Source organism: Passer domesticus, chromosome 27 (assembly GCF_036417665.1).
Source record: "Passer domesticus isolate bPasDom1 chromosome 27, bPasDom1.hap1, whole genome shotgun sequence".
Lineage (NCBI taxonomy): Eukaryota > Metazoa > Chordata > Aves > Passeriformes > Passeridae > Passer > Passer domesticus.
In genome coordinates, this window is record NC_087500.1 from 3,028,259 (window position 1) to 3,148,045 (window position 119,787).

The 119,787-nt window shown below is 45.8% G+C and overlaps 5 protein-coding genes across 14 annotated transcripts; 2 read left to right on the forward strand and 3 right to left on the reverse strand.

Annotated features, from left to right (window-relative positions):
• The first annotated feature begins 4,248 nt into the window (after positions 1-4,248).
• Positions 4,249-20,255, forward strand: ETV4 (ETS variant transcription factor 4). Of its 5 annotated transcripts, none has more exons than XM_064400153.1 (12): positions 4,249-4,678; positions 4,757-4,853; positions 4,986-5,033; positions 9,472-9,525; positions 10,013-10,124; positions 10,966-11,112; positions 12,117-12,349; positions 14,235-14,309; positions 14,406-14,474; positions 14,856-15,025; positions 16,720-16,821; positions 18,420-20,255. In XM_064400153.1, the coding sequence occupies exons 1-12, from the start codon at positions 4,634-4,636 to the stop codon at positions 18,633-18,635; spliced, it is 1,368 nt and encodes a 455-aa protein (XP_064256223.1). In that variant the 5' UTR covers positions 4,249-4,633; the 3' UTR covers positions 18,636-20,255. The 5 variants fall into 5 exon arrangements, with proteins under 5 accessions (XP_064256223.1, XP_064256225.1, XP_064256224.1 ...); XM_064400152.1 differs by having other exon boundaries at positions 4,253-4,678; positions 4,760-4,853; positions 14,853-15,025; XM_064400151.1 differs by having other exon boundaries at positions 4,254-4,678; positions 14,853-15,025.
• Positions 20,256-21,875: 1,620 nt separating this feature from the next.
• On the reverse strand, positions 21,876-36,526 carry DHX8 (DEAH-box helicase 8). The gene is made up of 23 exons (XM_064400146.1): positions 36,367-36,526; positions 35,927-36,012; positions 35,267-35,339; positions 34,845-34,930; positions 34,151-34,260; positions 33,740-34,057; positions 33,319-33,463; positions 32,659-32,862; positions 32,270-32,357; positions 31,785-31,882; positions 31,146-31,293; positions 30,658-30,839; positions 30,058-30,252; positions 29,677-29,862; positions 29,000-29,210; positions 28,507-28,688; positions 27,684-27,824; positions 27,265-27,420; positions 26,318-26,455; positions 25,719-25,847; positions 24,713-24,909; positions 24,397-24,576; positions 21,876-23,818 (listed from the first exon to the last, which is right to left on the reverse strand). The coding sequence occupies exons 1-23, from the start codon at positions 36,476-36,478 to the stop codon at positions 23,599-23,601; spliced, it is 3,585 nt and encodes a 1,194-aa protein (XP_064256216.1). The 5' UTR covers positions 36,479-36,526; the 3' UTR covers positions 21,876-23,598.
• An 802-nt stretch (positions 36,527-37,328) lies between these two features.
• On the reverse strand, positions 37,329-57,179 carry NBR1 (NBR1 autophagy cargo receptor). 4 transcript variants are annotated; one of them, XM_064400148.1, is made up of 21 exons: positions 56,999-57,179; positions 54,132-54,194; positions 52,853-52,871; positions 52,451-52,473; positions 51,443-51,640; positions 50,891-50,965; positions 49,457-49,674; positions 47,706-47,870; positions 47,040-47,246; positions 46,235-46,394; positions 45,443-45,730; positions 44,877-45,029; positions 44,346-44,421; positions 43,926-44,036; positions 42,938-43,129; positions 42,682-42,816; positions 41,710-42,064; positions 41,328-41,425; positions 40,754-40,823; positions 39,941-40,046; positions 37,329-39,556 (listed from the first exon to the last, which is right to left on the reverse strand). In XM_064400148.1, the coding sequence occupies exons 1-21, from the start codon at positions 57,155-57,157 to the stop codon at positions 39,386-39,388; spliced, it is 3,042 nt and encodes a 1,013-aa protein (XP_064256218.1). In that variant the 5' UTR covers positions 57,158-57,179; the 3' UTR covers positions 37,329-39,385. The 4 variants fall into 4 exon arrangements, with proteins under 4 accessions (XP_064256218.1, XP_064256217.1, XP_064256220.1 ...); XM_064400147.1 differs by having other exon boundaries at positions 37,329-39,559; XM_064400150.1 differs by lacking the exon at positions 56,999-57,179 and adding an exon at positions 54,328-54,380 and having other exon boundaries at positions 37,329-39,559.
• Positions 57,180-57,744: 565 nt separating this feature from the next.
• On the forward strand, positions 57,745-77,747 carry BRCA1 (BRCA1 DNA repair associated). Of its 3 annotated transcripts, none has more exons than XM_064399749.1 (22): positions 57,745-57,977; positions 58,359-58,458; positions 58,890-58,943; positions 59,973-60,053; positions 60,530-60,618; positions 60,984-61,129; positions 61,828-61,930; positions 62,829-62,874; positions 63,336-63,478; positions 63,937-67,254; positions 67,909-67,994; positions 69,733-69,911; positions 70,081-70,247; positions 70,696-71,000; positions 71,615-71,702; positions 72,261-72,338; positions 72,813-72,853; positions 73,513-73,596; positions 74,008-74,062; positions 75,194-75,267; positions 75,633-75,693; positions 76,686-77,747. In XM_064399749.1, exons 2-22 carry the CDS (start codon positions 58,379-58,381, stop codon positions 76,787-76,789), a joined length of 5,382 nt encoding a protein of 1,793 aa, XP_064255819.1. In that variant the 5' UTR covers positions 57,745-57,977; positions 58,359-58,378; the 3' UTR covers positions 76,790-77,747. The 3 variants fall into 3 exon arrangements, with proteins under 3 accessions (XP_064255819.1, XP_064255818.1, XP_064255820.1); XM_064399748.1 differs by lacking the exon at positions 57,745-57,977 and adding an exon at positions 58,069-58,208; XM_064399750.1 differs by lacking the exon at positions 57,745-57,977 and adding an exon at positions 58,069-58,208 and having other exon boundaries at positions 61,831-61,930.
• Positions 77,748-96,867: 19,120 nt separating this feature from the next.
• On the reverse strand, positions 96,868-114,565 carry RND2 (Rho family GTPase 2). The gene is made up of 5 exons (XM_064399684.1): positions 114,348-114,565; positions 114,166-114,253; positions 103,372-103,481; positions 100,264-100,398; positions 96,868-98,307 (listed from the first exon to the last, which is right to left on the reverse strand). The coding sequence occupies exons 1-5, from the start codon at positions 114,447-114,449 to the stop codon at positions 98,059-98,061; spliced, it is 684 nt and encodes a 227-aa protein (XP_064255754.1). The 5' UTR covers positions 114,450-114,565; the 3' UTR covers positions 96,868-98,058.
• Between the last annotated feature and the right edge of the window lie 5,222 nt (positions 114,566-119,787).

The window sequence follows — 119,787 nt, forward strand, 5'->3', positions numbered from 1 at the left end:
ACTCAATGAATTAAATTCAAATGAATTAGGATGGGGAAACCTCCAACCTGTGGAAAGGTTCCTGGGGGATGAGCAGCAAAATGAGTGCCCAGAGTGCTGCTGCAGCAGAGCAATCCCAGGGCTGGGCTGCACCAGCACTGCCAGAGCAGTCATTGCCCCTCTCAGCACCTGTCAGGCCATGCCTGGAATTCAGTTTTGATCCCTGCTATACAAAAATAAAGATGCAGACAGGTTGGAAAGGGTCCAGAGAAGGGCCACAAAGATGATGCAAAGCCTGGAAAGCTGCCACGTGAGGAAAGGCTGAGAATGTTTTAAGTCTTGAGGGGAAAAAAAGGCTTAGGGGAGAGTTTCTGGCAGTGGAGAGCAGCTCCAGCTCCAGAGTGCTCAGGGATGGGGAGGAGGAAGAAATTGCAGAGCAGCCTGCACAGTCCCCAGTTAAAATTCCCATTTTCTGCTCCTGCCCAGCACCCTCTGCAGGCTGGTGGTTAATACCAAGCTTCACACTCTTTTAGCAGCCTTGTTGATTTGGAAAACCCTCATCAGGATTCTGGCCTAAGTCAGACTGGATGGAAAGTCACACAGACTTCAAAGGCAGAGCTTTACTGACACATGCACAGGCTCCCAATTCCATGGCCTGAGCAAGATGAACAGGAGGCTGCTGCAGGGACACACAATGTCACAATGTCACCAAAAGCTAGCCAAGAAAAACCCAAATACTGAGAATTGCCTGACTTAGGACCAATGAACTTTGAACCAATCAATTTCTCTGGGTTTCCACTGTATAAGTATCTGAAAAATCCAATAAAATTCACGTGTCATGGAAGGATTTTCTCTGCACAACCCAGGCAATGTGTGGATGAAATTATTTCTGTGGCACATCCTGGCCAGAATAAAGTCATGCCTTGATTCTCTAACACTAAAAACGTTATTGAAGAGTTTTTTTGGCTTTCCCAGAGTTTGGGTGACAGCAAGGGCTTGACCTTCCCCCAGACTTTTCACATCCAAGTGCAGTTTCTGTGGTGTGTGCTGCTGGGAAGCAGCAGGAACACAGACAAGGCTTTTTCCCCAGTGAAACCAGTGAGGGGTCTGCAGGTTTTGGCTTCTTCTTCTCCTGTGGAGGTCAGGATTGAAGGCACTGGAGATGATGGTTCATGTTCAGGCTCAAATGTTCATTGTTTCCTGTCTATGTTACAGTCTCACAGCAGTGAGTTCTGTATTTCACTAACCAGGCACAAAATGCCCAACTCTCTCTTGTTACAAGGTCTTTTAAGGCTAAAATATCCAATCAAGAACTGACACCTAGATTATTTTCACTTTTAACCCAATAACTGATCCCTCAAAGCCTGCAATGTGGACTGTTCTGTCCAATTACAAAATACCACCCAAACCGATGGAGGACAAGAAGGAAAAGGAGAAGAAGGAGAAGAAGAAAGAAGAAGGAGAAGAAGAAGAAGGAGAAGAAGAAGAAGAAGAAGAAGAAGAAGAAGAAGAAGAAGAAGAAGAAGAAGAAGAAGAAGAAGAAGAAGAAGAAGAAGGAGAAGAAGGAGAAGAAGGAGAAGAAGGAGAAGAAGGAGAAGAAGGAGAAGGAGAAGAAGGAGAAGAAGGAGAAGGAGAAGGAGAAGAAGGAGAAGAAGGAGAAGAAGGAGAAGAAGGAAAAGAAGGAGAAGAAGGAGAAGAAGGAGAAGGAGAAGGAGAAGAAGGAGAAGAAGGAGAAGAAGGAGAAGAAGGAGAAGAAGGAGAAGAAAGAAGAAGAAGAAGAAGAAGAAGGAGAAGAAAGAAGAAGAAGAATCAGCCTAAAACCTCCATCTTGCTCTCTATGTATTATTATATTCTAAACCCCAAACTCTAAGTTCTCCACCCAGTGATATCACACACCTCTGTTCAAGCTCCACACCCACAATCCCAGCTCTATCACTCAGTTCTGGAAGCTTCTCCCCAGCCTCAGGTCAATGCAGAGTTCTCCTGGGGGTCAGAGCCTGTCAGCACAGAAAGTCTCAAACTCCCAGCACCCAGAACTCCAGCAGGGATCTGCACACACCATTCCCAGCCCCTCTTTGCACGCTGCCAGCAGCTGGGCTGGAGCTGCTCAGCTGAGCTGGAATTGCTCCCAGTGCTTGGCAGGAGCTCCCAGAGCTGGGATTTCTGTGTTCCTCAGGCATTGCATCACCTCCCAGCCAGGCTGCCTGGGAACAAAGGGCAGTTTGGCCCCAGCTCCTCGCGCAGCTATTCCTGTCCAAGGAGCAGCAGGGCACTGAGGAGCAGCTGGGCTGATTTCATGCCTGATGTTCAGAAACCTGAGCTCCTCATCCAGCTGTTTATTATTATTTTTATAGAACTGCAGGTCTCTTCATGCTCCATTCTACGGCACGGAGAGGTTTTTTCCGACTTTCAGTGTGTCACTTTCTAAGACATTTGTAATTGGATCCTGTCTGTGTCAGCATCTCTGCCTGAGAGCTTTGCATTACCCCAGCCACAGCTGCTGTGGGCTGCAGGGGATGCATCTGAAACCCAGGCCTGGGTTTTCTGAAATAAATGGAAACAGCTAAATCTTAGGGATGGTCACAGGAGGAGGAGGGGGATTAGGCACAAAATTCACTTGGTGACTAAGGAAAATAAATGACAAGTCCAGGGAAGAAACACCTCAGGCAGTGTGGGTTACAATGATGGAATAAATCTGTTGCTAATGCTTTATAGGAATCAGCTCTCTGGTTTATGTATCACGTCTGAACTCTTCATACTCTCCACACCTCAAGAAAAAAAAAATTAAATAGAAGGCTATTAATCACCCTGAGCATTAATTGTTCACATTTGATTAGCCAGCCTTTGAAAACAAATGTGACACAGAAATAGAAAAAGCCATTGATAGTATTGACAAAACATCTCTGTCAGTGAAAAAAAAAATTTTAAAAACCCCAGCATATTTTTAAAAATGGCATTTCTGCCTGGTGACACAAATGGCAGTGGATTTGGGGCTGTGGAGCTCCTGGCAGTTCCCACTCGTGGTTCTGTCCCCCGGGTGTGTCAGGGCTGTGTCAGTCAGGTTCTCTGACACAATGGGGAGCTGTAGCCTCTTAGCAGAAATATCAAAATACACATTGATTAGAAAATTAAACTTCACAGACACCCCTTTCACAGCAAGCAGGGCAGTACAGCAAACTGGGAGGGGTGAGAATACAGAAAATATTAAAAATGTAAAGTTCCATTTAGCCTTATGGATAACTTTCTCTTTTCTTCTTCTCTTGAGTACCTATTTCTCTTCCAGGACATAACATTCCATGAATTATTATCTTATCATCAGGTCCCACAGGCCACTAATATTTTTTGGAGTATAAAGAGGATTAATAAATGTTAAATTGCATCTTGGAATTTTAAACGAGAAATTTGGGGGGAAAATAACTGGATGCATGCACACGGCCCAGGAGACAGCATGTGGAAAAGCAAATCCACTTTTTTTAGTGTGCAAAGCCAAAACTAGAATTATTTTTTTCATGTTCTCATCCCTTAACATTTGCATGAGTCAAACTGATTTTGACAGGCAGTTAGTTCAGTTATTTTCACTCCAGTTGGATGGGTGAGATTTCTTCCAACTCTTGCTGAAACTTGCTCAGAACGGAACTGAATGTATATAAAGAGGGTTTGAAAATGACCTGGAGGAGGGTTTGAAAATGACCTCGAAGAGGGTTTGAAAATTATCTCGAGGGGTGTTTGAAAATGATCTCAAAGTGGGTTTGAAAATGACCTGGAAAAATGCTTGAAAATGACCTCAGAGGGTTCGAAAATGACCTCTGAGAGGGTTTGAAAATGACTTCGAAGAGGGTTTGAAAATGACCTCAAGAAGGGTTTGAAAATGACCTCGAGAAGGTTTGAAAATGACCCCAGAGAGGGTTTGAAAATTACCTCGGAGAAGGTTTGAAAATGACCTCGAAATGGGGTTTGAAAATTACCTCAGAAGGTTTGAAAATGACCTCTGAGAGGGTTTGAAAATGACCTCGGAGAGGGTTTGAAAGCGAGTGCGGTGTGCTGAGGAGCGGCAGGGCCGTGCCTCGCCGGGTGGGACACACGGACACGGCGGGGCCCGCCTGGAGCCGCTCATGAATGAACTCCGGCAGAATTTTATTTTTTTATGAATGGGCGCTCGGCTGTGAATGAACAGCGCTGCTCTGCCATGCGATTGGTCCGCCAGGGTGGAAGCCACGCCCCGCCCATCAATGGGTGACGGCCGAGGCCAGCGCTGATTGGCGGGCGTGCCCCGGCTCGCAGCTTCATTCACAAATTCGATCAAACAAAGGAGTGGGCGAGCCGGGGCCGTGGGCGAGGGGCCAATGGGCGACCGGGCCCGGGCCCTCGGCGGCCTCGGAGCGGGCTCGGGGCGGCTCCGCCGCGGGCTCCGCGTGGGCCGGGGCCGCCGGTGCTGAGAGCCGGCTCCGGGCGGGACCCGACCCGAGCGCGGCTCCTGTCCCGGGGCTCGTCCCGGCCGGGGCTGGCGGGCTCGGTCCCGCCTCGCCTTCCAAGTTTCGGCAGCTGCTCCGCCTCTCCCGGGTCGCGGTGCTGCCGCTGCTGCGGATCCCCGGCCCGGCTCGGCCCGGTTCGGCCCGGTTCCCCTCGGCCGGTACCCGCCAGATGCCCGAGGAGGATGAAGGGGTACCTGGACCAGCAGGTGCCGTTCACGTTCCCGCAGGTGAGTGGCGGCTCCGGGGGGCGCTCCGGGCCGGCCCCGCTCCGCCCGGGGCTCCGCTCTGAGCCGCTCCCCCCGCAGCAGCCCCCGGGCCCCGCGCTGCCCGCGGGCCGAGCCGTGCTGGGCGCTGCCAGGACTACCGGGGAGCCGCCCGTGCCGCCGGAGCAGGACTCGGAAGGTGAGGGGGACTCGGGGGAGGCCGGGCAGGAACCGGGAGCGGGAAGGAGAACGGGAGTGGGAACGGGGCCGGCGCCTCCCCCGCTCCGCGCCCGCAGCATCCCGCAATCAGCAGCGGCTCCTCTCCCCGCAGAGCTCTTCCAGGACCTGCGGCAGCTCCAGGAGACCTGGCTGACTGAAGGTAGGCTCTTCCCTTCTTCTTAAACTTCTGGAATGGCCCCGGGAAGTGGCGGAGTCCCCATCCCTGGAGGTGTTTAACCAAGCCTGGGTTGGCACTGGGTGCCAGGGTTTATTGAGGGGTTGGGGCTGGGTTGGGCTCGATGATCTTGGAGGTCTCTTCCAACCTGGGGATTCTGTTCTGTTCTTTGTGCTCACACCATTCCCACAAGCTCATTTCCTCTGGAGTGGCCACCAGTGACACCAGGACAGGAGGACACAGCCTCCAGCTGTGCCAGGGGCAGTTCAGGCTGGACATCAGGAAAGAATCCTCCACAGCAAGAGGGACTGGGCACTGGAATGTGCTGCCAGGGAGGTGGGCACAGCCCTGAGGTGTTTAACCAAGGCTGGACTGGCACTGGGCGCCAGGGTTTGTTGAGGTGTCAGGGAATGGGTTGGATTTGATGATTTTGAAGGTCTCTTCCAACCCAGTGATTCTGTGAATTCTGTGATTCTGTCATTTCCCCAGCTCTGCTCGGGTTTGAGTTGGTTTTGGGCTTTGCCTGGCTCCAAACAAAAGTGTTTTTTTCCAGACTTGCCAGCCCCTGGCCGGTGCGAGGGAAGCCTTGAATGGCACCATTGTGCCGGGCATTTGCTCGTGAATGGAGCTTGGCTCCCGGCCCGCTTCCCTGGGTACAATTTTCGCTCCAGGCTGTTTGTAACTGGTTCGATTTTATGCTAATTTGTCACTTATCTTTGTAGGTTGCCAGAGCGTTGATATTTTCTTAAACAACAAAGTAGTCTTTTAATTTGGGGAACAAAACGCTTCTATTATTTCCTTTTTTTTTTTTCTATTTTTTAAATGTAATACTCCGTGGGGACCTTCCTGGAATTTACATACTTTTGAGTTTGGTGTCTTAATTGTTTTGACTTTGAACTTCAAGGAAAACTTTGAATGCCAGCGAGTCACATTAATTCCAAGTGAAGCTAATTCTAAACATGGTGAATTTGCTCCAATTCCAGTACTATAGATGATTCATTTTCTAGAAAATTCAAAACACATCCTCGAGTACGGACTCTTGATAAATACAGAAGTACTTATTGTATCTGGGCACTTAAAAATATTTAACAATAATGATGTAAAAATATGCATGGCATTTTGAGCAGGGTTATTTCCTCTCATTTTACCACAAGTGAGAGACAATCTTGTCAAACAATTATTTTTTTAAGCCTTCAAAAATGTATTTGCCAACTAAGTAGGATTGTTAAAGAGAAAAATCAGAAGTTTTCTTTTAATTCCAAAGTGAACTGAGATGAGCTGATCAGGCAGTGTGAGGGGTGTGAGGATGCAGCAGGAATTACCTGGAGGCTGTTTCAGTATTGAAATATCAATGTAACTTTTATCAGAACAGGATAATAGGTATTAATTACTGGTTATGTAATTGACCTGAGATTGATTTCTTTTAAATCTTACAAGAACTCCAGCTGCCAATAAGTTTGCCTCAAAACTGATTTTTGGGAGAATGTCAATTTTGGATTTTCCCATGTCTGATAATTTTTGAGCTCACCAGTTAAAGGATTTCCATTATTTCCATATTATTATTTCCATATATTTCCAATATATTTGCCAGTAGCAGAGGGTTTGTAGGATGAGTTTGTAGGATGAGTTTGGAAGTCACTCACAGCACTGGAGGTGCTCTGCATCGAGCCAGGATTAATAAATGACAATGCAAACCTCAGTGCATTTTTTTTCAAATTTAAAGTTTCTTTTAATTATCATTTTGCATAGCTCATAGCACCTAATCAGAGTCCAAGTGAAATCCCTGAGAAATTCAGAATGATTTTAATAATGTATTTTATTATTTAGTCTGCATATCAGGGAACTGGTTTCTGCCATTTTTTTTTCCCATCTCCAGACTTGTAACAAGAAAAAAGACCCTCTGAAGCAAACTGTTGTTTTTTTTCTATTCACCAGGATGTCAAAATGTTTTCCTGAATGGTGAAAATATTTTTTGGTAATGTCCTGTGTGTCAACATTTGTTCATGAGATGAAAGCATCAGAACACTGAAGAATGCCTCCCTAAACAATGCAGGAGAAAAAGAGAAAACATTAAATATGTTATTTATTCTTCTCCTTCATCACATTTAGGTTTTCTAAAATTGTAATTTATTTGCAGTTTTTGGTGTTACTTTTTAAATAAAAGAGAAGCAAACCTAGGAAGGAAGCGAATTAGAAATAAGGCATTAGCCAAAAATATTAATGAATTTAAACTATATATACATCTGTATAAATGTGTTTATGTCTGTCACTGTATGTACTGGTGTGATTTCAGTCATAGGTATATCTCTCTATTAACTTTTAAAAATATTTTTAGTACTGTCAATTTTTAGTAGTATCAATTGACACTTGGTTTCTCATTTTGAGAGTCAAAGAATTATTATGCAGAAAAAAAAGAAAAAATAAAAAAAACAGATGCAGAAAATAACATAGCTCTTAAAAAAAACCAAAAACACATGCTGAAAAGTCTTGGGCCTGGTTAGTAAAAATAGTTTTTCCTCAGCACTGTTTTTACCAGGATCTGCTGCACTTGGGGGTAAACCTGGCAGTTGGTAACTGGGTGGGATTTACTTCAAGCCAAATAATTTCTAAAGTGCATCAGCATTCAGAAAGCAAACAAACAAAACCCCAAATTTCCTTGGAGAAAAGTGGCACAGGCACTGTGAAGGAGCAGATTCACCTCTCAGCTGTCCTCAGGCAGAAAATTGAGGTCCCAGTGCTCCAGCTCTGGGAAGTTGTGGGGAAATGGGGGGGTCAGGGCTGCTGCCTGCAGGGTGAGTGGCTGGAACAGGAGCAGAGCTGGGTTTAGATAACCTCAAAAATTATCTCATAAAATTATCCCAATAATGTCTCATTAATTATCTCAATAATGTCTCACTAATTATCCCAGTGATGTCTTGTTAATTATCCCAGTTCTTCCAAGTACAGGTGTGGGTTTGGGGAGAGCAAGAAAATACCTGCGTTGCAACTTTATGAAGTAGGTAGTGAATATAAAAATTCACAGAATTCACAGAATCACTGGGTTGGAAGAGACCTTCAAGATCATGAATCCAACCCAGCCCTGACACCTCAACAAACCCTGGCACCCAGTGCCAACCCAGCCTTGGTTAAACACCTCAGGGCTGTGCCCATCTCCCTGGCAGCACATTCCAGTGCCCAGTCCCTCTTGCTGTGGAGGATTCTTTCCTGATGTCCAGCCTGAACTGCCCCTGGCACAGCTGGAGGCTGTGTCCTCTTGTCCTGGTGTCACTGGTGAGCACTCCAGAGGAAATGAGCTTGTGGGAATGGTGTGAGCACAAAGAACAGAACAGAATCCCCAGGCTGGAAGAGATCTTGAAGATCATCGAGTCCAACCCAGCCCCAACCCCTCAATAAACCCTGGCACCCAGTGCCAACCCAGGCTTGGTTAAACACCTCCAGGGATGGTGACTCCATCACCTCCCCAGGCCATTCCAGAGCTTTATCACCTTTCTGTAAAAAACTTTTTCCTAATATCTAACCTAAATTTCCCTTGGTGCAGCTTGAGAGTGAAATTGAAACTCTCTTCTGGCAAATTCTCTTCAGGGTTCTAGCACAGGCTGGAGCTGTGGTCAGGCATCACTGCCAGAATCCAGCCTTGCCCCTCATTTCCCATCTGTTCTGTGGCTTTCAGTATTTCATTCTCTCGTGACATCACCTGTGATGCCACAGAGAGCTCAAGGCTGAGAAGTCCCAACTCAGCTCATGCAATTGATCCCCAGAATTTCTTCTATTCCCACGTTGCTTTTTAAAGATAATTCAGAGAATGAATTTTCTAGATGCTTTTTTCCCAAATTCCCCATCTTTTATTGCTTACATTTGCAGTTTGCTGTCATCCAGGTTATTGGAAGGAACAGCAATTGCAGAGTGAAGGGTTTGGCCAGTTCCATTCTTATTCACCTGTTAGCACAGTGTTACTCCCTGAGGTTTTTTTTGGCTGACTGAGATTTGTGGGCTTCCATCCTTTATGTCCCTTAATTTTGACTACATCACCTCTGTTTTAGAGCAGAGGGAGTGCAATCTCTTGTCCACTCTGCAATAACAAAAACTGTAGCTTTGTCTGTTAGCAGCAGCAGCATTTCTGTCAGCAGCAGTGGCAGAGTTTATGAAATAACAACAAACTGCTGCAAGCTCTCCCTTCCCTGCAGTAAAAGGGATGTAAAAGTAATTGTTAGAAGTTATAAAATATGGGTAAGGTTTCTCCCAGGACTCACATGTATTCATTAATCCCAAAGGGAAACTCTCCTTGCTCACTAAAATCATCCCAGCAGAAAGCTCAGACCTTTCCTGCAGAGATTTATTTCTGCTTTAGTGTTAATTATGCTAACCAAGTGCCAAAGCTAACTCCTCCCTGCGTCTTTTTCTCCCTCCCTCTCTCTCCTGACAGCTCAGGTTCCAGACAATGATGAGCAATTTGTGCCTGACTTCCATTCAGAAAACTGTAAGTACCACTGGGATGCTCACAGCCCCTGGGGGAAGAGCAAATCCAAGTTCTGCTGCCTTTTCCCCCCTGCTCCAGGCAGTTTCCCCCATGTAAACTGAAATTAAACACTTTTACTGGTTGCTCTCCTTTCTCAGAGCTTGGTCTCTGAGCCATACATTTGATTTTTTTCTCTTTTTGACCTAGAGCTGAGGAAAGGAATGGTTCAGTTTCACCCTGAGTGAATCAGTGAGTCAGGTGTAATGTGAGAGCCTGCTCCAGCTATCAGGGGCTGGAAAGAATTGGCTGCTCCTAACATATCCAGCTTCTTGAAAATCCCATGGGGTTCAGGGTGCTGGACTGTTGGCACAGCAGAGATTCAGCCAAGGGAGATTTCATTCAGCAGAGATTTCATTCAGCAGAGATTCAGAGCCCTGCATTTGGAAATGCCTGATGACCATAGCTCCCCACAAAAGTGTCAGTTTGATCTGTCCTTTCTCTCCTGCAGTAGCTTTTCACAGTCCTCCTGCAAAGATCAAAAAGGAGCCCCAGAGCCCCTCGGAGCTGTCCTGCAGCCACGAGCAGCCACTCCACAAGAGCGAGCAGTGCCTTTATGCCAGGTATGGCTCACAGAGAGGGGAAGGAGCTGCTCTGAAATCCAGTGCTCTGCATTGTCTGTGTCTTGGTTTGGAAAGCCAGGGGTGTGCTAAGGAAGGCAGGAGCCTCCCCTGAAATGGAAAATGTAAACCCCCTCCCTCTGATTTGTTATAAATTTGAAATTAAGGAGCTCTCAGGCAAAGATATGGGAATAGGAATAACAGTTCTTTACTAGGAAAATTTAAAAATACAAATGTAACAGTACAAAAAAAAAAAAAAGCAACCTCATTGACAGAGTCAGAATAGGAGCTGACGTGTGTGGGAGCTCACCCTGTGGGTCAGGGTGGTGGCACAGTCCCATCCCATGGGGGCTCAGCCCTCCTGCAGTGCCAGCTGTGCTTCTGCTGGAGCAGGGATCCTGCACCGGGGGGAGTTTTCCTCTGAAGGCCCAGTGGTGCTGTAGATGGGCCTGGTCTCCCTCTGGGAATGCAGTGGGAAAAGGCTGCTGTGGTGTCCCAAAACTCAGATTATATCCAGGTAGGAATTCTTGGCTCCTCCCCCTGGGCAGAGCATCTCCTGATGGGGATCATGTAGTTTTATCAGTGACACTCACTGGCCATGAACAGAAGATAATTAATAATTAATGGCCTATTAGCAGAAAAGATCTCCTGGAGGGAGGATTGGCTGTGGGAGAGATAAAGAAAACTGCCCAATGAACAGCAGAGAACTGCCCCAGCTCTGACAGATGGAAATAGCCACACACCCCCAGCTAAATCCTGCAGCCTAAGACAGAGATGTCCCACGTGCTGCCACAAGTCCTTCCTGGAGAACTGAAATGCTGCAATATCTGTTTGGCTCTTGCAGTGCCTATGACCAGCCCAGAGAGTCCCCCAGCCCTGGAGTCCTGATTCAGCCCCCGCTGCAGCAGTTCCCCAGCCAGGACAGGAGCTTCCTGAGCCCTGCAGGGCCACCCCACTCCACATCCAGCTGCGGGTTCCTCAGCGAGAACAGGTGAGTTACCTCACCTGAGGAGGGGACAGCCACTGGCAAGGACTGCCCTCCTGGGTGGTGGAGGAGGAAGGGCTGCAGCATCCAGGTGGAGGTGCTCTGTTTCCAGCCTCCTGTGGGACCCAGCTCTGCTGCCTGGGGTGTGAAATCCACACCCTTAATCCTGCCAGATCCTGGCAGTGCTGGGCTGTGGGGCAGCTGCCCTTGCAAACATCCTTCCCTGGGATGTCATCCTTCCTTGGGGCAGCCACAGGGAGCTCCTGCAGCTGCAGGAATGGGCTGGGGAGGTTTCTGTCTCTCATCCAGCCCCGTGCCAGGGCTGGAACCAGGGGGCCCAGAAAGCAGAAACCAGGGCTGAGCCCAGGGGTTTCTCTACAGGCTCAGGAGTGACATTGTGTTTGCAGGCCCCAGGATGAGGGAAGAGATTAATCTGACTCCTTAATTCTTGGAAGGCTGATATATAATATAATATAATATAATATAATATAATATAATATAATATAATATAATATAATATAATATAATATAATATAATATAATATAATATAATATAATATAATATAATATAATATAATATAATATAATAATTATATTGTATTTATTGTATTTATTATATTTTATTTATTATATTATATATGCTATACTAAAGCTATACTAAAAAGAACATAGAAAGGAAAGCATCAGAAGGCTGGAAAGGAATAAATAATAAAAATCTGTGACTGCTCAGAGCCTCGAGACAGCTGGACCATGATTGGTCATCAAGTAAAAACAACTCACATGGACCAATCAAAGATGGACCTGTTGGTAAACCATCTCCAGACCACATTCCACAGCCATCACATAGTTATTGTTTACATTTATTTTCTGAGGCTTCTCAGATTATCAGGAGAAAAATCCTGGCAAAAGGATTTTTATAAAACATCACAGTGACACAGGGGAATCCCCCATTGTTTCTGGGGCTGCAAATTCTCAAGCAAGCAGCAGTCTCACGTGCTCTCCCTTCTCAGCTCTGCCTATCAGCCACCTCTGGAGATGTGCCATTCCTTCCCAGCCTCCCAGGAAGACCCCATTGCCTACCAGTGCCAGCTGCCCAAGCCCTGCCTCCAGTACCCTCACCAGGGCTTCAAGCAGGAGCAGCACGACCCCCAGTACGAGCCAGCAAGGCAGGCAGGCAGCAGGCAGCAGTACCCAGCAGCTGTGGTGGTCAAGCAGGAGCAGCTGGATTACCTGTACGAGCCAGGTAGGCAGAACTGACCCCTCCTGAGTGCATGGACACCTTCAGTGGGGTGAGCAGCTCCTTGGTGAGCGTGCAGCTGGATGAACTGCTGCTCTCTGAGCAGCAAATATCAGGTTTCAGAAAGGCTGCTTGTGTGTGAGTTTGAAACCTCAGCTATGCAGTGAGTCAAATCATCCACAGCCTTCATTTCCCTGGATATTTCACTCTCAAGAGTGAGGCAGAGCTCTGGAGCAGCACTGGCTCACTGCCAGCAGCATGTGCTCTCTGGGTACCCAGCAGCTAAAGCAGTTCTGATGTTCACTGCATCCAGAATAAGGCTGGGACACTCACCTTGCTCTGAGAAAGATTTTGTGGTGCAGAGCTGAAAGCTTGAGCAAGACAGGAGGTGATGTTAAATCCACTCAAAGTAGATAAAAGCATCCCCACCCCAAGGGAGTAAGTGGCCAATAAGGAGATTCTTAAAATTCATGATTAGCCCACTCACACCATCAGGAATGAGGAAAAGGCTGTTCCCAGTTTCACAGGCAGGTTTTGGTTTTGGGGGTATTTGTGAGCTGAAGGTTGCAGAGAGTAAGTGAGGTCAGCTTTGAAGAAATCATATGAAAACAGCAAACAGCTACAGAAGGGAATCAAATATGTTAGAACTTGTACAGAAAATCTGTCTTGGACCCTTGCAGCAGAAGCCCCTCTGAGCACTGGGAAAGGGGCTCTGGGTGGGCTCAGCTCAGTGCCAGGGTGCTCTTGGTGTCCCCTGGAGCATCTGCTGCTTCCCATGGAAACAAGGCTCAGAGAACAGAGGTGACAAGGGAAAAAAGTCAGTGATGCCAAAAATAGCTCTCTAGATGCCAGATAGCTCCACCAGGTGATCCTCTTATTTTTCCACAAGGGACAAATCTTATTTTTCTGTCCAAAGACTCTCTACCCTGAGATCACAATGCCCTCTTCCAGAGGGAATGATACTCCTGGTTTCCTGGTATTTTAATGGACACCTTGAATGGTTTCCTTTAGCAGAAATAAACACAAAAATAAAAAGCTCCTATGAGGGGATCACTGTGGTGATATTGGTATTACAATTTCACTGGGTCCTTCTGTTCAGAAAATGTGCAAGCCCAGAAGATGGGAATGTGCTTTTTGTGGGAGTAGTTTATGATTGTAATTACACCCAGGCTGTCAGCTCAGAGTTCTCTTCCCTCAGCATCAGCAAAATATCTGCTGGCAGCCATGGCCAGGCACAGTGTGAGATGGAAATGTAACACAAACCTTTGCAGAGCTCCCAGTTACAGCTTCTGCTTCAGCTGTCCACAGTAAATAAATTTGATTCAGAAGAAAAAAAATTGCAGTGCACAGAGTGCACTATACACAGGGAATCAGGAAAAGACTTCCTGCTTGTTTTTAACAAAGGCTGGTTTTTCTTTTATGTTTTCTAAACTGTTTGTGAGAATACCCCCTCATGATGTGAAAAAGCCAGGGAGATTTGAGACATCTGAAATGTCATTTGTGAGACTCTGTAGAAACATTCAGCTGCTACAGCTCTCCATTTACATCCTCACCGTGCCCCTGGAAAGATGTAATGCCTTCTTAGCTGGGAAAGCAGCAGCAAAGTGTGTCGTTATCTTAAAATGAGAGGTTCAAATTGATTTTGAATATTGATTTATACATGATTTTGTATAAAAATGATGTGGAAGTGATTGGCTGGCTATCCTGGCTATTCTGAAGGATGGTGCCATGAAATCTTACTGCTCTAATTCATGGTTGGAAGGATAATGCACATGAAGCTGTAGTTAGCTCACCCTTTAGGAGGGCTCCAAGAGGACCCTGGATAGAGAGCTGCACTCACCTATCCAAATGAGTGCTTTTTAAACAAATGAGTTTGTTAATTGTTCTGTAGATGTTCCTGACTGTCCTTCCATGTACATGAATGCTGAGAGTTACCCAAGCCTGTCAAACACAGAAGATCCATTAGGTAAGAGGTGCAGGGTCTGTCTTTTCCCCCTGCCCAGAGCCACCCTCTGCTCCTACCCTGCCTGGCTCTGACTGCTGATGTTGCTTTCTCTTTCAGGCTGCAGCTATGACAAGCAGATGAGGTCCTTCACTGATGATGTCTGTGTTGTTCCAGAGAAATTTGAAGGTTGGAGAAAGAATGGCTTGGAGTTTTGGTGTAAGATAGGGTTATTCATCTCCTCAGCCCCTTGGCTAGGGCCTACCTAGTTTATTACCCTGGTTCTTGCAGGTGTGTTGGTACCCAGCTTTTTGGTGTCCCATTTTTTGAGCTTTCTTAGCAGCAACCAGGCTTTCTAGCACAAGCAGCTTAATTGTGACTTGTATCAGAGCTGCTCTTGGAAGAGTTGCTTGTGAATTTGCCACTGTTTTATGTGATCTGAAATATTCCAGGTAAACATTTTGAAACTGTGAAATGTGCTACTTTTTTTTTTCCACTTTTTTTTTCTTTTTTTCTCAGTTGTTTTAGCACTGCTCTCCTTAGAGGTGTCTTGTTTGTCCTTCTCAGCAGGGGACATCAAGCAGGAAGGTGGAGGGTACCGGGAAGGACCCCCCTACCAGAGACGGGGCTCGCTCCAGCTCTGGCAGTTCCTCGTGGCTCTCTTGGACAATCCCACCAATTCCCACTTCATCGCCTGGACTGGCAGAGGAATGGAGTTCAAGCTCATTGAGCCAGAGGAGGTGAAACCATTGGGGTTCTCTACAGGCTCAGGGGAATCATCCTTTGTTTCTGGGGCTGCAAATTCCCAAGTGGCTTTTCCTCTGCCCTGGCAGTGGCACTCACTAGACCCTGCAGCAAGTCAAGGTTTTTAGAAAAGGTCAAAACACTTGAGTGACACAAATACCAGGCTTAAGAAAGGCTGCTTGTGTGTAAGTTTAGAAGCTCAGCTAGGCAGTGTGTCAAATTATCCACAGCCTTCATTTCCCTGGATACTTCACTCTCAAGCTTGCAGTGGCTGTCTTGTCATGCTCCATATTGAGGCTGACATTGAGGTTTGGAGTCTTGAGCCCTACTGATCACAAAAGTTTTCATAAGATATGTCCTAGTCTGTCTTTATTTCAAAATTGCTTCCACTGAGGTGCAATTTCAAATGCTGCCATGTTCCAAAAAATCCAGTGATACATGACAGTATCTGGGGGAAGTGTCCATAATATCTGTTCATCACTTGTTCCAATTAAGAGCTGCATTTAGCACTTTGTTCTTGCTACAAATCAAAATTTATGGGCCCTTTCAGTGCAGATGAGTTGTCTTTGACAGGTTGACATCAGCTTAAAACAGACTTCTGAGTCTCATGGATAAAGCTGAAAATCAATTAGGAGTAAAAAGACACAAGTCTCTTCCAGTGTGCTCCCTCCTGCTTGGTCTCCTGATAAACATGGAACCTTGGAAATTAAGTGTAACATAGGAAAAAGCAGCCCTTTAGAATCCTTAAGTTTTCAGAGTACTGGAGAGTGAGGAGCAGAGATGGCAGCAAATGAGCTCTGTAGTGGCCAGAATTTCTCTGTGATACAGAGTTGCTTGAGTTCTGCTCATGTTTAAAAGCTGCTAAATTATTGATACATCTATTATTGAAATGTTTGTATGTGTTATGGTACCATCAGTGAAAAGAGAACCAGCTGGATGATGTTCTTTTCTCTTGGGCTGGTGTCTTGGTTTGAAAAGACAGGTGTCTGCTAAAGAAGGCAGGAACCTCCCTTGAAAAGGAAAATGTAAACCCCCTCCCTCTGAATTATTATAAGTTTTAAATTAAGGGGCTCTTAGGCAAAAATGTGGAAATAGGAATAACGGTTCTTCACTAGAAAAATTAAAAATATAAATGCAATAGTACAAAAAAAGAAAATAAACCACTGGCAGAGTCAGAACAGAAGCTCACCCTGTGTGTCAGGGTGATGGCACAGCCCCATCCCATGGGGGCTCAGCCCTCCTGCAGTGCCAGCTGTGGTTCTGATCCTGCACAAGGGGGGAATTTTCCTCTGAAGCTCCAGGGATGCTGGAGATGGGCCTGCTCTTCCTCTGGATGCAGTGGAAAAAGATTGTCTTTTTGTCCCAAACCTCAGATTGTATCCAGGTAGGAATGCTTGGCTCCTCCCCTAGGCAGAGCATTTTCTAGTGGGATGATGGGATTTTATCAGCCATGCAGGGACACTCACTGGCCCATGAACAGAAGATAATTAATAATTAATGGCCCATGGACAGCAGAGATTTCCTGGAAGAAGCATTGGCTGTGGAAGAGATAAAGAAAACTGCCCAATGAACAGCAGAGAACTGCCCCAGCTCTGACAGATGGAAACAGAATACACACCCCCAGCTAAATCTTTCAAGCTGAGCCAGCTGGGCTCCCTGCCATTGCCACTTTGGTGCTGTATTTTTGCAGGTGGCCAGGCTGTGGGGGATCCAGAAGAACCGTCCAGCCATGAACTACGACAAGCTGAGCCGGTCTCTGCGCTACTATTATGAGAAAGGCATCATGCAGAAGGTCAGTTTGCAAAGCAGGAGGAAATTGTTTGTGCTTTAGGTGGTGCTTCTCTTGTTTAAGACAAGAAGCCCTAGACAAAATGTCCTTGACCTAGCTGTGGGAAATAGTAAATGTAAGAATATTTTTAGAAAGCTGGGAAAGCTTTCTAAAAATCTTAGAAACAGAAAGAACAGAAAACTCGGAGCTAGCTGCAGCTGCAAAGTCAGAAAGTCGAAAAAGTTAGTATGGATAGCAAGCAAGGACATTAAACAATAGCTTGAGTTTTAGGTTTGGCTAAGATACACCTTAAGACTGCAGGAAAATATGCTTAGCAAGATAGTAGAAGGTTTTAAGTTTAATAATGGCATATTGTGTATTGTTAATAGAAAGCAGAGCAGCAAGCACTGTGTGAAGCAGGTGTACGTGTGCTTTTAGTGATTGGCTAGAACAATTAATTGTCTGTAAGCTTCAGCAATGTGCTCTTGGCTAGAAAGCTTTTAAAATATTCTGTAACAAAGAAATCTTTGGCTGCTGCTGTCTGTACATGAGCTTTGCCATGTTCCTGTTGTCTCAGCCATGTAACGAGGCTGATGATGCAAATAAAGCTCAAGGAACATCCTCCAGCAGTCCTGTCCTGTTTGTAAAAACAAACTCCAAACACACTAGCCAGGCATCCCAGGCTTGCTCTCCCCAAAACTTCTCCTTGCTGTAGTTCAGTGGAGAAGTTGTGAAAGAGCTGAATGTAGGCAAAGCATGAGAAATAAAACAAAGGGAATTAGGGTTTCTTTCTTTTTTCTATATATTTCTGCAGACAGTTGAGTTGGAGTTTATGCAGCTTCGAGGAGATGGAATCAGTCCTTCCTCTGGTGAGGGAAAGGCTGCCTGGAATTTGGTCCTGTGTGGTAGGGATGGTGTGTGGCACACCCAGGGCCCTGGAGAGATGCTTGGGAGTGTGACTGTCTGAGTACAGACTGTTCAGGGACTGCTGCTGCTGTTACCACAGAGTGTCAGCTGGCAGCATCCCAGCTCCCAGCAGTGATGTATTTTCTCCTCAATCCAGGTCTTATAAGCTGTCAGAGAAATATATCACATCTGAGATAGCTCAGCTACCTCAAATGGCATAAAATCAGCAGGATGGCTGCTGAGGTAGTGTTGGAAACAGAAAAGTTTTAATAAAAGGCAAAATAACAAAGCTCTACAGAGAAAGTCTGAGCTAGGGCAAGAGGCTCCTGCTAAAGCACCCCACAAAAGTGATTAGTTCCTTTTGGTATCTTTTTTTTTCTAGTGAATTCCTTAGGTAGGACCTTTTGGCCTCTGTCCAGTTGGGTATCCTTAGGTCTGAGGTGAAGTCTCCAAGGTCCTATGAGGTGTCTTTTTACCAAATTGAGGAGCAAAACTTGTGGGCTTTTTTCCTTTTTAAGGATACAAAGGATAATTTGGTCACTCCATCAACAGGGGACATAGGAGCTGTTTCAGGGGAGGTCAGAGCAGCAAGAGGAGACCACAGGGAGCATTTTACAGCTCCAACACATCTCGGGGCAGGCAGAATGTTTTTGCAAGCCTTCCCTGGTTCTTGCCCTGGGCCTCAGCACTCACCTGGGCTCCTCTCATCCCTGCAGGTGGCTGGGGAGCGCTATGTGTACAAGTTTGTGTGTGAGCCTGAGGCTCTGTTCTCCATGGCCTTCCCCGAGCAGCCGCGGCCGGCGCTGAAGGCGGAGCTGGAGCTCAGCGAGGAGGACACGCTGCCCCTGTCCCACCTGGGTGACAACAGCTCCTACCTGCCAGACCTTGGCAGCTTCCCTGCACAGCTCTACAGCAAAGGCTACAGCTACTAGCACTGCTGGGAGCGCCGTGCTGGTGTGCAGGGACGGAGGGACGGAGGGATGGATGGTGCTCGGCGTTTGGTCGGGGCAGCGCTGAGCTCTGCAGCCCTGCTTTGGTCAGGACAAGTGCTCAGGTGAACGAGTGGAAAATCCCCTGGCAGCAGACAGGGCTCTGGTGTGCTTGTGATAAAGTTTCTCAGCTGTGCAGAGATCTCAGGTGATTGGTGCTTCCAGATCTATCAAACCTGTCACAATCCCCTCGTTGCACAGGGAGGGGATGCTGTCCCACCAGGGCTTTTTTCATTCAGAAAAATGAGGAAAATTATGAGAATGCTACAATGCTGCTGCTGACTCTGTTCCTCCTGTACATGTCCTGAACCTCTGCATGACCTGCTTTCAGCTCTGACCAGAGGAACTCACTCTGAAAGGCCACTTTAGCCTTCTTCCCAGGATGGCTGCAGGACAATGGTCACAGATCTTGTGCCTTCCTTGAGGAATATTCATTGTCTTGTACTGCATGCTCCTGCCTTGTCACCTCCTTGCTCATGCCAGGAGTTTCTGGTATTCTGAGCAGAGTAGGTGGAGGTCTGGGACAGGATTAGAGCAGTCCTGCAGCCCATGGCCCAGAGGCATTTAGGGGAACCACAGAAGAGCTTGATTGCAATGGTTTGGGGCACAGCTCAAAGCCAATGCCTCGTTCAGGCAGAGAGATTGTGGGAAGCAGCCAGGTCTGAGACACAGCTCAGTGTCGTGGTGTGGCTTTTCCCAACTGAAAAACTTCTTCAACAAACATTCTCAGGACATCTGAAGAGCTGCCAGGCTCTGGAGTGTGCCCATCCTGGGCTTGGCTAGAGAATTGTCTGAGGCAAGAGAAGCAGCTGGTGGAGGTGTGATTACAAAATGCTATACAAAGTAACCTAAACCATACATAGATCTTAATATAGGAATTCAGACTTAAACTCCACAGATATTTGCATGTTTGAGGGGAATTCAGATGTATTGAAAGGGCAGCTCTCTCTGCAGTCTAATGCAGCACATGCAGCTTAACTAAACTGGCAGGTTTTCCACAACAGTAAATGTTCATAATGGGTACCACATCCTGTTTAATTTTTTAATTAGCAGCTCCACCACGTTCCCAGCTGGACAAGGAGCAGTACAGTGTACCCATACAGAAAAAGTTTGTTTCCACTGCTTCAGATTGATGTTTCAGCTGCTGAATACAGAGCATTGCCAATCCTGCCAGCATGGTAGCCTGCAGAAAAAATTCTGTATATTGACTGAAAGGCTGATTTCCCCTGATGACTGTCCCCTGCATGGCTAATGCCAACCCTCCCAGCCTCATCCCTGAGTGCAAGAGTCATGGAAGGCAGCACTCCCTGCCTGAGGAGAGGCCAGACACTCAGAGCACTCTGCTCTGCTGATGCCTTTGCAGGCTCTGTGCAGACTTGATGTTCTGACAGTTCCTGACCCTCCTGCCTTGCCCTGCACCTCCCTGGCCAGCACAGTCCCTGTGCTGTCCCAGAAATGAGGGTGAAGGGGAACCCCTCCTTTGGTATTAGCTGCCTTTACTATTTATGAGTGTAAAAATACTATCATTAATAAATTGGTCTGTCTTTGGCCAGTGCAACCTCACTGAGTGCTCCTCCTTTACCTTCTGAGCTTGCAGCTCACAGCTGTGATACCTCCATCTGCAGCATTCCCAAGGATTTGACATTTATCCAGTGTCCTTTGGGCCACCCCTCTGCCCTTCCCTCCAGAGCAGGAATTTAGGGAGTGAGTTCACACATTTCTGTGCAATTTTAGCTGCACATTTCATTCAGGTTTCTCCAGTCAGGGCAACAGATAAACAGCCACAGAGCAGTTCCAGGAATCAGCAAGGTAAGGTTCCCCTCTTGAGGGGCAGTGACCTCCAAAGCTCAGAGATTCCTAATAACCAGATCAGACAGTTGGGAGTCAATAAATCCACTCAGCATTTCCAGTTCAGCTAGAGTGAGAAGCAGCTGGGATGGGAGATAAGAGTCCTAAAGTTCTCCTGTTGCTCCTGAAAAGGACCAGGAGCTTCCAGGAGGGAGATAATCAGCTCCCACACAACTCTATAAACTCCCACAGAAGCTTCCATAAGTCAGAGATTAAGGAAGAACTTGTTCTTGTTCCTAAGCACCACAGCTACCTGCCTTTTAAATCCCCTCCAGGGTGGTGACCCCAGCACTGCCCTGGGCTGCCTGTGCCAATGCCTGGCAACCCTTTCAATGAAGAATTTTTCCTAATATCCACTCAAGACCTCCTCTGGCACAACTTGAGGCCATTTCCTTTTGGCCTATCTCTGGTTGTCTGGGAGAAGAGGCCAACACCCACCTGAATCAGCAGGTGAATTCACCCACCTGGCTCTAACCTCTTGTCAGGGAGCTGTAGAGTCAGAAGGTCCCTCCTGAGCCCCTCAGCTGCATCAGACCTGTGCTCCAGACCCTTCTGAGAGAGATTAAAACAGTTAATGGCTCAAACTTCGTTAAAATCACCCAAGGGTTTTGCCCGTTGCAGAAAACTGCAAAGTAACTGCACCAAAGCCCACCCCACTCCCCATAACAGGACTCCTGGCAGGAATTTGAGATAAGATAAAGGTGGCACTATTGGCCAGTTATCTCAGATCTAAGGAGAAGTTAACAAGGCTAGGGGAAATTGTATCCACAAAGAAAGCCCAACCCAGCAGCTGTGCTGATCAGCTCTGGCTGGGTTCAGCAGGGGTGCACAGCCCAGACTCATCTGCTGTGGCCAGGTTTGCACATTGTTAACCCCAGGAGTTTTTGGATGTGATTTCCAAACATGAGGTACAGAGGGCTGAACACTCATCCCCTGGCTACAAGCCAGGTAAGAAGCAGACCCTGCAGAGCCCTCCCTTACACAAACTGGCTCTGGTGTAAAACACACCACAGGTCACATTCACATGACAGGCAGTCTTGGAAGGGATCACAAGACCTCAGAGACCCCCAAAGTGCCCCAGACTCACTTCTGAAGACTGCACAGGATGGACAATGTTGCACCAGAACCAGTCTGTTGTAAAGACACTGCAGAACTGCCCCCAGCAGGAAGGTGTGTGGCATTCCAATCTATACCTGCATGTTTATTAATAACCCCTGAACTCTGCTCCATGGAACCCCCACCACCAAGGAGACCAGAAGAGAATCACTGGGACACCACAGGATCCACAGGGTGAACAGCTTTCTAATCTGTCACTCTCATTCTCTCACTCCACACTTCTCCTTTTCCTGTTTATTTCTCTCTCTCTACCTTATACTTGCAGTTAAATAAAATCCATACTGTTGGCTTCAGCATGGGGTCTGGTTTGCATCTTAATTCAGGTAGGATTGGATAACACCCTGTCCAGGTCCACTGGCCATCTCTGGACACCTTCAGCACCTCAGCATCCTTTTTGTACTGAAGGGCCCAGAGCTGGATGCAGGATTTGTGGCCTCAGGGGTGCCCAGCACAGCCACACCATTTCTGGTGGAGCTGTAAACCCCTGAGGGCTGTGCTGTGCCTGCCTTCAGCAAGAGCAGCTGCACAAACACATCACTGTGCATGCCAGCTCTGCTCAGCAGCTTAACACCACTCTCCTGGCCCCTAGGGAACCGTGGAAGTATCAGGTGAGAAAGCAAAGCAGGAGAGGAAGGTGCCCCAGGAGAGTACAAGCTGAGTTTGAGGCACCTCAGTTCTTGCTGAGCTCGGCTTTATGGCACCTGTTTCCATTTCCCTAAATTAGCTTTAAGCATGTTTTGGAGGCATTCCATTCCTGTCCTTTATGCTTTGACTCTCCGAGTCCAAAATTACAAATTTTGTAATTCCCTTTAATTTTATGATGAAAAAACATGAGGGAAAGCTCAGTACATTTAACAACATCCCTGCTCACCTTTGTACAGAGAGGTATTTCCAACATAGCTACTTTTCAATGTGAAACATTCTTCCAATTCACTGTGTAAAACAACCAGTCAAGCTACTTCTCTTCATTTCAAAAATAATTTTAGCACATGTCCCAGCTTTTGAAAAAAAAAGTAAGGTTTCTGCAGCTATGGAGTCAAATAAATTTCATCTGTTAGCAATAAAAAAAAATATTTTACAGATAGTTTGGGCATGACACAGCACACACTGCGCAGTCAAGTTCTTTTTACAACAAGAAACTTACACATTTTTTACAGACATTTTAGCTGTAAGAGCTCATTCTATTACAAAAACCCAACAGCTGTGATGTCACTAAACATTTTAAGTGAAAATAAAGCACATGGCACATTGTATAAAAGATCTAAACATTTGTAACCATTTACATTTCCAGATGGAACTGCAGAAGGGATTACTGGCTGATAAACCCTGATGGGGATGAAGGGTAAGTCTTGCAGCCTGACCTGTGCCATTGTCTAAATATATTCTAGCTGGGTTTCAAGAATTTTTCCTGCCTTATCCCAAAGCCAGAGATACTAAATATCTCACCAGAGATGGCTTAAATAAAATACAAGTAGTTACATTGCATGGGAAAATGCATAAACTTGGTGAAATAGAGAACAGGCTGCTCCCAAAAAGCAGTCACTGACCAAGAATGTTAAGGAGAAATAAATCCCTTTTAGCAGGGTAAAAACACAAACTCTTCCAGCCTCTCTTTGTCTGGTCACTCAGAACCCAGTCAGGCTGGTGAACAACCAGTTGTAAATCACCATTTTTTTGTGTTGTTCAGCTCAGTACCAGACTCCTGAGTCTCAGATTTTCTCTCTCAAAAGGGGAATCACTAAAGTGCTCCAGGACCCACTCGTGAGAGGCCGCAGTGCCCTGTGCAGCTGCAGCACACCTGGGCTGCCCCTCGAGCTCCTGTTGTGCCACAGCTGGCATTGCTCAGGTGAGCTGCATGGCAATGTCTCCCAGGACACTGGCAGCAGTGCAGCAGTGCCAGTCCCACAGACACGGAAGCAGCAGCTGCAGGAGGGCGCCGAGCTCAGCGCCGGCGGAAGGCGCGGGAGATCCTCCAGGCGTTGGGCTCCTCGTAGCGGTTGTAGAGGGGCTCCAGCCTCTGCTGCTTCTTCTGCTTGCTCAGCTTGGTTGGGTCAGAGACCTTGAAGAAAGCTGGGGCAAACTCCACCAGCCAGCGAGGATCGATGGTTGTCACCTCCCGCATGTACTCCTTGGTGGTCAGCACCAGCTCGTGATACACCACCCTGGGAAAAGGAAATTCTGGAAATCAGGTTTTTTTCCAACAAGAAGCAACAAGGCAAAGACTGAAAGAGCTAAGCTTGCTCCTTTTAAGCTCCAGAAGAACCATCCAGAAGAGCTCACTCTGGATAAGGGACTGAGCAAGCCCACTGCTTGAGAACTGCTTTTGTTGAAGTCTCCCTTCCAAACTACCTCTGTTCACTAGGAGGATCTGAAATTACAGCTGATAAATAATCTGAAATTATTTATTTTCCCCCTCCTACTTCACAGCTACTCTTCAGCACACAATTCCTTCATCCCATTTCAAACAATGCTCTCTCCCTCTTCAACACCCAGGGTTTTAAACCCCCTTCCACAATAAAGAAGCCTGGTTACAACATCAGGCCTGGCCTTGGCTCCAAAAGTCAGTCTCATCTCTGCACAGGCACTAAGATCAGCAGCAGAAAGAGACAAAAGTAGACTTGAAACTTTTCTCATTCAATGCAGCAGCCTCTGCCCAGACCTCCACAAACAGCACACACCATGACTTTCCCTGTTATAGTCTGAAGAGAAACAAGAAATCCCATGCTGTTGCATTCCTTACCATTCAGGCTGCCTGTTGAAGAGAGCACTGGATGGGTGGATGTAGACAACCTGCTGGTCAATGAGTGTCCTGTACCCTTCCTGGGGATCCTTCTTGGCTGCATTTCTGAAGAAGCCACTGCAAATGGCCTTCTGGACCCGAACTGTGGCCTTCCCACAGGACACCACATCCAGCTTATGCCTGCCAGACAAGAGACAGAAAAGATTAGAGCTCTCCAGATTTGGATGCAGCTACCAAGATGAGTTTAGCAAATTTTCTTTAGCTATTACAATGAAAACCAAGACACAGAGTCAGTACTTGTCCTCCTTGTGCTCACCTGTCCATGATGCCCAACATCTGCTTGCGAATGTCCTGAGCCCGGCGTAAGGACCGGGCCTGGATGAAATTTTCATAGCACCAGGGATTTGAAAACTTATTGTTCTTCCAAGAATTGTACACGGCCAGCAGCGTGAGGTGGTCACCTTCTGTTTGATGGAACTTGGCTTTCTTTTGATCAGCAAGTGCTTGTTTATCCTAACACATGAAACACACATCAATCAGATATTTACATCACAGAGAAAATCCCTGGACAATATGAATTACACAGGCTCCTTGTCATTCATATCATGACATTTTAAACCTATCATGGAACAGATGATACAGGATTAAGACAACACAGAATGTTTTTTCAATTTCAGTCCCTGTTTTTGAAAGAAAACAAAGTAAATGGCCCACTTATACTGCAGGAAGCATATGCCCACACTGCACTAACTGGTTTTCTTACTGCTCTACAAATTACTTCAGTTATTCATCAAGAAATGTGCTGAAGCAGGAGGTTTGAGCCTGGTGATCCACACACCTCTCCTATCTGCACATAAAACATCAATCAAATACTGCAGTTACATAGATCAAAACTGAAGTTAACTACCCTGAAGAAGTAGTGGATCCAAGACAAACCTGATCCCACCACAGCAGAGCCTGTTACCTACTGACTTAAAAGGAAGCAGCACAGGATAGAAGTGCCATGAAGAAATACTTTCTGTGTATCTGAAAATGCAAAGGCAGTCTGAACTCCAGAGCTGGGACCGACTTGGTTTAGGCTTTATGTGTTTGTTGGGAAATGCAAAAGCAATTTTAAGACTTTTCACTTCTGCCTTCCCATCTGCAAAGGAACTACCAACAGCACAGCTACAGACCCTTAAGTGAAAAGGAACATTTGCACAGGCAAATGTTCTGACCAAATTACAAGTTTCTTTTTGGAAATATGCTCACCCTTAACCCTGAAGCATTCATACCAAACCCACCCAGACTGCAACACTGCTGCCTCTGGCTCAGCTCCTCACCTTTGGCCTGTAGAACACATTCTGCACAGACAGCATGGAGACAATTGTCAGCATCTCCTCGCTGCATCCCAGATGCACTGACATGATCAACATCTTACACAGCATAGGCTCCAGGGGGAATTCTGCCATCTGCAAGAAACATGTTCCAAGGCATTCTGTGAAAAATCTTCAGTCTTCTCAGAGCAAGAGAAAGCAATGCCTTTTCTCACATATTTACTTTGCAAAGAGGTGGGCTTGACCCAGAACAACTTCGCTCAACACAAAGCAAATTATTTGTCTGTATTCATTATCACAAGACTATCCCAATACTTACAGGAAGTTTTTAAGACATTAATAAATGTAAAGGAGAAACATTAGTTGCTCCTTTAAAAGCAGAAGGTACTTTTAAGAAGCAGAAGGTACTTTTAAAAAGCAGAAGGTACCTTAAAAAGCAGAAGATGCAGCAGAACTCTGATAAATTAAAAGCTACCAAAAAACCACAAGAGAATGACAGCAAAAGAAAACCAACAATGCTAAGCAAGGCCTGCCATGACTGCTCTCATGTCATCCCCTGAATGTTGGCCATCCAGGCAGTGTAAGAGGTATTTTGTTCTGCCTACCCTGCGTCCAAGTCGAGTGAGCAGCCCCTCATCATCCAGAGCTCCCAGGGTGTAGAGCTGCTCCATGGCAGTAATGAGAGTTTCCATGGGGGGAGCATCCATGAAGTCAAAGGACAGCAAATCATTGATGCCCATAGCCTGGGAGGGATTGGAGAAAAGGCAAGTTAAAACACTCAGAAGGAAGGCAACAAACCCCAGCCAGAGCTATAACACCAAACAGTGAGGCACTACAAAGTTTTAGGCAAGCCTAGCCTCATGTCCTGATCCTGACTGCAGGTGCAGCCATGAATACACAGCTGCACTTCAAATAATGAGCACTGGCCCATGGCATTCCTGCCCTACTCAGCTCTCTGGTCTGTTCTTTTGGTACTGCTCCACACAGCCCTCAAGCAAGATGATTCAGTTGAGGAGAAACATAAGCTAAATGCTGCTTTTGGGACTTGTGTCTTGTAATGCACTGTGGCCTGACAGCTCCACAGGACTAAGTGTGCTCCCAGAAAGGGGAATGGCAGCAGCTTTCCCAGCTGTGACTGGGTTAATCCTGGTCACAGACTTCCAGAGGGATGGTACACACTTAGACATGCCCAGGTTTGTAGCTCTAAACCCACTCTAAAACAATTTATCTCATCTGTTAACAATGTAAATGTACCCTACATAGGAAATACTACTGCTTGAGATTTCTGTTTCTCCTACCTCCTGTAACTAATTGTTCTGTGCAGCTGAAACTCATCATTTAGCTGGATATCCAACAGAACAGCCCTCAACAGAAAAACACAGGAGCAAGCCCAGTGCCTGAGAATTGCTTTTGTTGAAGTCTCCCTTCCAAACTACCTCTGTTCACTAGAAGGATCTGAAATTACAGCATTGCTTCCTGAGACTCAAAGGCAAAGACTCATTTGTTCAAACACTTAGCAGGCTGGCTTGCTACAAGCTGGTGAAATACCCACCTTCAGGGAGAGCACTGTACTGGCCAGATTGGTTCTCTGGATTTCAGGCACGTTGGTGGTCAGCATCTCATCTCTGTATGCACGTTCTGTGTACAACCTGTAGCATTTTCCTGGGCCTGTTCTGCCAGCCCTGCCTGCACGCTGCTTGGCTTGAGCCTGAAGAGAACAAGGCACCTCAGTGAACAGGTCCAAAAAACCAGGTGAAAACAAGTAAAATAAAATGGTTGTTCACAATTTTACTTGTATTGATAGAAAGGCTTTCAATAAAACACAGGGAAGTATGTGTTCTGTAGGCATAGCCTCAAGGAGCTATCAGAAATGTGGGTTTATCACAGACTCATTTTGCCCACTCATGCTTGGATGCCACACTGGCAAGACAAACCACACTCATGGGGGAGAGTCAAACACAGAAAACCTACCTGGGAAATTGGTGTCACCACGAGCTGGTCAATTCCAGTCTTGGAGTTATAAACTTTCTGCTTCACAAAGCCAGGATCAACCACATAATATATTCCATCAATGGTCAAAGATGTCTCTGCAATGTTGGTGGCAATGACAACCTGCAAATCACAGTTTGAGTCAGCACCAGTTCTGTGTCAGGCTGCCAAGCCAACCCCACCACTCAACCTCATCCACTGACATGAGGGGCTTGTTATAAATGCAACCACTGTCACTTAATGTTGAAAGGAGAAATGTGTTCACAGAGAACAGAAGATGTTATCTACAGAGATGGACAGGTTTTAAGTATCTACTTTTGTTTAAAGTTTGGGCAAAAGGGGGAAAGAGTGTGATAAAATTCACAATTCAAAGCAAGAGAAAGCTTGGAAGCAGACTGCACTGACTTCAGGGAGATTTTTTTACCTATCACTCAGACACAGCCTGTATTCAGAGAAAAATCTTCCTGAGAATGTATCTCTAGATATTCACTAGCTGCTTGGCAGGAAATTTACCTCCACCCAAGAGGAACTGCATGTAGATTTTAGATTTTTAGATTAACTGACGTTAGTATCCTTTAAAGACAGCATTAAATAACACACCAAGAACATTCCACACAGAGGCTTGCCACACCAGATGTTTTTACATGCGTTCAAAGGTTTAGATAACTTGAGATGTATACAACCAAAAATATGCTCTAAGCTGTAAAACATCTTTCCCCCAAAAACTGTATCCTTTCAGCACTGTAATACACCCCACTAATAAAATGTATCAGCAGAAGATGAAAGGGCACATAGATGAAATTACCTTTCTGCTCCCTGGTGGGGCTGGGTCAAAGATCCTGGTCTGCATTTCACTGGGCAAAGCTGAATATACTGGTAGGATAATCAGCTCTGGAACATCAGGTCCTAGAGATTTCATCCTCTCATAGAGGATTTCACAGGCAGTGTCAATCTCTTCCTGGCCAGTTAGAAAGACCAAAATGTCACCTACACAGGAAGTAAATTAAAACATCCACAGAATCAATTCTGTTCATTACAACTCCTGCATTACCATATTTTCATTCCTCATGTTTTCCATTGATGACGATCCCCAACTTCTGCTAGCAACTCTTAGCCAAAGGCAACAGACTTCAGTCTTTCACCCAACTTTTTCAGCATTTTACTTACTGTATTTGCAAACAAGAAAGAACAGTTCTGACAGCATTTTGCTCACATTACTAACATGATCCATGACTTATACAAAGACCTTGCTCAGAGGTCTTTAAATCACCAATAACCCAAAACCATTCTCTACTCACCTGGTGGCTCTGTTAAATGGATCTGCATTACTGTAATCAGACTAGCATCCAAATAATCTGTCTCTGGCTCTTTTGTGTACAGAATTTCTACTGGGTATGTTCTGCCAGGAATTGTGAAGATTGGTGCCTCATAGAAATACTGAGAGAATTTCACAGCATCCAGAGTTGCTGATGTCACTATCAGCTTCATGTCCTGCCGTTTCTGCACTGTCTGCAGGAGGACAAAGTTCTCAAGTTATTTATTGCCTTTGGAACTATTTAAATATGGCACTTGACTGAAATCAGACAAATACAACCAGTAATAAAAGGTGTTTTAATATCTGAGTAGAGGGGCAGCTCATCCCAGCACCCAGAATTCCAGAAAATTGACCACTGAGGTCCCATTTGAAGCCTCCCTCAGCAACATTATCACCAGAAAGCTTTTGGTGAGCAGGATGAGCAAAGCAAGAACTCTCCCCTGTTCATCCACCATTATGAACATCCAGATGGCAAATTCTCATTGTTCCTGCTGCATTTTGCTTGCTCTGCCTTCACACAGAGGCCCATTTCACCAAGATTCAAACTATAAACTCTTAAGAGCATTTGAAGCACACGTATGAATCTAACTCATGTGACTTCACCTTTGCCTGTGCTCTCCTAACCACACTGAAAGCAGTAAAAATCCAGTGCTCCATTACCTTCTTCAGGAGCCCAAAGAGCACATCTGTGTGTATGGTTCTCTCATGGGCCTCATCCAGCATGATGATGGCATACTGGGTGAGATCTGGGTCTATCAGGCACTCTCTCAGTAACATCCCATCTGTCATGTATTTGATGACAGTCTCAGGGCTGGTGCAGTCTTCAAACCGAATGGTGTAGCCAACCTGGAGGGAAGAGTTGCACAGAAACAGAAGTTACACAATGATCAGCCTCATTAACTCCCAGTTTGATTATTCCACAAACTCACTTTGTGGCATACAAGGCAATAGACAAATGGACACAAAAGACAACTAGCTCCAACACTGATTTTTCCTACTTTTCATGCTTATTTTGGCATGTTCTTCAACATGGAAATTCACCTCTTGTCCCAAGCAGCAACCAAATTCCTCTGACACCCTCTTGGCAACAGACATTGCAGCCACTCTGCGAGGCTGAGTACATCCAATCTTCCCTCTTGAGGTATATCCTGCCTCAGCCAGGTACTGGGTAATCTGGGTTGTTTTCCCAGATCCTGTCTCTCCAATAACAATCAGAATCTGGTTGTCATGCACAGCCTAGAAAAGGTGAAAAAACATACACTTGTTAATTTTTTTTTTAAAAATCAAAACAAACCAAACAAAATTAGCATGGGCTACCTGGGACTAGATTAAACAGCTCTTTGTTTTTGCTTCAATTGACCAAAAATCATGTAAGTATTCCTACTGATCAAGTCAGCAACCTGTTTAACTGCTCAGCTGACTTACTTACACGATCTTAGAATCAATTTTGACTTACATCAATAAATATCTGGAACTTCATTAAATATATAGATATATATAATACTTTAAAATACATATTGTGAACTGAAGTTCTGCATTTAAAATGATCAGCTGGCTGTTCACCTGTCAAAAAGCTAAACCAAAAGTATTTATTTTAAATTACTGCTTGCTTAAACCAGAACACCTTTTCATGAGTCTTACCTGTATCAGCTGCTCCTTCAGTCTGAAGATTGGGAGACTCTCTCTCTGCTCAATGATGGAAAGCTGGGTCTTCTTCCCATAAGAAGCTTTGTTGCCACCAAATGCATGTTTCTTCCACTCTGGGATATCATTTGGCATCATCCCAATACCTCTCATGTTTGCTGCTATTTGTCTTCCATCCACTAGAAAAGAAACAATTTCATCATTTACACATCCAGATTCACACAGCACAGACCCTGATGATCCTGCTCCAAGTGCAGGATCTATTCTGTGTTTTTTAATGTTTTTTAAGTTTCCAAGTGGATACCCCCACTATTACAGGAAATACCTGTACATTTCCCCCGACATTCCTATTTCCATTTCAATGGAAAAGCATTTCTGCTTGGACTCACTTATAAAGTGTGGCAGACAAACACAATATCAAGACATCTCTCCTGGGTTGCTCAAACAGCACAAAAAAGGCACAGCTGACCTGTGCTCAGACATACCATCAGGGAGAGGATCCACCCAGTGTGTGTTGAGGCCCATGGGGATGGAATCCATCTCTGCTTCTCTCTGGGCTTGTTTAAGTTCTCGTCTCTCTTTAGCTAAAGCACTTTGCATCATGGCAGCCTGGGACAGGGAACCATCTGGATTCTGGAGAGCAAGAAGAAAAGGCTTCAAGCACTACCATTCCTTCACCTTCAATATATCTTTTCGTTAGAAGTATCTTCTAAAAATGCTTTAAAAATGTTAAATTTTGTTTATTAGATTTCCAGGATATTTCCATCACACTAGACTCATGAACTTTGACAGTGATAACTAATACGGAGCATCCTCACACTGCCCAGTCAGAAGGATTATAGGCACAACCAATAAAAAGTAATTCTTTACTACCTTCTACTTTCAAAAGGTAAGAAAAAGCAGAACAGAGAAATTTTGTTCTAACACACCTTTGTAAAATGGCATTTCAGTTCCATTATTCCATTTCATAGTCACCAGTTAAGTTAGAAACAGCTTTATTTGGAAGTTCAGTGGTTATGTTTTTCAGGACTCAGTAATGTGCAGGTGGGAAACTGGTTATTAAATTCCTAAAAACTTGTATAATTTAATCAAGAACACTGGTTTTAGTCCTGCAAATCTCTTACCTTTACTATTTTAATGGGACTCATATCCATGCTCTGTTTAGTGTGACCTCGAAGAAATGGTGGCTCTTCTTCAACTAGCTCAATCTCAAGATCCTCATCTAAAATTCACAAGTGACATTTGTTACAGAAAAATTAAACAACTTTTGGATACATAAAAGTGCCTCTTCAAATAATGCTTCCTGTGTATTCTTAAAGATATTCTTAAAATGCCTTATAACAATGAAGAACTCCTTAGAACATTAAAGATATTCTTAAAACTCCTTAGGAGTTTTAAAAGTGAAAACACTGCAAATAAAAATGCACAGACAGGGCACATCCAAATGCCACTAATAATACAGCCAGAGGAACCTTAGTTCCAAATACACAAGATGACAGCAAATTGTAAGATGCTTTATAGTTACGTCTATCATCAATATATTTTGGAATCAAAATACATCCAGAAAGACAATGAATTTACAACAATTAAGACTGCTGGGAAATACTACCTTCTTCATCATCAACTTTAGGAAGAATCCCAGTCTCCTCATCAAAGTCAGGAAACTCTTCCTTGGAAAGCACATTAGCTGCAATCATCTGGGAACAGAATGAATACACCATGAGTATGTCCCCATGAACAAACACCACTCATGCCTATGAGTCAGTTCTAACCCCATTCCTGCAAAACAGGAACAAAGGAATGGTCCTGCATCCTGTATCCTCTCCCCAGCTCACCCAGCCTCTGACCAAACAGTCCTGTTACTCCAAACAGCTCGAGATCAGAAGCCAGCAATTCCGAGTTAATTACACAATCAATTAATCCAGGAGCTGTATTCTAGCTCATTAAACTCCCTAGCACCTTTATCACCTGTACCCCACTCCCGAGTGTGGCACTGACCTGTTTGATCTCCCACTTCTCCGGGTCTGAAATGCGCGTGAGGCGTTTCCGCTCCAGGCTGTCGTCCTCCACCTCGGGGGCGCTCACCAGGGACAGGTGGCTGGGTCTGTCTGGGTTCCTCATGGAGCTCTCCTCGTTGGGCTCTCCAACCAGGTTCCTCCTACGGTTTGGGTTCAGGTCTTCCCCAGTGTCTTGATCAACATCCTGTACCAGATGGATTGGTTAATCAATCAGCTCTACACTTCTCATCTATTAACTCTGCCAGTAACAGCCCATCCACAGAAAATGCTGTTTTGTAGGATTTTTGGTTTTTTCAGCTGGTACTGCCAGGTAAGAACACCCTCAGGCATGGAACACTCTCTATCTTGGCAATAGTAGTGATTTAGTTTAAAATTAAAAGCTTCTCTCCTACTGAAAAAGGAAGACAAACAGCAACAGCTTGAGGTTTGCCTTTCCTCTTTGATACCATGTCAAGCCAAGAAATTGTTAGGAACACTACATCAAAACTAGAGAGAACGTGTAAAAATAATAGGCCACTTAAACACAGAATGGTAACTCAGTTTTTAACTCCCAACTGAATGGTTATGTATTAGTTTCCATCAAGATGAGTGAAAAATAGCTAGAAGAGGCATCATTTTAAGAATTTTAGCACCTCTGTACCTTCATGCTCAGGCTGGTTTTGGATCCAGTAAAAGATAACACTTTGACTTTCACTCTTTGTCCTTTGCTCACAACATCAGCAACATTGGCAACCCGTCCTTCTCTCCGCAGCTCTGAGATGTGGACCAAGCCTTCCCAGCGTTTCCTGGGAGTGAAACAGAGGGCACATTATTACTCTGACAGCCCTTCAGATCACTCAGAATCTATATTAAAATATGTTGCTGTCAACAGATGGTGTATGTCCACAAACTGATTTTTTATAATGAGAATTTTCTAACTCTCTGCTGTCAAACCTATTTTCTGAAACAGCCCTTCAAAGCCCAGAATACCTGCTGGTAGCTTCATCACATCTTTAAGGTACCAGCAGAAAAGAGAACTGAGATGAAACAGTACCAGATCTATAGGAAACATCAAAGGGTACCTTAGTCCTTCCAGCTGCACAAAGCACCCAAACTGCATTATGCTCGTGACTTTGCCGTTGTAGATGTCCCCGATGGAAGGCTCCTCAGCTGGTGGTCGGTCTATGTGCTTGTCTCTCCACCTCTCATGGCTCTTCTCAAGGTATTTCTCCCGATCCCTGCGCTCCTTACTGGGACTCCAACTTCTGCTCCTCGACCGGTATCTGGATTTTCCCCTGTTCCTGTCCCAAGTCCTGGAACGGGACCTGGAGCGAGATCTGTGCCTTCGCTTCCTGTCCCTGCTCCGGCTCCGGCTCCGGCTCCTCTTCCTCTTCTTCACCCTAAAATAAAACAAAATCTCATCTTTGCAGTGGATTTCCACCTCAGGCAACGGGAGCAGCCAAGACCTTCCCCCCAGACACACCAGGACCTACCGATGGTCGCTGCCCCTCTGCTTGCCCTGTTTGTCTGCACTGGGCATCAGAGCCTCGAGCTCCTTCAGGGCATCAGCTGCCACCTTCACATCATCTTCATCCAGCATATTCTGCAAGGACAGAAAACTGTTGCCCCTTTCTGCAAAAGGGCTGATAGAAAGCTTGTCACAAAGAATTAATCTACAGAATTATCATCATACATGTATCTATTTAGAAACAATGCAAGACTAAAAAAAATCAGGCTCAATATGTGATAAAGAAAAAAAGTAATAAAGCACTCTCCCTATCTGGCCACAATATTGTGAAAATTCTGCTTTTATACAATAGAAAGTTCCATCTCAATGCCCCAAATTATTACAGAAATACAAAATGCAAGTCCCTCATAGCATCTGAATATACAACATTTTTAATTAGTTTGTAACATAACATTACTTTGAACGTTATGTAAGGAAGGCCAGGCTACAAATTTCATGTCACAAGAGTCTCATCTTCCACATATTCTGCAAAACAGTATCAACATGGCAACTGCTAACAGTTATTCTTTGCAGCAATGTGCAGTAACACCAGCCTTCTACCCCTTCCACGTTTCTTTTCTCAAAATTCACATTTATCCGTGCTTTAGACAGAGAAAAAAAGTTGAAACTAACGGGAAAAAAAAAATTCATACAGTAACAAAGGAAATCTGAAACCTTACCCTGATGTTGGGATTGTCTGGCCTGCAAAGGGCTGGATACAATTCCCTCAGCTTTTCTTTCTCTGATTTGGGTTTGACAACTGCCTCTGATTTTGAGATTAAAAAAGAAAAAAAAAAGCATAATGAAATACAAAACTCAGAACTGCTACAACAATTCACTCTTGATTTTTCTACAATTAAATATAAAATTTAATTTTCATCTGAATACAAAGGCTGATACAGCTTTTACAGAGATTCAACTCAAGGAATATTGTGTTACCCCCCCCTTCAAACAAAATTCTGATTATTAGTGAGTATTTGAAAGACAGAACACTCTGAACAGCACATTCAGAGTAACAACAGCAGGATGTAACAGGATTTGCCTTAGAAGACTAAAGCAGAAAACAGAAACTCACCCAAGAGTGAGCACTGGCCCCACGTACCTTTGCTCGTGGATGGTTTTGGTGGAGGCCGCATTGTCTGTATGAGACGCAGCAGGTTACTGATGAGGGAATCCTGAAAAAAATCAATGAAACACTTCAGGAAATGACAGCAACACTTTCACCATTAAAATGCACAAGTGAGGGTTTACTCGCAGGACAAAAAAATGCTCAATTCTGAAGATGCAGGTTGATTTTTAGAAACTATCATATCACTGGGCTTTGTGTATGCCCTAAAAAGAACCCAAAAGTAATTATGATAATTTCATCTAAGTGACTTTTCTGCTAATCATTTTAATCACCTATTTAATTCAACTAGAGTAATTCCTGAGCAATCGATAAACACAGCATATAAGCATCGTAAGAAGACTTATCACAACATTTGCCTTCATGAAAAGTTGTTTCTTCTATATTTTATATATGCTCAACAGAACAATAAGCAGTTTGAGTCCTCTGGAAGATGCTTTTCAAAGACCAAAAATTTTTAAAAATATGAGGATGGGAAGGCAGGGGAGACAAGAATGTCAGAAGCTAATTAGTATGTAGTTTTCCGATTAAAGAAAACCAATAATAACTCCTCACAGCTTTTCTATTTTTAAAATACAAAGCTCTATAAAATACAGTGCAAGAATAATACATAAACAACGTTCATGTGTCACTTACAGTGAACTCAGCCCCATTCTTCAGAAGAATCGCCTTAAATGTGTCAAACGTGGTGTTTTTCTCGGCAAGACTTATCACAAACTCGGCTGTGAGGAAAAAGCACAAAGTAAATCGAAACAAGAAAGTAAAAAGCAGCGTAAGGAGAGCACGAGGGGACAGAAGCTCAGCCAGGCCCCGGGGGCTGCTGCAGGCCCGGGGAGCTTCCCCTCAGCCCTCCCCGGACCGAAGCCTTCCCTCAGGCTCACAAGTTGTTTTTTGAAGAAAAATAATGGTTTTTTTAACGCCAAAAGTCGAAAAGCACCTTCACAAAACACATCCGGCCCCACAAAAAGGGCTACTACGGCCCTCAGCAAGCTGCCCCGTCCGGGAAGGCGATGCTCAGCGGCCGCCGCGCCCGGAGCGCCCCGGCGGTGCCCGAAGGCCGCGCCCGCCCCGCTTACCCAGGTCCTTGTCGTTGATGCCCAGGTGGTTGTCGAGCTCGGTGCACACTTTGGACACCAGCGACAGGTACTCGAGCTTGGCGAGCTCCTCGGCCGCCGCCAGCTCCGCCATGGCCGCGCGGCCGCGTCCGGGGCGCGGCGGAAACGGCGCCGTGAGGGGAGCGGGGCGGGCCCGGGACAGCGGGGAGGGACCGAGCCCTGCCGGGGGCGGGCAGCGCCAGCGGACGGCTGCGCACGGAGCCTTGACGGGTGCAAGGCTGGGCGAATCGGTGCCGCCGGGTGAAGGTTTCCGGTTTTCCGTAACCAAAGCGGAAAGGCGGCTAAGGCGGAGGAGCTGCGGTACCGCCGGTGTTGCGCGGGGAGCCAGCCCGGGCCTTGCGGCGGCACCGGAGCCCCGCTTCTGTTCCCGGCCCTCAGGCCCGCCCTGCTCGGCCCGTCGGAGCCCCGGCACCCGGAGCTGAGGCGCTGTGCTCCGGCAGTGGCGAGGAACGGGCAGGGCAGGGAGGGCACAGCCGGGCTGCCGTGCCCACCGCCCCTGCTGGCCCAGAGCCCGCGGCAGCAGCAGGGCTACCCCGCCCTGTAGGAAAGATATTTCTGTGCTGCTGTTGAGAGCCAGCAAAGGCTTCTTGAAGATAAGGGAAGCCTCATATCTCTCTCAAGGAATTTAACAAGGTGATCACCATGACAATGTGAAGAGAGAGGAAAAAACGTTGGTTGGCTTACACAGTGGCGTGGCTCCTTTCACCTATTGAAAGCTTTGTTTCTTTATGACAAATGGGCAGTGTATGTGTTCGTTAAGTAAATGTGAACATCTTGTAAAACTATAAAGCAACATGTTGCTTCAATAAAATAAATGTAAAAAAGGCTTTTGAGTGAGTCCTGGTGCTTTGTGGGGCTCTGTAGGGACACCACCCCAACCCCCCAGTGCCTGTGATCACCCGAAATAACACACAGAGGCCACATATGCTCTATAGAATATATTATAAATTATATCATGCATCCATTAACAAAATATACAAAGCCAACAGAAATGTATCTATCTTGAGCCTGAGCATACAGCATCTAAACTCTAGTAAAAAGTAACCTAAAGAGAACAGCATCTCACACCTGCCACTTCAATGCTCAATGAAGTGTTCCTCCTCAAATGCTTCAGTTTTGTAGTTTATAGAACACATGAACATTCCAAGTACAAAGGTACACATGGTGAACATGGGTCCTGCTGGGCCTGACAGACCCGAGCAAATAAAACCACACTATGCTTCAAAGTGTCATCAGCTTCTGCATTTCACCCCTGCCCTTCCTCCTGCTTGTCCTAGAGCTGGCATTAGTCAAAAGATACTCAAAACACCCAAGTTAAAGTGGAAAGTCACAGAAGGATCCTGAACTGGTCCACAGCACACAGTTGTACTGGTGTACAGAGAGATGGGAAACACTGCAAAATACTTCTACTGTATTTCAAAATAAACATTTAAGAGTATATCTCCCACAATCTATAAAAATAGGTTTAAAATGAAAGTGGTATGATACATTTGTTTTCTTGGACTATTTTAATGGTATTTTATCTCTATGGGTACTAAACTCTTTTAAAAAATCACTGATAACCTGGCCAGCACAATACTGACACTGCTTCAGCTATGTCACTGTGACAAAACAGAATACTAGTTGGAAGCAGGAGTAATATAAAATATTTTAGAATCAATGGTCTCTTACTGCAGAAACGTTTACTTCAAAGTAAGAACACAGCCAACACTGTCACCTGCTGAGGGACTGAACTCTGAGGAGTTACCTGGATACCCCACTGCACAGCAGTGTCTGGTGCTCATTTATGTCACTCTTCAGAACCAATTCTCTCAGCATATTTAGAAGGGAATTCTTAGATTTCCAAATTAAATATGGGCATCTAAAAATCGTACGAGAAAAATGAATTCTACAGATGTGGCTATGGAAACACAGGACCAGCTAAACCATCAGAGGAGACTGTACATTTGAAAGTGCTTAAGTTAATGCATTTTTCAAACTCTAACATAAAGTTATGTGATCCCTGCTTCAAGCATTCTTTCCATTCTTAAACATTACCAAAATTTATACTCCAGGTCTGGGTTCCCACACATTCCTGCATTTTTTGATGTGGTATTAACAATGTAAAATGTTTGCATTGTAGTGAAAAAAGGTAATGGTCAAATTTTTAATATTTTTACAAAGAGCCTGTAAAGATTCCTAGAAAAGCTTTTCCTATCCTTACACTCCATTTTTAACAAAATATTTTATGTAGGTTATACTTCTACTGTTAGAGATCTGGTGTGCACTATCATTACTGGTTCAATTGCTGGTGGTAATTTTCCTGCTTCATTCTGCTACAACAAACAACAACTTTACTGGTATTCATCAGCTGAACTGCAGTTACACTTTTAGACTTCTCAAAAGTCTAAATTCAAGATGGCTTTCTTTTATGAGCAACTTCTTTTTCTTCAAATAATTTGTAAGATTTGAATTGTCACTTTATTATCACACATTGGAAAACCAATTACTAAATCCTCAGAAGAAACAAAGAAACTCCTAGTTTCAGGCATCTCTTATAAATTAAGCAGGACTACATTTTATAGCAGCATTTTATATTGGTTTCTATTCCAAAGCTAATTAAGCCAACAAAAAATTTCCAGCTGCCTAAAAAAAAGTATATACACAATAAAATGGGAAGTTCTCACCTGGGTACAAAGTTTAGTTCTACATGATTCCCTGGCAAAAGGATTTGATCTGAAATTAGATTTAAAGACTACTCATTTAACTATGAGATCTAAATAATAACTGAAATTCTGGTATCCATTTCAAGAGATGCCACAAGAGTTGTTTGACATTTCCATGAGGTTAAAAAGAAAAAGAAGTCAAATGCTCAAAGAAAAGCTGAAGTCTTAATTCAAACCTCCAAACAGAGAGCAGCTGAGGAGCAGAGCCTGCTGCTCTTTCAATCTTTAATTAGAGTTTACTCAATGAAGATTATTCTTCTCTCCACCAGGCAGGTTTAGCACCTACTGTACCAGTCTCTGTTACTGATCTGAAGCAATTCAGTTACCACTTCAATCATGTTATTGTTGTGCTTCTTCAGCAGCCTCAAGTTTAACTGCCTGTCACAGAATCCCATCTCACACAGACTGGACAGCAGGGTGGCAGTCTGCTCTTCTGGAGCTGCAGGCTGCTGAAAACAAAAACCAGTAAGATAAATTTAATAAGTTAATTTATTTTTTGCCATTTGAACTAGAGGCCCTGCATTACACAGAATCAAACTGATGCACAGAGGCTCTTCTGTCCCATTTAAGCCATTTATAATCCCTTTCACTGCTCACTTACAAAGGTGAGCTACTACTCTTACATGATGCTACAAGAGATGATTTTATCCACATGGCATGGATTTCCCAGTCTGCTGAGAGCAGCAAACTTCAAAGGGACACCATCAAACTTAACATTTTACTCTTACATTAACTCCATATAGAATATTGATACACCTAAAAAACCATACACCTGTAAAATTGAGGCTGTCATTCTCTGAAACTCACATAGCACACAGAAAGACATTCACCTGTTCAATAATGGGTGGTCCAGCAAATAATGCTTTGTAGGCAGAAGCAGCAACTGACAAAGCTCCTTTCACGAGCTCTCCTGCAATGCTGCTGCCTTGGGGGTACCTGTGAAGAGACCAGGTGCTGCTTTAGGGTCAGTAAAGCCAAGGGTTTGTCTCTGTGAAAGGCAAGTTGCTGCCTGTTGAGGCAAGGACTGTTGGAGACAACAGCCTGTGATCCAAAGGAATCAGCAGTGTTTGGGAAGTGAGCTATACAAGCAGCTCATTCCTTCTTCTTGACACTTTCTATTAAATTGTGGGTGTATGCTTTCCATTAAGAGACCTTTGGTAAAGAGTTCAGTGCTCTCATCTAGAAGAGAGCAGACCTACATGAAAGCTGTGCACTGACACATCCATTCAGGGTAGGGTAACTTCTATTTGTTTTCTGTGAATACTTAAGTTACTTATTATTCTACTCAACATTTTGACTTACCTCTCCAGTCTCAGTATTTTAAGGCTACGTTATAGCTAGCTTGTGAAATCCCCATCCTAAGAATCCTGAGATTTTCCAGAAAAAAAACCCACAGAATTTTAGAAGCAGTCAACTTGAGCTCTTCATTAACTCTGGCTTGCCAGTTCTGCATCCTTTTGATTTGTGCCCAAGTAAAAACCAAGATCTTATGAAAACATAGCATGTTTGCTTTAAGAAGGGAGGCCTCTCTCCAAATTATTGACTACATGAAATCTCTAGGCCAGAGCTTCTTCCCAGGTGTCTAATTAAGGTGTTCTCAGTCTAAAATAGTGTTTGTGAAGTCAGAGCTTCAGCTTCATTACCTCGGGTATTCTGAGAACTTAGTGAGAAATGCAGAAGATCCTGGCCCATGATTATCTTCACCACTGGGTTCTGGAAGACAACATGTCAACATGTCCAGTTAATGACAATTAAGCTGGAGAAATGCAACACATACATAAACAGAAAAAAGTCTCAGTATAACAGCAATACTCTAAGTTTAGTTATGCAGAGAATCCAGGATTGTCACTGCAGTGAAAGCAGTCAGAAGATGTTCAGAACCATGTGACTGATTCATTGGTGTTTAAAGGAGCTGCTGTCTCAGTGACTGTAAGAGCAGCTTAAATACACAGCTCATCAAACCCAGAGCAAGGTAATTTTCCAGATGCCTGTAAGTACTTTTGAGTATCCTCTCACCATTTCCCATAATAGATGCTCTCAACTGATCCCCAAAACAAATTATTTTTTTATTTGCAATATCCAAAAATTCAACATCCAGAAAAAAACCTGACATCTTTACTTGGTAGATTTCTGCTCTCCTCAAGAGAATCAAGACATCAAATTCAATACTAGGCATAAGGAATAGGTGATAGCACCCTTCATTAAATATCTCAATACCTTCTCTTTGTATTTGATCATGAGGAGCAGAAGAGATATGCTCTGAAGCTGGTGTGTTTGGCTCTTGGAAGATAGAATTCTGAAGAGACGAAAGATTCCTGAGAACATAAAGCAAAAACATCACTACTTTTATTGTATATGTACACACATAAATAAGTCACAATCAACAGGAAAAAACGAAAAAACTCCACACACTCCCTTGTCTCCCTCTCTTGCACTCACCTAAATCAGTGAGTACAGGCTCTATAAAAAGTTGCAGGATTTAAGCACATTCACCTCAGTAAAAATTTTGTTACAACAACTCCTGCTTGGAAAGTACTAGCCCTTGCAGACTCTGCAGCAATACCAGCATCACCATTCTGTTCCTGTCCCCAGATCATACCTTTGTGCCTGGGGTAAGCTGTCCACAGTCGCTGGGGGTGCTGCAGCCAGTGTTTGGGAAGCTGTCAGTGCATCACTGACCCTCTGGATCTGTGGCTGGCTTCCCCCTTCTGGGTTCTCTGCTACTGTTTCAGGTTCTCCTGTCTTTTCTAAACCAGGCTGAGAAAGAGCTGAACTATACATGGAGTCACCCAAGGGCCGACTGGTGTCGAAGCACTCGGGGAGGATAATGATATAGTCCTCTGAGGAAGCAGAGGAGCACTGACTCTGAACATCATCTTTATCATCTTCCTCTTCATCACCATTGCCAGCACCACTACGGGGGCTTGTGCTCTCTTCAGACAGTGGAAGGTCCCCTAGGAGGAAAAAAGTGAAGTGTTAACCATTGTTCATTTGTATGGACAAGAGCAGAGACAGAATTGTCCCAGCTGTGAGAAAAGTATTTAGAAACAACTACAAACCTCAGCTGCTGCCGTTATGCTGTAATTTTCCCTGCTGTGGGGAGGGTGTAGTGTGAAAGAGTAATAGATCTTAATGTTAACCCACTGCAAATACACTGCTGGTATTAATGCTCATAGTAAAAACTGCAGTAAGAGCTTTATACAGAAATTAAACTGTAGTTTTCAGCTCCTAAATTACACACTTTAGAAACAGGTCAGAAACATTGCAAGCTGTGTGTACAAAATATGGAGGCACCAGTCATGTATAAAGTATGAGCACCTACTTGAATACCCAACTGGAACTTTTTGGTCTCAATTTCACTTCTTTGAAAAGCAGCTGTTAAACTAGCTGCTTGTTAAAAAGCACTGCTTGTGAAAGTACTGACACTGATTTTCTGATGTAATGATTCTCACAACTAGGACAATCTAACAATTCTCATCTAATGAAGATCAATTTCCTAGAACAGTGTCAGATCTTCTTACACATGATTTTTTTTACAGCTTTGTCTTACATTCAAGCCCATTTTACTTACCACATGAACTTTCTGTCACTGGTTCTGACTGATGAATCTTTGCTTCCTTTTTGGAAGTGGAATTACTATTTATCACAGGAGATTCTTCAGTTATCATATTGCAGCTGAAGGTGTCTTGTAGTGTTTGTAAAGAGTCTAATAGAACCAATCAGGAAAAACAATTAAATGGCATCAATCACCTGAGCTGAGCAATTTGTGTCTCATGTCTGACTGCAAACAAGTCAAACCAGAGAAGGCAGCTAATGACAGTACTTACTCTGGAGGATTTTGGGGTTTTTTTGTGGGGGCTTGTGGTCAGGTGCAGCATCCAGGGTCAGAGATCGAATGACAGTTTCACAGACAAACTGAGTCCCACTCATATCTTCTTCCCCTTCCTCCTGGCTCAATGCATGCTCAGCTTTCACCTTCACCACAGAAGAGTCCACAGAAATGCAGGCTTCTGCCATTCCTTGGGAAGGGAAACGTAACAGATTTTACCACCACAACAAAGATATGTAAGTATAAGAAGATTTTTTTTAAACTAGCCACAGCTAATATTGATTCTGTGTGTTAGTGCTTTCTAAAAATTGAAGGATTTTTGAATTCAGCTCAAGTTGAACACGAAAGTGATTGAGAAGTATGGGGAGCACACCTGAAAGTTTGGAGTATAACCTAGTCTATAAAGGACAGATTGTTAATTCTCCCAACAATTCTAGTGGTCAGACACATCAAAAGAAGCATTTGAAAAGATTTTATACAAGGGCATGCAGTAATAGGACAGCAGGGAATGACTTTAACACGGAGGAGGGTGTATTTAGATTAGATATTAGGCAGAAATTCCTCCTTTTGAGAGTGGTGAGGCCCTGGCACAGGCTGTCCAGAAAAGCTGTGGCTGCCTCTGCTATCCTGCAAGTGTCCAAGGCCAGGATGGAAAAGGCTTGGAACAGCCTGGGACAGGGGAAGCTGTCCCTGCCCATGGCAGGGGGTGGAACTGAATAATCTTTAAGGTCCCTTCCAACCCAAACCATTCTGTGACTCTATGATTTCTATTCCCAATCTGTATATATTATGCTCCAACCTCTATAATCACTAATGTTGTGTCAGACTGCAGGATGATGAGCCAAACAACCTGTTTTGCTTTTTTTTTTTTTTCCTCCAAAGGGGAAGACAGTAATTAGAATTCCTTTTAGACATCAGGTTTGCTGACTACAGAGAAGTGACAACATCCTCCCTTCACCCCCAAGCTCCTCAGGACTACTGCTTACCAGGCACTAGTTTAAATCCACTGCCCTCGTGCTCCTCCTCTATCTGACCTAAGCCAGGTTTCTCCAGCAAGGGGCTGTCACGTGGCAAAGGGGACATGCATGGAGTCATGTCTGGAAAACACAGGGAGCAAAGATAATTGGCACTAAAGGAGGAGCCTCCACGAGGTAACATTTTTAAAAGTTATTCTTCGTAAGGGACATTCTTTCAAGACTGAAGAAATTTAGTTATTTTGAAAGATAATCTGGTGGAATAAACAACTAGCTTTGCATTACTGTGCCACTGGCTGTGCAAAGAAAATGGCAGCATTCCTCAACATCTGGAATGTTACGTTCTTGGGGATATGAAGGTGAAAAGAAGCCAAGCTATACACAAAGGATAGCTGTCTGTGCTCCAGAGCACACAGAACACAGGAGCCTTACCAACAGGAGTATTGTGTGGCACTCGCTCCAATTCCTGCACAATATTAATGTCCAACAGCTCAAAGGACAGCAAATCCTACAGGAAAAAACAGTTTCCATGAGCAAACTCTGAAACTGAATCATATCTGTAGTTGGCAGCATAGATCCCAGTGATGTACAAATAAACTTTGTTCTTCAACACAGTCTCAGGGGGCAGTTTTCCCACAACATATATTTACATAATTGAATATGGTGCACAGATTAGGGCAGCAAGGGACAAACCTAAGAACTCCCTTGTTAGAGCCAGAGAAAGACTCAATGCTGATTCTCTTTTGAGGACCTTAATTTGTCCTACACATTCCTTCCACATACTGACAGCGCCTAATACCAGTTTGAGAAAACAGCTCTGCTATATAAAATGCAATATACTCTTTCTGAAAATAAACTAGCCAATTTTAGAGCTCAGAAGTTTTATTCTTGCAGATGTCAACCTACCTAGACATGACACCCAAGGTGATTTGCTTTATATCTACCAGAATTTTAGCACTTTACCTGTGCAGTGAGGAGATCAACAGATGGGATATAAAATTCTCTCTCACTTGGCAGATTTTTGATCTTTAAAGGAACAGTTGGCAGAGATATTTCAGCCTGCTCTGCAATTTCACCTGTCAGTTGAGCACCTGTTTCTGTCTCTAAGGAAGCATCCTGCAAAAACAAAAAAACAGAAGCCACTTAGCCACAGTAAATAAAACATCACATGAAATCTAAATCTGAATTTTGTGTAAACACACAAGTAATTTGAAAGAAATTTAAATCAACTCATTACAGAGCCAAAAGCACGAGACCTAACAAAGAGAAATGCTGCAGAGTTCCAGTTCAAAGAAATAGACAAACAGCTACAACAGACTAATAGCTAATGCCATGCTTCTCAAAAAGAACAACTACTTTAGAACTTATAAATGCAATGTATGTTGTATTTCTTTCCTATTAAAATTTAAAAGCAAACAGCTAAAGGAATCCCCTTGAATAGTTAGTTAGGAATACTATGCCAAATAATACACAATGCTCCTTCTCCTAGGCAATTCTGAGCTGCCCCACATACCAGGTGAGTGACTTGCCTGTTTGGTTCTGGAAGCTTTCCCCTTCTGACAGGAGTCAGAATCCTTCCAATCACTTTCTACGTAGTCAGCAGCTGGAGAGGGATCCACAACAATGCTGCACCAGATCCTTGGCCCAAACTGCTCCCCTCTGTGTGACAGTCTCCAGTGAGAAGTGTAAGTTCCTTCTATGTTGGGAGCTACAAACTCAACTGAAACAGTTCCTACTTGTCCAGATGGAAGGGATGGCACTATCACATCTTTTTTCTCAGCAGATGCCAAGGTCAGATTACCCCACATAAGTTTCAACTGAAATACACAATAGAAAAAGCCAAAAGTTAACTTCTCAAGCTTCTCTGCAAAGTGTGGGCAGTAGGAAGCAGAGTTCCTCTGCTGGAAGGCCTTGTAGGTACCAGGCATGGAGAAGACAGGCTGCTAGTACACATCCCCACATTAATCACTATCAACACAAAGGTACCCCCACCTTTCCACACAATGGCAGCCACTCACAGAACAAAGGGTTTTGGAGGTCAGAAAAGCAACAGAGCAGCTGTGAACAGGGTCAAACTGCACCATTATAACACAGGGAACATACTATTAATGGGAAATATGTGCAGTGATGGTGCTCTGAATCCCCTCCTTCCTACAGCTACACTTGCAAAGAGTACCTACAGAGCTCATTGCCCCAGAATTCCCAGCTGTGAATCAACAGGCCAAAGGAAATCTTAAACAGGTCCTAACAGAGAATTCACCTACAAATGTTATCCCCAGGAATGATTTTATTGTGTAGAAGGAAGAGCAAAGGCAAGATACCTTAGTGTCTGAGCTCCATTCCACGTTGCCAGTGTTCTTCATTCGCCAGTGTTTGATAAACTTTGTTCCTGGTTTCAAGTGAGTACCATCAGGCAAATTCTCATCCACAAATACTGCACTTAGTGTTGGGACAATTGCTTGGAAGGGTTGATTAGGACTCCTGGGATTGGAGAGAGGAAACAAAAAAAAAAATACACCAAAACTGAAGTTCAGCTGCTGATTGATGTTAATTTGGCTTCTAAATGCCCTAAATGGAAAGGATGAATTAAAGAAACAAACTACACAAGTTTTACACTGCACATTGACAAACTCAAAGGGACTGGGAAATGCAGAGCAGTTGCCTGCAAAGGCTGCTGTCTAATGAACCTCAGCTTAAGAGCACATTAAAAATAAGAAATAGCAGTGAATATAAATATACAGAATGTAGTTGACTTTATGCAGACATGCTTAATAAAACAGGAAGATACAGACTTTTTTCAAACTGGCAGTAATTGTTAATTTACTCTGTATGAGCATACATGTATATGTATAACCCCAGGCACTTCTCTTCCTCATAAATTTACATAAATCACTAATTTCTGGTAATAACCATCAGTCACCTTTTTTTTCCTTTCTCCTACTGTCCTCTCAATTAAAAACACCCTACCTTGCAAATGGCATTTGGACAAAATTCTCACACAGTCAAATGACAAATCACACTTCAAATAAGCAATTCCATAACCTCCCTCCTGTTCCTTCAACTTGGTTTCATAACAAAAGCTCAGACAGCACAACTACCAGATGCTCAGTTAACAACAAGCCTTACAGGAAGGTATTAGGCTGGACACTCTCAGATTTCAGAGGAGGTGAGCCATTTGTTTCCAATACATGGATAGAGTTCCACAGATGAATTTTCCTGTGCAATTTTAGCTGCTTTTTGAGCTCTCGGACCTCTGCTTTTCGCTGTTTCTTTTCTGCTCGCAATCTTTGCTTCTCTGCCTTCAGAAATCTTTTGTCCATCTGTTTCTGGAGCCTGCAAAGTGATTAACACACCTTATTACATTAAACTGATCAGAACTTCTCTTCACCCAACACAGTCTTAGTCTCAAGGGAATCCTTCAGGAAATATCCCATGCTTCTAGACTGGAAACCAAATGATTTTAAAAGAACATCCTCACAGTTGCTTGTGGAACTATTTTGAATGATCTCTAAAAGAACAAAAAAAGGCAGACACAAAATGCTCACAGAAAAAGCAAGTTCTCAAAGTTTACTAACCCATCTATGACACAAAAGTCTGTCTTTTCTACTTTGTTATTAAAAACATTGTAAGATTTATAACTTAGGCCCTTCATGAGTGCATAGCTATTTTTAGGTACTCACAACAAAATTTGAGCACCATTTCCATTTCTTCTCATCTCTAAAATAAAAGCTGAATCTCAACTCCTTGCAATCAGAACAACCTTGGCAGGCATTGCCAGGGGCCAGCATTTACCTGACTTGCTCCAGAGTGGCAGGCAGGCGTGGGGAGAGCTCTGCCAGGCTGTAATTGTCAGCAACACAGGGGATGGGCCTGCGCAGCTTCAGCAAGACGTGGTTTGGGTCGTGTGCATATGTTCCTGCCTCACACTCCTCACAGATATTGTAGGCTGGACAAAGGCTGCAAAGCAGAAAGGACAGGAGGTGACCAAGAGGCGAAGAATTTCTGCAGAGAAACAATTCTGTATTGTGCTACCACTGTAAGTAGTTCCCAAGTGACAGCAGCTGGGTGTCTCACTTATAGATCAGTATTTGGAGCCATGTGGAATAACTACATTATTATCTCTCTTCTTGGCAAAACTGCAACACAGTTCCCACTTCTTTGAACACACACTGAAAAAATTTGATGCCTCCTTTAGCACAAGTGATTAAAATTTTTGCTATGAAGGGCAGAACATTTTATCAAAATCCAGTGCCAGAAACAGCACCATACTTATGAAAATACAGAGGCTAAGTCACCAAGCATTCAGGGATGCAAAGCAGATTGCTCCTCCAGGAACAGGGCTGATAAAAACCAGACTGTCATCTCCTGCCAGCAGGGAAAAAAAAAATCCAAAGAAAAACTCCTGTTGGCATTCCACCCACTGCTTCTGCCTAGTCCCAAAATGCTGATCTTAACAGCAATTGCCTCATTCAAATAAAACTCTCACTTTTAACACCTCACTGAAGACATTCATCAAAATCTATTTCATACTATTAGACAGACAAGAGTGCAATCACTAAGAAAAAGTATGACCTGTCTTTTAGTCTCACTGACTCAGAACCAAACAAACAACTATTACAGACTAGTGGTTCTAAGTCTTGCTTTTTTGTTTAGTTAACCAAACAAAACCTTTTCTGTTACAATTACTGCATGTCCTACACAGGTAAGGTAAAGAGTCACTGAGAACACAGCCATGAAGTTCTCTGAACTGTGTTCATTGAGAACACAGCATCACAAAGTTCTCTCACTTTAACAATCACCTTTTCTCAAAAGAGTATTAATCTTGCTTTTATGCAGATAAAGTCTAGTGACCACAGAAGAGAACATCAGCTGTTGGTGAGACATAGAAGACATTCTGAAATGTCCAGCAGACTGCAGATTGGGAACCTAGCAGTATCTAACCCCAAGACAGTTGCTCTCTCATTCACAAGCTGTGCCTGGAAGGTTCCCCACACTCCCAACACCGAAATGTCCAGCAGGCTGCAGATTAGGAGCCTAGCAGTATCTATCCCAAGAGAGTGTCTCTCACACGCTGTGCCTGGCAGGTTCCCCACACTCCCAGCTCCCAGCATTGAAATGTCCAGCAGGTTGCAGATCAGGAACCTACCAGTATCTAACCCCAAGAGTTTCTCCCACAGGCTGTACATGTCAGGTTCCCCACACTCCCAGCTCCCAGCATTGAAATCTCCATCAAGCTGCAGATCAGGAACCTAGCAGTATCTAACCCCAAGAGAGTTTCTCTCACAGCCTGTGCCTGGCAGGTTCCCACCCTACCAGCTCTCAGCATTGAAATGTCCATCAAGCTGCAGACTGGGAACCTGGCAGTATCTAACCCCAAGAGTTTCTCTCCCAGGCTGCAATGCCAGCTCCCCACGCTCCCAGCTCCCTGTACCTGCACTGAAATGTCCATCAAGCTGCAGACTGGGAACCTGGCAGTATCTAACCCCAAGACAGTTTCTCTCCCAGGCTGCAATGCCAGCTCCCCACACTCCAGCTCCCTGTACCTGCACTGGTAGCGCACCCCGACGATGCGGGCCTGGCAGCTGCAGCAGGAGATGAGCCAGTCACACTGGCTGCTGCTCCCGGCCGGGCTCTCCGAAGCTGCAGGGGCTGCTGGACACGAGCTCTCACAAAAATCTGCAGGCTGACTGCAATGAACGAGCTTCTCATACAGCTTCTGCTCCAGCCTCTCAACAGTCTCTTTAACTACTTGTTCCCTGAACTGGAAAGAAATGAAAGCAGTCCTGAATGAGACCCACCTATTAAGTTTGAAATGCTGAGTTACGATGTCACAAGTCTCCCAATCTGTCAGTAGCCAGAGACTACCTCAGAATCATTTCCCCTACTCCAGCACACTCTTCATAAAATTATGATAATATATAATATATACAACATATATAATATGATAATATCATTATCATATATTATTATAATGTTACTATCTTATATATATGACACAATATTATAATACCACAGTATTATTATACTATCATATACATTATATATAACATCTGATAATACATAAAATATATAAACAAATGCCACATTCCTCAGAGAGGACTTTTATTTTAGACAATACCAACCCAGAGCTTTTAGGAAGGCAAGTTAAAAGTTACATATTTATGCTTACAGTATTGTTTTTCTTCCATAAGCTTTCATGAATGGAAGAAATCTCATCTCTAAAACAATTACCACAACTCTCAAACCCCTCTGGACTCTCTACCATTAAGTTCTTATTTGCCCATCAGTGATGGCTTAAATAAAACCATGAACTCCCCCAATTTTTAGTTTGTATAAAAAGGTGGCAAAGGAAAGGAGACTCTAGAGAAAAAAGCTTAAAGACAAATGCACATAGTTTCAAGAATTTGCTAGCTGATGAATTCTTTGCAGTGATATCAAACTGCTTTTCAGTGATATTTATTAGCTGTTCAAAACAAATTAACACCCACACCTTAAGTGTAGCTTATTGTTAATGGCTTCCTGAAAGTATTTTCTCTCAACAGCCAAGAAAAGTAAGGTCATCAAATTCTCTGCTTTCAATCACAGGAAATCAAAAGTATTGCCCTGCTGAAACTGGGCAATCAAGAGCCTACAGGAACAACACTGTCCATGCTCTCCCACAATGAGAGGTCTGGAATTCCTATTCTGCAGTGCCACAATGATTGTAATGGGAGCTACTTAAAACTACAGTCACACTAATCAAATGCATAAACAGCCCACTCTTCACAACTGATATGGATCAAGTTTATGGTTTTGGGGTTTTTAAGGTATCCCTTACACTGCAGACACAGTCAGACATCTAGTTCTCATTAAGATCCTGATCATAAGTGCTGATGGCAAGAGTGTTCAGATGTCTAGAGAGATCACAAAGATCCCTTCCAACAACAATAAAACTTAAGTACTGAAGTATATCAAAACTTGCAAGACAATACACTTACTGTTTCCAAGTAGCTAGTAAACCATTCTGGAGGATTTTCATTTGTGCTTTCTGGTCTGGTCTGATTTAACTTTTGCTGGGGACAAAAAAAAACAACAAAATAAACAAAAAGTATGCAAAGTAAAAAGAAAAAAACCCCTAAATACAGCAAGTTAACTGCTGAAATAGCTTTTAAGTGTCTTTATATAAAAATATTTAAGTAGCCACTGACATTTTCCTGAAACATTTCTGCCTCATTAGCATTTGAGTGTAATTACACACCAAAGAAGTCAAGTCAGCCAGAAGTTACCAGATGAAAATGAGGGCTTCAGGAGGTGAATTGCTCTGTTTATCAAAATACTAAAGAATGGTCAACATGAAAGCACTGCTATTTCTAAAGACAGCATCAAATTATCCTCTTGAAGACATTCAAACTATTGGTGAGCTTCAAGAGGTGCTGAAAACAGAGACCAAATTCTGAACTCAGTTTTTATGTATGGCTGAAGAGGACAATCAGTCTACAAAGTGAATTACATTTATTAATTCTTTGGTTTAATGCAACTCAGCTTCTTACCTGAATGCTCAGCTCCTTGCCATTTTTTAATTCTTCCTCTAATCCCTGGGCTATCGTGGAATATTGCAGAAGTGGCTTCTTCTCATCTTTAAGAAGCACCAGCTTTTCTGCCCCATTTTTTTCATGCAGTTGCAAAGCACGAGAAGAGTTCTTTTCATAGGCATTCATCTGAAGCTGATTTCCTTGTTTACCTGCAATCTAAATAAACAGAACACACATCCACCATGTTTTCCACTTCCAGTCAGCATACAGAATCTGTACAAATACAGCATTACACTACATTGGAGAGGGTGGGGAAAGACTAACAGACACAAGAAGAAAAACAGAGAGATGCCAAGGTAGCTGATATTCTACTTCTGAAAAGTTATTAATACACTTATTATAAAAGTTGATTAAAAGCCAAAGGATAATAATGTAAATATTCTGCTGTAATTTCTCAGCCTACAATAAAGTGTTCATAGGAGCCAGGAAACAATAGATTCTGTCCAGGAATTTATTTTGAAATGATCAGATTTGAAATTCAAACCATGAGTAAAAAGTTGTGAAAGACTTAATAATGTAAAGCAGAAATGTAAACAAATGCAATTCTTATTTTGTCCAACTGCTTATAAAGTAACTAAGCATTGACACTACTAAGTTTTAATTATACACTCTGGCAGCAGAATCTATGTGGAAAGATTTTTGAAGGGTTTCACTAAAGCCCAATATTTCCAAATATGGGATTACTGTTGAAGGGTTTGAGAAAGTCAGGCCCTCAACCAACCCGGTGCTGCTCAGGGTCCTGAATCCTAACTGCCTATTCAACTAACTTATAAAAACTAAACTAAAAACAAACACCAACCAGGATAGAACCAAAAAAAGTGTAGTAAGACATTCAAGCTACTGTCCAAAGGTAGAAAACAGCTATTCTGATTTCCTGGACCAGGTAATGCCATTTTTTTAATCAGCTACACCAATTTCAACTGGAGAAGGATGAACACATTGAAAAAAGTCAAAAAGCACATTTACCTTCAGAGCTTCTTCATATTCCTCTAAAGAAAAATAGAAAGAAGTGTGAATGGCCCCTATCTCACACAACAGATGTAAATTTATCACACAGTATTGAGAAACCCTTACATGACAAGGGGCCTCCCCTACCTTCTGTAATTTTTCTTAAATTAGTGCAAGAAATTGTATACACAGCAATAAGCACACATTGTCACAGCTAAGAGCCACAACATTCCACTAATTTAATCACTTCCAATTTGTTCTGTGGATCAAGAATTCTTTCCTTTGGGAAGAATTTGCTGCCAAATCATATATAAAATGCAAAAGCCAAAAAACAAGCATTCTCAATTGCATCTTCAAAAAAACACAAACAACAGCTGGGGTCTCTTATCTTGATTTCACCTCAATAAAGCAGCAGCTCACCTTTACTGTTCACAGAGACCTGCAAAGAGAAGTAACAATGAGCAAGAGCCACAGACACATTTTTGCAGTTCTCTTAAAATTAACACATTCAGAATAATACATTTACTCACAGTTTTTAAAACAGCACTCCTTTAGGTGCTTGTTATTGCCACGTTAATCATTACCCAAAGCTGTGGTGCTTTGAAGCAGCCCATGTTTGTTACTGGACTGGCACAGGAGGCAGCTCTGGCACTGCTGGCAGCCAGAACAAGCTGCTCTCCTCAGAAAGTCACTGCCTGTACCCCTGGGCTCACTGCACAACTCCAGAGCTTGGCCCCAGTTGCTTTAAATGCCCAGTTAAGTGTTTCAAAAGACCAATTAAGTGTTTCATAAGCCCATTCTTCTACAGAAAATTAATTATCGATTCTGCACATAGAAGTCACTGACACAAGAAGCTTTTGAATCCCCACAGCATCACAGGATTCTGAACAATGTTTGCTCAGTATTTCAGAAAAAGCTTTCATAGATGCATTTAAATATTTATATATGATACAGGCTGGAAAATAACGGGAGAATCATTCTCTGAAAGGCTTGCCCTTAGGGAAAAACAGTAAGAACAAGAACCCCCATCTGATTTAGTGGAGCTATAATCCAAGCAGTGGAACACTGTGTTTGCAAAAGGTCATTTTGTGTGAGAGTTACATTCCCCTCTGAATCTCTAGATAAACAAAAATAATATGAGAGGGTGAGACTGTGCCAAAGCAGGAAGTTACTCAACAAGGACAACTAGAAGTAACCAATTTGTTTTCTGAGTCAGTAATCTGCTTGGAGATTACAGCAATTGCATAAAGCAAGCAGAGGATTTGAGTACACCAGATCACTGAAGCAAACACATGCTGATGACAGGGGACCTACATTTTCCAGAGGAAGGAGTCTAGAGTGAAGAGACAGGGCTTTACCACGCTAAAAACACAAATAGTTACAATTACCTTAAAAAAATTAAAAATAAAAGAAGTTCCTCAATGGAAACATTCCTCCCTCAGAGCACAGAGAATCACAGGGTGTTTCAACAGGGTGGGAAAAAGAAAGGCAGTAGCCTCTAAAAAAAGTATTTTAAAATGTATATGCTGCATTAAGAGTAAAATCACAAAACTATCACTATTTTCTTATTAAAAGGGCAAACATTCCCCCACCCCAATCTGCATAAGAGACTCTCCTGAAGGACCCACTTCGAATCATCAGGAGGCAGAAAGTCATTCTCAGCTGACTTCTTGGGAGGGTGGGGTGGCAGGTATTTTACCTCATCATTATCCTCATCAATGTACTTGATCTGAATGTTGTCCAGGTCAAATGAAACTTTAACCTGTAATAAGAAAACAGAACACAAAACCATAGTGAGGCAGGACCTCATTTAATAATAATTATTAATTAGGAATAACATTAAAACCCCTCTATCCCTCCCTTCAGTGTCTCAGTTGAAGCAAACACAGTTTTACCAAATCCATTCCTCTGGAGCTGAACTCTTCCCTGTGCCTTCCCTCCAAGCTTTACTAACTTTCTCTAATGAAAAGAATAAACACATCTTTTTCCTCTTGCACCTTGCCCAGTTAATGTTTACTCCAAAATAAATAATAATAACCTCCCCATTCTAAGAGGACAAGCTCAGGGTTAACAAACTCAGTCATGGTAAACACTGCAAAATATGAAGACAAAGGCAAACAACCCCTAAACTCTTTTACCTTAGAAAGCACCTGGGAGACAGCTCACATAGGCCATCAGCCTCTTCTCAGCCTACCAAAATTCAGAGACTAAACGGAGCAGTTATTTTGCATTTTTCATTAACAAGGCAGAATGAGCAGCACCAAATGAACCATAAAATGAAAGCAGTTGTTTCCATGTGCTGAGTCTTTGAGGCTCCTGTACATTTTTGTACCAGGATCCTACAAAAGCTGTATTTTTCTGCCTAGGTTTGAACAGACAGGTGTCTGCTAAGGAAGGCAGGAGCCTGCCCTGAAATGAAAAATGTAAACCCCTCCTTCTGAACTATTATAATTTTTTAATTAAGGGGCTCTCAGGCAAAGATATGGGAATAGGAATAAAAGTTCATTTTTGTACCAGGTTCCTACAAAAGTTGTATTTTTCTGCCTTGATTTGAATAGACAGGTATCTGCTAAGGAAGGCAGGAGCTTCACCTGAAATAAAAAAAGTAAATCCCCTCCCTCCCAATTATTGTAATTTTTAAATTAAGGGGTTCACAGGCAAAGATATGGGAATAAGAACAACAGCTCATTTTTGCACCAGGTTCCTACAAAAGCTGTATTTTTCCCAACAGAAACTCTCTGAAACAAGTGACACATGTCCTGCTGGGCCAGACTAAGAACAGCAGCAGCCTCAGGCAAGAGTGGCTGCCTGGGGTGTCACAGCCCCACTGGAGCACGGGGACACACAGACACACGGACACACAGACACATTCTGAACGTGCTCCAGGCAGGCTCTTCCAGCAACACATCCCAAATTCTGTGAGGGCAGTGAGAGAACCAACTTGGTTTTGTCAGGATGAAGCTGTGCTCTGCACTTACATGGTCTGGAACCACAGATTGCCCCCCTGAACTCAGGGCAGAACAAGAGCCCACCTTATCCCTTATAAACATTTAATAAAAGATCAAAATCTAACAAAGACCCAAGTTTAACTGAATTGAAACAGCAATTCCCACAACAGGGACAACCCCTGCTCTACCTCAGCTGTAACATAACACCACACCTTGAGCAAACACACCCTGGCTCTCAGAATACCCAAGATTAAGGGCAGCACAGTGCTTACACACTAATCTGCTTCCAGCTTTGATGCAAGCAGGGCTCTGGCCAGCTCAGACATTCCTGCAGCTCTACTTGCAATTAGTGTTTGAAGTCTGAACCAGTGCCTCTTTCACAGGACTGAAATACAGCAAGGGAAGGTGATGCAGTTCAAACTTTGAACCTGAGCAGTTCACAGAACAAAACCCTCCTGCATGTGTACTGGAATATACTGGCCAGGAAAAGAGCTGAAAGACAGGAAATAAAACAGGGACGAGATCTCTTCAGATGTAACTGCTAAAAAAAACCAGAACAGTTGTTTGGAAGAGGTTTCACAGCAACTTCTGTGAGTCAGAGGGAAGTCTGATAAGAGGATCTATAATTATCCTTGAAAGAATTTCCTACCAAGGTCATTGACACAGAAACCAAGAAAGAAAGGATAAATAAGAGAAACCTGCACTGTCTATTCCAATGAGCACTTTGTTTGTCTCTGGTGACCAATGAGTAAAGTGTAAGCTTAGGAGCTTTGTAAGAATGTATAAAAAGCATGCAGGCCATGATAAAAACAGTTTGAAACCTTCTGAAAATGGAATGTTGTTTTGTATTGTCTCCATCTCAAGTACAACACAGTTACTACAGAATTAATTGATAAGTAATAATAGAAATAATATTAATGTTAGTTTCATCATAGCCAAGGGAATCCTTACAACAAGTTCACACTAAGCCAATACAGGAATTGTAACCAAACAGCCCTGAAAACAAACTGAGCCATTCCAAGAGCAGGACACACAGACCTTCAGAAGGAGCTGCCCAGGCAGGCACGGCCCAGTCAGAGCCGGTTCTACCCAAACTAACACACAAAGCTCCGGGAACCAAACAAAAATCTATTTTTGTTTGACCCCAAAGAGCACAGACGGATCTTCAGAAAAGCAACAGAGGCTGTTACTTCATATAGGTACTTCAGTAAGAATAGGAAATAAGAGGAATAGAATGTACTTCACAGAGGGATACAGAACCAAACTAAGTGTCCAAACCAAAGAACAGGGCTAAGAGCAGCTGCTCACACATTAAAAATGAGCCCTGAGAATGTTTTTCCAAACCAGGCCGTTCACGCCAATCTAAGCACACAGCGGGAGTAAACTATACCACTAAGAGAAAAATAAAAATCGAGAGCACAGCAGCTCTAAGAGCCTGTGAAATGGAGGACACTGCCTCGGAAAGCGCGGCTGGAGACGCCGGGCCCTCAGAGCCTGGCCGGGCCCTCAGAGCCTCGCCGGGCCGGCTCCCGCGGCCCCCCCGCCCGCCTCCCGCGGCCCCCCCGCCCCGCCTCCCGCGGCCCCCCCGCCCCGCCTCCCGCGGCCAGCCCGCGCTCACCATGGCCTCCACATCGGCCCAGGTCGTGTGCGGCGGGTGGGACACGAGGAAGGTGCGGCTGTGGCCGCGGCAGGTGACGCGCAGGGTGACCCGCGGCTCCATGGCGCGCTCCCGCGGGCCCGGGCCCGGCGCCGCCAGCCCTCCCGACAGGCGCAACATGGCGGCCCGCGGGCGGCCCGCCCCGCGCCCGCTGCGCGCGCCTACTGGCGGAGCCGCCTGTCACTCATCCAGCCCTCCGCTCTGGTTGGTGGAGGGGGCGGAGCCAGAAGAGTCGCGGAACCACAACAATAAACACAGCCAGGCGCGCGCGCGCGCGCGCGCCGCGGCCACGCACGTCCGGCGGCTGCGCCGCGGCGGCGGCCAATCAGCTGCCAATCAGAGCCAACCGAGGCCAATCAGAGCCAAGCATGCCGGCCTGGCCCCGCCCCGCCGAGGGGAAGCAGCCCGTCAGGGGGCGCTGCTGGTGCGCGCGCCGGTCCCGCGGCCTCGGATTGGCTGCGCGCGGCGGGGCGGGAAGGGCGCGAAAGGCGACGCGGGAGCGCTGAGGGGAGACGGGAGAGGGGAGCGCTGAGGGGAGACAGGGACGGCACCGGCCACGGCCTGGCACCGGCACGGTACTGACACTGACCGCACCGGCAGCGGCCTGGGTCTGACACTGACCGCACCGGCAGCGGCCTGGGTCTGGCACTGACCGCACCGGCTCCGGCCTGGGTCTGACACTGACCGCACCGGCATCAGTCTGGGCTTGGCACTGACCGCACCGGCACCGACCTCGGTCTGGCACCGGCACCGGCCTGGCGCTGACCGCACCGGCACCCCCCTGGTACTGACACTGACCGCACCGGCACCGGTCTGACGCTCCCGGCACCGGCCTGAGCTGACCGCACCAGCCCGGCCCTGGCCGCACCGGCTCGGACCGCTCCGGTGCTGCCCTGCGCTGCTGGCCCCGGCGCTGGCCCCGCTCCCTCTGCCCGTGCCGGTACGCTTCTCCTCCGCCTGCGGGCAGGCCTCGCTGCCGGGCCGGCCCCGGGAGGTTTCTCTTTGTTTCCAGGGTTTGCCGCGGGGTCTCGGGCTCGTGTGGGTCCGCCCTGTCTGCCCTCGGCTCTGCTGCTCCCCCAGCCAGCAAAGCCCTCGCTGTTTTGTGTTCGTGGTGAATTTCACCTGAACAAACCCTGGGCCCTCCTTTGGTACAAGACCGCAAACGTTCAGAGTAAGAACACCTCTGTACTGTAAAATGTTAAGTAAAAACAACTTGATACCATTCTGCAGTCAGAGCAGAGCCGTGGGGGAGGGAGCATAGTCCTGGGAAGCAAAAACATTTTTGCAGAAACAAAGCTGATAATGGTTTTTTGTCCTGTAGAGTATTTTTGGACGTGAAGGATGGAATTGTCAGTGATTACTATTGGACAAGTACAAAATGTGCTTTCAGCCATGCAGAAGAACTTGGAGTGCCCAATATGGTATGTCAGAGAATAATATTAGTATAGTTAATATTTTGGAGGTGTGGTTTTTATTATCACTTCTATGGCTTACCAGAAAGCAAAGAGATTTGAGCTTAGAACTAAATATTCATATTTTCTAAGGCTCAAGTGAGAAAGTGCAAGGAAAAACTTATACTCTATGTTTTGCTTTTCTATAAAACCTGAATGTGTCAGTCCTCTATTCAGTGAGGGGAAAAATAAATCTGATGGATTAGAGGAGTGTTTGTAAAGCTGTGTGGGCTTTTGTCCCTTGTTTCTGAAAGGTGAATGAGCTCTGTAGTTCTTTAATGTTACATTTAATGTTCATTTAATATTTTCAATTTCTTTAATGCAAACAGGTGCTGAAATAGCAAAGGTTCTGGTTGAAGTCTATAACTTCTGTGCTCTTGTTTTTGTTTCCCTCTTTGTAGCCTGGATGTGGTGCAAGAGCCTGTTTCAACAAAATGTGATCACATATTCTGCAGGTAGGTTTGAAATCTTGCAAGTGCAATGCAGTTTTTAATTTCCACATATAATGGTTTTGTGGTTTATAATTTTTAATTCCATATATAGCAGTTTTAATTATGTTTCTTCAGTGCTAATCATGTATTTATACTGTGTTTTGACAAGTTCATGTGCAGCTGCTTGAGGGGAAAATGTCAATTCTGTACAAGAGAGAACTGCAACTTTAAAAGGTGTCAAAGGGGATCAATTAACTCACTGTAACACCAGAACAGGAATGCATCCTTGATCTATTAAATGGTCAATGTGCATAGTCAGCTTTAAGGAAAATAATATCCTTCTCTTGTTGCCATCACAAGTGTTCTTTGTTTCTAAAAAGAATTTTTAAATTTCCATATATAATGGTTTTGTGTTTATGATTTTAATTCCATTTATACTGGTTTTTTATTGCCATATATATTTCTTCAGTGATAATCATGTATTTATACTGTGATTTGATAAGTTCATGTGCAGTTACTTGAGGGGAAAATGTCAGTTCTGTAGAAGAGAGACCTCCAGCTTTAAAATACATCAAAAAAGGGGATCAGTTAACTCACTGTAACACCAGAACAAGAATACATCCTTGATCCACTAAGTGGTGAATGTGCATAGTCAGTTTTAAGGAAAATAATATCCTTCTCTTGTTGCCATCACAAGTGTTCTTTCTTTCTTTCTAGAAAGAAATTTTTCATTTCCATATATAATGGTTTTGGGTTTATGATTTTTAGTTCTATTTATGCTGGGGCTTATTGCCATATATATTTCTTCAGTGCTAATCATGTATTTATACTGTGTTTTGATAAGTTCATGTGCACCTACTTGAGGGGAAAATGTCAATTCTGTACAAGAGAGACAGCTGCAACTTTAAAAGGTGTCAAAGGGGATCAGTTAACTCACTGTAACACCAGAACAGGAATGCATCCTTGAGTCACTAAGTGGTGAATGTGCATAGTCAGTTTTAGGGTAAATAATATCCTTCTCTTGTTGCCATCACAAGTGTTCTTTCTTTCTAGATTCTGCATGTTCAAACTTATCAACAAAAAGAAAAAAGGTGTGGTAGAGTGTCCTCTGTGTAAGACTGAAGTTACCAAGAGGTGAGGAAATCATCTTGGTGAGGGGGCTGGAGGATGAGGTGTTTGAGCTCTGAGGAAAGATTAACAATGGGTTTAAAATATATTAGCAGAAGAGTGAAGTACAGAAGAAAAGATGTTTTTTAGTGAGCTGCCTATTTCTAAAGGAGTAAATGTAATATCTTACCTCAATGTGAGCTTTGTCCAGGTGATCACTCCTCTCTCAACAAGTGGCTGTGCTAGATTGGTGTTTCATCCTGGCAGCTGATTTCTCTCTACTAAACCTGTATGAAAAAATGATATGCTCACTTTGTGGTAATTTCAGTTCCCATAGTAATGGTTCTTTGGGGGAATTTGTTATTCCTTGGCAACAATTTCTTCTTGTCCCATCTTCCACTTCAGAGTTTTACCCCTTTTTTGGTTCAGCCAAAATTCTAGAAATATTTATAGTTAGCCTGTTGATTTGTCTTAAAATAACTGAAGTGCTGATGTTATTTCAGAAGTCTGAAAGAAAATTCCAGATTTAAGCAACTAATTGAAGGACTGTTGGAAACCATCCATGCTTTTGAGCTTGACACTGGAGTGAAGTGTAAGTGTTGTGAATATATATCCCCAGGTTGGTTTTTTTTTGTTTAAACAAGGTTTTGACCTTTGATTATTTATAAGGTATCCCATTCTAAAATAACTAGAATTAGATCCTGCTCTTGCTAGATTATCTATATAACCAAAATTGGTTGAGAAAATTAGTTGGCAGGATCAAGATCTTAATTATTACTTGAAGAATGCTCAGAAAGAATAATCAGACTAATAATCAACAAGATTTCTTTCTTGGATAAACATATTTTAGCTGTATATGCACTAAGTGCACAGAGTCTGCACAAGTCTATTTCATTAATATATAATACTTGAGGCATACTCAGTGTAGATTTTTTTTAACCTAATAACATGGTTTAGTTTTAAAGAGTCATCACTTTGCTAAAACATCCATGGAAGCCACTGCTGCTGAGTCCCTGTGTAAAGAAAGTTCTGTCATCCAAAGTAAAGGCTTCAGAAACAGGAGGAGAAGTGCTAAAGGAAATGGACAAGAAAACTTCACCTTGGTAACTGGTTTTTCCCATTTTATTTTTGTAGATTGTTTTTAAAAGTATTTGGAATGTGTATAAGCACACATACATAAAAGAATGAGGTAGGAGATTTTGGGTTGGTCTCAGACTGTTGTTTGACCTGAGTGATCTGGACAAGGACATCTGTATGTTTTTGTTTGTTTTTCTTCCTAACCTACTTGAGAAAGATGTGTGCATAAAATGACCTGAACTTACACATAATATTGCCATAATACAGTCTGTTACTGACACCAGCACTGAAAACTTGTTCCACCTGCTTGTTCCATGAGGCTGTCTAACTTTGTAGGGTTTTTACCTTTTTAGGGGTAAGATCATAACTGTATCTTAGGATTCACAAGGCATCACCCAGCTTGGGGTATTTGCTGTGTGTGTGACTGTCCATGGCATGGTGTTGCTGTTTTCATCTGCTTAAAGCTGAATGGAATGTTAGACAATACAGAATGTAAGCTCAAGCTGTTAATGATTTGATCTGTTAAATGCATGATTCATTGTTTCTATTGACACATTTCATTACTGTTATGAATATGCTAAATTGCTTCTGTTGTGCATAGAAGCTACCAGTGCACATGAACTAAGTATTTTTTATCAGCCCCCTGTTAAAGTTTAAATAGCTATGAATTTTTTTTTAATACCCCACTGTTGTAAATAACTATTCTTTTCTGTTTTCTTGTCAGCAGGAAGCTAGTGTGAATATTCAGCTTGCAGATGCCAAAATGTGTCACCCAAGAAACAAGCCCCAGAAATCTGGCTCTCAAAAGGGTACTTACATAGAGTTTGGTAAGATCTCTTGTAAATCCACACTAATTGATCCTATGTACAATGCTTGCAAAGTAGTGAAAGGTGATTATGTTCAAAGTCTTTATAAACACTAATTTCTACTTAACAAAATTACAACAAAGGGACAAATTATGGCAATTCCAAGTTCGTAAATCAAAAGTGTTTTTTACATAATTATATCATGGCAAATAATGCTGCTGTAGTGAACCCTTAAGCTTTGGTGTACACCACCCAGAGAAGGTGCAAAAAATTACAGCTGTTACAGCTAAAGGTAACCACTGTTTTCTGAAAAATGCTGAGCCTTGTCACCAGTGCTTGAGATGAGGATGAAATCTATTTGAGATATTAAAATTTTTTGCTATCTATTCTAGCTTTTCAGAATTTTATTTGATCTGGTGTTGATTGTTATGAGAAACAGGACAGATGCCATGCATAGCTTATTTGTTATGCTGTTCCTTCAAGGAAGGAATTGCTGCTTTCAATGGGTAGAGTTTGTTTCCTCACTTTTTTCCTTATTGCATCTGCCAGGATCAAAGGATCTGTGAGAGGCATTTGAATGTATTTCTCTGACTTCCAGCTCAAAATTCTAAATACTAGTAACTGTTTTGTGTATAAATTTAGAGATTAGAAAGCAACTTTTAGGTAATTAACTCTTAGTTATCAGTCACTGTATTTAAACACAGTTTGGTGCTGGAGCCATGTCGATAGTTATACACAGAAATCATTATAATCAGATAAAATATTTCATAATTGAACTTGGTTTCATCTGCTAAAAGTTGAAAGCATCTAGCTCTGGAAAGGAGTAGGCATGTATGTGAGATATTCAAATAACCACTGAATCTGCAAGTCACCTTGCTCTGAATCATTCCAACCAGAGTAACAGATTATTTGTTTTCAGGCTCTGAATCATCTGAAGAGTTTTTTAAACAGGCAAGCAAACCTGGGTAAGTAAAAGTGATTAAGGAATTCATATTTTCTACAGACAGTAGTTCAATATTCTCATTTCCTGTGTTCTAGTTTCTTAGCGTAGGACTGATACAATTTTTAAGCAGACAAATAATTTTCAGCTTTGAGGGCATCAGGGTAGAATGGGGAGCTGAATTCCAACAGTTTGCCATATTACATGCTTTAAAACTTTTTTCTAAATGTTTTGTTGTGGACATAGATCTTCCATAAAACAGTAAGAACTGTGCTTTAGAAAGTAAATACTAAATTCAGAATTGCAAGAGAGAATCTTTTAAAGAAGTGGCCTGCAACTCTGAAGAGATCTGATTGTGGTGTCAGTAGTGCAACTTAACTTCTCCAGAAACTATTTCAGAGAGCAAAAAGGGGAAAATAACTATCATCTTCTATACTATCTATTATGGTTTTATCTGTAATGAAAGTAGATTTCCTTTCCCAACAGGTTTGAAGACAAAGGAGCAGTTCAGATTTCTTCTCAAGCAAGGCTGGAAGAACTTGAGAGTGCTGAGAAAGGGAATGAAAATTCTTGCAATGCACAGCCTGACAAGCTGTGTGCCAAAGAAATAACACTACCAGATAGCACAGGTGTGTTGTTATTTTGGTGACAAAGGTGATTAAGCCTGAAAGAGACCACAAGTTAACATTTTATTTCACATGATTTTGTATACAAAATTGCTTGAAATTTTGTATAATGTATTTCTGTTAATGCCTACAGCTAATACAAGACTGTTCCTGTAGCCTAGATACAAAATGTGGATGTTGTATGCACAGGAGCAGAAAGGAAGAAAAGTAACTTGAACAAAGTACAAAACTTAGTCTGTTCTACATGAGTTATATTACAGATGAAAAAGCACTGGCTAAAAATTCATGTAAAAAATTAGAATATGGTCTTTCTGCCTTTCTCTAGAGGGAGATTTGTGTGGTGTAATATTCTGGTTAGGGGGGAATTAAGAGCAGTTCTTTTAAAACAAAGTAGCCATTAAGCTTGTGCTTGTGTGTGTAAAATAGAGGTTAATAATTTATTATACCTGTAAATCTAACAGGTGAAGGGGATTTCTCAAAGGAGTGTTTGAGCAAGAGAAGCACTCAGAGCATCACTGAATGTGCCAAACCTGACCAAGTGAATGTGACTGAAGGCCAGAGTTCTCCTTTGAGTGTCCTTGCTGCAGAGCTGCCCCCAGAGCAGTGTGACAGAGCAGGTGCTGCCAGTCCCACACTGGATGGGGACACATCATTCTCTAAGAGCCCAGAAGAAGTGGAGGAACAGCAAACCCAGCACAACACTGAAAACCAAGAGTTTGATTTAGAAAATAGCTCAGAGAGCAGGCTGGATAAAAGCAGGGAAATGGATACTGATGTACAAAGTGTGGAAGCTGTAGAGGGATATGAACCTGAGAATGAATCTTCCCATGACAAAGAACTTCCTCTGGAGGAGCTGCCTCAGCCAGAGACACTCCACTCTGCCACCCTGAATAAAGTCTCCAAGAAGAAACTGAAGCAGAGCATTCAGAAAGTCAACGAATGGTTTTCAAAAAGCAATGAGATTTTGTCTTCTGGTTCCTCAGTGGATGAATCTGCTGCATCAGCTGATGTCTCAGGTGAAGGAGATCTGTGTTTATCAGATAAAGAGTCCTGTATTTCAGCAAAGACTGACCCTATGGCAGATTCCATGGAAATTGCAGCAGTGGAAGGGAAAAAGAGATGGTCAAACCAAAAAGCAGAGGACATCAAAGATAAAATATTTGGCAAAACATACAGGAGAGAGAGGAAATCAAATCCCCCTTCTACCTTGAGAGATATTTTGCCTGCTAGGCAAAAGGAAGATGTGGCTGCTGCTAAGTGCCTGACTGATTTTGGCAAAGACAGACTCAAACGAAAGAGGAAGACTGCCTGTGTCCTGCAACCTGAGGATTTCATCAAGAAAACAGATACAGAAAAGGCAGATGGGGACCCTCAGAGTGTCAATGGGGGCCTTGGAAATGCTGAAAAGAAAAGATGTGATGAAAGTGTTGCTGTGAACGAGAGTCACCTCTCTCAGAATAGAGCAAATAATACATTAAGAGAACCTGAGGAAGGAGGAGAGTCCACGTGGAAGAAAGCTACTGAGAAGGTCACCACCAAGCACTGTGAGGGGGAACCAGAGATGTATAACTGTGATCAGAAAAGCAGCAAAAAGAGAAGCTCTGCAGCAAAAAGATGCAGGCATTCTAGAACTATGTGTGCTCTGCAGTTAGTAGTGGACAGAGGCTCTGTTTTCCCTGATGCAGCTGAGCCACAGATTGACAGCTATCCCAGCAGTGGAGAGCCCAGGAAAGATGATTCGGAGCAAAACCCAGTCAGACGCAGCAGAAGGCTTCAGCTGCTCTCTGAAGAAATGACAAAAGAAACAAGGAAAGGAGGAAAGGGAGCCAGAAATAACAGTGATCATGGAAGGTCTGTCTCTGGAGACCAAAGGAACGTGGCAACTCACTCTGCTGAATGCAAGGAGCTGTGTGAGCCTCAAGAGGAGCTGAGTTACAGGCCAGTCACTAATTTGGAGGGAGGTGATGTGCAAGCCAATGAAGTGCAGGTTAGTCTAAAAAATTTCTCTGACACTGCAGAAACTAGAAAAAGTCTGTTCAGTCCTTCACGTCTGCCTTCAAACTGTGGTTCCACTGTTCCTGATACAAGTTCTCAAGACAGTAAAATACTTGGTAGCCCCCTCCTCCTACAACTTCCTTCAGTGTCTGCTGGGGAAACTGCTTCTCACCAGACTGAGGAGGGGACTGAATCACCTACTGCTTCTCCCCCAGAATGTGGGCATGATTCACAAAATGTTCCAGGGGACTTCAAAGCTGAGAAGTTGCCAGTGGCTAAAAATGTTTTGGAATTGACTAAGGAAGCTGAAGACAGTGACTTGGACACACAGTATCTGAGGAATATATTCAGGCACTCCAAGCGCTCCTCCTTCAGCCTTTTCCAGTCTCGTGCAGTGGCAGATCCTCCTTCTGAGACTTTAAATCTGTCATGTGCTGCTCAGGTAGAAAATAAGGCTAGCAAACAGTTACAACCAGAAAGCTTGCAAGAGGAGAGAGCAGCTGCTCAAAACTTGAGCAGGGTTTCTGAGAAAGAGAAGCTGAAGTCCTGTGAGTCTGCACGTGTTGATCCTGGGCCTTGCTTTGCTGTCAGCACAGGAGAGCACAGGGATGGCATTTCACAGGCTGCAGAGGAAGGGACTCTGACACCAGCAAGGGCAGGAACTGCTCAGAATGAGCACAGCAATGGATTGCTGCAGGAAGAGCAGGACAATGAAAAGCCAGTGTCAGCTGAGATAGGGATAGAAAGTGAGTTGAGACAGAATCCCGTTGAAAGTGATGGAAGCCAGAGTGACCAGAGTTACACAGAGAAGCATGATTCCAGACAAAATGATTTAAATACAGGCCAGGAAAACAGCTTCAGTTCAGAAAGCAATCAGGCAGGAAAGACTGAACTTGATTGCACAGGACCAATTCTACATTTTCAATCCACATCAACGATTTGTTCTGCAACTTGTCAGCAAAGCCCTGCTGAATTCAGCTCTGAAGTCACTAGCACAAAAAGCAGCAAAAGAGAAAGAAAACATGTAAAGGGGGATGAAGAAGAAGCAGCCCAAACTGTAAGCACAGCTGCAGAGGCTCTGGAAGAGCCTCTTGGAGAGAATTGTGGCCTTACGGGTTTGTCTGAAACCCCGAATGCCTTACTGTGCTCTGATACTGACATTGAGGAGAACAGCAGCCTGTGTGACACTGACAGGAAAGAGCAATCTGCAGTGTTTGTAAAGAGTGCCAGTGCCCTGGGAAAAGATCTGCACAATAGAAATGCAAGTTCCAAGCCAAGACCTCGGGGTCCTCGAAGGTCTCGAAGGCGAGTGCAGAAACTGCCATCTTCAGACGAGGAGTCCTGTGAGGATGAGGACTTGCCATGCTTTAGGACATTCATCTTCAGCAAATCAGCAAGCACACCTTTGCATTCTGACAGACAAATGGCTCCTGTGGTGGAGTCCCCAGTGGCAGAGTGCCCAGGGAGCCCCAGTGTGCTGCCTCACAGCGTGAGTCACGATGGCGAGGTCGTGCAGAAAGTGTCTGAAGCTGCCCTAAGTCATGGCTGTGCTTCACCAAGCCAGGAGTCAGAATGCTCTGTCAACTTGTTTTCTTCCCAGTCCAACATGTCTGAGGAATCACTTAATGGAGCACAAGAACTGAGCAAACATTTACCACAAGCTCAGGTGTCCAAACAAATGAGCAGTGGAAATGACAGTAAAGAAACTTCTCAGGATTCTGGTGAAGGGCTCAAGGAGACCAAAGATGAAAGGCAAGAAGACCCAGACATGGGAGCAAATCTAGGTACAGACCAAGATTTTTCTCTCTGCAGCTGTGTTTATAATGTCCTTACACCAAGGTTTTTGGCGTGTGCATGGAAATTTTGTTTTGTATTTAAGGGGTGCTTGCTCTTCTAGGAGAATGTATCAGTCTTAAACAAAAAACCTTCAGTGGTTTATTTCCTGAAAATTCTGTTCTTCCAGTGTTCTTTGTTCAGAGCACAAATGAACAGCCTGGGCATTAGAGACTGACTGATGGGAATTCATGTTTAGGGAAATGATGGTTCTCTTACTGCAAAGGTATACTTGCATTTTCAGCAAAATTTCCCAACCTGTCCAAGCTTTTCCCCCAGGTGAAATGTTTGTTGAAATTGGCTGTAGAATTTTGTAGTGAATATTTTGCCTTTTTTTATGGCCTTTGTAAATGTTTAGGACTCTTTCATCACTTGAAACACTGAATTCTGTTTATTTTGTCATGTGTATGACATGGTATTCTTTGAAATGTTCACTTAAAGATCTGTCCTAACTTCAACACTTTCAAAACATGTCATTTTAGTGTTATAGTTTTTAGTTCTGTAAAGCTTCCACATGCTAAGAAATTACGGATAATGTTGGTTGTTTTATTGTTGTTTGGTGGATTTTCTTTAACCCAGGGGGTTTTTTTTCCATCTTCTTCAAGGTGAAGCATCTGGATCTGACAGTGAAATAAGCATTGTGGAAGATTCCTGTGGAGCATTCTCTCAGGGTGAAATCCTCACTACCCAGGTGAGTGAGTTCATGCCCCGAGTGCTGCAAGCAGCTTGCATTCCAGGAGATAAGCAAGCTGTGAAGTCAACACAGTGGAAAATTCCTTTCATCATAATTTTTTATCACTAAATTACTTCCAAAAGCATAATTAATGAGGAACTGTAGAGCTGCTTCTATGCCATTATTTGTCCAGTTTTTCTTCCCTGGTGACTTTAAACTGCAATGGCCACAGCTTGTTATGTGCTATTGGTTACAGAGCTTAATTATGGGAGATGCTAATTAATGCATCTCCACACTTGGCCAGTGCTGGAAATGTCAGCTTCCTATATTTAAAAACTTTAATAATAGGAATATATAAGGATTTGGTGATAAGGATTAGATTTATTACAATATGATATTTGGAAGTACAGAGACTTGTCTTCTCTGTGTAAAGATTAAATCAAATAATTCCATATTAGAGTGTTATAGATACAAGTCCCAACAGGCAGTGTCTAATGAAAGGTGTGTCTGGAAATGTATTTTTTGTCTGCTGTTAAAATCCTGAATCCTGACTATATGTGATTCGGGCCCTGACTTTATGTGATTTGGGCTGGAGGTTCAGTTGAGGGTTAGAGGCTTGGGTTTTTTGGTTTTGCTTTGTGTTTTTCTTTGTCCTGTGTGACTTTAAGATAAGTCTTATGGCAACCCTCTCTTCAGCATTTTCAGCCCTATGGGCTTTATGTATGTCCAAAAAGAATGAATTTAATTTTTGTGCCTTCTGGGTGTATTGGGTGATTTGGGCTGGGGGTTCAGTTGAGGGTTAGGGGCTTGGGGTCTTTGTTTTGCTTTGGGGTTTTCCTTCGTTCTATGTGACTTTAAGATAAGTCTCATGGCAACTCTCTCTTCAGCATTTTCAGCCCTGTGGGCTTTATGTATGTCCAGAAAAAAAGTGAATTTAATTTTTGTGCTTTGTGGCTGCTTCTCCTGTTTGCAGCACCAGTGAAATGGAATCAGCTGGCAGGACACTGTTCCTGCTGTAGCTTCATGGATGGAGATACTGGGATGTGCCCAGGCTGGATGGGTTAATGAAATCCCACTCTGGGGGTGTGGGATTTGGGTTTGTGGTGTGGTGATGCTTCTCTGTGTGCTTGGGAGTTTTTATGGGTTCAGTAACAAAGAGGCTCCACACGGTGCCAGTGCTGGAGCTACAAATGGAATATTCAGTTCTCTGCAAATTGCTTCATCATGTAAAGACTTTGGGTTTTTAAAAAGGACTTTTGGAACCCTTTGAGCTGTTCTCTGAGGACCTGCCTGTGGTGTGGCTTTGATCATGTAATATAATTTTTGAGGGGGAGCATAAGGAAGAATATTATGAAATATTTTAGTCCTTTAAATGATCTTTGGGGCTTTCAGTAACTCTGGAAAATGAAAGACTCAATTTAAAATTTAATAATGAGCATCATGGATTGAGCTGCTAATGGAGTTTGGACAAAATTACTTTCAAATAAATTCATGCAGGATTTGTGTTGTTTTCTGATTGATTAAACTCTGAGGCACCTAAACTGAAATGACATGACTGGCAAAGAGAGTGTGTGATTGCTTGGGTGTTTTTGCTTCTGATGTGGGATGTGTGCACTATTTGTTACTGTAAAAGCACCTTTTGAACACGTGGCAAAAACTTTAATCAAAACTATTTTGCTATTTCTAATTTTCAAGTGTTTGTTAAAGAAATTAATCCTGAGTTTGCTTATGTTGGCATTCTTGTGTTCCTTTGCAGCAAAAGAATGCTATGCAAAATAGCCTGAAAAAACTGCAGCAAGAAATGGCTGCACTTGAAGCAGTGCTAGAGCAGAATGGGAGCCAGAACTGTGAAGTTTTACCTGCACACAGGGAGCTGCCACATTCCAGTACTGAAGGAGCATCTGAAATGGATCAAATGAGTAAAGAAATAAACAGGTCAGTGGTTTTGTTTGGAGCTTTGGGGTTTTTTATGTTCATTTCTAAAGTTTTATTTTAAAAAAATATCCCTGAGCTTCTGGGAAATTACAATAGTTTCACTGTTGCTACATTTTTCTGATGCTTAAAAGAGTGAAAAGGGTATTAAAATCAATTTCCCTCTCTCAAGGTCTCCAGAATTGTTGCTTTCAGCTTCTAAATCCTCTTTAAGGAAGAAATCAGATCTGGAGAAAGGCCCTGAGAGTGACAGTGTTCTACAGAACAAAACTCCCTCTGAAAAGACAAAACCTGTGCAGGAGGCAGTGCAAGAGCACAGGCAGTGTCAGCCTGAAGCAGGTAACACTGAAAAGAAACCCAGTGCATTTTGAATTCTGGTGGTTTTCTCCTCTTCTTTTCATTTTTTTACATATCAGCAAGATACAGCTTTTTCCTGTATTTTAATTTATGTGTTGCTGGTCATTTTAAAAAGGTGTTGCTGCTTTGGTAGCCCAGCTGTGTGGCTGCCCATCAAATGGGGTGTGGCAGCTTTTTGACACTAATTGGAGTTTTTCTGTCTCACTTCTAAATTCAGACAATTTGGCAAATATGTTACTAAAAGTTCCACAGGTATTCTAGTGTCTTGCCTATAAATCAGGAAAAAGTAATGATAGAGGCAAAGATGAATAAGCACAAAAGGAGAGGAAGTAACTGCAGAATTTAAACCAGAAAGAAAGAGCAACAACCTTCTACCATGACCACAAGAAAAATGCAGTTTTCTCAAAGAGTAATTTCTTGTTTCCTTCAGGAAATACAGAGGAGCAGAAATCTGGGACCAGTGCATCATCAGATCTTTTTGGAAATGTAACCCCAGATAACTCTTCCTCCTCTGTGAGGCTTTTTACCCCTCAAACTGCAGAAGCCCCAGCAGGGCCTGTGATGGCTCAGAACACTGATAAAAGCTGTGGCCCAGGACACAAATTGAAGAGAAGTGAATGTTTTCCTGTACCTGTTCTGCACAATGCAGCTGGGAAAGAAAATACTGCAAATCCAGTGGTGACCAAGAGGAAAGAAATGTCAGTTGTGGTCTCAGGTCTGAATCACAGTGAGCATGTAAGTAGATTTCAGAATTTGGAGATCACTAGTTAATAATTCCTGATTACCACTACAGTCCTTAGCAGAGAGATCTCCAAGTGTAATAAAACTGATCTTGCAGGAATTGCAGGTGAGTAATGCAGCAAAGTCAAACTTTATCACTCCTAAAGCTGTGAGGATGCTGCCTGTAATGGCACTGATAAGCTTAGTGAAATTTGAACTTTTAAAACAATCCCTGAAGTCTGGGGGGAGAACAGATGATTGCAAAGCCTTGTAGAAAGCCTTGGGGCTGGGAGGGGCTGTTTGATCCAGTCAGTGTTCTCAGAAGATGCTGCTTCACCCAAATTCTGATCCATAGGGAGCATTCTGTAAGTAGTAATTCTGAGTTGCTAATAAAGCTGTTTCTGCACTCAGTTTGGCTTTTGGGTTATAAAACACACACCAAGAGCTCTGCATTACTTTAGTTTGTTGAATGGTGCCAAAACTGACTTAGGGAAATGTACATTCTGTGTGCCAGCACATAAAACTGGTACTTTAAAGTAACTATCCTATTACATTGTGCTCCTACAAACTGGGGCTGTTGGGGGATGTTAAAACTGTTGCTAACTTTTATTTTCTTAACTACTTTTCAGTTGGTGGTCCAGAAGTTTGTGAAAAAAACTCAGAGCACTTTATCTAATCACATTACTGAAGGAACAACCCATGTCATAATGAAAACAGGTTTGTTGGGAGCTAGGGGACCCAATCCTCTATTGACAGACCAGATAGAATTTTACCTTCAGTTTAAACAGCAAGCAGACAGCTCAGCAATAAATTTAATAAGTTTGAGGAAGAGGTATTGATTGTTTACTCTATTGCAAGTTTTTTGTTTAAGCTTGTGAGTTTTCTCATTCTATTTCAGAGGATCAATGTAAGGGCATGTTTTCCCTCGTGGAATTCAAAGTTTGTTACTTGGTATTTGTTTGTTCAGCTGTTTGCTCATAATGTTCAGGTGTTGACAGCACACTAGTGTGAAGTGGTTCAGAACCAACCAAAAGGAAACAAAGATAGTTCCCAAAGAAGTAATGCTTTTTCTTGCCTCTTATCTTTATTGAATAATTTTAAAAGGGCTCACAATTGGTACATGTGATTAATTTCTGCTCATTTCCTTCAGTTTAGTAACATCATGACCGTGGATTTTTGGAACCTTTGTATAGTTGTGATATTTTGCTGCTGCACTTAGCAAAGAATGCTTGCTTTTGACAAAACTAAGAGAGTTTGCTGTTGTTTGCCCTGCAGATGAGGAGCTGGTGTGTGAACGGACCCTGAAGTATTTCCTGGGCATTGCAGGAGGAAAGTGGGTGGTCAGTTACCAGTGTATGTGTCACTGCTCCTGGAGATCAGTGGGCTGTGCCCTTCTGCATGAGTGCACGTGTTACAGTAAAGAAAAAGGATCTCTTCATGCCTTGCCCTCTGATGTTCTGCAGTGTTTCTTCTAAATAATTTAAAAGAAATTAAAATTAAGGAACACAAGCAGCAATATTTAGCTTCTTACTCCTGTGAATTACTTACTGTTTCTGCTTTCAGATGGCCACACTGCAGTGCTCCCCACTGTGGCAAAAGCCTTTTGTCCCTCTTAATTTCAATATTTGCAATGCATGGCATCAGTTAGTGTAAAATTTGTATTCTTTCTAAATGTTAAAAAAAAATATTTTAAGTATTTTGTGTTATACTGTATTCCTTTAGTACAAATACCTTCAATTTAATGTAGCAATGAAGTCAGAATACTGGTAGTGGAAGAACCATTTTGCTGGATAAAATTACTTTTCTTGTTCTGATCTTTTTCTTTAGGGATAATTCAGTCTTTTAAAGCAGGAAGAATACTGGATGAGGTAGGTCTTTTATCAAATGTCAGATGGTTAAGTAATGCTGTTTCATGATGGACTTAGGAGTTTATTTGTATTGTATAGACAGATATTGTCTAAATATTTAATATGGAATTTTAGCTCTAAAACCTGGGGTTCTGGTTTTACCAAATGCTAGGACCAAAATCCACATTTAGTGCATTCATTGGTGTTGAAGACATAATGAGTCCCTATTATTTTTTGACAGGTTATAAACATATTTTTATAAGTGTTCCTACTGATATTAATAGATTATTGCATAGAGCAAAAGATCTATTCTTTGCTTAAGGAAATAATGTTATATACAGATAATTTCTATCAAATACTGATAGACAAGTATAGTCTGATAAGACAAAAATAGTAATAATTATATTACTGATAAGACAGTTATAGTCTTGGAGTTTTCTGCTTCTTTTATTTAGTTTGCTAGCTTACTATACAGCTTGAGTATAATTTGTTTCTTTAAAAATTGCCTGATGCTGCAGGGGTTTCATACTCCAGCATTTCTGTTGCAAAGCCTTTTAATTCATATTCTGAACACACTCATAGATTTTCAGTTCTGAAATCTGACAACTTGAAGCAGAACTCTGACAGGAAAGTGTTCTCAGTCTCTTAACTTCTGATTCCTTGTTTTTGTTGTGTTCCAGGAGAACTTTGAAGTCAGAGGAGATGTAATCAATGGGAGAAACCATCAAGGTCCCAAGAGGGCCAGAAAGGCCCTGACTGACAAGGTACAAGCACATCAGGGATTCAGATTCTGTCCTGCTGTGTTTTCAGGCTGTGCTGGCTGAGTTTCTGGAACTTCTCCCAGTTTCTCTGCTATTCTGTACACACAGAGTTGTACAAATTAATCATTTTGGTGCATGAAGGGTGAGCTCAGTCAGCAGCAGAGCAGATATTCTGTAGGGGCTCCCTAAGCTTGGAGTGAATGCTGTCTTTTTATAACAGAGGGTTAGTGGTCTTTAATATTCTTTTAGTTTTATTCTTAAATTCTTTTGGTTTGTGGGTTACAAAAGCTTTGGATATGCTTTGTGAAATAATCATAATTTGATAGCAAGCCCTGGAAGTGCAGTGAAAACAGCATATAAAGCATTACTCTTTAAAATCCCCCCATGAACTGTAACATGTTCCTTGCTTTGCAGATCTTTAAAGACTTTGAGATCTGTTGCTGTGGACCCTTCACTGACATGACTACAGGTGTGGTGTTTTAGTGGAATTGGATGAATTGTTAAAATAAAAAAATATTTGGAGAGGCACTGTGCATTCACCGGAATTTTACATTTCACCTCTCCTTGGATAATTTTTTACCTCTTTACGTACATGGGGTAAGGTGTAGATAAATAATTTTATCCATTTCTATTCCAAATGGAGTGGAAATGCTGTTCTCTTCTATTTGGATGTCCTCAGACAACCCCCTGGCAATTTTGCTGCATTTCAAACTAGGCCTTTTATCTAGTTTATCTCTGATTCTCTAGCACTGAAGGAAAAGCATTAATGTCATGCTGTCTGGTAATTATTATTGATGGTTTTGATCACTCATACTTGAGCATTTTTTCTTCTTAGTAAACAGTTCCTAAATATCCTTTTCCTAGCAGTTGACACGTCCTTATTGTAGCCTCCTGTCTATAGGAACAAGTGTTAAAAGTGAAACACTTCAACAAAGCTAGAATTTAATACATAAAGAAAAAGCTGTTCAGGATAGCTTTATTTTTTACTTTTAAAATTTAATAAACTATGTTACAAGTTTTTGAAAAATTAATTATAGTTTTTCTACTTCAAATATTTGTACCTGACTTCCCATTTTTGTGGCTTATTCAGCAGATGCTTTCTGATTTATCCAATATAACTTTATTTTTGACTGGGTGAAATACACTCACATTTCTTGACATTTACAGTAATTGCTACAAAGGGTGCAGTGCTTTCACCTGCTGCAGTGATCCTCAATTTTGGCTCTTATACTTGAGAGACTTAATCTCCTTCACTACCAATTCAACAAATTGGTGCAAATTAAGTACTTTGGCTACTTCTGTTAATGAGAGGTAATCACAGTTCAAACTTCTCATTTTTAATTTCCATTTCACCTCTTGCATCCTTATGATAAGAGGAAATGAATTGTGGCTTTTTCAGGGTTTTGTGTTGTGCAGATCTGTCTGGGAGGGGGGAGCTGATGTTCCCTGGCAGGTTTGGAAGTGAAAGGATTCTTTTTTCCTGCTGAGGCTGACATCTCTTTCAAGTGATGGTGGTTTGTGAGCTGGAACAAACACTTGGGGAACAGTGGCAGCTTCAATGTGATGTAAAACACTGACTGATTTCATCTGATCTCTTCAGAGCATCTGGAGTGGATGGTGGAGCTCTGTGGTGCCTCGGTGGTGAAGCAGCCTGACCTGTTCACACCCACAGCAGTAAGTGCTGAGGAGTTGTTACCCTCCCACAGTTCCAGAGCTGTCTGCACAGCCTGGCAGTGCCCCTTGGCTCTGCAAGACAGCCTGCCTTGTAGTGCAGACATGATTGGTGCTGCCCAGATCACTAATTTGTCCTGAAATTAGCACTGAGCCTGCCCTCTCCAGCTCCAAAAGCCTTTTAGTGACTGAGTGTAGTCACAGAATTTCTGGAGAGAAATCACAGAAGAATCTTGGGAACTAATGTCTTTCTACCTCTACTTAAATTCCTCTCTGAAGTGTTAACCCAGTTATTGCTCTCTGTAAATAGATATGAGAATTATATAAGAACAGATAACAATTCTTATTTTTTTATCTTAAAATCCTAGAATTCCACTGCTGTTGTGGTTGTGCAGCCAGATGCTTGGAAGGAAAACATGGATTATAGAGGTAAAGCAACATTTTTCTGAGCTGCTTTCTGGTACACATCGAGTGTCTTTATCCCACCTGTCCTTTTAATAGGGTTGTAGATATCAAAAGGTTGTAGATAAATCAAATATCAGAGGGTTGTAGAGAAATCAGAACTCTACTGCACCTGGAGATGGAAGTATGTCTTGTAAGAAAAATCTAGAAGGACAAAGTAAATTGTTTCAAGAACCAGCAACAGTTTGAAGAGCTGCTCTGGCAGATGAAATCTATTGCCTCAGTTGTCCTCTGTGTTATCTTGAGCTTTACAGAAACTTTTCTAATTGAATGGTTTTTAAAAGGTGGGGAGGGGTGTCCTTGGAGGACCAGTAAGATCTAGGAGACAGCCTCAGATGGAGCAAGATTGCCTTTGTCTGAAAAGGTCGTGTTAAAAAGCTTTAACAGATGTAGTTTTGCTTTTTTTTTTTCTTATAAGCAAAATGCTCAGGAGAAACCATGAGGCTTTAAAAGTGCAAGTGGGGTTCTGGAAGGAATGGGAGTTAGGCTACACCGAAGTCCAACAAAACCGTGGAGCAGGATGATGATGTAAAAAAACCAGCTGTTTCCATGGCACTGGAGAAAGGAGAAAAAAAGATCCTGGGATGAGGAAGAACAGCCTGAAAACACTTCAGAATTTTCTGTTGCTTCTCTTAATGAGACTCATTGCTTGTCACACACTCAGTGTGTCTGGGCAGACAGGAGAACCAAAGCTCTGTCACTGAGGTCCTAAATGAAAAGATAACAAGTGCATTTTTTGGTTTTAGTGTTTATGTTGTGTTCACTGCTTCCTGCTTGGCCAGCTCTGCTCTTGGAGCCCAGCATTACCTGCCTTGCTGAAGGCACTGCCACAGCTCTGCTTTTTATCACAGATAAAGCAAACAGCTCATTCTGAAAGACATCAGCGGCCTCACCTTAAGCTTGTTTGGAACTCTTGCTAACAGCTGCATCGTTTGTTTCTTTGTGTCTTTGTCTTGCAGCAATCCAGCGGCAGAGCAACGTTGCCGTGGTAACTCGGGAGTGGGTCCTGGACAGCGTGGCTTGCTACCAGTGCCAGGAGCTCAGTGCTTACCTCGTGTCCTGAGGGGGTTTTTACTTTTCTGTAATTATTTTTACTTGTGTAGGACCCAGTGCCTGGCATGGCTGCAGCTCTTGGTCATCATAAAATTACTGAAACATCGCCATCCAGAAGGTGGAATTGCCCACTGTTCTTTAAAGCTTTACATTAGCTTAAAGGACTATGAGATTATAAATGTTAAATTTTAAAAGTTAGAGGATGTAGTATATGGCCTCCTCAGAGAAATGGTGATATATTGCTTGCCACTGCAGCCAGTTTCTGTTTAAATACTTGGGGACAGTTATTTAAAAGAGGAATATTGGGCTTGGGGTTTGAATGAAAACATACCTGCACTCTGGAGTAACCTCCTGATTTTCATTTTGCTTAAATACAAGCCCTGAATGCTATTTTGTGATTATTAATGCATTAGCCTTGGCCATTGATTGATTATGGTTGTGTTGAAAACTCTACAAACAGCTTTCCTGTTGTGCATCACAGTGCCAGCTCACCCTAACCAGAAACACAGGTATGGTCCTCAGAAATGCAATGATTGAATCCAAACACAAGGCAGTGCTTTAAAACCAGGCTTAAAAGGTTTAAAATTTAGTACCAGTGCTGTCAGGCTGATTTCTGACAAGAGTATGTGGCACTATGAAAGGATAATGAATAGATGCATTTTAGTATCCTGGTGACCCATGATAAGCCCAAAAATATCTGCTTCTAATAGTCCCTGCTTGTAAAATGAGGCTGCAAAGAAATTGGCTTTTTATGAAAGAAAATATCTTGCTTGTTTCTGTTGCCAAGCAATTCAATTTCATGTCTAATTTTGTACTTTGAGAGCAGAGCTGCTTGTTTAAAAAGCAGAAAAAGGTAGCTTAGTTCATAAAATTGTTTTGTGATAAGATGCTGCTGTCTTGGAAAGTTACAGAAAGTATGTTTATAAATATTTGAATGCACAAAAGAAATAAAATTATTTTGGCAAATATTTACCTACTTGTTTAGCTTTTATGTGAACCAGTCTCTCAGTCTGCATTGAGGCATATGTGAAATAATCCCTTAGTCCAACCTCCTGAAATGGGGAAGGAAGTGAAGGCTTACTGGAGAAAGTAAAAAATGTAAATGAGAATTTCAGAGATGCAATCAGAACTGCAGTTGTTATCAACCTGAGAAGTGAAAGTGTTATCAACTCTTGCAGCTGCCAGTGCAGGCAGGCTGATCAAGCATTGCTGCTGGCAGGGTGGGAGCTGGATGGAAGCATTTGCTCACTGTTCCCTCCTGTGTGACAATACTGCAGAGCTGCCAGGCTGCAGCACAGCCTCACCTTCAGCCTGCTGCTGCTCTTATCTCTGCAGCCCATGCTGGCAGTGGCCACTTGATAATCTACATTTCAAAGGACAGCTGGAGGCAACAACTAAACACTGCCTGTTGGATGCAGCAGAAGGCCAGGCAGAACTGCTTTGCTTTGGCCGTTGTGAAATTGTCCCCCAGATATTGGTGCAGAGATTGTTTTTATCAGGTCAGGTACCAGCTCCAGCTGGATCATCGTCTCCAGGAATGGCACCCAGGGTGCTGCTGCTCCTCCTTGGAGGTGACTAGATCTGGGGAAACTCTGTTTCTGTAAAGTCTTATCTGTGAACTTTGCTAGGGATCTCCACCTGGTGTAAGACTTGAATGAGGTGAAATGATTTCCAAGCAGCTGAGGGCAAGGAATGCTCCCAGAGGAGCAGGCAGGGTCAGGGAGCTGATGAGGGTTTGGAACCCATCTGCACTTCTGCAGTCACTTTCCAGCTTTGCAAATAAAGCCCCAGCCCCTGGAGTTTCAGAGCACTCTGGGTCATTCTGCAGGTCAGGCTCCAGTTCCGTTTCTTCTCTGCTCATGTTCCAGAGCAGGCTGGTGATGCTTTGCAGGGTGGGAAGCCTGAGGGGGATGCAGTTTTCAGGAGTGGCTGGGCTGCCCACTGCCCTCGGCAGCACGGGCTGGGTCCTGTTCCCTGCAGGGAGGGAGGGAACCCAGGCGAGGTCAGTGAATTTGAATTTCCCTTGCCTTCTCTTGAAGCTGTTAATTGCTCAAGTTTCTAAAGCAAAGGAGAGGAATTGGCTACTTAGGGGCAACAGTGATAGGAAGGAGGTGTGCTAATGTCTACAAACACTTCCACGGGTGAGAGGTGGGTGTTAATGTCTATCTAATTAAGAAATGACAGATTAAGAATATTTAAATAATATTAAGATAATATTAACTAAATAGTAAGAATAATTAAGTTCTTTTTACTTTTGTGTAATTATTTTTACTTGTGTAGGACCCAGTGCCTGGCATGGCTGCAGCTGTGTCTCCTTCCCCTGAGGTGTTGGTGACAATCCCTGGCTCCTGGTCCTCACCAGAAGGTTTTTACCTGCCTGGCTGAGCCTTGCCCTTTTCTGCTGTCCTTCACTTCACCCAGCCTTCAGCTGTGCAGAGTCACAGTCACCTGTAGCACCAGGTTCTTCAGAAATATTTATCCTGGATCTTGACTGATGCTGCACCCGAGTTCTGGAACAGCCCAAAGCTTTTGAGATGTTCTGGGGCTTTGCTCTGCCTCTTCAGCAGCACAAATGAGTTGAAGCCTTGCTGTGGGGCTGTCCTACCCTACCAGAAATTTAACAAGCTGTGGGGACAGGGAGGCAGAAGAGGCAGAAGCTGGGCACAACTTTTTTCTAATGTCTGTTAATTAGACATAACTTTGTCTTGCATTCTCATGAGCTGTGATGCTGTGGAGGTCAGCAGCCTCTTCCCAGTCCAGGCTGTCCTTTACATTTTGCTGCTGAGCATTGGCAGAGCTCACTTGGGTTCCAGTTGTGTTTTTGGGATAAATTTGTAATTGGTTTTGCTTCGTAGCTATTGTGGAGGCTGCAGACTGAAGCAATGGGGAGAAGCTTGTGGACTAAGTGGGTAATAAAGAGCAAAGTAAAAATAATTTGATAGTTAATAGCCAATTGCCTTTGGCAATATTGAATTTTGTCTCAGGATTCCAGTGCTTCTCAAGGGGAGTTTGTAACCTTTAGAAGGACAAACAGCAGGCTGTCTCCTGGACCAGGGGGGAGCACATCTGTGTCTGAAATGTTTGAGCAGTGCCTCCCTGCCTTTCTCCTTGCTCTGCCTGACACTGAACCACGTTGCTGCTTCTCTTCTGCCCTCCTTGTTCCTTCCTCAGAACTCTCAAACTTGCAGCCACATTCTGCTGCTGGAAACACCTGCACAGTGTGCTGCAGACAGATGTGCTGCCAGAATCCACGTGCTGGCTTTCCCCAGCCTGAAAAAGGGTAAAGCACTGGGGGGTGGAGATAATTGAGAATCTGTAATACCTCTGCCAAATTATGTCAGTTTTTAATGCAGCCTGAGCATGCAGGTGGTGCCAGCACACTTTTCCCCTCTCTGCATCCTGATTTGTAGGCTCAGCACACAAAGTAAAGATGGTTGTGGTGGTTTGCCAGGAAATCCTTTACATCCCTGACAGGTTATGGAGAGCAGCTTCTGCTCACAGGAGGTGGAGAGTCTCAAGCTGTGTCAAGGCTGGATAGCAGGAAAAAGTTTATTTTACAGAAAGGTGATAAAGTTCTGGAATGTTCTGCCCAGGAAGGTGGTGGAGTCACCATCCCTGGAGGTGTTTAACCAAGCCTGGGTTGGCACTGGGTGCCAGGGTTTATTGAGGAGTTGGGGCTGGGTTGGGCTCGATGATCTTGGAGGTCTCTTCCAGCCTGGGGATTCTGTTCTGTTCTTTGTGCTCACACCATTCCCACAAGCTCATTTCCTCTCACCAGTGACACCAGGACAAGAGGACACAGCCTCCAGCTGTGCCAGGGGCAGTTCAGGCTGGGCATCAGGAAAGAATCCTCCACAGCAAGAGGGACTGGGCACTGGAATGTGCTGCCAGGGAGGTGGGCACAGCCCTGAGGTGTTTAACCAAGGCTGGATTGGCACTGGGTGCCAGGGTTTATTGAGGGGTCGGGGCTGGGTTGGATTCATGATCTTGAAGGTCTTTTCCAACCCAGTGATTCTGTGAATTCTCTGAGAGGGGCTCGGCGTCTCTGCTGTAGTGGAGAGATTTTAAACACATCCACTCATCATTATGCATTGGAAATGAGCTGCAGTGAGGCTTGCTCTAAAGGAATATTAAAGTGGCAAATGCATTTATCACGTAGGAGGCAAAGGAAGGAAACAGCAGCTGGGATTCCCACAGCAGCCTCTCCTCCCTGCTCAGGGATTTGGTGGAGGAGCTCTCTGTGCTCCACTCCCTGCAGTGACACTTCACAGGTCATTATGGTTTGGAAAGTGAAATTAGTACAAAAATGCATCTTTAATTTATCAAAACTCCAACTCTCCTCCCTCCTTCCCTCAGAGGAGAGAGTGGGAATTCCCTGCTTTTGGGATGAATGGCAGAGTTTGGGGTGTGTGCTTACTGTGGCACAGAACTTGCAGAAGGAGAGGCTGGGTTCTGCAGCACTGTGTGCTTGGGGTCTTTCTCCCACAGTGGAGCACAGATTGATGAGAATTCCCTGATTTTGAGAGTGCCTGAGCCATTTCTGGCCTGGCACTGGTGTGAGCTGACTGAGGGATCAGGGTGCTGGCAGGGGAGCTGTGCTGGCACTGCCCACGTTGTGGGGGCAATGCCAGTACATGGTGGGCACTAAAACACCTTACAGGTGGGATTGGTCATTCCTCCTGACTATTGCTGTCCCTGCTTTATGAGTTCTGCTGTTTCTGTGGGATTGTTTTAATCTTGGGCCTGGTGTCAGTTTTAGGAATAAAATATTTGTGCACAATCTCTAATGATCCCTCCTGGTGGGAAATGCCCTTGACCTGTTGTGGCTCACAGGTGTGAGCTGGGGCCAAGGGGTGAAGCTGCCACCCAGCCCCTTCTAGGCCTCAACTTAGACTGGAAAAGCATCAATTCTGGTTTGCTTGTTTATTTAATGCAAAGAGCACTTCTGCAGGGCAGCTCCTTGTTCTGCTGTGATTCCAAACCCATCTGAGCCTTTCATGTTGAGAATGCTGGTAAGATTTGAAAGCAACAGGTACTTATCTTCACAGGCACCTGAGGAAGGGCATGTTCCACAGCCTGTGGCTTAGTCATGTGTCAAGGGCTGCTGTAACATCTAATTAACAACAAAAAATAAACCCAAAAAAAGCTTTTTGGAGGTGATTTACTGTAAGGTTCAGATTTTCAGCAGAACACAAAGTCTTTTTCCCTACAGCAGGATGTGACACAATCACACCTTGAGGTCAGCAGCCAGGCTCTCTGCTCCTCCTTGCTCTCTGCCATCCCTGCTGCATCCTGCAGCACTCAGCCTTTGGAGAGCTGGAAGGCCTGAGCAGAATTCAGGGCAGTCATCTGTCTTGGCATGGGCTTTGGGTGTTAGGGGACATCCTTATTAACCCAGCTGCAGAGAAGCAATCCCATACTGAAATTGTCAGAAGTTAAAAGGTTGAAGGAGAAACTCTTGATAGAATTTTTTTTTAATGACCTACAAGTTTGGTTATTGCAACCTTTGGTCTTACTGGATTTTTTTCTCTTCCCCAGGTCAGTACCTAAAAAAAGGTCTGTGCTCAGTTGGACCAAGCTGTAGAGAGGAAAAGTTCTTTCCTTCTGCTCTGCAGTGTGAGAGCTGGCTCCCCTGGGGCTGCTGAACCATGCTGCTGCTCACAAAACATTGTGCAGGTGCACAGGTAATTCTTCTGCCTCTCTGGAGAACCAGCTGTCCCAGGTGTGCTGTGCTTCCCTCTGGCAGGATGCACTCACTGCCCTCACCTGTTTGTAGCCTGTTCTGTCAGGTCACCACCCAGCAGCCTGGATCAGCCAAAGAAACCTGAGACTGTGCCCCAGCAACCTCCAAATTCCCTTCCCTGGGAACCAGAAAGTCCAGAAATACAAATGCTGCCTCATTCCCCCAGCATTTCCATGCAGGGCTCTCCCCTGTGTCCGCAGGGCTTTCCAAGCTGCACACACACCTGCACAGCAGGCTCCCAAATCCCAGATGGCTGAGCTGCACCAGCCTGCTGAAAGGATGATTTGTAGGTGTGGTTTCTGTCCAGGAACACTGGACACCAAGGCAGAAATTCAAAGAGAAAATAGGCACAGCTGCCCAGAGGCTTACAAACAGAACAATAAAATGTAACTCTTCATCAGCATTTTAAAATCACTGTTGGTCCTAGCTTCCACCAACATTCCTAGCTTGCCATGAAGAACAAGGCCATGGGAAGGGACACTGATGTTGCTGACCCTTAGCCTGTAGGTACATGGATAAACTGGTGCAGTGGATTATCCCAAAGCTGTCAGGACAGATATCAGTGGAAATGAAGTTACCCCAGAATGGAGACATGCAGTGAAGTACAGACCATGGAGTGCCTGCCATGGGGAGTCACAGAACCCACAGCAAACCCAGGCTGTGGGCAGCCTGTGTGGGCTGGAAAGTCACATGGGGTGAAATTGTTTTTTCAGTCATCTTCCATTCTAGATACTTCTAGGTTGGAACTTTTTAGGTTTTGGTTCTAGAAATCTCAAGTCCAGCATTTTGGATTTTATTGACAACACTAGCAGGGGTTTGCTCCATCTCTGTCTGTGTTGGAGCTGCCATGAGCAAATCATCCATGGAGTGTGGAATCATGGATCTGGGATACTTCTGTCCAACTGGAGACAAAGCTTGTGCAACAAAATATTGGTAAATTATAGGTGAATTCTTCATTCCTTGGGGCAATGATTTCTGGTGATATTTTTACATGGGTTCTCTTCTCACTGTGCCAGAAAACCTTCACCAGCTGAAGGGCAAGCCAGAGGCAGAGAAGCCACCAGCACGTGGCTGTGTCCTGCTGGTGGATGCTGCTAAAATCCCAGGGGTGTTGTATTTGCAAGGAATGCCCCAACAAAGGCAGGAATGATGCATCTGACTCCATGTTCTCAGAAGGTGTCATGGTTTGACTCTGGCACAATGCCAGGGCCCCCATGAAGGGTATATTTTCAAAATGGTGGCTGTGAGATGTGACCCGGGAACAGAACAAAGCAGGCTCTCATTCGGGGATGGAGGGAAAAAAAACATAACACTTTATTTATTACAAATCTAGAAAGGAACACATACTAAACTAAAAATGAAAACCTTCCAGATACCTTCCTCCTCCCCCTCCCTTTTCTCCAGAGATCCACCACCCCTCAAATTATCAACCCTCAAATCCATCAGGGAGAGAGGAGTCCCCCCTTGCCTCATGGGCCTCCCCCGGAAGCACAATTGAAACCTCCTGTGCTTCCGTGTCACCCATGGCCCCACCCAGAGAACATCGGCCCTCGTGACTTCTCCCCCCATGTCCAGTGCTCTCACCACTGGACACGGGCCAGGACTGCCTTTAGGGCTCCCCGTTTAAAGATGCTCCACCCACTTCCAGAAGCAGCAGTCTCTCAACTCTTGGGACACCAGTCCCCTCCAAATTTCACCCCCTGGGGCCGAGGGGCCTCATGAACAGAGATCTTCCTCTCCGTGGAGACAGAGGGCATCTCACACCCCCTTCAGCCGTCTCTGTTCACTCTACTGCTTCACTCTTGACTCCCGGGTGTTGCCTCCCCCTAAATACAGTCTCTGGGTCACAGGGAAAAAAAAACACGGGTCTGTCCATGGCTATACAAGAAAGAGTCCAGCCCAAGGCCACTCCATCATCTCTTCCACTCAGGATTCTTCTCTCTTCCAGCTTTCCTCACGCTTGCCCATCTCTCATCTCTCTCTCACCTCATCCTGATTCAGGAGGATTCAGTATTTGTAAGGTTTCCATTAGTCTACAAAGGGGTTAAATTTCACTTCTGCCTGCCCAAGGACTCCCACATCTGCCAGGCATCCCCCGCTTCTGGCCGGCTGAGTTGCCAGCACAATTTCTGTCCCTCTCTCCGGGGGGGCTGCCCAGACATCTCAATTCTCATCAACCCCTGCATGTTCTCCTCCACCCCTGCACCTTTTGGGGCTCCCGGCCTCCTCCCTGTCATGGCCTCCCCCTCCCCCACCCAGACGCAGCTGGGCAGGGGAGAGGTCGGACCTTACTCACCCACGCCGGATTCCCAAAGAGGAAGTTCTCTGGGAATCTCCTGCTTTTAACCCCCGTGTGTTCTCAGAGGCGTACCCAAACCCTTAGTGGCTACCTTAAATGCCAATTTTAAATTTGGCCCCTGATTGGCCCGACTTAGACCTTTCCAAAAACACATTTCCGGGCCAAACCACGACAGAAGGCTAATTTATTATTTTGTGATACTATATTATATTAAAGAATGCTATACTAAACTATACCAAAGAATACAGAAAGGATACTTACAGAAGGCTAAAAAGATAATAATGAAATCTCCTGACTCTTTCCACAGTCCTGACACAGCTTGGCCCTGATTGGCCAAGGAGTGAAAACAACTCACACCAGAATCCCAGGAAACAATCACCTGTGGGTAAACAATCTCCAAAGGAGCAAAACACAGCAGAAGCAAATGAGATAAGAATTGTTTTCTTTTTCTCTGAGGCTTCCCAGCTTCCCAGGAGAAAAATCCTGGGTGAAGGTATTTTTCAGAAAATGTGAATGCCACAGCAGGGGTGAGCCAGATCAGAGCATTTCAGCTCCAGCTGTGCACAGCTGCCTGCTTGCTGGGAGCTCTGCTGCTCCCTGGGCTGGGCAGGGCAGGGCAGCCACAGCAGCTCCTGGGGCCCTCCTGCTGCAAAGGGGCAGAAAAGGAAGAAATCCCAGAGCTCCAATGAGCCTCTCCTGAACTGGCAGAGCTGCTGCCAAGATCCTTTCCAAGCACTTCCCAGGCAGGGTTTGACAAAGGGCAGGCTGGTCCAGAGGGAGTGCAGTGAATCAGGGCAGCTATTTATACTCCTGTAGGGATGCTGGGTCAGCCTTTTCCCAGGAGCTCGTCATTCCTTTGTTCTTCTGCCCCTACTCATCAGAACCTCTCCAGAAACATTTCCTAGGAGGTGCGTGGAGCCTTTCCCCTCCCTGCTTGCACTCTCACATGTTTCTCATTCCTGCCTTGAAAGATTTTGATTTACTGAGCCTTTACTTCAACTTAAGAAATCTCTTGCAGAAAAATCATCAGTGCTGGTGAGAGAAACACCTCAAAGCAGTTCAGGATTAGACAAACACAGATCAAAATTGATACTTTAGAGGAAGAGGAAGCCTCACCAGGAGCCAAGTGCTGACAGACTGTCACGATGGCTGGAACCAAGGGTGGGTGAGGAAAAACATCAAATAATTCTCTCTAGCCTGTGTCTAACCTTTTGATTGTGGTTGTTTGTCAAGGCAGGGAACCAGAGCCTTTCCTTGGACTGGGGGCTGTGGCACAGAGTTCCGGAGGCTGATTGTGGAATATTCCTGGTGCTGCTCTGGGAGCTCAGGTTTTATAGCTCATGCATCCCATCCCATTGCCCATTAGGATGCCCTTTTTCCTTGCCAGACTTTTTCTCTAGATTAGCAAAGGAAGAAAACCTATTTTCTCTTGTCCCTGGGAGAAAACTCAGTGCCATTCCCCATAAGGGGTGCAGGCTGTTCAGTGCATCATGCAGAGTCCTGTACCCATTTCTTGAGAGCAGCCAAACATGGAATTTTATTTTATTTTATTAATTATTTTATTTTGTTTACTTTTATTTATTATTTTATTTTATTAATTTTATTTTTTATTTTATTTATTAATTTATTTTTATTTTATAAGTAATTTTTAAATTTTGTATCTTTTCATATCAATTTATAATTCATATTTTATAATTAATATTTTATACTATATTATTTTATTTATTAATGTATTACTTATATTTCTTTTAATTTTTTTAAACTTTTAAATTATAAATTAAAGTTTCTATGTGGACAGTGAATTTAAGAGAGGTCTGAGTGAGTCTTGCAGCTAATATTCCTCTTGAGAGTCGCAGAGAAGGGGGAAAGGAGAGTGAATAGTCTGAACCCTTAGCCAAGCAAGCAGCAGTGCATCTGTGCAAGTGTGTGCTGGCAATACTAATGACAGCACTGCTGGCAGGGCCTGCACGGGCAGCTCAGGGCTGTGGCAGCAGCTCATTAATTTGCTGATCAGCATGCAGCTTTGTGAAAAGCACTGACCCTTCCTTAATCCTGCTTTGACTCTGGCACCCAGAGGGGCTGTCCTGCTCCCACAGCCAGGAAGATGCTTTGGGCTGGCAGCAAGGAGGAGCTGCGGGCGGGGAAAGCACTCCGGGGTAAGGCCAGGCCCACCCGGGGCTGGGGGCATTGCTGGGACTGCCCACGGTCTGAGAGGATTGTAACAAATGGTCATTTGTTGTAATAATTATTGCTGCATTGCTGCTCTCAGCCAGGGATCACTGCTGCAGAGGAGGTGACACTGCAGAGCTGCACTGGTGTCACTGCAGAGCTGCACTGGTGTCACTCCAGAGCTGCACTGGTGTCACTGCAGAGCTGCACTGGTGTCACAGCAGAGCTGCACTGGTGTCACTCCAGAGCTGCACTGGTGTCACTGCAGAGCTGCTCTGGTGTCACTGCAGAGCTGCACTGGTGTCACTCCAGAGCTGCACTGGTGTCACTGCAGAGCTGCTCTGGTGTCACAGCAGAGCTGCTCTGGTGTCACTGCAGAGCTGCACTGGTGTCACTGCACAGCTGCTCTGGTGTCACTGCAGAGCTGCACTGGTGTCACAGCAGAGCTGCACTGGTGTCACTCCAGAGCTGCAATGGTGTCACAGCAGAGCTGCTCTGGTGTCACTCCAGAGCTGCACTGGTGTCACTGCAGAGCTGCACTGGTGTCACAGCAGAGCTGCACTGGTGTCACTGCAGAGCTGCACTGGTGTCACTGCAGAGCTGCACTGGTGTCACAGCAGAGCTGCTCTGGTGTCACTGCAGAGCTGCACTGGAGTCACTGCAGAGCTGCTCTGGTGTCACAGCAGAGCTGCACTTGTGTCACTGCAGAGCTGCACTGGTGTCACTGCAGAGCCCAGCAGGTCTCTGGTGTGCAAGGTGCTCCCAGGCCAGTCCTGCTGAGTTGCCTGTGTGGGATTTCCTTGGGGAGGGTCCCAGGGGGAGCTGCAGAGGTCTGGGGCTGCTTTGCCTGCTGCTCACAGCAGCCCCTGCCCAGGAACAGGAGCAGGAGCCACGGCTCAGGCTCAGTTACAATTTCAAACCACCACGCTGGGCTTGTTCCACGACCTTGATATTAACCAGCACAGCCAAAAAGAGGGAGGACATTTTATCTGTGTCCTGCACTTGACTGTTCTTCCTAAGGATGTGCTCTGTGCCCCCCTTCCCACCTTTCTGTGGGGATAAATCAAGGGCCAAGGACCTGTTCATGCCACACAGGCAAGAGCAAGAGACTGAGGGAGGAGATTCTGCTCATGGAGCCTCTCCAGGCCAGGGCCTGGCATGAAGTCATCTCCCAGAAAAAAAACCGTTTAATTACCTGCATTAATATTCAGCTCCTGAAGTCCTCAGCATTTGTATTTATTGGCTTATAGAAATGAAACAAGCTTTGCAGAGCATGGCTGCTGACAGCCTGCTCCCCCGAGGCCCTTTCTGAGGGAAGCATTTGCCATTTTGCATACATACATACATTTCAATTGATTACAAAGGGTTGATTGATTAAATTAAATAAGGTGATTAATTGACAGCTGTAGAAATCAGCGAGGGTCAGAGTAAACACATGGAACAGGCAGGTGGTTCACTTTCAGTTTGTTTACACCTTACATCAGTGGTTCTTTGTCATTTCTCACACTGGGGGTTTGAGCAGGGCACTGATGTGACAGAGCAAAGAACTTTATAGCAGAGGCCACTGAAAAACAAAGCAGGGCCATTGCCAGGAGCCCCAGTGTCTCCTCTGAGGCTTCTCAGATCCACAGAGAGCTCAGATCTCTTCTGGCCTCAGATCCACACCAAACTGGGCAGCTCTGCCTGACATTTTCTGTTTCTCATGACTGTGGAAGCTTAATGGTCAGAGCTGGGAACAATTCTTGCACTGCTCTCTTCCCATCCACATGGAAATTGCAGCCCCACCCTGCAGCACCAGCACTGCTCCCACACACCAAAACCATCTCCTGCCACGTCTCCTTCTCCCTCAGCACCTCCCAGAGCTCTGACCTGCTCTTCATCTGAGCACTGAGCAGGTGAAACTGGTCCTGTGCTCTGGAGTCCTGCGTGCTGGGAATTGGAGACCTTCTGTGCTGGCAGGCTCTGACCCAAAGAGAACACTGCACTGACCTGAGGCTGTGCAGGAGCTTCCAAAATTGAATTATGGCACCGGGATTGTGGGTGTGGACTCGATTAGAAGTGTGTAATGTCACAGGGTGGAAAACTTAGAGTTGAAGGGTTTAGAATATAGTAATAGATATAGAGCAAGATGGAGGTTTGGGGGCAGAGGCTGGTCCTTCTTCACCACCTTCTTCTCCTTCTTCTTCACCTTTATTTTCTCCTTCTTCTTCACCTTCTTCTTCTCCTTCTTCTTCACCTTCTTCTTCTCCTTCTTCTCCATGGGTTTGGGTGGTTTTGTGTAATTGGACAGAAAGGTCTGCGTTGCAGGCCATGGGTGGTTGGTTATTGGGTTAAAAGTGAAAATAATTTAGGTGCCATTTCTTAATTGGATGGTTTAGCCTTAAAACACCTTGTATAGAAAGGCTGTTAGCCATTTGGTAGCTTGTTAGTAGAATGCTGTAGGCTTGTAACACAGACAAGAAATAATAAACATCTGATTGAATATGAAATATTGTCTCAAACGCTTCAACCCCGACCTTGACAGAGGCAGAAAAGAAGCCAAGAACCAGCTCTGTGCTCAAAATCCCTCCTTCCTGTGATTGGCAGCTGCTGTGGGGTCTCTGTGCTTGCCATGTTCCACAAGCACTGGCTGCCAGGGGTTACAGACAGGGGAACTGCCCTGCACTCCAGGAGCCCCTGGAAAGAATTGTCTGAGTAGGAACCTCGACCTCTTTGTGCCTGCAGAGCTTTCTTGCTGTTCTTTCCTTCTGAAAGAGAACTGGACGTTTTTAATAGAAATATCAAATGACTGGTGACTAATCAGAGACCTTAAACCCAGAATTAAGTCCTGGGGTAGGCTAGGTGGGAAGGGAAAAGCCCAGCTGGGGAAGCTGTACAGAGCAAACATTTACTGCCAGACACAACTGAGAGGGTGTAGGTAGGGCAGACAGAAATAGGCATGCAAAACACATCTAGAGGGGTTTTAAGGATAAATTCATGGCTTTGCAGTGGTTGTCAGCACTGATACACTCGGCAGAGAGCTGCCTGACTGCAGCTGAAAGCACTCTGTGCTTTCCAGCCCATGGGGCTCCTGCCCTCTGCTCTCAGCTGGCTCCGGCTGCTCCTCCCTCAGAGGTGCCAGGGCTGCTCTTCTGCCACCCTTGGAGTTAATTCTGGCTTCAGCATTAACACTCAGCTCATGGGAACTCATCCTGGCCCAGCACTGGTCACAAACTACCACCCCACTGCCTCTAAGCACCACTGCAAAGCCCTGGGATGGGAATTTCCTTAAAACCCACCTGGCAGCACCGGGAGCTGCAGGAGGTTCCTCGTGTGGACATTTCATGAGCTGAAACACTTCTGACAGCAGCTACACAGCTTCTCACACTGATATTCCTCCTTCAGACAAAGAGCAGGGCCAGACCTGTGCTTGGAGCTGCTGGGGGAGCCCAGGTGAGCTGGGTGCAGGGAGAGACCTGCCCTCAGTTTTATTGTCCTGCATTTCGACCAAGGCACACTGTCAGTGGGTTTTACACTTGAAAACTGCTAAAAAAGGCTGTTCTGCCATGAAGTGAAGAGCAACAAATCACAGGCTGATTAATCCTGAGTCCTTAGGCTGTGATTTTTGCTGTCTGACTGCTCCTGCAGGTGCTTTGAGAATCACCAATCACTGATACCCACCTCTGGTGGATGGTGAGTTTTCAGTGCTCACCATCCTCTTGCCACAGTGTCACTACAAAATTATGTTATGAAGATTTTTTTCAGAGGTTTAAAATCATTTTTAGGTATATATTGCTAAAATTATTAAATACTTCCTGATTTTTATGACAAGTGACAGTAGGCATGATAAAACCCTTCTTTTTCTTTTTTTTTTTCCATTCCCAAAGGAAAACAAAATAAAGACAGGACCAAGCCAAATATTTTGAGTTTTGCTTGGAATTTCTGGTATATGTGACAAACTTCTTTTTGTGAGAAAATTTAATTGTTCTGTGAACAAACTTTTATCCTGTTAATTTCTGGATTTTCTTGGACATAACAGCATTCCAGTAACCCAAATCAAAGCTGAAGCTGTGCCTTCTGAAGGTCACAGTTAGTAACAAACCAGGCTCAGGCATCACTCTGAGAGGGGTGAGACCTTGGGGTCCTGGTAATGGATTTGGGGGCTGCTGGAAAGGCTTTTCATCACTAATAACTCATCACTAATAACTCATCACTAATAACTCACCACGGTGGCTGCAGTGGAAGCCAGACCAGCAACATTTGGTTTTCCAAGGCTCACAGACTCAGTGGTGTCACCCAGCTCTGTGATTCTGTGATTTTATGCACGAATCCAGAGGTACAGGGGCACCTGCCATGACTAAAAAAATATATCATTACTAAAAAATAATTATTAAATTATAGAGTTTGGAAATTGCAAGGTCAAATCAGAACAAAAATTGCGAGGCTGATAGTTTGGGAGCAAGTGATCTCACTTCATTCCTGGAAGGATAAAAGTCTAAACAGACTGGAAGTGGATATAAACATTACAAAATACACTGAAGAAAGATGCATTCTAATACTGGAGGAATAACATGCCTAAAAATTTCAGATCTGCAATAAAGAACTGCATGGTGAAGTTAGAGGGATGACTTATATTTGGTTATGTGAGTATATTCGTATCGGTATATATATAAATATATTGTTATATAATATAATTTATTATATATTAATAAATATATATTCATATAAAATATATATGTATATATACAGACACACATGTATCAAGCATTCAGTTCTAACTCCTGTTGCTGCAGTTGCAGAAGAAATGAACTCTTAGCTGCTTTTGATTTTTTTCAATTTGATCACCCATTCTCCTTCCTTTTCCCTTGGGTCCCCTGCTTGTTAATCTTACAGGTCATGGAGCTTTATTAAAATAACACACCAGGAAGACATTGTTAATTATTAATAAAGGCTTTATAGATTTCTTTTCAATAATTTAAACTCATTATGGTCAAGGCTATTACATTAAACACCAGATCAGTTAGTACAGATGGGATTGCTGACAGGGAATTGTCACTGTAATGTTATCCTGACTTGGAAAGTGTCCATTAATTAACACTTAAAGCCCAAGTTGGAGTCATAAAGGGTTTTTTCTTGCCATCTCACACATAGTGATTTGTGGGAATCAGAAAAACAGAAACTTCCACTGGACAATTTGATCTGCAGCCTTGGAAGAAGCTTGGATTGATTGATGTAAAAATACAACACACAGATTTAAAGCAGAAAAATCATAAACTTTTATTTCTGTAGTTGTAGGTGAGAATGTGCCTTAAGTAAGTGAGAAACTAAACTGATAAGTTGGTGAAGGGTTATATAAAATAAAAAGGGTGTGGTTGTATAAAATAAGCAGAGCATTTAGAAGTTATAATAAAAGCCAATGTGTGCATGTGAGTGAGAGGCTGATTGGTAGAAGCTCATTTGGTAAAAATATCCACAGTGCAGCAGAAGTGAGTAAAGGTGAAGGGTTAGAAAAGCAAAATAAATCCTGTGGCAACTGTCCATTGGGTTAGAAAGTTCTGTATTGTCTTGTAATGAAGAACTTTGAGCTATGGCTGAATGCTTGCTCCTCTAAAACCTCACAGCCCTGAGACTGATGTTTGTCTGGGCAATAAATCATTCTGAGCCTGAAAATATTCCCACCCCTTCCTTTCCAGCGGTGACAATGACCGTGATTATCTCTCATGAGCAACCTTCTGAAAGGCCGATTGAGGAGCTGGTGCCCCGTGCCGTGGCCTTGCACCCCTGCCCTGAGCCTGGTGCTGCTCACATCCCTCAGCCCTGCCTTTCCCAGGACATTCCCTCCCTCCCTCCCTCCATCCCTGCTGGGGCTCAGCTCCCCCTCAGCCCTGCTGCCCTGCCGGAGGATTCACCAGCTCCCTCTCTTGGGGGCAGAACAATTTCTGCTGTGACCCAGACTGAAGGGGCTGCCAGTCCCTGTCTGTCCCTGCCAGTCCCTGTCTGTCCCTGCCAGTCCCTGTCTGTCCCTGCCTGTGCCCTCCTGTCCCTGCCAGTCCCTGCCTGTCCCTGTCAGTCCCTGCCAGTCCTTGCCTGTCCCTGCCTGTCCCCTCCTGTCCCTGCCTGTCCCTGCTCTGCTCCCCATCCATGGGGAATGCTTTCTTTGGCAGCACACCTGCACTGGCACTGCTGCTCATTAATTTTTCTGCTGGCACTAATTAGGGGCCTCAAGTCCTCCCCGCTCGCTGTGTGTTTCATGTGTCAGTTCCATTTCTTCCATCTGCTTGTTTTTGTTTCTCTTTTCCTGTGCTGACTCATCTGCCCGAGCCAGGCAGCTCCTTGGCTGTGCCCTGCAGCAGCAGCTCCCAGAATTCACAGAATTCACAGAATTCACAGAATCACTGGGTTGGAAGAGACCTTCAAGATCATGGAGTCCAACCCAGCCCTGACACCTCAACAAACCCTGGCACCCAGTGCCAGTCCAGCCTTGGTTAAACACCTCAGGGCTGTGCCCACCTCCCTGGCAGCACATTCCAGTGCCCAGTCCCTCTTTCTGTGGAGGATTCTTTCCTGATGTCCAGCCTGACCTGCCCCTGGCACAGCTGGAGGCTGTGTCCTCCTGTCCTGGTGTCCCTGGTGGCCACTCCAGAGGAAATGAGCTTGTGGGAATGGTGTGAGCACAAAGAACAGAACAAAATTCCCAGGTTGGAAGAGACCTCCAAGATCATCGAGCCCAACCCAGCCCCAACCCCTCAATAAACCCTGGCACCCAGTGCCAACCCAGGCTTGGTCAAACACACACAGGGATGGTGACTCCAGCTCCTCCTCAGGCAGAACATTCCAGAACTTTATCACCTTTCTGTGAAAAACTTCTTCCTGATATCCAACCTAAATTTCCCTTGCTGCAGCTTGAGCCTGTGTGGCTCCTCCATCCCCCGCCTGTGGGTCCAAGGCTTGCCCCATGCCAGGGCAGGCACAAAGGGGAGCAGGAATTGCCCCCCATGTGAGCCACAGGCAGCTCTCTCCAGCCCCAGCACTCCCACCTGACACCAGCAGCTGGTTTGGGTCATTTTTGGGCTATTTCAGTCATTTTTTTGGGCAGCCTGCTCCCCTCCCCTGGTTATGCAGCAGCTCAGGGCATCCAGTCTCCCAGGAAAACTCCATCCCCAGCTGAGGGAGGAGGAGGTGGGAAACCTCCCCTTGAGGTTTCCCACTTGCCAGCAGGACGGTTCCTGTCCCCTCCAGGGGGCTGGAGCCCCCCACACCCAGAGGAGGTGCCCTGGGTGCCCTCCCTGCCCCAGCAGGCACAGCAGGGCCTGGGGCTGGGCCCACGAGCCCCCTCCATGGGGTCAGAGGCCACCATCCCACACCCTGGGGTCCAGCAGGAGCCCTGAATGACATTTTTGGGTTTCCTGATGCTTTTGAACAGAGCTCTGATGCTTGGGAGTGAGGGCCATGGCCACATCCCCCACACATCTTCTGCTACTTTTTTTTATCCCAAATTACCAGCCATCAACTTCAGCAGGAGCTTTGGAGCTGTTCCCATGCTGACAATCCCAAAACTTCCACTGACTACTTTTCTATCTACTCCTATTTATATATTTTTTCATAAATATAGATATATGACTATATATATTGTATATCTGTTTATATATATACAATAGATAAAATTCTGGATATGTATATATACATATATAGAAATATATATATATACACTCTGTGTGTGTGTTTTTATATATATAGTGTGTGTGTATGTGTATATCTATATATATAGATAGATATATAGATATATATATGCACACACAAAAGACTCCCAAACTTCTCCCAGCAGACTCTGTTTTGGTTTGCAGGAGAAGGAACCCAACAATGGGTTCATTTGCTCTGTCCTGTGGCTCTCCTTTTCTCCTTCAGACTTTATTCTTTTTTTTTTTTGCCTTTTCTGTTCTTCTTTTGATTTTGCTTCCTGTTTTGTCTTGTTTATTCCTCTGTAGATAAGAAGAATGAGGGAGAGGAGCTCCTTTGAAAAGTCTGGTTAAATGAGCTACTGTGGGAGTCCAAACACTCTTTATTAGACAAGAAAGCTGGTGGAGAAGCCAGTGCCAGAATATTAAGCTGCTTGCAGAATTGTGGCTGCAGAGAGCAGCCTTGGAGTCCTCTGAGGAGGGGCAGAGAAGGGACAGGGACACTCATTTGCCCAGAATTCAATCCCACTCTGAGCCACAGGCCCAACCTTCAAAGAAGGCTCCCAGCAGTCCATGTCTGGGCTGTACACGAGGGTGACAGTGAATGCTTTGGGTCCAGCTCAGCTGTGGCTGCATGTGCATTTTGGCTTTCATTACCTTCTCATGAGCTGCACATTTCTGTGTCCAAACCTCCTCTGGACATGTCTGCATCTGAGTCTGGTCCTACTCCCTCTGGCAGAATGCACTTTTTTTGGCTGATACCTTTTTCTTTTTTCCATCTTTTTTCTTTTGGCTGTTCTAGAAGCATCTGGGCACAAATTACTTTCACTCCAACATCATTATTTTCATACCACAGGCCAGCTAAAGCTGTGCTGAGGGGGGTGCAAGGTGGGTAGAAATGACACTTCCCTCCAGCACAGAAAATAAATTAACGAAACCAGAACGAGAAGTTTTGAAGAAAGATCCCATCCTTTTTGTGCAACCCCAAGCAGCAGCTGCTTGTCTGGCACTGATGTGCTGTGCCAGCTCTGCAGGGGTGGTGGCAGCCCTCAGGGAGGGGGTGCTGCCCTGCACAGCCCCTCAGGATGGATCCTGGAACTAAGATTTGCTTACAGGGTGAGCTAACAAGTTAAGGTAGAGCCAGCACAAGTTTAAACTGATCAGAGACCCAGGAACTGCTTTTGTAGGGACTGCAACATTAAATTCAAACTGCTTTTGTAGGGACTGCCACACATTAAATTCAAACTGCTTTTGTAGGGACTGCTACATTAAATTCAAACTGCTTTTGTAGGGACTGCCACATTAAATTCAAACTACTTTTTGTAGGGACTACTATATTAAATTCAAACTGCTGTTGTAGGGACTGCCACACATTAAATTCAAACTACTTTTTGTAGGGACTGCTATATTAAATTCAACCTGCTTTTGTAGGGACTGCCACATTAAATTCAGAAGCCTCAAAGATGCCAGAGCACAGTAAAAGGGAATGCAGTTGTTGTGTGCATGAGGAAGGAGGAAGGCCCAGTGGCTGTGTGACATGGGGATGGTGAGAACACCTGCACACGGGCTCTGAGGAGTGGGCAGTGACTCCTGTGTGCCTCTGGCTGCTCGGATCCAAGCTGGGATCTGGTTCTGTCCAACAAAGTTTGCAAAGGCTCTGGGGAGCCTAGAGAGTGCAAGAAAAGCACCAAGATGCTGAGGGCTGCTCTCCACACGCTGCCTTGCTCAGTTCTTGCTCCTCCCAGACTGCAGATGGGTGTTTTCATGCTCCTACAGCCTGCTCACAGCACAAGTGTCCAGTCACTGATGGAGTTTTCTTGTGCTGGTAAATCAGCAGCTCCAACCCCCCAAAATGCTTTCACTGTGCAGCTGCAGCCTAAGACCTGGGTGTGAGAGCAGACACAAAATATTGAGTCAAAAGCTATTGCTGTAGTGAGGACAGAGCTCCTGGCAGCCCAGGCTGCTCAACCAGGCAGAGACAACCTGCAAATGCTGCACAACATCTCAGGAGTCAGGACAGAGGGAGAGGCTGTTCAAAGCAGGTGTTTCAGCTCCAAAATGAATACACGCAGATAAATCATCTGGGTTTTTCACTGAAGGGGGTGCACAAGTGCATTTCAAGAGCTAGAGAGAGACATCAGGATACAAAGGTAAGTTGGGCAGTAAGAGGTTTTGAGAGGATGCATGGTTTGAGTTAAAAATGAACACAGCTGAGCACCACAGATTTTCCAATCATGTTTATTTTTCCTGTAGCCCACAGACACAGTTGGATCTGGCAACAGAGCAGATTCTATTTTTCCATAAAGTGTCCATGTGACATGAAGCCCAGGCTAATACTGTCATCAAAGGCATTCAGAGGGGGCAGCAGCAGAAGCAATGGGAGATGCTGGGAGGAGGCCAGACAGCAAGGCACAAGGGCAGGAGCACCTCCTCTCCCACTGCCACAGCAGAGACAGGGTGCAGATATGCATAAAGGCATTTTTCCCACCGATACCAGACAAACACAGCACCATGCAACACAATCTGCAGCTGGAAGTGGGTGGGGAGCAGGATATGGATTGTTATTGCAGTTATTGTTGGGAGCTGTGTGTGCAGGAGAGGGGGAGAGCCCAGGGAGTGCCCAGGTGTCAGCAAAGCTCCCCAGGGGCATTTGCTTGCTGAAGGGAACCACCATTCTCAGGATGCATCTAGTGGGACACACCTCTCCCTTGGAGCCAGATCCACTCAGCTGCGTTTCAAATGCAGTTTGAGTATCTGAAATGCTGTGGGAAGAGACATCTGCCTAGTTCCTTTGCAGGAGGTGGAGTGCTGTGGTGTCTCATCAGGTTAAGGTTCCTTCCCAGCCTCCCTCCCTCCCAGCTCTGGCCCAGACCTGCACCTTCCTTGGCACTTGCTGTCCAACCTGGCCAAGGGCAGCATCACCTCAAACATCATTTCCCTTCTGAAGGAAGATTGGAAGAATACCTTCTCCTGATCACACTCTGCTGCTCACGATCCCCCTCCTCCCTCCAGCCCAGGTCCCACACAGCCCCCAGCCCACGCTGTGTGTGCTGTGCAGCTGCACAGGGGCAGGGCCTGGGCTGTGGGCACAGGAGGGTGGCACACACACACACATGGCATCGCTCCCTTTGACTTTGTTTCACCCAGTCACAGACCTTCCAGCACCCGAATACTCCTCTGCCAAGTGGTTCCTTCATCCCAAGCAATCTGCACAGCAGCAGCCAGCCCAGAATTCTCCACAGTGCAGGGCAACTCGTGCAGCCCTGCTTGCAGCTGGCACCTTTGCTCAGCCCTAGAGACTGAGAAAAAGGCTTTGGAAAGGCAGGCCAGCTCCTGCAGCCAGCACCATGCCCTTGTCTCAGCCAGTTACTGTACAAATGGACAACACACACACGTTATTTACAGCCCATTTTTCACATGATGGAGCAGCTCTTGGCCCGGTCTTTCCTGATCTCTGTGTCGCCCAGGAAGTCTGTCCTGCCGGGCATCTGTGACGCCCGCTTCAGTCCCCGTTTGGAGTTGCTGCGTTTCAGGTTCTTGTGCACCCTGTTGACCGAGGCCAGCGTGGTCACGTGGAACACGTCCCGCACGCTGTTCTCCGACACCTTGGAGGAGCACTCGGCGTAGGCCACCGCGCCGATCTGCCGCGCCAGCGCGCTGCCCTGCAGCCAGAGAGAGCAGCAGGGAGGTGTCAGGGCTTGCCTCAGTTCCCTGCGTGTCCCCCTGAAATTACCTTTCCCAGGTGGGCTGGCAGTCACCTCTCCTTTTCCCAGCTCCACAGGTGCTGTTATTTGGTCAGCAGCCGAGGCCACACAGACCAAGGCAGTCCCGTCTGAAATATTGGCAACTCCGGTAGGGACGGGAGCAGGGTCAGGGCACCTCGCTCCCACCTCATGTGGGAAATGTGTATTTTATGGTTGGCTTTTTGCAAATATTAAAATGAATATTGTACGTGTTATCAGTTAGGATTCAGAGGAAGAAGCTGATACTGACCAGACAGAACCCATTGTTTGAATGGAATTTATGCATCATGTATGAGGTGTATGAATATGAAACAGGTTATTGCTTTAAAGGGTTAATCCTCTGTTAACCTGTGTCCTTTTTCAGGCTTATTTTGCCCAGAAAGAGGTACCTGGACTGTCTGTAACTCTGTTTTTATTGTCTTATATTGTCCTAAATCCTAATTGTCCAAATTTTTATTACTCTACCTATATTACTGTTTTTATAACCATTTTATAACTATTAAACTTTTAAAATACTAAAAACAAGTGATTGGTGTTTTTCACAAAGCAGCCTGCCACCCAGCCAGCAGCCCTGGCAGTGGCACCTTGGGGACACAGCAGTTCCCCAGCAGGGCAAGGCTCTGTGAGAGCTCCAGAGGTGAGGGCAGCCTCCTGAGCAGTGCTGCCAACCTCTGGGCCTGGGGTATTGTAGAATGTAGGGTGACTCCAACATCTGGGAATGATTGGTATATTGATTTAGAAAGTTGAACAATGGCTTTATTAAAACTATACTATATTATATTATTATACCATATATATTAAAGAGATACTATACTAAAAGAATACTAAAGAAAACATCCTGAGACAGCCAGGGCATAAATTTGACTCAACTGGTTAAGGAAACAAAATAATCCTCAGCAGAATCTAACTGACAAATCACTGTAGGTAAACAATCCCCATAACACATTCCACATGTGCAAAAATAACAGGAGCAGCAAGTAGAGATAAGAATTGTTTTCTCTTCTTCTCTCTGTGCTTCTCTAGGAAAAACCCAGGGAGAAAAAATTATGTCCGTCTCTGTTCAGAGAATATGAATGCCACACTGGGGTACTGGCACTTGGTCATTCACACAGTGCCCCCCCTGCAGCTGAGAGCCCTGGGCAACCCCCTCACCTGGACAGTCACCTGCTCTGCACAGCACAGAGCCAGCCCAGTGCCTGCACCAGTCTGGGTCTGTCACCAGCCTGGGGACACTGCTGGCTCCTCTGGAGGCCACTGGCAGCAGCCCCTCAGCCCCCAGCTGTGGTTTCTTCCCCACTGCAGTTTCCCAATAGAGAACCCAAGCAGGAGTCACTGGGAGCAGAAAGAGCTGCACTGAGCTGGAGATACAGAAGGACAACACTCTCCTTTAGCCAGTCCAGCCTGTCAAATCAGACACTTCCACCTGCTTTGAGGAATTACTTTTCTGGATGCTCAGCAGAGCACCAGGAATAGGTCAGGGTCTTCCAGAGCTGGGGACAAGAGTGGTGGAAACACGAGCAGCTCTGAGTCCCTGAGCCATGACCAAACCAGCTGCAGTTGAATAATTTTGCAAAGCAGAGAAATCTTACTGAAGAAATTGCTATCAGTTATTATGAGAGCAGGTAATTCTCATTGTTTGCTAGTTTTTTGTTTAGATGTGTAATGCTATGTTCTGTACACTCCATAATGGGTTCTTAAATACTTCTGCAGTAACTATTACAACTAACTTTTACTTTTGGGATAAAATCACACTTCCAGGAATGTAATTACAAGAATTATTGGGAAATGTTGTAATTTCTATAATTGCAGCTGCAAGGCCTGGGGGCAGTGGTGACAGAGCACAGCCTCCCCTCCCTGGGCACTGGGCAAACCCACCTGCTCGTGTGTCACGGGGATGAGGCGCTGCTTGGAGAGCTCCCGCAGGGTGTTCAGGTCTGTCCTCATGTCCAGCTTGCAGCCCACCAGCACGATCTTGGCGTTGGGGCAGAACTCCTGAGTCTCCCCTTGCCACTACAGAGGAAAGGACAGGCTCCCATGGGTGTGGCTTTCCCAAGCAGGGTGTCACCACTGGTCAAACACTGATTAGCATTATCAGGGCTCTTTAATGACTGCCAAGGTCAAGGGTGGGCATGGCCAGAGTCCCCTTCATGCTCACCTGTTCCAGGTAATGCAAACCTGCCCCATCCAAGTGGTGCCCCCCTGTGCAAGGCCACAGGAGGCCAGCCCTGGCTGTGGAAAAACAGCCACACAGTCTGGTGCTCAGATCTGGGACCCCAAGGGTCAACAGGGCCAGTGGAGAGCTCTTTGCACACTCACACACTATTTATTACTGGGAACCACCTGTTAGAGACATTATGATATTCAGAGCATAGCTGTAGCCAGGGAAATTAAGAATTGAAGCAATGGAAAGAGAAGGCCAGGGCAAACATCCATGTCATTCATATAAATGACTCCTTTCAGAGCTCCCAAAGTGAATGCCTGATGTCAGCTGTGTCTGCAGCAGTAAATAAATCCATCACCTGTGACCTCCCCCGGGGGAGACCTGCACAGCTCCATCAGCATGTCAATGCCCCAGTTACTTATCTAGTGGTGCTGAAGTAGAAAGCAGATAATAAATAGAGATTACCCCCAGCTGAAGTGTCACTTGGAATTAGCAATTTCCTGCTACAATAACTCAAGGTTAAGTTATACCCTGGGCAATTAGAAGCAGAAAGAAAACCAAGCCCAGTGTCCACAACCTCGTGGGAAAAGGAGTACTAAAAACACCCAAATGTCATTCAACCAGTATCAGACCAAAGCAACTGCAAAATATGAAAAATCTTATTTTCTATCAGGAGATTGTTTTAGGTATCCCCAGGTATCTGCTTGCCAAGGATGTTGGTTCCCCAGGACTCAGGCACCCCCAGCCCCTGGGCAGCCTGTTGGAGGTCATGGTGCTGCAGCCACAGAGCCCCAAATGCCTGCACAACCTCACATGAACAGACCCAGGCCTTTTGGAGCTGGAATTCAAGCACCCTAATTTTGAAGAATTTGAGCTGTTTACACCTGGCAGAGGTCTCTGCAGTGATACAGGGCTCCCTAATTTATAGAGAGAGCTGTGATCCCCTTCCTGCATGACTGACACCTCTGGGAGCCCAAAACCTGTTGTGCTATCAAGACTTGTCAGAAGCAAAGCAGCACTCCACAAAAACTTGTTCTGCATGAAAGGCAGAGCTGCTTGCTTGCACTCCCTCAGATGCCTCTGCCCCTTCAACTGTACATGCTGTACAGCAGCCCAGGCATCAGAGGGGAGGCATTAATAAAGATTTCCTCTGCTGAATTTTTGCCTGAGGCTTGAACAGGAAATGTTATTTTCCTTATTTGCCTGATATCACAAGCTAAAACCCATTTCAGCTTCATGGTGTCTTAGAAATTTTCCTCGCTGCCATAAGGCTGTGAGTCTGCACCAAAGGAAACAAGGCATCAACTCAGAGGCACTTAAGAAATCCCCCAGGATTTAGGGTTTATTTTAAGTTACCATATCAAAAAAACATTGCCTAGCAGCACTCAAAACATCTGTGAGGCTGTACAGGGAAAGCCACACACTGAGCAGGGTGGACTCACATGAAGAGTGTGCAGAGAGACAAATAACTCCCAGCCCCACCTAATTATTGAGAGGTTTGTTTCATTAAGGTGCAAGTGATTCACTTGCATTATTATTCTGCTGACTCCCAAGCTGAGCAGTGAATTCTTTGAGTCCACATGAAACACCCTCCCTCCACCCAGCCTGCTTGGTACCCGGGACCTGCTCTGGAAGCCAACACTGAGCCATTGACCAATTTATCTGAAGGGTCTTTGTCCCCTCACCAGGACACTCCTGAGACAAAGACCCACTTCTCAGCCCTCCCAGCAGCTGAGTAAGAGGCACTTGCTTCAGCACAACATTTGGCAAAATGTGGAGAGGCCAAGAGGCCAGGCAGCACAGCATGACTTGTTCAGGCTGTGGCCATTCCAGCCCTGGGGCTCTCTGAGGAGAACAGCCATGGGAGCTGCTGCTCTGAGCTGCTTTTCACGCCTTGGTGCCTCAGAGAGTGTCACAAGCAAGATGCCAGCCCCCCAGGACAGGATGCAGCTGCCAGATGCTGTCCTGCACAGCAGAACCAAGCAGGGCACAGCCAGGACCAGGGGGTGCAGTCAGGAAGACACTGACCCTCCCTCCTCTGAGCAGCATTTGGGGCTGCTGGACTTCACCTCAGAGGAAAGCCTTGTGTGGAACCTTCTCCCAGAAGTGCCCCACTGGAGACCAGCCAGGGGTGCTCCACAGCAATCCCCAGCCCTGTGAGGCTCTCTGGGACCTGCCAGCTGCAATATCAGCTCTGCTGAAAGGCACTAAGGTGCAGGTAGAAAACTCTCAGCTATTCCCACAGAGCACGGCCACTCAGCTGTGCCAGGGCAGGCTCAGGGCCCTGCCTGCTCTCCAGGCCAGTGGCATTGTGCCATCTCATCTTATTAATTCACTTCAAATTCAGCACCACAGCTCATCATTTCTGTTGACGAGCTATAGAGAACTGATTGCTGTCTTTTTCACGATGCAGATGCTGAACTGAGGGGAGAGCCAAAAAACTGAGCACTCTGCTTGCTTGGAAACGGGCACAGGGGCCACTTCCCAGCTGCTGCAGGCAATCCATAGCCACCGGTGGTTCTGCTGACAGAGACCTTCCAAGGTCTTGATGGAAAACACAGCAAATGCCCAACATTTCTCTCTGCCCCCACATTTGTAGGTGTGAACACAGACCCCACACACATGCTGCAAGCTGCCACCATCCCCTAGGCTCCTTCCAAATGGAAATATCTCACATTCTGCACAGACCAAGCAGAGCACCTGACTGTCCTCCTCTGAGAACAGGCAAGGCCAGGGGCCAGAGCTGCGAGCCCTGACAAGAGCCTCAGGGCATGGAGACCCCATGGTGGGGCAGAGCACCCCTCTGGCTGCTGGGCACTCACCTTCTTGAGCACGCTGTCCAGGGTCTCGGGGCGGCTGATGTCAAAGCAGATGAGCACAGCGTCCGAGTCGGGGTAGGCCAAGGGCCGCACGTTGTCGTAATAGGCCGAGCCTGTGGAGAGGAGCGGGGTCAGCAGGTGCCATGCCACTGCTGCTGGGCCAAGGGACAGCCTGGCACCCTCAGCCCTCGCCACCAGGCACAGGACTTTAACTCCAGTAACTACTGGAGACACTGCCTCAAGATGCAGATAGCTCTCTTGAAAACAAAGGGCGTTAACCTGAGCTTTTGACCGGTGACCACCATAAGGTTCAGCAGAGATGGATTCAGAAGGTGCCATGCCACTGCTGCTGGGCCAAAGGACAGCCTGGCACCCTCAGCCCTCACCACCAGGCACAGGACTTTAATTCCAGTAACTACTGGAGACACTGACTCAAGATGCAGATAGCTCTGTTGAAGACAAAGGACGTTAACCCGAGTTTTTGACCAGTGTCCTAGTTTGCAAGGCAATATGTATTTTATTTGCCATCTGTTAGAAGTGTGGCAGTTATCTTCTGTTAATTAGGCAGTTTTATCTCTTCCACAACCAACCTCCCTCTGGGGAGATATCTGTTGTTAACAGGCTATTGAGTGTCCCTGCATGGCTGATAAAAATTCCATCATCCCATTGTGAGATGCTCTGCCCAGAGGGAGGAGCCAAGCATTCCTACCTGGATACAATCTGAGATTTTTGGGACACCAGCACAGCCTTTTCACTGGATTCCCAGAGAAAGAGCTGCCTTTCCCATAGGCTCTTCAGAGGAAGACTACACCCTTCTACAGGATCCCTGCTCCAGTAGAACCACATCTGCCACTCCAAGAGGGCTGCAGCCACCAATCCAACTGGATTGCTACCAACACCCTGACCAACAGGGTGTCAGGTTGTGTTCTGACTCTGTCAGTGGTTTTTCTTTTTTTCTTTTCCTAATAAATTGCATTTCTGACTTGGAGCCTCTCACTGGTTTTGCTTTCAAACCAGAACAACCAGTGACCACACCCCATAAGGTTCAGCAGAGATGGACTGGCAGAGGGTTTTAGTTCCTTTGTTTAGGCAAGGAAGTCAGAGGTTTTGCCCTTGTTTTCTTATATTTACCACTTGACAGAGTGAAGAGGCAAATTTTGCATCCCTCTCCCTTCCCTAGTGAGCCTCTGGCAGGTGCTGCTGGGGATGCTGCTCACGCAGGAGGGCTCAGCACTGCACACGCCTAGCTCACCACTCACGCCTGGATTCCATCACTTGTCATGCCACTGCTGCACCCCTCACAGCAGAAAGGTGTGGCTGAGAGAAGACAGAAAATGCTGCTGCTGGTTTGTATCCTCCCTTGCTGTCTTTATACAGGAAAGCTTGCTCACAGAGGTTGTGAGAATTTGTGACAGGTAAAAATGAATTGCTTTCTTCCTGGATTTGTGCTGGGAAAGTCAGACAGATTCTTTTTGGTATATAAAAGAAGTGACAGGATTTGGTGAATGAGCTATAAATGGAAGAGGATGATTCTGCATTCCACAGGAACTCTGTGAGCAGGCAAAGAGCCCAGCCTGAATCCTGCAGTGCTTCTACTACACACATACCTTCAATGCAAATTTCAGGCAGTAAAGTCACTGTGCCATAACGTTTTTATTTGCACTGCACTCTGTTGGTGAGTGCAGACACCTCAGCAAACAGTCATAGAACAATCAGCCTCACTGCTACTTAAAAACACTGGTTTGGTTTTATATTGCAAAAACAAACAAATTTCCCGGAGGGATGAGAAGCAGATTTTATTTATGGGAAGAGGAAACAGAGACACCAGAGTCCTTGTTGAATCTGCCTCCTCCAAAAGCAGGATTGCCATCCTGGGCTGAGGAAGCCAGCTCTGCTTCCTGCTGCAGCTCCCTGGGATGTCTGGACCTGGCACTTTCCCACCCCAGGAGAAGGGTGCAGCCCAGGTGTCAGGTGGCTCCTCAAAGTTCAGCACCTGATGAATTATGGATGATGGTGGCTTATGTTTCTGGAAGGAATGGCTTATGTTTCTGGAAATCTGCCTGGGCTGGGCACCAGAGGAGACTGGGCTGATTCTCTGCAGGATCTCCAGCCCCAGGTCCTGTGTGCACAGGGGCTCCCAGCTGAGGTGCCGAGTGGGGAACAATCCCCCAGCACAGCAGGAGCAGAGCCTGACTCTCCTGCCTCTGCCCAGAGCCCACGTGGGGCAGGCTGAGGGCTTTGTGGAGCCTTCCCAAACCCTGCCCAGTGCCAGAGACTGGCCATCCAGCTCAGACCATGGTACCAACAACAGCAGAGCTCCAGGGCTCTGACCAGCCCAGCCCCTGCAGGGGAAGGTGCCCTGGATTTCATGTGCAATTGGATCCCAGCAAAATCTGCTCCAGGTGTCCCCAGCTCCTACAGCCAGCCCAGAGGAGAAAAGGCACCTGCACTGCCTGCTCCTCTTGTGGAGAGATGGGGCTCTCTCCCTGCAAAGTCACTGGGAAGAGAAGAGGTCGGGATCAGCACAGAAGAAACAGACCCTGACCTCTGCAGAGTCCAGGCCACTTCCTAGAGGGAAAGTCAAGCTCTCTAATGGACAGGAGCCAGTCCCTGTGGCATTTTGGGCAGCTCTGGGGATAGGGATGCCAGTCAGGCAGGCAGGGTGAGCCAGGGTCCTGGGCACTGAGGTTTCTGACCTTGCTTCAAGCTCTCTCTGCTGCAGCACACACTGGGCAGAGCCACAGCACTCCCCATGGCACAGCCAGATGAGCCAGCCCTGCCCTGCCCTGGCTGCTTTCACAGGCAGCACCAAGCACAGCAGTGCTGAGCTCCCTTTGAACAGGCTCTTCAGTCTCATCTTTGCCACGGGCTGAGAGCACAGGACAGGACAGGACGGGAGATCCAGGGCTGATCTGCATGCCTGAATGAGCCCGGTCCTTTATCTGAGCCCTGCCCTCTCCCCCATGCACACAGAGCTGTCAGCCTCCAGACAGGGGCCCTGGTGCTGGAGGAAACGTTCCCACGCACATCCTCTCCCTGCAGCTTCTCAGTTTTACATAAACACTTCAGATAAATCTACCCCCTCCCAGCCAAGGAATGCTCCTTTTGTAGGGGCAGCTTTGGCTCATTCAGCACAGACATTGCCACAGCAAACTGTATCATAGCAACCTGCTGCTCCTCAGCAGCCTGCCAGCCCCTCAGCAGAGAGCCCACAGCGCTGCTGCAGCCCCCCACCATCCCCAGGACCCCCACAGGCTCACCCCAGTGACAGGAACCATGCCAGGAATCCTGCTCTCATCACCTGGGACCACAGGAGAGACTCTCGTGCTGAGGGAAGGGAAGCACGAGGTAAAAAAAAATAAAACCACCTTATTTTTTTTAATGAGATCAAGGTGACAGAGTCACCCCTGGCACCTCAGCTGGCATTCAGCTCCCTGCCAGCAGCAGCAGCTTTTGCCCACCTCAGTGCTGCCCTGTGGGGCAGACGAGCTGCATTGCTCCCAGCCAAGGTAATCCCCAGTTTGCTCTGGAGACATCTCTGCTGAATCAGGAAATTCTGTTTTGCATCTATTACTTTTTCATTGCATATGACAACAAAATAAAAAAAAAACCATCCCCCCAAAACCCCACCTAAACAACCCAAAAAAGCCAGAGCCTTCAACTCCAGCTCTTCAGTTTTATGGATTATGAGCACTTGACACCTTACAGATCCTCCAGCAAGACACTCCACAGCCTGGCAATTCCAAACACACACGAGGAGCCCAAGGCTGGTGTGTCTGCAGACTCAGCCTTCCTTTGCTGCATGAGTCATTCTCCCACTTGGCACCCAGGTCTGCAAGAAACAGGACCTAAATGCATCTGTTCATGATTAAAGAGAAAACTGGAGCAAGCCTACAACCAGCTTAAAAATAAAATTCACATTGTTGTCTGCAATTCAGGGGTGGATTCAAGCATGAGTAGCTCCTCTTTGCCCTTGGCTGGTAGATCCTGGAGTGCCTGGCACTGCAGCTCAGAGATGCCACTCTTGGGCAGGGGACTGAAATATGCTGTTTCATCTCTACCAACATGGTGCTAATCTTCATTTGTTCCTTATTAGCTGTTCTAGAGATGATGAGCCTCCTCACACGGGCACCCTCCATCCAACAACAGGGAAAGCCAGAGTGCTTGCAGAGCCATGAGCTGCTCTCCAAGGGGCTCCCACAGCCCAGCTCTGGCTAAAACAGAGATGAGCACTGCCAAGACCAGAATTTCTCAGCAGCACACTTGGGGGCTCACTGTAAGCTCTCCCCAAAGAGGCAGCAATGCTGAGGCACATGCTGCTCTCTGCAGGGACTGCCAAGAGCAGCCTTCATGGAATGAAACTCAAATTCATCCCAGCTTTCTAGAGGGCTACACTGACAAAACAAAGAGTTTTGGGTCACCTCCCCACACAGAGGTGCCAGATGAGCACCAGCCCTTAGAGATGACAGAGGGTGTCCACTCTGCCAGACAGATCCCAGCCAAGCTCTGGGTAAGAGGGCAAAGCTGCCAAAGCAGGAGCAAATCAACAGCCCCAGGACTTCCACAACCCTCTGTCCTGGCTGAACTTTGGCATTTGTCTTGCTTGTGCAGCATCACTGCAAACCCCTGAAGTATAGGAAAGGAGGAAACTGCTCTGTGATACAGAATAAACACTCCTCTGGGAAGTGCACGACTGAAAAAAAAAACAGCTCATCAGTTTGGACAATTAACCTCTGCTCCTAATTCTTACAATGCACGTACAAAAATTAGTGAATTAGTAAAGAGCCCAGCTGGCACACCTTGAGGATGAAGGGAATGGTATTTGCATAGGCTGAGGTGGCATTTCTGGGCCCTTCTCCAGATCTTATTACTGGAAGCCTGCCCCTCAGGAGGAGGCTGTTCTGCTGGATTTACCAGTGGAGGAATCCCCAGCTCAGGCAGGAACTGAGCTCTTCTGCCTCCTCCCAGCCCTGTGTCCTGCCTCACACATGCCTGTGGTCCAGAGAAGCTTGCTCAGATGCAAACCTCCCTCCAGCAACTGTGAGGAGCCCCTGAAAGCTCCTGGGGGAGCACCACAGGGTGTCTGGCATGGCAGGACTGGGTGTGCAGATGCAGCTGAGGAGCCCTCACAGCTTTTTCATGCCTGCAGCAGCTGACCAGGGAGACAAATGGGGGTCACAGGTCCCTTCCTGGCACTCTTGCCATGTCACAAGGGCAGCTGGCATCGCCAAAACCTGCCTGTCATCCTTTCTGCAGGGTACAACAGGGACCTAGAGTGGCAACAGCTTCCTGCAGCACAGCCAGCACACACTCTGCCCTCAGGGAACAGGGCTGAGGGCTGAATGAACACAATTCTCATGGTGCAGTGCTGCACATTTCAGGTTTACTGTTCACAGGCATTAGATCCCTCCCCAAGCACTTGGCTGCCAGATAAGGTTTCTTCCCACAGGGAAGGCTGTGCCTGTACACTTGCAAAGTTTAATGGAGTGGAGATTTTATCTTCAGAATCTGGGGCAAGAGGAGCAGGGAGAGCAGAGCATAGGAGAGAGCAGATCACCTCTGGGCTGTGGGAAAGGGGTCTGCACCTGAGCTGGGAACAAACCCACTCCCAGAACATCCTTCTCTGTCCACGAGGTCACAGCAGCCAGCAGGGTCAGCTAGTTGTCACTAAAGGAAATGTTCCTCAGCACCCCCACAACTCCCAGGACATCTCATGGCCCCTCAGAGTTTTGAGCTTCTCAGATCTGGAGGGGACAAAGGATGGATGATGCCAGGGATCATCAGAGCAGAACCAACCTCCATCCCTGAGCCACACAGCACTGCAGCATGCCCTCCACATTGTGCCCAGAGAGGGGATCCTCCTGGGCACTGCTCTGCCCTGTCTTCTCAAGGTCCATCCTCCACCCACTTCAGTATCAGCATTTCTGCTGCAACCCTTTCAAGTTCTGTCTGACTGGTTACTGACCTGCGTGAGAATGTGACCCAGCTGCACGTATTTTTAGGATTAACTACATATTTGTGCTGAGGCACAACACAAGCATGCTGGTTTTAGGTTCTCAGTCTGAACAGGAAGCATGGGAGGAGCTCTTTTGGTATGGAAAGGGCAGCTCCACATTTTCTGTCTGTCTAGAGCGCATTGAAGTCTTTCTGAGACAGAACTTGTTCTTACACTTGGGAAGAGGCAGCCATGGCAATCCTGGAGCTGCACACTGGGAATCCAGGCACAAACAGCCCCAGCATCCATGGAGATTGCTAAACTCAGCCCCTTTCAGCTCTCTAATCTCATCAACATTCCTCAGTAGTTCCCTTAAAAGAAGGATCTGTTATCACAGCCTGTGGGTTCCCACACAGGCCATTCCAAGGCAGACTGTTTGCTGAGCACAGGCAAAGAGGAAGGCGGAGGGGGATTTGTAATTCACAGTGTTATTCTTGTCTTGAAAGCACATCTGCTGAAGAGACAGTGGCTGTGGAGGGCTGGCAGGATTCTTACAGGCAGGCACACAGCTCCTCTGCTCTGAGCTGAGCAGGGCACTGCTGAACCTGTGAGCACTGACCTTTGCAACACTGCAGGCTGCAGCAGGCACTGTGACTCTCCACCATCCTGATGCTCCACAAAGGCCAGTCCCCTCCAGCAGCTTTCCAAGGCAGCAGTGACCTTGTGCAAGGCACAGTGCCAGGCTGGGTCTCCCACTGAGCCCTGGCAAAGATGTTCCTACCAGAAGCAGGCAGCTCCACTCTGCAGCTGAGTCTGCATCAGCAAAAGATGCATCAAGCAGCTCAGTGGCCTCAGGTCACTCCCTGCCTGCACTGTGAGGCCACAGGCACAGCAGACACAGCTCCCAGCATGGGGGGTGAGCCAAAAGCAAAGAACTCAGCCCAGGCTGCAAGGCACAGCGTAGGTTCCTCACCATTGTTATTGAAAGCAGAAGAAAAAGTCCACTTAGACACAGGGTAAAGCCAGGGAGCTGCCAGTATCAGTGCTGCCAACCCGGGCAGCAGCATGGCTTGAGCTCCTCTCTCCCCCTGATGGCACCCAGTGCCAGGGAAGCTCTGCAGAGCAGGCAGGGCATTGTGCCAGTCCAGCGTGGGCAGTGGGTGCACTGGCAATGCCAGGTCATGGTGGGAAACACTCCAAGCACAAGTCCCTGGCAGCAGGGCAGCCTTGCTCCCTGACAGCAGGGCAGCAGGTCAGCCTTGGTCCCTGGCAGCAGGTCAGCCTTGGTCCCTGGGCAGCAGGGCAGCCTTGCTCCCTGACAGCGGGGCAGCCCTGGTCCCTGGGCAGCAGGGCAGCCCTGGTCCCTGGGCAGCAGGGCAGCCTGCTCACTGAAGGCTCTCTCTGCCACAGACCTGCTGAGCACCTCAATGGTTCCACTTCCAGACCGGGGACACTCCCTGATCCCACGGGGAAAGCAGTATTATTACCTTGCTGAGGAGAAGCTCCCTGCCCCTGCACGCCTGGGGGTAACAATGCTCCCTCCCAGACCTGAATCACTCAAACGAAACTCGAAACTCGCCCACTCCTTGCAGAGCATCGCTAATGATCACCAGCCTTGCAGCCTCCTCCACCTGCCCGAGGAACAAAGCTCCTCCTGGCGGGTCCGGGGCTCAGGCACTCCGGCTCTGGGAGCACCCAGCCCTTTGGGAACAGCACTCCCAAGCCACCAGACATCCCACTGAACAGGAGTTTCCTCCACCACAAGATCCCAGCCCTGTGCAGAGGAGTTGTTTCTGTGCTGAGAGTGCTCAGCCAACAGGCAGCCAAAAGAATTTGCCAGAAGAGGAACAAGAAGAGAAGCACAGCATGGTGCCCTCCATAAGGTTCACGAGCAGAGGTGCCAGGGCATGGCCACTCCCTGGAGCTGCCACCATCCCTGCCCCACGCAGGCTCTGCACCCCTTCCCTCACAGGCAAGGGTGTCAAACTGCTTTTCAATGGAGGCTTTAGCAAACAGCATGTAGCACTTGGGGCAGCAGGCATGGGACATTCCTGCCATGCTGTGACATGGCACCTGAAGCAATTTTACTCCCAATTTTACTCCCATGTCTGTCCCAAGCTGGGACACAAATGGAAACAAACATAAAACTCAACCAGCAGCTGCAGATGTTGGACAAGGGGATTTTCTCCCCGGTACATTCCCAGAACTAAATCTCGTTTGAGTCCCAGCATCTGCCCTGTCAGAGCACCACAGATTTCACCCTGCAAAGAATTCTCACTGCTGGAAACACTCCAGAGTCACCCTCCAGCCCCAGAAAACAATGGGCAAAGAGTTAAAAGACATTTAAAGAAAATCAGAGGTCCCAATACAATTTGGGAGCCATTCAATTCTCCATCACTCCCATCCATTCTGTGTCAATATTCCTCTAATGAGAGCTCCTGCCTGCCAGCTGCCAATGTCACAGCCTGTGTTTGCCATTTAGGAGAGGTCAATTCAGCTCAAAAGGCTGCATTTTCCAACAGGATGACAGGACACAGGGAGCAAACAACACCCTGGGCTGTACAGGGCTTACCAGTGGGATGGCTGAGTGGCCAGGTAGACTGCAGCCACTCTCAGTCATCATAAAGGGAGTTTTCCAGGCCAGACTGCACTTTCCCCATCACTCACTGCTGAGAGATGCTCAGCTCACTCTGTGCAGCTTCCAGAGTCTCCAACTGCTTCCTCAACTAAGTATGTGGCACAGGAATTTAATTAAAAAGTAAAAAAAAAAAAAAAAAAATCCACCTCCTCTCTCCAGGTCTCTGCTGATTTCCCAGGGAGTTTCAGTTCCAATCACTTATCTAAGAGAAGGAGAGCATTTAAAATAGAAAGTGCTCCCCTCCTCATGTCAGGATCACCCTTTCTCAACACCTCCTTTTTCACTCTTGCTGGGATGGAATTTATCCTGAACAATAAACCCCTATATGAAAAGCAGCTTAAAAGAAAGAGAGGTAGCCCAGAGAGAAGGGGAAGTGCCCACCAATGCCTCTCATTCCCCTTGGGGTGGGCAATGAGCTACTCCTGATCCCTTCAGCTCAGCTGGTTCAACTCACTGTTGTGCAAAACTTTTTGTGCCAAAACTGCCATTTATAAGGGCCTCTGCAGGCTAGTGGAAACTCAATAGAGGTGTGCAGTCTACAGCTAAAAATTTCAGTTTGATTACCAGAGAAAACTGCTGTCTAGTGCTTGGCAGGATTGTTTATTAAGAACTAGCTCCTGTGTATTTCAAATCAAAGGGAATTTATCTGGAAAAGTACCTGATGAACTCTATCTACAGCAAAGCTGTTAAAGTCTGACATTTTTCATAGGAAAAAAAGAGAAAGAATCAAAGTCCATTTGTTTTTGGCTGCAGAGACAAATATTGGAAAAACATCTTTTGTCGCAAGGGGAAAAATGAACGTGTGACAGCATCAGATGCAGGTGCCAGATACACACTTTAAGGACTTTTTATCATGTCCTTTTCTTTAAACATTTGTAAGACCAAAGCACATCATTCTGGAGGATTCCTAAAAAGCAAACAATGCTTCAAACGTGCTTCTACACCCTGCAAAGATGAAGTTTTTTGTATCAAACACAGACACTCAAGAGCAAAGCCATTCAGAGCCCAGCAAAGATAACCCACCACATCCCCCTCCAAGGCTGCAGAAGCCCAGGTTTGGACTCCCCCAGCCATGGGGGTGAGCAAGCTGTGGGTGAACACTCATGTGCACCCCAGTGACACGTGAGGTCGAGCAGCCCTGAGCCCTGGCACACCCTGAGCAGCTTCAAGGAGCCCTCTGCAATCTGGACCAGCCAGGATGGTTTCACTGTGGCCACGTCTGAGAGTCTCCAAACAAACACACACCAGCCCAGCAGCAACCACCCTGCAAGGGCTTCCACGTAACCAGCACTCTGTGCTTCAAGCACAGCTCCTGGTCAAATGCCAAGAGCCAAATTTTCATCCCCAGCCCCAGGAGCCAGTGTCCTCATGGCTCACATCACAGCACACAGCTTGCCAGCAAAGCTGAATCTAATTCCCTTTTTGTCTCAGGGAATAAAAATCAGCAAAGCAAGGTCTCCTGGTCAGGAAGCTACTCCAGAAGAAGACTCAAATATATTTTACATGTTTGGGCTAGTCCAAGACTCAGTAAAGCCACTACTCTAGCTAGAGCTATGCTGATGCTATAGCTGTCATTTAATGAATGCAAAATTACAGCAAGGAATCTGAATGAACAACAGGAAAAGAAAGTCCTGGGTCATGTTTTCATTTACTACTGCTCTTGGACACTGAGAACACTTCATTTATCATCAGGATTCCAGAAATTAAGAAAATATGGGGAAAGAGCACCAGCAAGCACACGATGTATATTCATCAGCAGAGCACAGCATGCAGCTGCACTGCCTGTACAAAAGGATCCGAAGGTAAATTAGAGAGTGCATGTGAACTTTGTGGGATGCCAATATTTCCATTAGCTCTCCTCTCACAACTCACGCCTCCACCGAGCAGGCACAAACTTTGGGACGGGTCCCGGCGGGCTGGGACAGCCGTGCCCGGCGCTTTGAGCACAACCACAACCCAGGGACACAAAGAGGCGAAACCAAACCAAGCCAAAAAGACGCCAGAGAACCCCAGAGGCTCTGTGGCAGCGCCAGAGCATCCTTCCCGAGGCGAGGGCTCCCTCCTCCAGCAGCACTCTCCCTCCTCCCCGCTGCAGCCGCAGCCGGTTCTCCTGCTGCAGGGCTCGGAGCCGCTGCCCCTGCCCCAGCCCGGCGGCTCCGGGAACGGGGAACCGATCGGTGGGAACGGGGAAGGACGAGACCGGCCCCGCCGCCCCCCGGCCCACCTGAGGTGTCCCACATGTTGAGCTCCGTGCGCTGCTTGTCGATCTCGAAGCTGGCCGTGTAGTTCTCGAAGACGGTGGGCACGTAGCTCTGGGGGACGGAGGGGAGAGCACAGGTGAGCTGAGGTGAGCTGAGGGGACGCGGGGCGCAGAGCCCGGCCCGCCCTCCCGCAGCCCTCCCGCACCTCGGGGTAGCAGTCCTTGGCGAAGACGTGCAGCAGCGCCGTCTTGCCGCACTGCGTGTCCCCCACCACCACGATCTTGCAGCGAGCCAGGTGCCCCTCCATGGTGCGGGGCCGCCGCGCCCGCTCCGCCGCTTTACCGGGCCGGCCCCGGCCTGGCCGCGCCCCCGGCCCCGCCGGCACCAACCAGGCGCGGAGCGGAGCCGGCGCTGGGCAGGGCCGCGGCCCCGGGAGCCGCCCCCGCCAGCCCCGCCGTCCCTCGGGCCGTCCCCTCGGGCCCTCGGGCCGTCCCCTCGGCGCTGCCGGCACTTGTCGCCAGCACCGGGACGAGGCGGTGGAGGATCCGGGGTGCCCTCAGCACCGCGGTCCCTGCCCGGGATGGGCTCACAGCCCGGCCCCGTGCTGCTCTCCGTGCCCGGGATGGGCCCACAGCCCGGCCCCGTGCCATTGTCCATGCCCGGGATGGGCCCACAGCCCGGCCCCGTGCCATTGTCCGTGCCCGGGATGGCCCCACAGCCCGGCCCCGTGCCTCTTTCCCAGCCCGGGATGGCCCCACAGCCCGGCCCCGTGCCGCTCTCCCTGCCCGGGATGGGCCCACAGCCCGGCCCCGTGCCATTGTCCGTGCCCGGGATGGGCTCACAGCCCGGCCCTGTGCCCTTCTCCCTGCCCGGGATGGGCCCACAGCCCGGCCCTGTGCCCTTCTCCCTGCCCGGGATGGGCCCACAGCCCGGCCCCGTGCCATTGTCCATGCCCGGGATGCGCCCACAGCCCGGCCCCGTGCCCTTCTCCCTGCCCGGGATGGGCCCACAGCCCGGCCCCGTGCCCTTCTCCCTGCCCGGGATGGGCCCACAGCCCGGCCCCGTGCCCTTCTCCCTGCCTGGGATGGGCCCACAGCCCGGCCCCGTGCCGCTCTCCCTGCCCGGGATGGGCCCACAGCCCGGCCCCGTGCCATTCTCCGTGCCCGGGATGGGCCCACAGCCCGGCCCCGTGCCGCTCTCCCTGCCCTGGAGATGCCCTTTTCCCAGAGAACCGGAGCTGCTCCCTGAGGAATTCAGCAGAAGCAGGGACAGCCGGCATTCTGCGCTCGAAGAAACCCGTGTCCCGATATCCGCGGCCAAGTGACATCAGCAGGGCAGGGAAGCAGTCGCTGCAGCGGCTGCATGACCCCACAGCCCTCTGCGGAGAGGGCAGCGATTTCTGCTCGCCATCCCTCCTTGAGCACACACAGCACATCTATAAATTACAGGCAGCGGTTTTAATTAGCAGGCTTCTCTGCTGCTAGTATTTTGCTGGCCACGCTGCAGAAAGATTCACCTAAATGGCAAACTGACAGGCTGCCTGTCACAAGATGCAGTAAAAATAGACACAAGGAAGACAAAGAAGGCCTGGAGAAAAGGAAATGAAAATGTTTTGGCAGCGAAACAAGATTATTAATGGACTGAGGGGGCAGATTGTTTTTTGCTGAAATCACAGTCGTATTTCGTATACAAATATTGGTGTTGTGCGTGGTGTTGGGACAAGAACAAAGACAGGGAGCAGGGCATGGGGGGTTGCCATGCAGATACCCAGTGGTTTCAGGAGCTTCTTGGCCTTCTGACACCCCTGGCAGCCGAGCCCCTGGGGATACACCAGCCTCAGTCAGCCCTTTGGAGCCAGGTGCCTTCATGTGGTCACAAGCCACGCAGGTCCCACTCTCAGGGTGGGACACGAGCCAGCTGCAAGCAGGGCTAAAGGTGTCTCTGAAGCACATTCAGCTGGCCAGATGGGAATTCAGGTTCCACCTCATCATCACATACCAGAGAAAATCTGAAAGAGGAAGGGATGAGGTGGTCCAAGGAGACAATCCCTGGAATCCCTGTGGCTCCTGTCCTCACCTGATCTGATTCCTGCATTGTGTGGGCCAGGAGCTGGCTCAGCCAGTTCTTTGTTCTGCAGCTTTGCTGTGGGTTTTGCTGCAGCATCCCTGGGCCTCCCAGCCTCATCTTAAGCAAAATGATGAGTGACTGTCTCAGGCTTGTTTCCTCCAACCCTCCCTGGGGAAAGGAGCCTGTGCAGCACTGCCAGGTTTTATAAGACCTGTAGTGATTTTTTTGCCTTCTTATATGTGCGCATGTCACTCTATTTTTATGCAGAAGAACGGAAAGGAAAGTTCACTGGCTTGTGACTGCAGGTAAAGGAGTGCAGGGCATTCATCAGTGTCACCTGGAGCAGGGTTTTTCCCTTTCTGACAACACTTCACCACGTTTCTCAGTAGGAATTTGGTTTTTGCTCCCCACCAGCAGATTGTTGAAAGCCTGCTTCAGTGGAGGCAGGACGCTCCCTGCAGGGAGTACTCAGAGCTCTGCAAGACCCACATCCACATTTTCCTTCAGGAGAGGGAGAGGCAGCGAGCTGCCCCTCCTGCTCAGAGCTGCTGGGCACCACCATGGCTGAGCCTCACATCCCCTTCGGTGCAGAGCGCTTGCAGAATAAATTCAACAAGCCTTCATCATGGTGTGAATTCTCTGAGTAGGCTGCAGAGACGTGCTGTGGCTGTCACTGTGTGTGGAGAGGCGACAGATGGCTCTCACACATTTGCTCCTGGAAGTGCTTCCCCAGTGGCTGGATCCTCCCTTGCTGATCCGCCCTCTCGGGGTCTTAATTGCTATTATGAATTAAATTTATTGTGTTATATTGATGCTATTTTCTGTACAAAGAAACAGGAAGATATTCTGCACTGGGAAAATACACTGTGAGAAGCCAATTTTCACTGAAGGACCCACAGCCTGAAACCTGGAGTGTGTGACATCTTATTCTGGTCTGCAAAGCCCCAAAGTTTGGTCCTGTACAGCCAGTCAGAGGCTCTGGACTGAATTTCAAACGTGATGGGCAAGTGAATTACTGAGTGAGCAGTGTCCTGTGGTCTGTCACACAGCCATGGTCCCTGCAAGACACACAGACACACCTGCTGAGAGGTGCCCTGGTGTCACCCTGGGATCAGGGATGGAGCTCCTGCTCTTCACACCGTGCAGTGACAATTTCCAATAATTTTATGATGATTGCTCACTTTTTACTCCTCTTCTCTTTGGCATTTGTCTCAGTGTGCAATGTCTTATTTCCCAGCCTGGGACAGAAATAAGGGACACACTTTAGTGTCTCAGCAGATCTAGTCTTAAATACCTTTTTGGACTTGTCAAATATGGGGAAGAGCTAGAAACCACCCAGGCCAAGCTGTAGAGTAACTAACTATGAGTTGCTAGAGGTGCTAACTATGAACATGTGGAGTTACATAATTCAGCCCAGAGGTGTGTTGATGCTTTCCCCTAGAAGATAAAGGGTAGAAAAGCAGTAGAGTGTCGTAGGAAGGAAGAAGAATTACAAAAGGCCTTATGAAATCAGGGCTTGCTCTGCTAAAACTGCCAAAGCTGGCCTGTCGTTTCTTCTAAGTGCAACTAACAAGCAATTTGCAAGTTCCCATGAACATATATTCCCAGGTTGTTGAATATATTCTGCAAATGAGAAGTTCATTTGACACAACAATCTATTCTGAGGGTGAAAAGCAAATACACCTGTGTAAACAATGAAATTTGTCCCATGGGAGCCCACAAAGGAAAAATGTAAACATATCTAGAGAGAGGAAATTTGATAGACATGTACACTAGCCCTTACCATCCAATGAACTGAGTTTCAGTGCATTGCTGACCAATTAGGTTTAACACAGTGCCTTCTGATATTTCCTACAAATATGAGCTTGGTGAATAAAGAATTGGCTTTCTGCATGAAGGAAATGGAGTCTGGGCTGATTTATTCCGACACAAGGTGTCCCCGAAGACACGAGACACAAAAGAAGGAGGTGAAACGAGCCAAGCCGGCCGCGGGACAGGATTTAGAGTCGGAATATCCAAAGATGTGAAAGGAAGAGTGCAGCGAGAGCAGGCACAGCACACGAAGGCAGGATCGGAAATTCAAGCGGCGAATATGCAAAGCAGCAAAAGGAATATGCAAAGCACCAAAAGGAATATGCAAAGCAGCAAAAGGCTGCGGCTACGGTCAGCCGCGGGATCGCTGTGCAGCAAGCAAAGACAAGAGCCGGTGAAGCGGAGTGCACGGGGCTGCAGACGGTGTAGAACGCACAGAAAGGAACACGACACCTGGGAGAAAGAGAGCAGCCGGTGAGAACTGAGCTGCGAGCTGCAAACGCCGTCCTGAGCCGCGGGAGATGCGCGGTCCTGGACCGCGGAGGATGCGCGGCCGAAAGAGCCGCGGAAGGTGAGGGAGCTGCCGAGGAGAGAAGCGCGCAGCGAGTCGTGGGGACAACAGTGTTGTTAAAAACGACAGCAGGCTCTCAGTACTAAAGTGATTTCAGCATTTATTATAAGAAAAAGACTTAAAGCAAAGGCCGAGCAGGAGCGTTCCCGTCGGGGATGCTGCAGCGCCGGTGCTGGGGCTGCTTCAGCAGCGATGTCCTGGATGGAGAGGCACAAGTGCAGTGGGTCCGAAGTCCCCTTTTATTCCTGTTTTTTTGTCCGTTTAGGTTGATTTCTTTTTGGATCCTTCATTTCCATGAAGGTTTTATGCGCTTGATTGTCCCATTACGGTTCTGTCCAGGCTGGCTCGTGGTGCACTTTATTTAGATGTATTATGCTACGTTGAGTGCCATATTTCTTACAACAACCCTTTAAAACCCCTTTTACCATAACCAAACTAACAGTACATGCTTAACAATTATCAACTATTTTACAACAGTTTCTAACCTACTTTTAACAGTGTCAAGAACAGCGGTGAGTGAACTCTCAGCTGCAAAGGTGTGGGGAAACAAATGGCAGGATAGAACCGTGATGTGGAAATCCACGCAGAAACGTATCCACCACGGAAAAAAAAGCCAAACTGTGAGTAATAAGAGACAAAATATGTTGGGAAAAGGAGAGATACAGCACCATAAGTATGTGCTGATACCTTTGTTATGTGTTGCGTGGTCCAGGGCAAATGGAGTCTGAGGCTACACTCCGGTTCTGGGACAGTGCCTGTGTGTCTGTCTGTGTGTCTGTCCGTGTGTCTGTCCCTGCTGCGGATGCTCGGGAGCGCACGGCCCCGTGTCGCTCATTGTCCTCTCTATCCCAGGAGTGGCTAAACTCAAACCTCGTGAAGAAACAAGCAACCACGAGCTCGGAAGCAGAACTTAGTTGCAAAATTTCCTCCGGCACGATGAAATTGCCCTCCTCACCGACGGCGCGGGGCCGGCCGGCTGCCGCTCCATGGGGAACCGTGGCGACTGCGGGGGGCGGCGTGGCGACCATCTGAGCGGGGCTCGTCCTGCAGCAGAACTCGTAAACTCCAGCAGAACTCGTGAACTGCAGGACCAGCTGGGCCGGGCAGTATTTTTGTAGCCAAGCTTCATTCCGGAGCTCCCCCGGGGCTGGCTCCTCTGTCACCGCCTTTGTAGCATTTTCCAATTTTTTTATTT

Excerpts from the sequence above, each read along its gene's own strand:
- ETV4 (XM_064400151.1), top strand. The coding sequence starts at position 4,634 with ATGAAGGGGTACCTGGACCAGCAGGTGCCGTTCACGTTCCCGCAG. Across the intron at positions 12,350-14,234 it reads GGATTACCTGTACGAGCCAG|ATGTTCCTGACTGTCCTTCC; the intron begins GTAGGCAGAACT and ends ATTGTTCTGTAG. Across the intron at positions 14,475-14,852 it reads TGTTCCAGAGAAATTTGAAG|CAGGGGACATCAAGCAGGAA; the intron begins GTTGGAGAAAGA and ends TGTCCTTCTCAG.
- DHX8 (XM_064400146.1), bottom strand. The coding sequence starts at position 36,478 with ATGGCGGAGCTGGCGGCGGCCGAGGAGCTCGCCAAGCTCGAGTACCTG. Across the intron at positions 26,456-27,264 it reads GTACAGTGCTCTCCCTGAAG|GCTATGGGCATCAATGATTT; the intron begins GTGGGTATTTCA and ends AATCCCTCCCAG. Across the intron at positions 25,848-26,317 it reads TCACTCGACTTGGACGCAGG|ATGGCAGAATTCCCCCTGGA; the intron begins GTAGGCAGAACA and ends TGTTTCTTGCAG.
- NBR1 (XM_064400147.1), bottom strand. The coding sequence starts at position 57,157 with ATGTTGCGCCTGTCGGGAGGGCTGGCGGCGCCGGGCCCGGGCCCGCGG. Across the intron at positions 51,641-52,450 it reads AATATGAAGAAGCTCTGAAG|ATTGCAGGTAAACAAGGAAA; the intron begins GTAAATGTGCTT and ends CTGTTTATTTAG. Across the intron at positions 45,731-46,234 it reads AATGGAGCTCAGACACTAAG|TTGAAACTTATGTGGGGTAA; the intron begins GTATCTTGCCTT and ends TGTGTATTTCAG.
- BRCA1 (XM_064399749.1), top strand. The coding sequence starts at position 58,379 with ATGGAATTGTCAGTGATTACTATTGGACAAGTACAAAATGTGCTTTCA. Across the intron at positions 61,130-61,827 it reads GACAAGAAAACTTCACCTTG|CAGGAAGCTAGTGTGAATAT; the intron begins GTAACTGGTTTT and ends TTTTCTTGTCAG. Across the intron at positions 73,597-74,007 it reads GAAAGGCCCTGACTGACAAG|ATCTTTAAAGACTTTGAGAT; the intron begins GTACAAGCACAT and ends CTTGCTTTGCAG.
- RND2 (XM_064399684.1), bottom strand. The coding sequence starts at position 114,449 with ATGGAGGGGCACCTGGCTCGCTGCAAGATCGTGGTGGTGGGGGACACG. Across the intron at positions 103,482-114,165 it reads CAACATGTGGGACACCTCAG|GCTCGGCCTATTACGACAAC; the intron begins GTGGGCCGGGGG and ends TCCTCTCCACAG. Across the intron at positions 100,399-103,371 it reads TGGACAGCGTGCTCAAGAAG|TGGCAAGGGGAGACTCAGGA; the intron begins GTGAGTGCCCAG and ends TTTCCTCTGTAG.